A 133,203-nucleotide genomic window follows, 5' to 3' on the forward strand; every position below is an offset into this window, starting at 1 on the left:
CCCATGTGTGCCCGACATTAACGGTTTAAATTGTACTAAAGACTGCAACTCTTTCTGGGATGCAGAAATACTTGTTGCTTCTGTCTCATGCACTTATTCATGGCTCCGGATTGAGTTGGTATTCATTGACTTTAGAAAATGTCTGATTCTGTTACTTCCCCCATCGAGACGTGGCTTGGGCTTCTTTTTTTAATCTCTGGACCACTAGAAACTGATTGGAGCAGAAAAAAATACGCCCAGTCTCCCCCTTCTGCCAGACCTCACAATGGGCAGATTTTTTGGATAGGGGTCCCTCTCTGAGGGGGCCAGCTGGAATTAGAAGTGGATTAATAATTTTAAACAAGGCTAAACCGCTTGGGCTGTCTGTCTACTATCCTCCTATACTTAGCCAAAAGTCTGTCTGCAGCTGCCGCCAATTTGAGCCTTCATCAAAACAATATATAACCTGAATGTCTCGTGATTAGCAGTGTTGTATTAACTTGGAAATGTCTCCCTATCGAGATTGTTTTATCTGCTTTGTAACTTTCAAAGAAGCCAATAGAAGGCCTCTCATCGGGTTAAAGCACTCTGTGACTTTAGTTTCGGGCATAGTTTGGACACATATCGTATTTGTCTTTGTCTTGCATCATCTTTAGACCAGCAAACATTCTCTATGATTCTGGATAGTTTATGAAAACATTGGATGTGTTTCTGCACCAGAGGTTACATTCTCTCTACTCTATGACCAGGTGTTTTGGATTAATCTAGTCCATGTCACAGTTGGGCTCTTCAGCTCCACATCAAGTTATTCGTGGACGATATTCAACTCTTTCCTAAAAAGGTGACATGATTCTGATTGGGCCGTGAATCATGTCAATCAATCACGGTATGATCAACATGTTTCAAGCATCGAACAGACCCCCCCCAAAAAAACTTTCTCTGAACAATAGAAGGTGTTTGAAATGGACTACAGAGACAATAGAGTCCAATCTGTTAGGGAGTTGTGTTGGTAGGATGAGCTGGTCCAGTGACTGGGGACTCCAGACCACCAAAACAGTGACCTCAGCTCTGAGAGAGGTTACATTTTGCACCAGAGGGAATGTTATGGGGAGAGTCGGTGAGATTTGGTCGCTCTTTGGTGTGTAATGATACTAGAATGAGCTGATAGAAGTGATACCACCCAGAATGAACATGGGAACGGTCAAGGCTAACAAACCAAACGCTTCTGTTGATTTTTCTCTCAGAATAAAAACATGGTTCCTTCAACACCCGTCTGTACATGTGTGTGTGCTTGTGTGTGTGCACAAGCCACATGCATGTGTGTAGTGTGTGATTGAGTGTCTGCGTGCGTGTATGTGCAGTGTGTGATTGGGTGTGTCAGCTGGATGGGGTGAAGCGGAAACAGAGCTGCTCACTGTTATTAATTGTAATTGTTCTGTCTCTTCCTCCTGTGACATTTCAGGCTGCTGGTGGCTAATGGGGGGAAGGTTGTAAAGGGGCCCGAATGATCAACCCTGATACCCAAACACCCCCCCCCCCCCCCCCCCCCCACACTCCTTGTAGTATTTCCCCTTAACATAGAGAACAGAGTCGTCATCTCGTTAGTCGATCTTAATGAAATAACAAAATGGACATATAGAAAGCAGCATCCCTGAGAAAGACAGACTTAAAATGGGGGAAAACAATGACTAAACTGACTAGAGCATAAATCTGTAGTTTTTTTTCTCCGTCTTTTTAGCCATTAGAAAAATGTTCTGTGAATGTAGCAGGGACATTAGCCCCCTTCGGAGCTTTTATGCCGGCTGTCTGGTGTTGCAATTTCACGCTTCACTGACTCTGACAACCAGTCTACTAGTGTCTGCATGCCCCAGATTTCACCTTATTTAGGTAATACACACAAAACAGATCTCTAGACAAGGTAAATGAAACGTAGTATTCGGCAGGCACACTATCAGAAATGTGGACAGACTCACATAGACGTATTGTACTTGAGGTAATGTTTAGGGAGCTGTTTGCCATGTAGACTACAGTTGTATCACAATGCATGGTGTACAGTAGGCTCATGTTGTGTTAGCTGGTGTACATTTGGAGAAGGTCATTCGTTAAGTATTGTACAAACAAAGCATCACGTGTGTGATATACCATTTGGATGTTGTAGAGATTCGTTTTGATCTGTAACCATAACCATGGAACTATGCATGTGAAGCCACATTTCCTGGAGAGGTGTGAACATGGCCCTTACTGTTTAGTCCAGTAGAGCCACGTAAGACAAAGTAAGGTCTTACAATGTCACTTTTACACCAGCAGCAGTTTGCGTCCCCCTTCATCTCTGTCAACGTATCATTGCTAATGCATGAACGACGACATATTAGATGTAATAGGCAGACAGGAGAGGCGATACATTATTGATATCAGGCAAGAATGGATACAAACTGTGCAGATGGCACTACATTTCTCATTCTAAACTGCAGCACTGTTCTGGGTGTTATACATACTAGGGTCAATTGAATACGATACATTCTGTTCATTTTTCAGATAAATGAATTAACAGCAATCATTCATTGGATCGGGAATTGCGCAACGATGTTGTCTCATTCCGCTTCTTTGGGCCTGTTGAAACGCTGAATAGCCCACATACCCAACGTTATGACTAGTTAAACAACACGTAAGGAAGAGTTTTATGTGATATTTGTATACTTTGTAGTAACGGGTTTCTCTCATGTAAAACTAAGTGCGCAATTTCTTGAAGCTTATCAACTTGAAATGACTGGACTTTATTTAATTCGCCCACAGCTGCGCATTACCAGGCGGCACATGAATCGTTTTTAACGGGAAATTGGCAGAATTTCACCCATAGTGCACGATTGAGATTTCCTAAACATTCATTTCTCCTGAGCCTTTCAAGGACGTGCCAAGTGAATCGTTAATAACGCAAAGCACTGGCTGCACAGTTTCTTTTTGTGACTATTGTTCGGTTGCACTGGGGAGCTATCATCTGAAACATTGACACGTAGTCTATAGTTTGACATTAAACATTCCTGCGGCTTTTCTTGCACATTATTGAGAACATATACGACCAATTCGTTTTTGTAATTGTGTTTTTTTTCTACTTATTTTGTTCGGGAAGAGCAGTAAAAACCAATGTATTTGATTTATTATAGGCCTATCCAGCCTTGATTGATATAGCGCTAATTAATAAGACAATAATAATAACATAAATCATACATGCCTTCTTTTAATGAGAATATATTTCAAACTCATGGTTACTATGATACATAACACACCATATGTAAATTATAAAATCACAAAGGGAAAAACAAAAACTAATTTGAACCATTTCAGACTGTCAAATGCTCTTTAATTGTTATGAGGTACTTTCAAGGCAAGAAGTGGAACATTTGGAGAGAGAAGCTCCCAAAATAAATATGTCATAGGTAGTTTTACCTAGGTATGGATAGAATTTCTCTAAGACATATATGAAAATATTTGAAAATATTGCTTTTTAACTGAGAGAATATCATGTACATATTTCAAATGTGTCCCTTATCTCAGAATCAGTGAATAGGCCAGTGTATAATATGTAGGAAATGAGAAATGTTGCCCATCACGAAGCCATTTTTAAGTAAAAAATTGCACTTTCAGTCACACCTATTGAGTAAAGTAGTATCTGAATAAAATATGAACTTCATAATGTTGTTGTTTATTTGATCAGAATTACGTTTATGATATTTTCCAGGTTTCACACTTTTTTAGTTGCACAACAACAACAAAAACACTCTCAATGTTTGTGACCAATATTCCAAGTGAGAACCACATTCTGCACTTTCCAATAAATAAGAAATGTTAAAACATGCCATGTAATGGTTGTGCACTTTTGCAAAGCTGAAAACAAAATATGTCCTCTTTTGTCTCTCCCAGGGATTGTCCAGGGGAGAATTGAAACAGGGAAAAGTAATTACTGGAGCGGCATTGAAAGACTATCAGCATGAGGGTTCAGATTGACTCGGGGACACCTATGGCCCTTGCATTATCCTGGCATGAGGTCGCTTTAGCAATAGTCTGGCATTTGCCACCAGCACCTGGCCCCCAAACCCCCACTGCCCCCTCTCAACAGGCCCTATTACCTGCCCCCCCCCCCCCCAGGCCTAGTACTACACCTTTCTTTCTCGTTGTGCTGCTGTAGTGGCAACTAAGACCATAACATATAATAACAATAGTGTCCAGTAGACATTAACGACAATAGCACAAATGTTTTTCCATCATAGCGTGGTGAAGGTTCTCAAGTGAAAATGGATTTTGAATACTCTGTGCTCGGTTGTAGCGAGGGGACGTGAAGTCTGGAAGAATATGGGAACAGTGATAATTCACTAAGATACTAAACCGACAGACAATGAAATAATAGGTGTTATTTATTTACAGGGAAAATATAACCCTGGCCTTGTTGTTTGGGCTGAAAGGCGCAGTGGGAGAATCAAATTTGGAGATGTGGAATGCAGTGTTATATCAGCTGCAGTCCTAGGGAGCAGAATATCTCACTACCATATACATGGGTTGAATATTCGAGTGCTTTAGCCCTGACATCTGTACTGCAGGTTGGAATTTATTGTCATGAATCTTGCCCTGGAGGCAGCTCTGCAGAGTCGTCAGTAGCTGGCACAGCCACAAAATCAGATAACCTTAACCACACTGCTAATCCCAATGCTTAACCCTAACCTTAAATTAAGACTGAAAAGCACATGTATGTTTTAATACATTTTTAAGATATAGACAATTTTGACTTTGCAGCTGGTCCATCTAGTGGAAATCGCTCAGTTCTGCCTCCAGGGCAAGATTCATGACAATAAATGTCAACCTGCGTCTCTATTGCAGGCATCAACACTTGTGTAAAGGTATCCGTCCTCCTACTCCGTATATACAGGTGCTGCACCAGAGCTGTGATGATGCTCCCTGAGGCCTCCTCTCTCACCCCGTGTTCTGACTCCCTGGGATGTGTGGAGCTGTGAGGTACTGTTTGACTCATGGAGGTCTTTGCCTTCTGACGCTCTCATTTGCTGGTGATAGGGGTACGATGCCCACGGCAAGACTTTAGCCCAAACTGTGGTCATATGATGTTGCTGCTTTGTCATGATCTCTCAGGTCCACTGTCACCACCCGTCACCACCCATGGCCCTGGAAGAGAAGAGGTGACGGAGCAGTTTGTCTGTTGACCTTTCCCCTCTCAGTCAGATCGGCCCTCATCTCTGTTCCATCCCCTTTGGCAACACCTGTCTCTCCGTGGCCTTCATGTATTTGCTCATGGTCATGCCTCAGTGTATACATGGTGTGTTACCTATGTTTTCCTGGACATTTAAAGTTCAAGTGGAATCTTTGTTGGCTATCCAATAGCATTCTGTTATTTGGTCTTATGGAGTTATAAAGGTGGTGGTGGTGGGGGGGGGGGGTAATCCATGTGGATCATGGGTCATAAAAGTTCACATTATACTAATTTCCCCTGATTAGAGTCTTGGTGGTCATTCGCCACTGTTTCACCACTGTTTTCACTGTGAAATTATATGAGTTATGGACAAATGTTTTTGTATTTGATCATTTTATACATATTAACATATTACTGCCTTGCAGGGAAACTGAAAACTGCATAGGTTATCATTTTTACAAAGTCAGGCATGATTCTTATGTTTTGGATTTCTGACTCGATACATAAGCAAAGTCTGCTGAATTATTTGATTTAGGCTACAATGTGTCAGACATATTGTAGAGGTTTAAAGTTCTTAAAATGATTGTTTTCATAGAAGACGCCAGTATTGCATGTTGAAAGAACGATAAAGAATGTCTGATTCAAACCAAAATAAAAATGTTTTACAGTCTGTTGTGTTATGTGATAGGAATTGAACAGTGGGGAAAGGCTATCTAGCAGAGCAGACATATGCATCTACTGGACTAATCGGATGGAGATGCAACTGTATGGAATGTTCAAAAACTATCGGGCATATTGCACGAAACTATTATCCAACCATAGTTCTAGCTGTCTTGAAGCAGTTTTGCTCTGATTGACAGCTCCATGACAAAAATGTAAAGTGTATTAGATCGGTGGTTATTTCTCACATTCCTTGATATTCCTGTGTCATTCCTGTGTCATAGTTTGGATATTATTATTTTCGCACATTCATATGTTCATTGTTTTTTTAATTGAAATTGAGTTAACTCATTAGTCAGTTCGTGGAGTGCGAATTGTGCCGCCTCATCATGTTCATAATCTTAAAACCCCGCGGGAAATTGCGTTGAACGTGTGGCGCGCCACATTGGTAACTGGGACGGTGGTGGGCGCGCGCCAGTAGGCATGTTGACAGCTATGTCATACATTTCCATTGTCCAAATTGTTAACTGTAATCTTCCCATTCAAACATCCTCTAACTCGCGTGAAAGTTGCGTTGGGCCGTTGGCTGTATTTCCAGGTCTTAATGGAAACTTTGGAACCCCCACTTCCAATTCACGGTTTCAAATGAAAGACATTAACAAGCACTGTCCTAGATATTCATTTTTAAAAGCTGAGGTAGGCGGGAGTGCAGAGATCTGCTGTTACCCATTCCCCTAGGCGGGACACTGCCACAGTGGGGTATCCTTGCTGCCCAAAAACAAAAGACGGCTTTCAGGTGCAAACTTTGTTGAAACACAACTTTGTCCCGTGCGGGTTTAGACAACAGCTGACAACTATATATATTTTTTGCAAAGATCACACCTGCTTTACAACCTGAGCTAAACTCAATCAAAAACACGAGATTAATTTAAGACAACTTGCAAGATCCGACACATGCGTAAAAATATTGAAGAGTGATGGAGAAGCGGGTATGGCATTTTCAACAGGGCATAATGATTAGGCCTGTAGGCTATCTTTAGCTTGTTGTTAGGCTTATTGATTGTATAGGCTGATGGAGAAAAAACGTCTGGTGTGCATAACCATATTCAATAATTAAATGTAATTACCAGTCTATTCGAAATCATATGAGAGATCAGGCAGAATATTGGCCTCTCTCCCACCAGAGACGTCTTCAGATGATGAGTTACGGGGCACCGGGGTAATTCGGTTTGGAGTGGTTTTCGGCGATGGCATGGCACGTATAAAAATTGTCAATTGCTCACTTAGCACCTCTCAAAAGTGTTGAAAATATATCTGTCAAAAGACAAACGCACTTCACCATATACATAGCTGAACATCTGCTTTGCCGAGTAGAGCGCTTCAACTTCCACTCCGGGGACCTATTAGCGGTGACTCCCAGGCCTGCGCGGAAGAGGAAGTCATCAAGACTGACACCCTCCCAGATGTTCGGGAATTAAGACTGTCTACAGTTGGACAACCTAATTGATAATCATACGTTTTGCGCCTATTTTGCAATGGAAATATTATTTTGGGGCGTAATTGAAATATTGAATTAATGACAGTATGACGACACCATGAATCTTGAGAGTCTACTATGCTATTGAGTTGAAACCTTTGTGTGCCATTGCATAACGACGTGGTTTGTTAAATTAGGTTTTCCTTGATTTTGTTTATCTGTTTCATATGGACATGGTCAAGCTAAAATCTTATCTGCATAAACTTCAAGCATTGATGTAGGCCTATGGTAAATGTGGTTGTATGTGCGTGTGACAGTACAGACCTACTGTTGGTGTGCATGCTGTTCTGAATCGTTTCAAGTGACAGTTTGCTTTCAAGAATACCTGTATAGATGTAATGAATGTTCTGTAACATGCAAATAGTTTCCCATTACTAAAAGCACTGACTTAACATTGCAATTTAAATGTTTTCCGATAACTTCAATAAAATGGAAATGTAGTATTTCAAATAGTCAACGAATCATTGAAGTCAATAACAATGCCATTGTACCACCTCGTTACCATCACAATAGCCATGTAACACCTCCGATTTTTTTTTTTAACGGCATACATCCTGGATTACCTTGCTCAGTGAATACCTATGTATATTCAACAGGCTTCCATCTTCAGGGAAAATAAGCATCAGTAATTGATAAACAGGTTATAATGATGGTCGTGCATAGTTAGGTAATTCGCGGATGATTGTTAGTCTGTATGCAAATGCTAAGGATATTATTAAGTGTTACTTTGATTGTTGCAATGTGTAACATTTAAAACTAGTACTAAACCCGACTGAGGTTATAACGAGCTAATTACGCATGTGCGTAATAGTATACCAAGATATAATTAATGTTTCCACTGACTTGAGAAGTTTAAGAAACTTTATGAGAACACTTTTTGTTTTGTAAAATTAGAAACGGAAGACTTTTCAAAGTTTTAACACTACATTTTGTTGTATTGTTGTAAAGGGGACTCTCTTACTTGTTTTTATTCATGTTTAACAGCATCACTCAATAAGAGCTTAGTTAGCCTAATAAATAATTTACCATTTAGTGGCCAATTACATGATTATTTTAGTTAAATGTAATTTTGTCAGAAGAAAACAAAGGCCTATGTTGGATCTTGAGTGCCTTGCGTAATTTTAGATTTGAATTGAGTGATGAAAAATACCAGTTTAAGATTTGGCCCAACTAGCCTACATAGCAGGTCTATTGTTTTGACCACTTGAACCGTGTTATAGCATCTCTAAGAGACCCCAACACCATTATGATTTTAAAATTCCTAATTCATATTGTTAAACAGCCCTGCAAAGCCGTGCTGGGTTTCAAATATTTAGAAAGGAGAACGTGAATCTCAAGAATTTAGGGAATTGCATGCATTGCGTGCCAGACCCAATAATTCTGATACACTCTCACTTTGCAGCACGCCTTGCGCGAGATAATTTATCCAGAGACTTTATTAAGATCACAAACTCGGTTGCGTGACAAAAAGCGTTCGGAACCTGCTTGTATTGGTCAGTCCTCTTATGGACTCACGTGCCGGGAGGAGGAAGGCAAGGAAGGGGGGGGGGGGGGGGGGGGGGGGCGTTTTGTCAAACAACGGTTACATGCACACAATAATGCCATTATGGATAGTCAGATTAATATAATAGTTCAATGAAAACGTTTACATGCTTTGCAAGAAGAAGAATTTCCCTAACAATCCTGTTTACATGGACACATTTGAAATCAGGCTACCTGATGGCACTCTGATAAATGCAGAAAATCGCCAATCAAAATAAACGTTCTACCACTGCTACCATATTATTTTTGGGGAAGCGTATTTAATGCTGAGTTTGCACTTATAAAGTTTGTATGTGAAAACGACTTCTAAAACGCATGCATTCAGTTGTTTCAAACTCACTTCACTCACGCTGAAGAGGGAGGCTCGCTCCGCTGGTGCTAGCACATGCGTAGAACAGTTACACCACTGGAACGCCGATTAAGGCGTTTACATGTTCTAATAATTCGAAAGATTGCTCAGAAAACCAGGTGTTTAAATCCGCATATGCTTACTTCGATTTTGACTTCACGCCGATTAAGATAAGCAAAGTAATATGTTTACACGTCTATTGCCATACTCGGCCTTGTGCCATAATCAATGTAATATCGAATTAGTAGTGTGCATGTAAACGTACTAAACCCGTAACAATTTATGCGGACTTTGCCACTTGAAAAGAGATTTGATAATAGATGATGATATAGGTTTGAATATAGATGACTATAGGCTACTCCAGATATGATGAGAGCACATATGTGACTGTGAGCGCTAGAGTCGTGGATAGATTAATGTGTGTGGTGTCAAAGCTGTTCTATGGTTCCAAATATATCCCCGTCCATATGTCAAGATGAATGAATACTGCATGTTAATGCTATTCACATACATAGAGCCTACTACTGTATTCACAAACACCACTGTCAGACAACCGCTACCCACCTCATACCATGTGACTACCAGCGCTTTCTAATCCCATTGAGAGTCCCCAAAAAGGAGCCTTTCATGTTTTTCTTGTGGATATAGGCCTACACCCAGTTTTCTCATCATCTCAAAACACGATTATGCTAGGAGTTATCAGCTTGTATTAGGTTGTATTCGTCTGAATAAGGTATTATTTAGGCTTTTCTTCCGATATGCCATCATCAATGCGTGGCTTTGCTTTCGTGAGCGTTGTTTCACAGAGCCACTCGTAGGGAAAGCCTATCCCATTTTTTTTGACGTCATGGGGTCCGCTAGAAAGAACTTGAACTGCATGGGTAAGAAGACAAAATGTCCTGGTGAAATACAAGAGCGCGCTTGTGCAAGAGGATGGAAAACGGAATTTGAATATATTCTTAAATCTGTTTATATTTGAAGATGGGGGTAGGGCAGGGTTGGAAGTGGGGGTATAGAGTCTTTGGGGGTAGGTCTGAAGATATTGTGTAGTAAATATGAAGTCTTATAGCTATACAACATTAATTTACAATCATAGCCTACAATCATCACTGAGTAAAGTTAAATCATAATTCAAACTTGATAGGCTTCTATGTCTCCCCCATGATTTCTGAGGATTAGCCGAACAGTTGGGAAACAGATATTTTTTCAAGGGTTTTTGCTAGGCTAATACATGTCAATTGTTTAGCATTATGACTTATTTGAATTCACTTTGTGTTTGATAGTTTGATATTATTTTATATTTTTAGAGGAGCCTACATACAATTAATATTTCATGAGACTACTCGATAATAGGCTACAACAACGTTTCTCAAAACTATTTCCCGCTGTAGTGGCCCATACATTGGCAGCAGCACTCAGCACGCATGCGTAAAAAGACTGCCGTGGTGCTCAGTGGTTACTTTTGGCAGCCTGAGTAGCCTAATAGGCTGTATGACGATACTTTGCTGCTAACTCATGTCCTCATTTGCCTCACTCTCTTGGCTTACTTTTTAGTAGTTGTTAGTTTGATAGTTCTCACGTTGTGATCCCGTTTAAGTGGCACTTTCATTCACACATGGCGTATGTTTCGCCCAATCGCACCTCCTTCTAGAAAGCACCAAGTAGCTTACAGTCGATAACTTTTCCAGTCCATCTTCCCAGAAACAAGATGCTAAAATGGCGCCTTCCTCAGTGTCAAGTTCAAGTGAAGTGCCGACTCGCACAGACAAATGTATTTTCTAAATGATCTTAGCAGAGAGTATAAGCTAATACAACAATGACAAAGAATGATAAACGTCACAGTTCGTTAGTTTTAATGATTTTTTTTATTTCATTCAAAATGTATGTTCACATTTCTTCATAAATAGTTGGTAAAACAAACAAACCAACAAACGATAGCCTACTTTAAATTGTACAATGAACCTTTGTCTCTTCCCGCTAAATAAGGAATAGGCTCGCTGTTGTGTCATCGTTTGCCTCGATTGTGGCACAGTGACACAGTTCATCAGTAAAACATTTGCTTTTCAGGAATAACTTGGAGTGTGACCCATTTCTCCCAGAAAGTGTTACAACATCACATTCTAGCTGCGTTTCTAAGTCAGAAATGTGCTCCGACTTCAGGGCATGGGGCATAAGGGTTGTGGGAATAAGAAAAACGTGTTTATTTTAAATTAATGTATAGAAAATAGTATATAAAACATATATTCCTTAAATTATTTAAATAAACGTATTTTATATATCACTGTCACTTACGAGGTACTGTTTTTACATTTTGTTTTAAAAGTAGTGCTGGTGGTCTGAAATCGTTCTCATAAGCACAATATATTTTGTGGTATGCATAAGATTAAATTCTTGAAAATAGGTTACAATGCAATGCTGTAACTCTTTGTGCCACTGAACATATTTTCCCCAACCCACATATATCTATTAGTGTTCCTTAGACTTAATTCACACAAAAAGGTTTTCTCGACAGGTTATTCACACAAAACAAGCAAATGTATAATCAAACTGCTCTATATGCAACACCACAGTACTTATAACAAATAACACGCTTAGTTTCACAGAATAATTACATTTAAAACAATGCAAGCTGACGGACAAAAAAAACTTTTATTTTGAAGATACTGTGTTGTGACAGTTCCATTGTTGCCGATGCACACATTTAAACATACTTGCACAAAGACATTGTTGGAACTATAAAGGAATGCCATACTGGCTCATATGTTTGGGTATTTGACCCGAATTTGAAATACTCAAAATATTGTCACCTTGGTGTGGAATTTGTGAATGAACTAGATATAACATCTGTCAATGGCTGATGGATCTTTCGAATCAGAAATCATGCTACAAATGAACTCTACTCTCTGATTCTATAAAAGTCAACTACACAAAAAAGATAATTTGACCAAAAATATACGACAGAACCGTTTTATATAGTTTGCCAACTCAATTGATTACAATTCAGATTTACAGAATTGATGATTTACATGTCAATGGTCTCACAAGCTAAACAATAAGTGATGGAAAAATCAGCATCATATAGACAAATCCATAATATTTATATAGACGATATCTTAGATCCAAATAAGACACATGTATTGGTTAAAAAAAGATACAATCGCAATATTGGAGCTTTATAGTTGATCATAGTTGTTTAATGCTAGCTGGTTATGACCCAAAACTGTACAGTCTTGTTAGAAAACATTTTCATAAATATCATTTAAGTTTTAGAACTTATATCCATAATTAAATTACAAATTGATAAATATGGCATCATGAATATGTATTTACAACGTTATTAACAAAAGGCAACGTTATATTTAACGGTAACAATCGTAACCTAATACCACATTTCTCCACCTGAAAACAGACATTGACAACAGATTCGACCCCATCAAACAAGGAAATACATTCACGAGTATATATTTATTTATGATTTATTTTTTGTTCAAGTTCAAGACAAAGACTTTGGCACGTTTCTTAAGACTGTCTGAAGTTTTAACAATCAATTGAAAGGCGACAGTAGTGTGTCACCATTATATAAAACACCGTGAAATATTCTCCCTTCTCCATTATTTTTTAAATAAAAATTTGAGAAAATACATAAAATGAAAAATAAAATAATTATCTGAAATCTGTAAACTAAAAAAGGGGAAAAAACATGTTTTTTTTTTATTCTTAGAAAGTATTATTTCATTATTTATGATTTATTTGTTCTCTTCGAACTCGGAATAAAAGTCACATTTCGAATCCTGAGAAAGGACGAGGCCTGCTGCTGCTGGCTTGCTCTCATCTCCTCGTGTTGTTCCAATCCCATGTTGTGTACACCTTGGTCTGAGTACTTTTTAAGGTTTCCTTAAAACCTCTTTGTCCACATTGAGAGCTTGCTTCTGACTTCAAACGTACCATTCATTAAAGTTGGGTGGCAGTCCTGCATCGCTGTGCCCAGATGTGTTTTGCACGGCTGACGGTGGTGTTTTTGTTGGGTCTTCAGTGTTCGCTGACACCAGAACTGGTGGTGTGGACGACTCATATCCAGAACTTGCTGCTGGAGAGGACTCAGAACATTGAGACTCGTGTACCTGTAATAATAATAATTTAAAAAATACATGAGGAGTTGCTATTATACATTGATATATCTATATAGCTTGAAGAAGAACGTTGAATATGTTACACACTGATAAACACTCAACATAAGTCCATTTACAATTGACCCTTTGATCTATCAATTTGCTATTGCATTGAAGGCTTGCAGCGTAATTTGCTTCTCCAACTTAGCCTCCAATTAAGTAGTAATATTTGGGAAATGAACATTATCCTACACTCCAACCTAGTGAAAAAGCAGTGAAAACTTCCAGCGGAGTGTGATTCTGTTCCGGGGCTGATGCTTTGATTAGCCAGTCTGGGTCAATGGATGAATGTGTTTAAGGTGTAATTGACACGGTAATTACCTTCATGTGTTTCCTGAGAGAGCTGGGGTGCGTGTAGGACTTGTCGCACACTTTGCAGATGTATGGCTTGTCAGAAGTATGCACGTGCATGTGCTTTTTCCTGTCACTGCTGTTGGCGAAGCGTCTGTCGCAGCCGTCAAATTCGCACTTGAACGGCTTCTCACCTGCAAGATGGAATAAACACAATTCGTTAACCCCTATACAAAGCAGATTGATTAGCCTCCCACCACGACATATGCAAACTCGACATGCTCTCGAGGAGAGATGTTCTGCTGACTTGTTCACCGTTGATGACCTATGCCCTGTGAATAGCAATAGCATGTGTTCAATACAGGCCTACATTTTTAGGATACACATAAACGTGCACAAATATGGATAAGCGAATGCTATTGTAAGGGTTTGATGTAGTATGTACTTTGATATTAGGCAACGGTTGTATGCTTTGTCCTAGTGTGTTTACTTAGGCTACAATGCTAATACCCAACTGCTGCACTGATTTGTAGGATGGAGTAGTAGCCTATAGCCCAGCCTAGTAAAACAAGAGAGAGAGAGTAACCGGGCCAATTGTTCAGACTCACACATGCACCGAGGGAGTCCATCGTAATGTAGTTTAGGCCACTTCACTCACACTCGTTTTGTATGTGTCTCCCTTAATACGCACACAACTCGATCAACACCTCGAGAGCGTGCAGCTTCTCTAATCGAGAAATATGTCCACACATGCCAACGTCAAAATATGCATATTTAATATATATTGAGATAGGCTTAAATTAGACTATCCGATCCTTCAACAAATGCAATCTTCAGTGCATAAACTAATAGTATGGGTATTTTCGTTCCAACATATTTATTATCTATCCCAGTATAAACTAGAAACCAAATTGAGGCCTTCTCTCGAGCATTAAGTTATAAAATGCAACAATCTCTCCACAATATGCCTATTCTCTTTCCCATGCCTACTGCAAAAATAAAATAGCGGTCTATTGATAGGCAACGTAAACTTGTGGTTTTTGTCAGGAAACATGAGAAAATAAAATTACCTGTGTGTGTTCTTTTGTGAATTTTCAAATTTTCCGACCTGGCGAATATTTTTCCACAACCAGGGAATGGACAGGGGAAGGGTTTCTCTCCAGTGTGCACTCGAATGTGGTTCACGAGTTTGTACTTGGCCTTAAATGATTTCCCCTCTCTAGGGCAATCCTCCCAAAAGCAAATGTGGTTACTTTGCTCGGGGCCGCCAACGTGTTCCATGGAGACGTGCGTCACCATCTCGTGCATTGTGCTGAAAGTCCTTTCACAAGTCTTTTTGGGTCGGTTCATCTGGTTCTCATCTATCCATTTACACGACATTTCTTGCTTTATGGGTTGCCTCATGTATCTAAAGAAGGCCCCAGGACCGTGGTGTGTCGGCACATTCATCCCCATATTCATCCCCATTGGGTGGTTGTAGTTGTGGAGCTGAGCGCCGTAGGGGTCTGTCCGAGGGCTGGCGACCGGACGGTATGGGTCGGGTCTTCCAAAAATGTCCCCGCGTAAACCAAGATGCATTTGACTGTTGACTACATGTCCGCTTGGTGAAGTATGGCTCACGCCCTGGTCATGGAGCCCTGAAAACAACAGATGTCCTGGGTTATCGGAGATTCCAGGGGGTCCATGCAGGCTCCCCGCAGAAGCGGCAAAGATCCCATGCTGGGCACTCGATGCAGCGGACTCTCCAACGCCACGGTTTCTGAATAGAAAGTCCCGGGTTGAATTGAACGGTCCACCGCCGTACGAACCCACCTGTCCGCCATGATGGTGTCCCAGGGCAGCTGCGTATCCACTGGCTTGCGGGGTAAAAGCTGAAGTCTGGCTGGAGGCTATATCGTGAGCCACCGGGCTGAGTTTGAAAGCTGCGGAGTGGGATGAATCAGCGAAGGGATTGAGTCCCAAACCTGGATCTCTGTTCCCTATCTCATGGTGCCGCGGTGTTCCGAAACCCCCCACTCCTAGCGATGGGAACTGCGGACCGCTGTCAAGGAGCATAGTCATTGGGCTCAAGCGAACTTATAACGAAATAAAAGAAAATTCAACTGAAACTCCAGGTTGGTGGAGCTCACTCTAACCTCGAATAACGGGAACCCGATTTCAGTGCGTTGAAACGACAAATAAGAATTTAAAAGTAGAAAAGCAAAACAAGGAAAAAACAATCCTTCGCTTACACAGCAGAGAGAAACTCCCGTAACTGGGATCCGTGAGAAAGATGATCAAACTTCCCCCCCTTTCCAGACGAATGATGTCCTTGGACTGATAAAGTCAATCACTCACTCCCTGCACATAAATGAACTCGGGAGGCAGTGCTATGACGCCCAATGAGAGCTCAGCTCCCCCTTTGGCACGTGACGCCAAAGAAGGAAGTTAATTGGCTAGATGTCTGTTGATTGGCACGGTTTGGTATTGAAAATGGCAGTTCGTCTCAGTGGTTTAATTTGATTGGTTAGTGCAGGCAATATTTTGCAGGTAAGGTAACGGAGCGAGCGTTCTGTCGCTTCAATACCATGACCCTTGTTTATCTCCCGGCGCAAAAGTAGAATAATCTCTATTATAAACTGTAAATAACCAGAGGACAATAGTCATAGCAAATGTTTGTTTTAGGTTGTCCTAACAAAGTTACTGAAAATGTTTTTATCCCATAGAACTCTAGGAAAAATAATAATTAACTTCAGCCTATGGCTTACATGTCAAATAATTCAGTCATACACGAGCATGTTGTTTAAACAACAATCACAATTAATCGTCTCTGCATTGGTCAAAAAGATAACATTTTACTTGGTGCCTTTTTGATGGGGGCATACGTTTGTAACGTTTGGTTATACATAGTGTATTTCAAAATACACGTGTAATAACAGTAAATCATTCCCGTTTACAACATCTATCTATATATATATATATATCTATCTATATCTATCTAATTATCTCTATCTATCTATCTATCTATCTATCTATCTATCTATCTATCTATCTATCTACCTATCTATTTTATTTTAGCATTTTGACTCTTATTAGCTGAGAACATGAATGCAGTTGGCAGAGATCCGAAATGTGGCTTTCTTGAAGCCGCATGAGAAGGGAGGGGGCCTTTTTTTTGCAAAGCTCTATAGGGTGTAAGACGCAAGAATAAAAGACAGAAAGAAAGATGGCAGTAATTGTAATATCCTGAGATTTTTGCTTAGCCAAAAATTCGTGCCATTGAGCGAGTTTCACAGGGTAGGCGCTGACTCGCTGCAGGACACATAAAATCTGATCAAGTTCAGAGACGCGTTGAGTGCTTCAAGCGGCGCTTTATAACGCAGAGTCTTTCACATCCCTTTCCCCTCAATCTGTCCCAGGAAGGAGCTCACATTCTTTATTTTACACATCTGAAAAAAGAAAAAGAGAAAAATCTTCAAATCAGTCCTTCATTCTTCTTGCGGCCTTATCCACTCCGCAATCATTCCCACAACATATTCCTCTTCGAGAAAAAAAGTGTTTTAAATTGCAAGGTGAGTTTTCATATTTATGCAATATTTAAATTCTCAAGGTTACTTTTCTTTTGAAGGAAAGCAACCGTGGAGTAATTGTAAGTAGGGTTCTGTGGTGGTGTGTAAATCTGTGGAGGTGTGTAAATCTGTGGAGGGGTGTGTAAATCTGTGGAGGTGTGTAAATCTGTGCTTAAAGGCTTTCTTAAAAGTCAGCTCGGGACACTTGTTTATGATATTCCTAACTTTAGTTGTTTCTTGTGGTACCTTGTTTAACTCCTAGCAGTCATATTTTTCTCATAAAAATTAAACGTTTGTGCTTCTTTTAGAGCAGATAGATCTCAGCTGCGTTCCTAAACTCAACAACGTATTTTTTTTTACGGAAAACTGTTAAAAAACTGCTCCCTCATTTTTCTCCCTACCGCGCGGGCTCTCTCTCTCGCTCCCTCCCCACTCTCACTCTCTCTCTCTCTCTCTCTCTCTCTCTTACACACACTCACACAAACCCTCTTTTACTCTCTCTTCACTCATTCGTCCCCCTCCCTCTCTGTCTCCCGCTCGCTCTCTCTCTCTTTCTCTCTCTCTTTCTCTGTCCCCCCCTCTCTCTCTCACACACACACACACACACACACACACACACACACACACACACACACACACACACACACACACACACACACACACACACACACACACACACACACACACACACACACACACACACACACTGTGAGAGAGAGGGAGAACATGAGTTAACTGTGAATAGCCTTGCAGTCTTAGAGCTTGAGATTTATGGCGACCTTTGTGAACTTTCACAAGTGACAGGCAGTTAAGTTTTCTTAACTTTTCCTCTTCGATATTTTATTGGCTTGTTGAAACGAAAGGACTCGGTGAGGTTATTATATATGGTATGTTCACAGTGATGGTGTTACTATAAAATGATTAACGATGAGAAGCACGTGCACTGTTGTCTCTACAACGGAACGCTCAATTAGATTAGCCACCAAGTTATCCGCAGTATTAGGAGAGTCTTGGAGTGTCGACTATGGCGAGAGTGGTTCACCAACCTTTGGCATCAGAAAATGCCTGGTGTGTTGTTACAGGTTACTGTCTTCACCAAATAATCGAAAGCAACTGTTGCTCGCGGAGAGAAAACGACCTATAGGCCTAATATTATTGCTTTCAAACAAATACATTGATCCAGATGCGAGCATTATCTATAAGTTTGCAGAGAACCACATAAAACGTTAGTTTTTTATATTGAATTAGTCTTCTATTGGAAAATACTATAGCCTATTGAGTTTCCAACAACACATTTCACGACCCAAGGGTTGTACAATAAACAAGAATAAACTAATTTAAGTTATCCCATTTTGCCATGTTGATGTAACAAACTGAAGATCACACACATAGATAGGGATGACTGGACTTAGTACCAGGATATAAAAAATTATCATAATCTATTTCCGACACGCAAAGTGTAGGCCTCACAGATGCGTCAACAAGATTAAACACTTTTTGTTGTTGTTGCTATCTACTCAAACATTTCGAGGATTGTTGAATAAGACTGTAAACGTAGCCTAATACATTTGCCTCTCTACAAATTAAATTAGGAGGAGGATTTTTTTTAAATAACAAAACTTGTTTCTGTTGAAATTTTAACAGATTAGGTCCTGATATTGAAATGTTAGGCCTAAATCTTTTGCATTCAATATATTTTGTTTCTCAACACTGTGGTTCTGTATTTCCAGTATCTTTTTTTCTTTACCGGAGTTTGATTTGAATGAAACTTGATAGCATCTTATTATTGGGCCTTAGACACTTAAAGAGAGAGAAAAAAGAATATATATATATATATATATATATATATATATATATATATATATATATAAAGTAATAATGGATGTCACAATACACAGTATTTATTCTCATCTCCTCGTTTGCATTGGTGAAGCTAAACATTTCTATGTTAAGTGTTAAAATTGTCATGCATGGACATATTTTGCTTGCGTTTGATTGCTTGCAGACACATTGATATGCTAAGATCTCTCCATGATTGTAGCCTACATCATATTTTTTCACTAATCAACCGCCGACAGTGTTATGTCCCAATTTGAATGAGTAATTAACTTATTTATTCATTTTCTGCCTTATTTAAGAGTTATATTTATCAAGGTGATTATTTTTTTAGCTCAAGTAGCTTCAGCGAGAAAATCCTTTTCGGTAGACGGTTGCGTGCTCATAATATTTGGCCCTGAGCATGCGCATGAGCTTCATCAGAAACACTATTCTGGTAGTCTAATATCTTTGTAAGACTATTTCTTATTCAAATCGCTCTCTGAGTTGAGAAAATTGGGTAAATATACTGCACCATCATTGCCTTGATAATGTTCAATTCATAATTGTCTTGCGATGCAAAGATCCTCCAGACAATATAACACATATAATCAAATGTACCTATGCAATTTATATCAATGTTGTCTTATGGGCACAAACTGTAAGATAGCCTATTGGCCTAATGGACTTTTCTTATCGACAGTGTCAATGAAAACTATACTGGACATGGTAAACAAATTAATTGTATTTGATAGCTCACATTTGAAATATTTGAGAAATCTATTTGAATTCCAGGTTAATGTAGATGTCTTTGTGCGATGGTTGTCCATTATTAGCATGGCTGGGCCTCTCTCTGACGTAGCGGTGCCTGAGCTGAAGCCGCGCGTGCAGTAGCCCTCGACAAGTTTATTGAGTAAACTTTCCTCTTCAACAGTTAACCCAATGGTTACCAAACAAACATATTGTCTATCATATATATTCGATTATGATTCCGTTTGAATTTGTTATATACAAACATTTACATGTGTAAACTATAACGAATTGTTATTGCTGAATTGAATCGCGGGAAATATGATTTATTGCATGGTCAACAGTAATTGAGTTAGTCTGTCGTTATTTACATTAAGAAGTTCAAGTGAAATGCGTAATTGGTGTTAGAAATACACTGGTCAATTAATGGACACAGATACATGGTGTTGATGTGTTGTTTTTCTATAACGATTGCAATAATTCTAAAATGATTTTAGGTTAACTCATGTTTTGACCAATCTTGTTTTAGGCATGCATTTTGGTGTGAATCTGAAAATTGTAATATGTGGTTTTGACATAGGAAAATATTGTATAAAATACACTTTCTCAGCTTCTGGGAAAGGTCTATCTTTTCACCTCTAAATCGGCAGAGCGAAAAACCAAGAGAGAGCTTCTCTTAGAGTAGAGTGGACAACACACAATGCCGGCAGGTAGCCTAGTGGTTAGAGCGTTGGGCCAATTACCCAAAGGTAGCGGGATCGAATCCCCGAGCGGACAAGGCAGTTTAAGCCCCTGTTCCCCGGTAGGCCGTCATTGTAAATAATAATTTGTTCGTAACTGACTTGCCTAGGTAAAGGAAGGTTAAAAAATGTCCAATGGGACTGTTGTTCATGCACTCATATTTATAACAACATACATTAAGGTAAAGTCCGTTTTTGGATTCTGTCTGTAGTTTGTTATAGTTAGAGAGGCAAAGTTCTTAGAAACTTGTGGGCAAGTTCGTTATTTATCATCCCATCTGGGACAGATAATATCATTTGACCACTATTTATCCATGTTATAGACACAAGTACCCCTTCTGCTACTCAGAAGCAGCCAAGGTCATAAAGGTCATGTATGGAGGAGGAAATCCGCCAGATCTCAAATCCGCCAGATCTCAAATCTGCCAGATCTCTCCCTGTATTAGCCATCATGTGGGATGCAGTGCTTTGGCTGTTTTCTAACATTTTCTGTGACAAATTTTTCAGATCGCTGAGTTTGGAAGAAAATCTTGAACATACAGAGATACACCTTTCCCTTAAATATATACCTTTGTGTATCAATCAGTCATTGTCTTTCAGGGTTCATGACCTGTCTTTCAAGGTTCATAACCTGTCCACTGCTAATTACATGGTCTACTCAGATGTTAAAGGTCCAATCCAGCCGTTTTTATCTCAATATCAAATCATTTCTGGGTAACAATTAAGTACCTTACTGTGATTTCTTTTCAATTAAAATGATCAAAAAGAAAAAAAATAGCTTCTTAGCAAATAGTAATTACTCAAGCAAGAATTTTGCTACGACTGTCTGGGAGAGGGGAGTGGAAAACTGAAAACTAGCTGTTATTAGCAGAGAGGTTTGCAACTCTCTTTCGTATTGGTCTATTAACTAATTTACCACCTGGTGATGTCACCAGGCAGGCCAAAACTATATCCCACCAAAATAGGTAGAAATTTCAAGCAGTTATTTTTAAACAGCTCTTACACTAAAGGGGCAATTTCACAGTATTATTCCAACCTCATAGTGTGGAAAAATACATAAAACACAGAAAAATCACGCTTTTGACTGCACTGGGCCTTTAATGTAGGAAAGACACATTTCCAACATGATAGTACATGACAGTGTACACTTTGGTGTTTGTGGTCAGTTGGAACAAGTGAATCTACTACAAGTTCAAGACTTGCACCATTGACCCTTTTTAATCACATTTGAATATGGCTTATCAACATGGCTAATTAACTCCTCGCTGCGATTTATTGGAACATCTGTCTGCAAATGGCCTCACCCCAAACCTCTTAATTCATCTACATTTCATAAAGTCATGACAAGAGTGCAGCGCCAGTGAATAGTCTTAGACACACATGGACACACAAACACACGGATACACACACACACACACACACACACACACACACACACACACACACACACACACACACACACACACACACACACACACACACACACACACACACACACACAGAGAGATACTGTGCACACACAACGATACACACACACAGATACACTCACACATATAAACACACGGTTACACACACACACACACACACACACACATAAACATCCGGTGACACACACACACACACACACACACACACACACACACACACACACACACACACACACACACACACACACACACACACACACACACACACACACACAGTTACACACACACACGGTTACACACACGGATACACATCACCGGATACACTACAATTTTATACGGAGAGTCAAAATAGTCTAAATCACAAAAATTATGATCTATGAACTGATATCCCTAATTGTCTTTTCCATTTGTTTATTTTCTAAGGTTTTATGGGTGCATCTATGAAATACATGAAGCTGCCCATGACTCCTGTGCATTTTTCTCTATTACAGTGTAATAAAAGGCCTGAGCAGAGTCGTTTTTCACTTATTTGGGTATGATTCCTGCTTATCGTATAGGACTAGGTAATAACAGGTCATGAACAATGTGCACAGCCATGCAATTTGTAGAGGGCCCTTTGTAACATGGCGATGGGTGCCATTTTAAACAGCATTCGATCAACGTGGACACATTGAGAAAGCTAAATAGAGGTAAGTCTAGGTAAAATCCATGCCTGTGAATTAGGTTATTGCCCTGACATTCAATTACTGTCATAATATTGACCTCATAATATATAATTCTATGTGAAAAACATTTACAGTATTTTTGTGTTCTTTGAAGCCGAGTGTATCTTGATTCTGCTGTGGCTATAGGCTACAACTCAGGCCGCATAAGCGACTGTTGATATCTGTCTCTGCTATTCTATGGCTGTGTATTTTGAATGTGAAGTGTGAAATTTGATTGTGATCGTCTTACACGTATCATGTAATGAATGCAATCAATACTATCAGTGATAGCCCTGACCCTTGTCTAGTGTGTTGGTAGTCACAACTTAGCTGTAAACTGTAGGCCTAAGTCTTGAGTTAGCAATCAAAACTAACTTTAGTTATATCAACTTTAAATGTAGAGTTATCCTAACTAACACCAAATTGACTTTGACTAATACAATTAAGTAATGTCAACTTTACAGTTTGTCAGTATAACCTACTATTTATAGTTGAATTCATTTAGGTTTTATTAGTGATAACTAGCCTACATTCTAAAATGACTTCATATTTTCAATGAATCTAACTTGTTAAGTTAAGTAGACTATATATACATTGACTAAACAACACTAACCCTAGCAATCATATAATAGAGATTTCAGTAGGGAACATTATGCTCCCATCTGGCTCTTGCTCATGTGTGATCTTTTTCGCCAGTTTCAAAACTGGCAGTGCACTCAGTAATATCAACCAACCAATAGAACACTTTAACTACAATGACATTCTCAGTAACAGTTACAGAAACGTTGTACTTGTTAATTTTACATGTGGTAGTTAATCTACCTTCATTGAATGCACTAACTGAAGTTGCTCTGGGTTAAAGTGTCTGGTAAATGACCAAAATGTTGATGTAAAAATGTATGGTTGCAAAGCATGGTGGGTACCTTTCTAATGAGCTCTGCCCCTCCAAAATTTGTTCGAAGTCATCTTAACTTGACATTTTTTGTCAACTCAACTGTTATGTTGCTTCAGTTGTTTTGACTTTATGGTTGTGAATTTCTAAGTTGAGTAAACACATCGTTTTTTTGCGAACTTAACTTGATTTAATACGTTGTTTTTTTTATTAACAAATTTCGCTAATGTAGTTGACTTGGCTAGATAAAATGAGTCATTTTGACTGAATCTCAATAATTGTTTTTACAATGTAGGCCACCACATCAATTTCACTGAAATGTTAGAGGACACAAGCGAAGGATGTTGGGTTGTTTCTGGGTATGTCAATAAATCAATAAAAGGGGTGGCAGGTAGCCTAGGGGGTTAAGAGCTATGGGCCCGTAACCGAAAGTTCGCTGGTTCGAATTCCTGAGCCGCATCCGTGAAAAATCTGTAAATGTGCCTTTAAGCAGGGCACCTAACCATAATTGCTCCTGTAAGTCGCTTTGGATAAGAGTTTCTGATAAATGACTCAAATGTAAATGTAATAGACAACAGCTCTGAAAGATAGTGGGCCTCAATGAAAGGTGCATGCGGAGACAAATGGCAATGAGCATAATTGATCACCAAAGTGAGTTTTGACCAACTTTATTGATCTACTTTTTGTTTTACAATTTATTTCGAAAGGAGGATATCCCCTAAAATCTTGAAACCCTGTTGTAGGCTATTTTATAGGCCATACTGTGCTAGTGACTGAAACGTGATGTTTTGAGTATAGGCCAATGTATATGGCCGATGGAAATGCGCCAGGTTAATTAAAGGCCGACCAACATGAGCAACCATTATAATAATTACAAAGTTTGGCCAATGCTGTTTGTCTACATTAAGGCACTTTATGTCAAGTGGGCCTGGCTCGTTTTGTCTGGGCCTAGTGACTTGTGACATCAGAACAATAATGTTGAACCTGGACTGAAAGTTAGAGGACAAGACAGTCTTGATAGATAATAGTTGACTAATTAAATCTACATTCGATGTGCACCTCTGCATCCAAATTAGTGGCTTAAATTAAAATATAGCCCTTCTATAACCATAGTTTTTTGGGGGGGGGCTTCATCATTTACAACTAAAACCCGCTAAATACAACTCTAATAATTTGGCAGGATAAGATACGGGTTGAAATGTGTTTGCCAGACAGACGAGTTGTTGTATGGCCCGAGTTCCACTTTTCACTGCAGCCCTTGGAGATACAGTTTACTTTTCACAATAGTCATATGTTCGCTGTTCATTGTCTACAAGTGAAAGATTCTGCAGGTTGAAGACCTATATAAATAATACGTCACAGTTTCTCACCCTGATCATAGCCTACATGCATAAAACAGGACAGAGTGGATCCAATTAAAGGCGCTACGGTAGCCTATATGAATGCCTGCAGTTACAGTGTGTCAGGATATGAAGAAGGTTGACTTTGCAAAACATGCTCGTTAAATCAGGTGATGTTGCATGACGTGAGAGAAAATCCAATTGGTTTAGAGTTGTCAGCGAAATTAAAAGTAGGCTGGCAAGAATATGGAAAAAAATGAACGGTTTATGGAACACGTTCATGGAAAGCCAATGGAAAATCAACGTATAGGCCTGTTCGAATATCAATAAATAAATTATACGTTTTTTCCTTACAAATTAGTTAGTAGAAATCCCATATGCAAAGTGTCTACTTGTTTTGATTGGGTTATTGCCCTTTTGCCTTGAGGCCAGAACCTTGTACTCCACCATTCAGCAAGATCATGCAACGGAGTGCATACAGATTTATGGTTTCATATTTTACAGTCTGGCTATCCGGACATATTATGGTCCATTGACTTGCAACAAAACTTTATCTTCTGTCATATCAACTTGTTTTTTTATCAGCAATTCTGTAACTTGTTTTAAAGTTACTTACTTATTTTTGTTTAGCAAAATATAGTTGTTTTTAGTACGCCAAATGTATTGATATTGTGATTGTTTTAGGTCTTTTTAGGGTATAGGGCTACTCTCCTTTGTTTTCGTTTGCCCCCTGTCAGAAAACCCCCCGCAATCTTCACCTAGAATGTCATTTTGGAACCTATTCCTTCAAGTAAAATAAACATTGAAATTAAATTAAAAGCCCTGACGTTTGATACTTCAACATTGCATTTCAATATTTTAATTTTGTAGACTTCCACATAAAAATGTCCAGTAAATAGACATTTACGAATAGGCGCTTGTATTGTGTCGCTTACAGTCAAAGAGCCACCAATATTTGGCAGTGTATACCGCGGCACATTTCAAAGCATTTTCTCTGAGATATTTGAAAACGGAGTCGTGCAGTGAACGCCTGCGTGTCCCTTTTAAAACAAACCCAGCGCCTGTCAATCATGCCACATTCCAACCAATCCCAAAGGCCCTTTTTTAAAAGCAGGTTTTCCTGCTGTGCTTTTATATTGCACCATGGCCTGTTTCGAAGCATTTTTACTACCACTGTTATTGCCACAAATCAAGAGGGCAAAGTGAACGGCATGGGACTCACACTAACTTTAACGAACTTGAGTCTGGTTCCTACTACTGGGAAGTTCACGGCCAAACATTTCACATGCAGATGATAAACAGCAAAGAAAATGGAAACAAGATTTCTGGAAACAATATTTCTATGTAAATCTTGAGCACAGAATTGGTTGATTTTGCAAACTCACAGACAAACTCACAGCAAAACATGACAAGCCTGTCGAGGTTTAGTGGCTGTCCTCTTTCTTGCGTCAACCCCGGGGAGAGCAATACTGAACCCAGCGTGGTGCTGCCACCTTTGGCAGGGGAGCACATGGGGCACCCCACTGGCAGTTCCTTAAAACTCTGCCCCTCGCACAATTTGCGAGACTACCCTGAGACGAGGTCCAGTGCATATGTTGACCATTCGGTTCCCCATTTTGGAGACTCTGGATACTCCAGACACCGTTTAGAGCACAGCCCTAGGGGTATTATCATTGGAGCCAATCTTTCTGGAACCGGAATGCCACCCGTCACTGATCAACTGGTATCAAGAAGTAACCAACATGGCGGGATTGGAAGGTACCGTGACCTGCCTAGCTATAGAGATAGCAGAAGCCATGCTTTTTTCACCGCATATCACGATCAGGCCCATGGTTCCTCCGACGCGACCCGAGATCTCTCCGGTCAAGTGATGTTGGGTCTACCTGGGGACCTCCTCACCCGGACGCACCCTTACGGTCAGAGCATCAACGGCCCCAGGGGAAACAGCCAACAACTCGTTTCTCAGTTCCTGGGTCTCTACAAACCGCTGAACATGGCAATTCAGCGTGGAGGAGGTGACGCTTTCCTCAGGTGCTCCAGACAGAACCTGAAGCACGAACTGGTGTGCAAGTGGACTGACAGCCAAGAGGGGTCTGGGAAGCAGTACTGCGCCAGAACCTTCGGGACTATGTATGAACTTGTCACCCATGTGACAGTGGAACATGTCGGAGGACCAGAGCACTCTGAATACGTGTGTTACTGGGAGAATTGTCCGAGGGACAGAAAGCCTTTCAAAGCCAAGTACAAACTGGTGAACCACGTCAGAGTCCACACAGGGGAAAAGCCATTTCCCTGCCCTTTCCACGGTTGTGAAAAAGTTTTTGCAAGATCAGAGAACCTCAAGATTCACAAGAGGACACACACAGGTATGTAACTATTAGTGTAAATAATAGCAATGATAATAATAATAACAATAATGGAAAATATTTAGCAGAAAAGTTGGCAGAAAAAAATCTAATCAACGATCAAATTTGCCAAAATCTTGTTAATTTTTGGGGGCTAAATTTACTCTATGAGAAATGGTTGATAACCTCATTTAAACCACATTTTAAATGTTTGATGTTTATATTTTACTAAATGATATCATTATATACACAAGTTAGATTGTGTAACAAAACTCAATCTTATCTCTGTATGTATAATGACATTTATGTAACATTTTATAGCGCACAAAAATATTAGCAAAAACAATTGTTTGAACTTACTTTTGATTGTTTTGAATTATAGTCACTGTCTGCCATGCCAGATTTTTGATAATGAAAATGTGCATACTCTATTATTATTAGGATTTGTATTATATTATTATTGTTATTATTATTATTTTCAATAATCAGATTATTTGTTATTAAAATCGTCATAATGTCGTCATTATTTATGATGTTCGTGGTGCTGTTGTTGTCTGTGTAGTTTCTATAATATGGTTATGACTTTATAGCCTGTCGTTATTGTTGTGGTGGTAGTTGTACAGGAGAGAAGCATGAGCAACTGCAAATAGTAGGACAGAAGACCTGTAGTACTACTGCTACAGACAAGTAGTTTTCAGGCCCATTTGTGCTTTGCCCATTCATTCACTTAAATAAATAAATAAATAAATGCCGGGACACCGGAGAGTTGTGACGTAGCTTTTACTCTTCGCTCAGTTGCAGCCCCAGTAGGGAGGCCTCCTCTCTGCGCAGGCGCAGGAACAACGCCGGACGTGTAGTAGTAGAACACAGCAGCCAAGTAGGTTATGAGGTATAGACAACACAATGCCTTTGTAGTCTGATCTCTGCTAAATTTCACAGAGATCAACAGGATTTAAATGTTAAAGTGCAGTGGAAATTTAGCTCGTAGATAATTGAACACAGTTTATGTTGTCCTTTAAAAATATATAAATTAGTCGAATGTTTCCTTAAAGAGAAATGTAGTGTGGACAAACATTTATTAATAATTATATCGTTGGTAGCCAGAGCTATCTAAATCAACACAAAGAGAAAAGCCTTCAGTGACAAACATTTATGGTAAGAACCCTTAAATATTATACATGCCAACGCCACATTATAGCAAACTTTGCATTGATGTTCAAATGTAGGCCTACGTGGCAACATTTATATTGGATTGAGTGAATAGTATCGTTTTAATCGAATTAAACAGTAAATACAGATGCATGTACTGAAATATTAATGTTCGTCTGTAAAAAATATTATTTTAGAAATAAATGATGGTTTGTTGGGATTTATTGAGACGAGAAAACACCCTGTTTCAACAAATTTTGCGATTTAGGCCTAATCCTAATTTCAAGAGTAGGCCTACCCACACTCATTTATCTGTAGGAATATGAGTTTTGATCTTCTGCCTTGTTCGCTGGATACTGGACAAAAATTGTTCAAACATAGCAAAGCATGTTAATAACCAGGGTCGGACTTGGGGAGATCGACGGTTTGACATATCCCTTGATAGATTATGGGCCTGTTTTACTGCGGCCTTGGGGTAAATCATTAACGATATGAATGGAGTTTCATGGGTATGGTAAACTTCTATGGGAATGATCTGTTCCACTTCTTGCCATGTTCATAATGTTCATGATTATCTTCGTCATATCTTCGATACAATTTTTGACGGAAGTCTCCGTTTAGAGTAGTTTTTGGGGCATTTTCCGTGTAGGCCTATAATAAGCTACAGTATTCATGAAATGTTCATTATGCTTTGTGCAATTCTACCCTTTATTCAGGGTTTAGGCCTAGAATCGAAGTTATGGTTTAGGAGTTATGTTAACGTTAATATTAAGCCTAAGGTTAGTGTAAAGACAACACAACTGTTTTAAATTGTGATCAAGTTTAATGTAGGCATTCACATGAATTGTTATTGCACATTACACAGGAAATTAACCCAAAACTCAAATCGACATGACTATCTAATATTTTAAGAAAGTTTTGGAAATAGGCCTATAGGCCTACACACCACTTGGTCATAAACTCACAGTTATCATCATTTCGATCGTCACTTGTTTATGTGCAAATGTATAACAATAGAAATGTAAGTTTAGATGAATTCACAAGCCTAACCTAGAGGTTTAGAACAAATCAGGCATCAAATCGTAACACGCGGTCATTTCTCTCTTTGCACGTTTAGGTGAAAAACCTTTTAAATGTGAGTTCGAGGGCTGCAATCGGAGGTTTGCTAACAGCAGCGACAGAAAGAAGCATTCTCACGTGCACTCCAGTGATAAACCCTACATGTGCAAGGCCAGAGGGTGTGAGAAGTGTTACACCCACCCAAGTTCCCTCCGGAAGCACATGAAGCTCCACTGCAAGGTATACAGCGCGAAAAGCAGCGATGGGCGCGATGGGGACGGGGAACACCTTGCTGTGGCCAGGTCACCCGAAGTAACAGATCAATCGGAAACCGCCTCGTCCACCACGGTGACACAACCTCAGCCCCCCACTTCCCAAGAGTCCTTATCCCCTGAGCTTCAAAACGAGTCCACTCTGAGGTCACGTTTCCACCACACATTCGACAACAGTTTGGACTACTCCTCACATAGGTCGCAGGGCCTCTTGGATCCATTGTTGATCCAGAGGAGCAGTTACAGACCTGAGCCCACCCAATACCCATGCAGTCAGGCAGGCCACAGTTTCGCCCAGAGCTCCAGGACATTTTCCACTGCCTCACCCTTTCAGAAAAGTATTGTCAATGGGTGGTATACGTGCCACAGTGGCGTGGACGCTTTCTCACCAAAGCAGTGTAACAACGACATATCATCCATTTGACTCAGTTATGTCGCCTGAGTGACGTTGACCTACACAACTTGGGTCTATTTCTGTTATGACGTCTGTTGTTCTTGGATTATATAGGCCTATTATTGCGTGTGTTTCTTGTCGATGTTGTAAACTATACAAATGTGCCACGTCGAAGTTATTATGTGTCGTAGTTTTGAAAACTTGCTCAACTATATATACAGCGTTGCGAAATGCGTGATGGTAAGCTTTAACTGTTCTGTGACGCACAAACTATATAGGCCTATGTGTGGTGGGCCTTGAGTTATGTCAGCTGTAAGAAACGGGCCTATTGTAACACACGTGTAGGCTACAGTGAACACTCACCCCCCTTCTGCTGGAGTATTAGAATAGAACATCATGAATAGAAATGCTGTCTACAGTAGATCTGCCTATTATTTGAATGGTCACCCTCATAGATGCTTTCTATAGGACAAGGAAACGAAATGGCTTCAACGGGGATGTCTATGCGTCGATATATATATATAGGTCTATATGCATATCTGAATGTAGCAAACGTGATATAAAAGGAACTATACTTGTATTGTTGCTTGGAAGGCTATACCAGTATATATAAAGGACTGGGTCTTCGTGGAATGTAACTGTATTGTATTGTGGGAAAGCATAGAAACGTGCATTACTTATGTCGTGTTTAATGTAAGGCAGAACTTGGAAATAAAATTTGATTGAAAACCTATTATTTCTCGTCAAGTCTAATTTTGAGGCCAAATAACAAGTGAACCAATTATGACATCCTATGATTTGTATCATAATTTAATATCATATCATTATAGTCATTATAACACTAATTTGTTAAATATCATGATTAACATCAGATGAAAGGAAGGTGCATTAGGCCTATAAAGCTTTTCAGCTGCTTTGCTCTGTTCCAAGAAGAGTGGAGTGTAGAATATAGTGTATGAAGCATGATCCGCCTCTCCCGCCTACACCCTCCCTCCTCAGCATACACTAAAATTCGTTCTTTGTATATTGATATTTTATGAATTTTTGTGTATTTGTTTTTTTCCGGCATCAGTTGAGAACACAATCGAAGGTATTCTCGATAAGAATGTACATGTTTAATTACAATTCTACTGTACATACTGTAACATGAATTATGCATTCAATATTTAATTTAAGTACATTCTCTTTGATCAGGCTCTGTGATTAAGCCCAATGCATTGTCAAAGAAAATGTGCAATAGTACCACAGTGACTCCTCACAGACTCAACGCGCTTTGTTTATTTCAGTGTTACTATAACCGTGCATTGGTTCAGATTACTTGAAATGTAATTAGCATTTCATACATAGGTGTCTTGGAATTGAATGATCATTTCATGCAATACATTGAATTCTGTATTAGCCTGCACTGAATTCGGAACATCTTGGTTCACCTAAAATAGCCGACCGCGAGTTGGCCGTGTTATACATGGGCCCATATACTCTCAATTTAATTTGTAAAATGTTATTAGGAGTGCACACTTATTAAGACATGAATCAAGATTCACACCAAATCCTTGCGCTCTTGACAGTTGACGAGTTTCATTTGATATGGAGCAGCTTACCGAAATCAAGCGGAAATCGAGGTCAATAGGCTACATCATTGAATGTTTTAGCAAATTTCGGTTTCTGTGCTATTTAGGGCAAACAAACAGTGGTATTGATGACAAGTTGGGTGCTGTCTTGGCCCATGATGACGCACAGTGATGGCGCAGGGGAAAGCCATTATTGATTGCAGTGTAGGCAGTTGATATCCTAGAAATCATAGCGGCACCTGGTCTACATTAGGGCGTGCGTATTTGCCACAGTCATAGCTGTGCGACTGTCTGGCCCATTTCTCAATTCCATTTATCACAATATAGTTTTTCTCAAACGTGGGTCACACTCTCCACCTCGGTGCATGCAAGAGCACACTATCCAAAGTACCCATTTTCAAGGTTGCGGGCCTCGGTGAAGGTTGCTTTCTTGGTGATTAACTACATTTTACTAATACTTATATTTCCTAACTGACCTATCATGCTGTCAGGTTGAGTCTGGCAAATATCTTCCTTACATTTTATTATTTAATGCTATTGCCTATATGTGTCAAACTGTGAAATGTTTGATTATTTGACCAGTTCGCTGATGTTTTGAAATGTAGTGATTTGTACAGCAAAAGTAATGGCCCTGTTCGAAAGCCCTGTTATTTACAGGACCTTTGGAACTAAAGTGAAATTCAATCAAAAGTGCACTGCAGAAGAATAGCACAGGGAAAATATAGGTTTATAACATTACCTTCTACTATTTGCAATTGACTTATAAAACAACGTTTATTGTACTATATGTTTCTGCCCCATGGTTTTCATCACAGTAAGCAGTTGATATCCAATTGTAAGCGGACTGCACAGACCTAAACCGTTGTTTCATTGTGGGTGTTTGCTATGCCTTTTTGTCTGAATTCCAGTCTTTGAGAAAGCCATTCAGATGTTTGATCCGACTCATATCACAGTGTACTTGCGTCAGTGTTAAATCCGTTTGTGAACAATGATTTATTTGATATTATAGAGCGAGCTAGCCCTAGATATCCCTAATTCTAGTACAGATATTAAAGTAAAACATACAGATTATAGTACAGATATTACAGATATTACAGTAACACAGACAGATCCTAGTACAGATATTACAGTAAAACAGACAGCTCCTAGTACAGATATTACAGTAACACAGAGATATTACTGTAAAACAGACAGATCCTACTACAGGTATTACAGTAACATAAACAGATCATAGCACAGATATTACAGTAACACAGACAGAGATATTACAGTAAAACAGACAGATCCTAGTACATGTACTACAGTAAAACAGACATATCCTAGTATAGATGTGACAGTAACACAGACATAGATATTACAGTAACACATACAGATCTGAGTACAAATATTACATTAACACAGACATATTCTAGTACAGATATTACAGTAATACAGATAGATCCTATTACATATATTACAGTAACAGACAGATCCTACTGATATGACAGTAAAACAGACAGATCCTGGTACAGATATTACAGTAACATAGACATCCTAGAACAGATATGGCAGAAACAGAGACAGATACTACAGATATTACATAACACAGACAGAGATATTACAGTAACACAGACATATCCTAGGACAGATATTACAGTAACACTGACAGATGATAGTACAGATATTACTGTAACACAGAGAGATCCTAGTACAGATATTACAGTAAAACAGAGAGATCCTAGTACAGATATGACAGTGACAGATATATTACAGTAACACAGACAGATCCTAGTACAGCGGCCTACTGCCATCTATTCCATACATCATGCCTGTCTGTCTTTTTATTTAACTAGGCAAGTCAGTTAAGAACAAATTCTTATTTACAATGACGGCCTACTGGGGAACAGTGGGTTAACTGCCTCGTTCAAGAGCAGAACAACAGATTTTTAACTTGTCAGCTCGGGGATTCGATCCAGCAACCTTTTAATTACTGGCTTAATGCTCTAACCACTAGGATACCTGCCACACTCTCTGCTATGGCTGAACTCAGTGCCTCTAATGATTAATAGTCTATTACTGTTAAAACGGCCGATTTCATCCCTGGACAGTTATTACTATAATATAACTCATTCATAGTTTACACATCCAATTCCCACTGTCAAAGATGGAGCCTCAGGCACAAATCATTACAGTCTAGTTAAAAGGGAGAGGTGCTGGAAAAGCAGTGGCCACAGAATTCAGCACAGCTAACTAGGCGCATATTTGTGACAGGCTGAAAATGATGCCTGCAATAAGTGTCCATGTCCACTTGTCTGACTGGAGAAAGGGGGTCAGTGTACAGTAGCCATGCCACCCGATGAGAGTCACTCCACATTGATGACCTCATTGGTGCTTTAACATGATCATATCATACCCTGTGAAAAAAAGGTGCTGTCAAGAACCTAAAAGGGTTCTTCGGCTGTCCACATAGGATAACCCTTTGAAGATCCTTTTTTAGGTTCCATTTAGATCCTACATGGAACCCGAAAGGGTTTTACCTGGAACCAAAAAGTGTTTTCCTATGAGGACGGCCAAAGAACCCTTTGGAACCCTTTTTTCTAATAGAGTATGGATGTGTTTTACTGCAGTAAAATATACGTACTTGTGCAGACAGTTTATGGTTGAGGAGACCATTTTGGTGTACCACACTATGAGTCTGCCATTCCATACTTTTACTTCACACTGTTCAGTTTCTAGGAATCCACTCTGTGGTATTAAGGGGACAGCAGTGATTTAGTTTAGTCGGCAACATAGATATGTCGGAGTGTGGTAAGTCGGGACAGTGTCTGACAGGGCCTTATACGATTTTGGAAAAATAGAACGAGGCTAAAATAGTGTTTTTTCAAACCATTTTGTGTTTCCCGTACATGCTATACTCTACCTCTGATGTGCAAAGCTGGGCTTCAATATACTTGTGTCATTCTGAAAGTTTAATAGGTCAGAAGGGTTGTCATTAGTGTCACAACAAATATCTATACAGATTTATTCTAAAGTAATGTTCTGCTGATGAAAGATAACCAATGTCATGGAACATGTTTTTTTTCCCAAGTTAAACTGAAACAAGTTCATTGTTGATTTTCTTTCTCCCAGAATGTTTTTGTAATGATGATGTCATGGCCTACAGCGATGTCATGGTTACAGCTCAGAATGACTGACTGACTGTCTGCTTTGTGTTCTTGTTCTTAGTTATATGCAGGCTCCTGAGTGGCACAGCGGGCTAAGGCACTGCATCTCAGTACTAGAGGTGTCACTACAGACCCTGGTTTGATTCCAGGCTGTATCACAACCGGCCATGATTGGGAGTCCCATAAGGGGGCGCACATTTGGCCCAGTGTCGTCCAGGGTAGGCCGTCATTGTAAATAATACTTTTTTTCTTAACTGACTTGCCTAGTTAAATAAAGGTAACAAAAAAATTATTGAGGCCCATCACCTGTAGCCTCTTGATAACAATAGACACGGCTGCACAAGCTGTGTGTCCTATCATGTATTTGAGTTCTCCACCTCCTAAACTGTTTTTCCCTGCTTGCTTTGACTGCAGCACCCATCGCCAACAACAGCAGCTCAGCACACATAGTCAATTTCCTCACCAGGTAGCACTTTCCCGGATGCTGCAAAAGGTGATAAGCGTGTTAGGGCTTTCATGTAAACTGAAGTGTGTCGTATTAGTGTATGTCGTACACGATATTCATGAGGACGCCTCTTTAGTGAAGGCAGGATGTTTGGATGGTGTATTTTTCAAATCCCACTGAGTTAGACCACGGTTGGGTGTTTGCCCTCTATGTCGGCCCAGGGAAATAAATAACGAGCGGGTCAAAGACCCAAGCCATCTGTCTGAGAAGTCATCTAATTTGCTTTTTGAGAGAGTAGACATTTGATTACGGATCCTATAATTTGCAAGAACTTGTTGATGTTTTGTGTTGCCTTCTTTCAGAGACCTCTCATAAAAGAACTGTAATATTAAATGAGAGATGATAAAATTGTCTGAACCTCAGATTGGAGAGGAGTAGAAGGCACTCAACCAATGTGAGATGAGGTGCAATCAAAAAACAAGATGAGGATTATAAAGAAGGGAGAGACACACCTATTCCTTCCAGAACCTCATCACCTATTCCTTCCAGAACCTCATAAGATCGTTAGGTCTGGTTCTCTTAATTTAGATTCACTTTATCAACAGCTAGTGTGTGTGCTTGCTTCATGAGTCATCAGTCACCGTACAAAGACGTCAGATCGACGTCCAGTTTGATGAATGTTTGATTGAGTTGTCAATGTGAATTTAATTTGATGTCAACCAAACCTTGAAACCATATTGTTTAAAGGCCCAGTGCAGTGAAAAACGTGATTTCCTGTGTAAATAAGTAAGATGGCGCCGGAGAAGCAGGTCGACGTTTTACGTGCCCCCAGCCGATTGTGTATTTTGTGTTTGTTTATTTGTTATTTGTAACTTATTTTTTAAACTTATTTTGTACATAATGTTACCGTCTCTTATGACCGAAAATAACTTCTAGACATCAGGACTGCGATTACTCACCACGGACTACCAGAATTCTATTTTTCCTTTCACGACTCTGACGAGCCTGCCACGAAGGATACACTGCTTCCTCGAGAACAGGCCCCGATCCCCGTGATCTGCGTGAAGAGGAGGTGGAGATAGAGGGGCCGAAGGTCGGGCTGCCTTCTGAGAATTTGTAGGCGATCGAATGAACCCCCACTTCCCTCCATTCTGCTAGCAAATGTGCAATCTTTGGACAGTAAAATCGACGAGTTACGCAGGAGATTAAACTACCAACGGGACATTAAAAACTGTAGCTTCTTATGCTTCACAGAGTCGTGGCTGAACGACGACAACATCAACATACAGCTGGCTGGTTATACGATGTACCGACAGGATAGAACAGTGGCATCTGGTAAGACAAGGGGCAGCGGTCTATGTATTTTTGTAAACAACAGCTGGTGCAAGATATCCAAGGAAGTCTCGAGCTATGAGGTAGAGTATCTCATGATAAGCTGTAGACTACACTACCTACCGAGAGAGTTTTCATCTGTATTCTTTGTATCTGTTTACATACCACCACAGTCAGAGGTTGGCACTAAGACAGCATTGAATGAGCTGTATTCCGCCATAAGCAAACAAGAAAATGCTCACCCAGAGGCGGTACTCCTAGTAGCCGGGGACTTTAATGCAGGGAAACTTAAATCCGTTTTACCAAATTTCTATCAGCATGTTAAATGTGCAACCAGAGGAAAAAGAACTCTGGACCACCTTTACTCCACACACAAAGACGCTTACAATCAGAACGTCAGCATCCCGGAGTCGCCTCTTCACTATTTACGTTGAGACTGGGGTTTTGCGGGTACTATTTAATGAAGCTGCTAGTTGAGGACTTGTGAGGTGTCTGTTTCTCAAACTAGACACTGTAATGTACTTGTCCTCGTGCTCAGTTATGCACCGGGGCCTCCCACTCCTCATTATATTCTGGTTAGAGCCAGTTTGCGCTGTTCTGTGAAGGGAGTAGTACACAGCGTTGTACCAGATCTTCAGTTTCTTGGCAATTTCTCGCCTTCATTTCTCAGAACAAGAATAGACTGACGAGTTTCAGAAGAAAGTTATTTGTTTCTGGCCATTTTGAGCCTGTAATCGAACCCACAAATGCTGATGCTCCAGATACTCAACTAGTCTAAAGAAGGCCAGTTTTATTGCTTCTTTAATCAGAACAACAGTTTTCAGCTGTGCTAACATAATTGCAAAAGGGTTTTCTAATGAACAAATTAGCCTTTTACAATGATAAACTTGGATTAGCTAACACAACGTGCCATTGGAACACAGGAATGATGGTTGCTGATAATGGGCCTCTGTACGCCTATGTAGATATCACATAATAAATCTGCAGTTTCAAGCTACAATAGTCATTTACAACATTAACAATGTCTACACTGTATTTCTGATCAATTTGATGTTATTTTAATGGACAGAAAATGTGCTTTTCTTTCAAAAACAAGGACATTTCTAAGTAACCCTAAACTTTTGAACAGTAACAGTAGTGTATATTTCCACACTATGAGGTTGGCCTAATTCTGTGAAATTGTGAAAATGATGATAATGCCCTTTTAGTGTAAGAGTTGTTTGAAAATACTGCCTCAAATTTCAGCCTGTTTTGGTGGGATGGAGTTTTGATGGCATCACCAGGCAGTAAATTAGTTAATAGACCATTATACAACCGGTGGGTCTAATCCTGGATGCTGATTGTGTAAAACCACATTCCAGCTGGTGTCTATTCCACAAGTTACCACTGGTTAAATCTATGACGTTGAAATGCCTATTTACTCTGTTCCATCTCACTGCGCAATCCACTGTCTCATCAGCCCAGCTAGGCAATTTATAAACTTGATCTCCACTGTAAAAAGCATCTAGACATTATTTCCCATTTCTTTTAGACTAACATTTAGTTTTGTATAAACCTTGCAGTCTGTCTCTCCGACATTGTTTTAATATTGAAATTCAATCTCCAGCTGTCCCATAGTAATGAACGTGTCGGGAGTCGGGACGACACAGACAGGCAGCCAGTCGAAATCATGAATCAGCTGGCATCATTTTTATGGATATATATAAATAAATGTCAATAGAAAACAGGTAACATGAAATGAAATGCATCTAGTTTGCTGTCTCTCCAGCTTCCATTCGAAGTGATTGTGTTAGCTGTGTTGTTGGCAAGCTCCTCTGAACAACATTGTCCTGACGAAAGAGCACATTTTCTATGCCAGGTGAAATCGCGCATCATTAGCTCATTGTTATGGATGTATCCAAATAAATGTCACTAGAAAACAGCTTTAACAAATGTAAATTAAGCTACTTGGCCAACTAGCAAGCAAGGGATAAGAACGTTGGCAGCCAGTATGGAAATTAACATTTATAACGAACGACTGGGTTGCGTCCATAACGACTGGGTTGCGTCTCTGGATCCGATAGAACGAATGACCAGCCGGTAGTAACCTTAAATATGTGTCGGGACTATATCTCGTGGAAGGATGAAATAGTATGAATAAATTCATCAAAATAACATAAAATATGTCAATCATTATTTGAATATGTTGGTAACCCGAGCGATAATGCGCTCAAAGCTGATGTTTGGAGGATATATTGGCACGTTTTGCCACAACACTGTGCCAATATATCCTCCAAACACCGGCGTCTCGGGCATTATCACTTAAATAAGAAAGCGTTCCAAACCTCTTTGCCAATAACAGCTAGTTTTCAGTTTTCCCCTCCCCACTCAGACCACTCTTATACAGTCCTAGCAAAATCAAATCAAGTTTATTTTATATAGCCCTTAGTACATCAGCTAATATCTCGAAGTGCTGTACAGAAACCCAGCCTAAAACCCCAAACAGCAAGCAATGCAGGTGTAGAAGCGCGTTGGCTAGGAAAAACTCCCTAGAAAGGCCAAAACCTAGGAAGAAACCTAGAGAGGAACCAGGCTATGAGGGGTGGCCAGTCCTCTTCTGGCTGTGCCGGGTGGAGATTATAACAGAACATGGCCAAATGTTCAAAATGTTCATAAGTGACAAGCATGGTCAAATAATAATCAGGAATAAATGTCAGTTGGCTTTTCATAGCCGATCATTAAGAGTTGAAAACAGCAGGTCTGGGACAGGTAGGGGTTCCATAACCGCAGGCAGAACAGTTGAAACTGGAATAGCAGCAAGGCCAGGTGGACTGGGGACAGCAAGGAGTCATCATGCACGGTAGTCCTGACGTATGGTCCTAGGGCTCAGGTCCTCCGAGAGAGAGAAAGAAAGAGAGAAGGAGAGAAGTAGAGAGAGGAAAGAATTTCAAAATGTTCATAAATGACAAGCATGGTCAAATAATAATCAGGAATAAATGTCAGTTGGCTTTTCATAGCCGATCATTAAGAGTTGAAAACAGCAGGTCTGGGACAGGTAGGGGTTCCATAACCGCAGGCAGAATAGTGGAAACTGGAACAGCAGCAAGGCCAGGTGGACTGGGGACAGCAAGGAGTCATCATGCCCGGTAGTCCTGACGTATGGTCCTAGGGCTCAGGTTCTCCGAGAGAGAGAAAGAAAGAGAGAAGGAGAGAATTAGAGAGAGCATACTTAAATTCACACAGGACACTGGATAAGACAGGAGAAGTACTCCAAATATAACCAACTGACCCTAGCCCCCCGACACATAAACTACTGCAGCATAAATACTGGAGGCTGAGACAGGAGGGGTCAGGAGACACTGTGGCCCCATCCGATGATACCCCCGGACAGGGCCAAACAGGAAGGATATAACCCCACCCACTTTGCCAAAGCACAGCCCCCGCACCACTGGAGGGATATCTTCAACCACCAACTTACAATCCTGAGACAAGGCCGAGTATAGCCCACAAAGATCTCCACCACAGCACAAACCAAGGGGGGAACATTTTTGCTTGAGAAATTGCCCTTTGATGAGAAGCAATTTTTGTTCCTTTTTTTAAAACAATTTGAATTGAAACAAATCACAGTAAGGTACTTAATTGTTACCCAGAAATGATTTGATACTGAGATAAAAATGGCTGCATTGGACCTTTAAGACCTGGGTGAAATTGAACTGTGTATGTCGATGACTTTGTTCAATCAATTTAATCAAACATTGATGCAACATAATAACATTGATATAGTGAAATAACAATAAAACAATATTACTGGGATTTAGTCATGAATGAAAACACTATTTTAGTATGTATTCATGTTATTGAGATTGTCTGATCGAAGAGACATCCCGCCAGGCAATTATTTTAATAAACTCAGTATTTTTCTGCATTATTTCAACATACGTATCAACATGATGAAATCTGCAGAAAGTTATCAACATGTAATTTACAATTTATCCAAGATTTCAACAACAGAATTTTGAGTTAAATTTACTTTTGTTGTCCATGCAATCAAATATCACAAAAAATGGAATGTTTGTCTAAGGACTTTGTCTGGTTGGATACTACCAATATTAGTTCTCGGATTAGGGTCTGTCTGAGACGTGTTGCAGGTTAGTGAGGTTACTTCATATTTCCTTCCTCCATAAAAATGACCCCATCCAAACCTCAGCTATTATCCTTGTGAAGGTTATCTAACATCCATTATGCCATGACTGATTTTTTACATTTTTATCTTCCTCCCAAGTCAGTAAATATGCTCTCAGAAAACATTTTGGGGAAAACAGTCATTCCATTGTGCACATAACTGCCCTAGAAAATGTCTCTGTTTGCATGGGGAAATCTATTTCTCCATCTGATCTGTTATGCATTCGCAGTGATGATGTGTACATAGGAAGGCCAGAGCTGAACACCCTGAAATTAGATGTCTTTTCCCTAATACCAACAACTCATCTGTGCAGAAATCTCCCACAGATCCAGCTCTATATTCTTTTCCCTGACAAAGCAATGGCAATATTCCATAACCACTCAGCCCTACTACACCCCTGCCCCTGCCGCTCCCACGGGTAAATCACTGGTACTGCATGATAGGACCCTATCTTCCCAGTCTGCCGTTCAGTGTCCTCCATCTTTATTTTGCTTCTCTGCCTAGCAACAAGAATCAGCCGCCCTTTTTTCGGCTGCTAATGTAACGTTCAAATTCCTGTGAATATGTTGGTTTCACCTTGGAATCCGTTGAATCACCGTCACACTCAGCCTATCCGCTGTGCCGATCTCTGTTTTCATATACAGGGCCAGATTCCCACCAGTGTGCCAGAGGGTGGGCCGCATTGTCACACCGGATCTTTGACCGAGATGTGTCATCGCCAACCGCCATTTAAGACATTTTATGTAACCTGCATGGGACGTGTGGCCCCCACATGTGCCCACTCCCCTCCCCACTGCTATGGTATAGAAACCATGCTAGGCCGACCAGTGTGGCACTGCGTCAGCATGGCGAGGGGGTGGTGATAAGGCCGACCAAGTGTGATTTTAATTGGATCCATCTTCTCCAGGTCAAGCCGTTAGTGTTGTTGCTCCCTACCTCGGTTTCTTTTCATCCATCCATCCCTGCCCCCCCCCCTCCTTTTTCGTTGCCTCTTCTAATTTCTCTCTCATCTGTCTCTCTCCCTCTGCTCTTGGCTACCCTCCATGACTTCTTCACACTGGCCCCCTAATCTCTTCATACTCGCCAGTGTGGTCCTGTGGTAGCTATAGTGTCCTCCACCATATTCCCCCACCATATATGAAGTTTCACTTATCTATGCCCCCATTTGAGGTTCTCTCTGGTCCTTACCTCTCGCCACGGGAAACTGCAACCCTTTACATGACAAACTGGATGCAGCTGCGCCTCCGTCTTCTTTATTTCAATGTTGTGTTCATCTCTCTCCAAACGGAGCACGTGGGGCTCTGAGGAGCTTGGCACAGACGCAACTCTGATGCTGACAGTGTGTGATGAGAGTGATGGTGAAGATGAACCCAACATTGATTCTAAAGGTCAGGTGGTGCAGTAGGCAATCAGAGGGATGAAACATGGGTGTCAGAGGAAGATGTTACTCGTGTAGAGTACCATTGAGTTGTGGGACATGTTTTCAAAGAAGATTCACAAGGTAATCTGTTTCATGTCCTCTATGTTCCGTTGACAACTTGACAATTAACAGGCGTTCAAACGAACCACACCAGCAGTGGCAGGACTCTTATGTAAGACAATGCAATGATGACAACCGAGTGTGTAAAAGCGTAATATTTCTCGCAGCGAAATGCAGAATCAGAAATCAGAAATCCCCATGAGCGCTGATCTTCTGATGTGGCCAGACTGATCCCTTGGATTTCTCTCTCATCTTCATCTGCAGTGCAGTTTTCTGGTGCCAGCCCCCCTGTGTAGCTCAGCCGGTACCAGGCTTATTAAAACAGCCCTCTATTCACACTTCGCAATTGGGGCTCCACTGTCAACTAAAGCCCAAGCCCCCTAACATACAGCGCTCACAGACTTTTTTGTAGCAGACTTTTACCCAAAAAAGGCTATCGTTGGAAAAAAATGAGAGAGATGCATCTGGGAGGAGCTAAAGACCACGCCCATCTCGGTATCTGATGCGTTTTTGTCTTTTGATGCATTTCAATGAACCCCTGTGGATGGTTCTAAAAAAAGCTGTTATTTTCTTTCATTCATTATCCATGCCTTACATAAGAGATATTTCGGACAGTTTTCTGATAAGCCAGTCTCTGGGCAGCAATGAAGGCTTTAAAGGTCTCTTTTGAGCCAATCAGCTCAGGAGTTTGCCCATATGGCTGACAATGGTTATCTCATGACAGGATGCATGTGTGTTCCGAAGGGAAGCATACTGAATCCTTTGTGTTCATCTTTCAAAATCCACATCTCTAAGGTTTTCTTTAGTGCTGTTTGAAGATGGGGCAACATCTAGCAAGCCCAAGACCCACGAGGAGAAATGCCATCCTTTCAGGGGGATGACCACAGCTTTCGCCCCCTTGCCTATGATCTCTCATCCAGATCCTTGTCATCAGAGATCAACTAGGACGCTTCCCTTAATGTCCTCCACTTCTTGGCAAGGGCAACTGGCAGCTTTCATGTATGTGAAGAGGCAGATGAATATGCTTAAAACAGCACATTGGAGCAGAAATCTTTGCCTATTTCTGTGTATGTGCGCTTCATCGTAGCTGGTTATTATCTATGAGAAATTAGATGTTATTTTTTAATGTCATTGCTTAATGATTTACGTTACACTGAATGCATGTTGAGCACTTGTGAAAGAATGTTAAAGAGGCTTTGATCAAAACGCCCAAAGAGAAGAATCCCTTAGATTTGACAAACACAGCACCAAGAGACCTTAAGCGGCTGTTGTCTTTGCTGTCTCTTAACACCATCACATTTCATTAGTAACAATTTGTGGCTGCTGTGCGATATAGCGTTTGAATACTTTGTGTATGAATCCTCAAATCTCCATCTTTTGAGGATGAGCTTAAATAAGGGATGACACTGATCGTGGTCCAGGGTATTTCAAAGCCGTTTGTAATCGCGGGTGTTTAATTTTATCTGTAGCAGGATGCGTCGCGAGGGGGCTGTGTAATCAAGCCTGTGAACTCGACATCTGAAGGAAGAATGGCGTTTCTGATCACATCCCCATTGAAGTACATCCATTTGCTGAGCGCATCTCTGTAGATGCTCTCGAGCTAACACTCCTTGGCACCTGGCAGCTAAATGAATATGTACTTGACATGATGCTGTATGCCGGTTTTCTGCTGGCGTCATATGTACACATGCAAAGGAACTGAGGGGCCACTGTTCAGGAGGCAGTAAGTACGCATGTGCGCGGCGACCTCGCTGTTAACCCCTCCTCGTTACAAGAGCACCAGGGCTACAGTGATAGATGGAGGGTGGGGAATTGGGGGATAGGGCATGAAGGGGCAACCAGAACCAAGGAATTCCCATTGGGCCATTTCAATTACAGTTAGAGCAAGCTTCTGGAACTGTGATGATATGTTGGTTTAAGGCGGTTGCATTAATGGAGAGGACGAATGGGATTTGGTCTGGTGCTGACCATACAGTGTAGGCCCGAGACGGAGAGGTTCAAAGGGGAAGCCAAGGATGCACAGTTGAGACATTTTAGAACAACCTCAGAAGCCCTTTGGTTGTTTTATCTGTCCACTCCTCACCAAAAATAATATGCTAAATCATGATGTGTGCATAGAGCAAATCGCTGAGGGCCGGAACTAGCAATGTCGTCTCGTGCCACTTTGGCACTTCTGAAGTTTGGGAGATAGCCTTAGGATATCTGTAGCCACAGTGCAGGGAGTATGAGGGGGCATGGGAGAGGGTAAGCAGTCAAAGTCTCCCTTTGAGAAAGCCAGGTAGCTAGTGGATTTAGAAGGGAGAGGGAAAGGAGTGGACTGTCCCTTCATCTTTTTGGCGATCCATAAGGTAGTGTAACCTTTTATCGGACATGTGCTATGATATGGTAATGAGATCTCCAGTGTCTGCTGGTTCTCTCTAGCACATTCCAGTTCTAAAAACCGAGTAATTTTCCCATGAGGTGACACACGTGTCCTTATGGGTAACGTGTCCCTATTTCTGGATTGATCACAATTCCATGCAGTCAGGCAGTATGATACAGATCTCTCCTCCCTATTCTACTTTCCATGAACATGAACATTGACAACTTTTAAAGCTGCAAAGTTTTCCCATATCCTTCATTCCAATGACTTTGAAAAAGACCAAGGCAGATATTATGATTTTCTATCTCGACTCCTAGGGAATACTGTGTTTTAGATGATATTGATTGGGTGGAGGATCAAAAATCCATTCCCCCATGGAAGAACAGAGTGTATTTCATAGAGCTCCTCTAGGCCGTTATTAGAGGGGGATATAGTTGGGGTAATTAGCACTCATCCCCAGCTCCACACCCATATCTGTGACACTACCATCAACCTGCATTACTGACGTTGTGAATGACACATGTTATTCTCCCAGTTATGTAAGTGACAGAATAACGCAATAGATCTGCATAACTGGGAGGGGTTTCAAAATATTAATTTGTCCCCCCAAGAAAGAGAACTTATTTACGGTGACGAAGTACAAAATCCCCATTGGTTTGCCCAATACAGTCACTGCCACATCCCATTGTGGTTAGCTAACAAGTTACATGAAGGGAGGTTTAGGGGTTGGTAATCTTGACGATAACCCTGAGGTTGGGGTTGTTTGGTATAGATTGTATTTTTGTGAAAAAGATACATAACGGAAGTTGTGAGAGATCCTAATCTAATGTAAATGTAAATTGTGACGTGTTCATTAGAAATAAATCTGTGGCACAATGAATAATTCAAATGAGGAAGACAAAAATATAATTGTTTCTATAGAAACCTCTTCCCTCTTTGTTGATTAAGACAGAACAGAATCTATCCTACCATTTTCCTCCATAGCCATGGGAAGTAGGGGTGCTGAAGGTGCTGCAGCACCCCCTGAAAAATCTGAATTAAAAAAATATATAAATAATAAAACATTTAAAATCACAAAAGTAGTGCACTGGGCCTTTACCAGCCCTGTATTAGCAGACCCATATAACCTTCTGTAGCTCAGCCCCCCAAACATCAGCTTCCTATTTCGCAACAAAGCATCCTTCACTCATGCTGCCAAACATACCCTCGTAAAACTGACCATCCTACCGATCCTCAGACTTCGGCGATGTCATTTACAAAATAGCCTCCAACACTCTACTCAACAAATTGGATGCAGTCTATCACAGTGCCATCCGTTTTGTCACCAAAGCACCATATACTACCCACTACTGCGACCTGTACGCTCTCGTTGGCTGGCCCTCGCTTCATACTCGTCGCCAAATCAACTGGCTCCAGGTCATCTACAAGTCTTTGCTAGGTAAAGCCCCACCTGATCACAGCTCACTGGTCACCATAGCAGCACCCACCCGTAGCACGCGCTCCAGAAGGTATATCTCACTGGTCACCCCCAAAGCCAATTCCTCCTTTGGCCACCTTTCCTTCCAGTTCTCTGCTGCCAATGACCGGAACGGACCGCAAAAATCACTGAAGCCTCATATCTCCCTCACTAACTTTAAGCACCAGCTGTCAGAGCAGCTCACAGATCACTGCACCTGTACATAGCTGATCTGTAAATAGCCCATCCAACTACCTCATCCCCATACTGTATTTATTTATCTTGCTCCTTTGAACCCCAGTATCTCTACTTGCACATCCATCTTCTGCACATCTATCACTCCATTGTTTAATTGGTATATTGTAATTACTTCACCACCTTGGCATATTTATTGCCTTACCTCCCTTATCTTATTCATTTGCACACACTGTATATATACTTTTTCTACTGTATTATTGACTGTACGTTTGTTTATTCCATGTGTAACTCTGTGTTGTTGTATGTGTCAAACTGCTTTGCTTTATCTTGGCCAGGTCACAGTTGTAAATGAGAACTTGTTCTTAACTAGCCTACCTGGTTAAATAAAGGTGAAATAAATAAATTTAAAAAATCTTCCCACGGCCATCTCCTCTCTGTATCTTCTGTACTTATGGTTAGTTTAAAGACACATCGCAACATGATCTGCACATCTTCTCTGGAGAGAAGTTATATCAATCAGTGAATTGGCAAACACAGTAATACATATGTGTAACAGCGTGGGACATTGTTAATACACACATACGAGCATGATGCCAGAGGCAAAGTGAAGCCACTTACATCAAATCAAACTTTATTTATATAGCACATTTCAGACATGGATGCAACCCACTTCACAGGAAAAAACATAAATTAAAAAAACTATAAAAATAAAAACAGAAATATTTACTACACAACAAACATCAGAGGATAAAACACAAGAATAATAAAAACTGAAAGACTAAAAAGCACCCTGAAAAGCACAGCTAAAAAGGTATGTTTTTCAAGATCCCTGTTAAACATGCCCACAGTTTTGGCTCCCCTCAGGTTCTCTAGCAGGCTATTCTAGGGTCTGGGGGCATAGTAACTAAAGGCTGTCTCTCCATGTCTCTTGGTCCGAGGCTTAGGAATAGTTAAAAGGCCAGCGCCAGAGGACCTTGAGGGACCTACTGGGTACATAACTAAAATGTGTGTCGAACATGTATTGGGTTGCACAATTGTGGATTGATTTATAAACTGGTGTAACGTGTGCTCTCAGTTTGGTCTTGGTCAGTACCGGTGCTGCAGCATTCTTTATGGTTTGCAGTTGACTAATGGCTTTGTTGGGTAGACCAGACAGGAGAACATTACAGTAGTCAGGCCAGCTTGGAATAAAAGCATGAGTCTCTCTGTATAAACTATGTATTAAACTGTGTATTATTGAAACAGGCGGTCGTGTTTTGATTGTTTGACATTCTCCATCATGTGTCACGCATGTGTGAACACTGAAGATTTAGTACCCATTGAGTTATGAAACAGCGTTTTTTGATAATTCCACTCCCTTTTTTAGGATTTCTTTTGAACAATTCAAGTCACTGGCACTTTTGTTTACGCAGCCTATTTAGACAAGTAAGGGTTGGAAATAATTAGGCCGGCATGCTTGAGAGAGGACATACTTCCTTTCAGTCAGTTTAAAAACAAACTCAGTTAATTAATCTTCTGTGCCATTACTCTTCCCAAATAATTTCCTTAATAGCTGCTGCATTCCTTAGATCTGTAGTCAGCATATTTAGCGCTTTGTTCTACTTCTCCATACGGTTTTTGTTCTCCTTTTTTTCAACAGAGTTCCCATTGACTCATATATTTCATCTTACATTTGAAGTACATCATATGTAATTCCAAGTCAAGATGGAACAATAGATGCACTATTATAAGTTGCATTTGAGGTATACCCTCCTTCTAGAACCGGTAAAGGAATACCCTCCTTCTAGAACCGGTAAAGGAATACTCTCCTTCTAGAACCGGTAAAGGAATACTCTCCTTCTAGAACCGGTGAGGTAAACCCTTCTTATTGAACAGTTGAGTTATACCCTTCTTATAGAACAGTTGAGGTATACCCTCCTTATAAAACCGGTGAGGTATTACCTTCCTTCTAGAACCGGTGAGGTATTACCTTCCTTCTAGAACCGGCGAGGTATACCCTTCTAGAACCAGTGAGGGATACCCTCCTTCTAGAACAAATTAGGTATACCCTCCTTCTAGAACCGGTGAGGTATACCCTCCTTCTAGAACCGGTGAGGTATACCTTCCTTCTAGAAGCGGTGAATTATACCCTTCTAGAACTGGTGAGGTATACCCTTCTAGAACCGGTGAGGTATATCCTTCTAGAACCGGTGAGGTATACCCTTCTAGAACCCTTCTAGAACCCGTGAGGTATACCCTCCTTCTAGAACCAATGAGGTATACCCTCCTTCTAGAACCGGTGAGGTATATCCTCCTTCTAGAATCTGTGAGGTATACCCTTCTAGACCTTTTGAGGTATACCCTTCTAGAACCAGTGAGGGATACCCTCCTTCTAGAACCGGTGAGGTATACTCTCCTTCTAGAACCAGTGAGGTATACTCTCCTTCTAGAACCGGTGAGTTATACCCTCCTTCTAGAACCGGTGAGGTATACCCACCTTCTAGAACCGGTGAGGTATACCCTCCTTCTAGAACCGGTGATGTATACACTCCTAGAACCGGCGAGGTATACCCTTCTAGAACCGGTGAGGTATATCCTTCTTCTAGAACCGGTAAGGTATACCCTCCTTCTAGAAGCGGTGAGGTATACCCTTCTTCCAGAAGCGGTGAGGTATACCCTTCTAGAACCGGTGAGGTATAACCTTCTAGAACCGGTGAGGTATCCCCTCCTTCTAGAACCTGTGAGGTATACCTTCCTTCTAGAACTGGTGACGTATACCCTCCTTCTAGAACCGGTGAGGTATACCCCCCTTCTAGAACCGGTGAGGTATCCCCTCCTTCTAGAACTGGTGATGTATACCCTCCTTCTAGAACCGGTGAGGTATACCCTCCTTCTAGAACCAGTGAGGTATACTCTCCTTCTAGAACCGGAGAGTTATACCCTCCTTCTAGAACCGGTGAGGTATACCCACCTTCTAGAACCGGTGAGGTATACCCTCCTTCTAGAACCGGTGATGTATACACTCCTAGAACCGGCGAGGTATACCCTTTTAGAACCGGTGAGGTATATCCTTCTTCTAGAACCGGTGAGGTATACCCTTCTTCCAGAAGCGGTGAGGTATACCCTTCTAGAACCGGTGAGGTATACCCTTCTAGAAGCGGTGAGGTATACCCTCCTTCTAGAACCGGCGAGGTATACCCTTCTAGAACCGGTGAGGTATATCCTTCTTCTAGAACCGGTGAGGTATACCCTTCTTCCAGAAGCGGTGAGGTATACCCTTCTAGAACCGGTGAGGTATACCCTTCTAGAAGCGGTGAGGTATACCCTCCTTCTAGAACCGGTGAGGTATACCCTTCTTCCAGAAGCGGTGAGGTATACCCTTCTAGAAGCGGTGAGGTATACCCTTCTAGAAGCGGTGAGGTATACCCTTCTTCCAGAACCGGTGAGGTATACCCTCCTTCTAGAAGCGGTGAGGTATACCCTTCTTCCAGAAGCGGTGAGGTATACCCTTCTTCCAGAAGCGGTGAGGTATACCCTTCTAGAAGCGGTGAGGTATACCCTTCTTCCAGAAGCGGTGAGGTATACCCTTCTAGAACCGGTGAGGTATAACCTTCTAGAACCGGTGAGGTATACCCTCCTTCTATAACCTGTGAGGTATACCTTCCTTCTAGAACTGGTGACGTATACCCTTCTAGAACCGGTGAGGTATACCTTCCTTCTAGAACTGGTGAGGTATACCCTTCTATAACCTGTGAGGTATACCTTCCTTCTAGAACTGGTGAGGTATACCCTTCTATAACCTGTGAGGTATACCTTCCTTCTAGAACTGGTGAGGTATACCCTTCTAGAACCGGTGAGGTATATCCTTCTTCTAGAACCGGTGAGGTATACCCTTCTTCCAGAAGCGGTGAGGTATACCCTTCTAGAACCGGTGAGGTATACCCTTCTAGAAGCGGTGAGGTATACCCTCCTTCTAGAACCGGTGAGGTATACCCTTCTTCCAGAAGCGGTGAGGTATACCCTTCTAGAAGCGGTGAGGTATACCCTTCTAGAAGCGGTGAGGTATACCCTTCTTCCAGAACCGGTGAGGTATACCCTCCTTCTAGAAGCGGTGAGGTATACCCTTCTTCCAGAAGCGGTGAGGTATACCCTTCTTCCAGAAGCGGTGAGGTATACCCTTCTAGAAGCGGTGAGGTATACCCTTCTTCCAGAAGCGGTGAGGTATACCCTTCTAGAACCGGTGAGGTATAACCTTCTAGAACCGGTGAGGTATACCCTCCTTCTATAACCTGTGAGGTATACCGTCCCTCTAGAACCGTTGATTTCTACCCTCCTTCTATAACCGGTGAGAGCGTGGCTTGCTGTGTATCCCAGTATTCCCAGAGTTAAAACATTAGCATCTCATTTGGGCCTGGGTGAGAGCTGTGGTTACCTCATAGAACTGGGTTATTTCATCACTAGGAGACCTGGGGAATTGAGCTGAATGTGCTGGCTGACTGTATCCACACACACAGCTGCTCGAGGTAGAGCAGAGGGATTTCAGAGAGGCATTTCGCAAACATCACACATGACAATGTGCGATGGCACCTATCCTGGGGTTTTCTGGGAAAGATCCCTGCTCTAACGTCAACATCCCATTGATCCTCAACACCATTTTAACAACCTCATCACACCCACGCACATCTAAATGGAGCTAAATGGAAAGAGTTATCAGTTAGCGATTAGCTCTGTCACAATGTCCTCTGACGTCTCATATATAGCTGTTATTTAGCCCTCGGAGCAGCCCAAGAGGAATCCTACACTGTACAGTGAGAGGAAGATCTAAATCATCAGCTACATAGCATAAAGCATCCCTCAGTGAAATCATTTATATGCAATGCTCACATTTTTGTTCTGATTAAAAGGCTATGGCACTTGATGAGTTAGAAATAAACTACTAGAATTAGAATTCTGCCTTTAATTGGATAGATGAAAGAAGCAATTAGTTGCACTTGAGTCAAGAATGTGTCCTTTTTTTCAAGAAGACTCTTCCTTCTTTAGTGGGAATGGGGGAATTGTATGTTATAGCTATGCTTTGATTGCTTTGTGCATTCGGTTAAAACATGATTGTATTTATTTCTGAGTGTGTCACTGTCTTTTGATCGCGGATTTTTCTATCTGAGTCCCTGGTATCTAGATAGTATATGTCTCTCTGTCTATAGCTCCATACAGAGGGTAAGCTGGACTCGTAGAAGACTGGTGCCGAAGAGAGGATCAGCTGTGTGGCCAGACTACATCTAAATGTAAAGAATCATAATAGGTCCTCTCTCTGAAACTGAAGAGGAGTCGTATTACACTGTAATACCCATTTCAAACAGAAGATGTGGTATGTTACCTGTAAAAAATACAAGGCAATGTTTATATGACCCCCTTTAAAACAGTCCCTTATTCACCACTTACCCCTTTTATACATATCAGTGGGTAACTGGCAAATTGGGAGGGGTGGGGAGTGGGTGTTGTTGATTAACCATAGGCCTGCAAAAAGCAGAGAACCATTCACAGACCCGATACCTGTATTTATGGTACAGGTCTGTGAAAATGCAGGAATCTTGACTTTTATTTTTCCATGTTTTTTACCCCCTACCCCTTTCATATATACGTAAAAGCTGGTATAAAAATGCAGGCATGGTAAATTAGTGGGATTTTGATCTGTGTATAAAAGGGATATCATACTGCAGAAACCTATAGCCAATACGTTTTCCTACGTTCAGAACACAATAATATTTCATATTGATGTCAAAAGGAACTATTTTACCATCAGCTTTCAAAGGGAAATCAATGCATTTATCCTATGACTTAGGCCTATTCAATGCCACATCAGTTGAGTGTAAGAGGAGTCAGCCATTTTGTATTACCACCCCCATCTTATTACTGAGAGGCTGTTCATTTGCACATCAGACGTTATTTCACTTTGTCATTCCTGTGATTGTCCCACTTAAAACAAAACATACCTTTTTGCCCATTTGGCAAAGCACCTGATAAAAGGACCTTTTATCTCACCCTTTATAATGACTTTGCCTACCTGTTTGGGGCATCTAAGTAGCGCTTATGCACACTTTATGAATGCTCTATGATGCCTTTATAAGTAGTTATAAATAATGTTTGCAAAAAACAAATAATAGAAAATGGGAAAATCACATTTCCATAAGTATTCAGACCCTTTACTGAGTACTTTGTTGAAGCACCTTTGGCAGCAATTACAGCCTTGAGTATTCTTGGGTATGACCAAGCTTGGCACACCTGTATTTGGGCAGCTTCTCCCATTCTTCTCTGCAGATCCTCTCAAGTGCAGTCAGGTTGGATGGGGAGCATCACTGCACAGCTATTTTCAGGTCTCTCCAGAGATGTTCGATCGAGTTCAAGTCCGGGCTTTGGCTGGGCCACTCAAGGACATTCAGAGACTTGTCCCGAAGCCACTCCTGCGATGTCTTGGCTGTGTGCTTAGGGTCGTTGTCCTGTTGGAAGGCTGAGGTCATGAGCGCTCTGGAACAGGTTTTCATCAAGGATCTCTCTGTACTTTGCTTCGTTGATCTTTCCCTCGATCATGACTAGTCCCCCAGGCCCTGACGCTGGAAAAACATCCCCACAGGATGATGCTGCCACCACCATGCTTCACCATAGGGGCGGTGCCAGGTTTTTTCCAGACGTGACGCTTAGCATTCAGGCCAAAGAGTTCAATCTTGGTTTCATCAGACCAGAGAATCTTGTTTCTCATGGTCTGAGAGTCCTTTAGGTGCAATTTGGCAAACTCCAAGTGGGCTGTATTTAGCCTTTTACTGAGGAGTGGCTTTCGTCTGGCCACACTACCATAAAAGGCCTGATTGGTGGAGTGCTGTAGAGATGGTTGTCCTTCTGGAAGGTTCTCCCATCTCCACAGAGGAACTCTGGAACTCTGTCAGAGTGACCATTGGGTTCATGGTCACCTCCCTGACCAAGGCACTTCTCCCCCGATTGCTCAGTTTGGCCGATCGGCCAGCTCTAGGAAGAGTCTTGGTGGTTCCACACTTCTTCCATTCAAGAATGATGGAGGCCACTGTGTTCTTGGGGACTTTCAATGCCGCAGAAATGTTTTGGTACCCTTCCCCAGATCTGTACCTCGACACCATCCTGACTCTGAGCTCTACGGACAATTTCTTCAACTTCATCTCTTGGTTTTTGCTCTGACATGCACTGTCAACTGTGGAACCTTATATAGACAGATGTGTATCTTTCCAAATCATGTCCAATCAATTTCATTTACCGCAAATGGGCTCCAATCAAGTTGTAGAAACATCTCAAGGATGATCAATGGAAACAGGATGCACCTGGGCTCAATTTCGAGTCTCACAGAAAAGGGTCTGAACATTTATGTAAATAAGTATTTGAATACATTTGCTAAAATTTCTAAAAACGAGTTTTCGCTTTGTCATTATCTGGCATTGTGTGTAGACTGATGAGGAAAACAAACAATTTAATCCATTTTAGAATAAGGCTGTAATGTAACGAAATGTGGAAAAAGTCAAGGGTCTGAATACTTTCCGAATGCACTGTATAGTGTATAATGTGCTGTTTTACGCCACATACCTTTTTAAGAGAACAAGGCGTATTCTTTGAGTGTTGTTGAGGAGAGGGGAGACATAAACCGCTGTGCTCCCACATCCCCTGCTGGTGGTAACAGGCATAAACAAATCCCAATGGAAATCATTGGTGGACTCTGCCCGAAATAATAGTGGATTACAACCTATACAGTCATTGATTACAACAACAATCTCTAAGCCATGTTTTATAAGTACAATGTGATTCTTTAACCTTATGGGCAAACACAACTATAGTGTATGAAAATAAACATTCATACTTAGATAGGTTACTGTGCGTTTTCAAAACTTGTACATCACAAATTATAAAACTACAATAGTCTATGCTATCTCAATTTTAATTACATAATTAGATGGCAAGTATCATCTACAGTAGATACAAGAAACAACAAAGTAGACATAATGTTGCTTAACACTAAATGCAATTAGAAAATAATGAATCCCTATGTGTGAGATGTATATATTGTTTTTAAATATATGTAATCTAAAAAAAATAATGAAGACATCAAAAATATGAAATAACACATATGGAATCATGTAGTAACCAAAAAAGTGTTACAAATATTTCAGATTCTTCAAAGTAGCCACCCTTTGCCTTGATGACAGCTTTGCACACTCTTGGCATTCTGTCAACCAGCTTCATGAGGAAGTCACCTGGAATGCATTTCAATTAACAGGTGTGCGTTATTAAAAGTTAATTTGTGGAATGTCTTTCCTTTTTAATGCATTTGAGCCAATCAGTTGTGTTGTGACAAGGTAGGGTTGGTTTACAGAAGATAGCCCTATTTGGTAAAAGACCAAGTCCATATTATGGCAAGAACAGCTCAAATAAGCAAAGATAAATGACAGTCCATCAATACTTTAAGACATGGTCAGTCAATCTGGAAAATGTAAAGACTTTTAAAAAGTTTCTTCAAATGCAGTCGCAAAAACCATCAAGCGCTATGATGAAACTGGCTCTCATGAGGAACGCCACAGGAAAGGAAGACCCAGAGTTACCTCTGCTGCAGAGGATAAGTTCATTAGAGTTACCAGCCTCAGAAATTGCAGCCCAAATAAATGCTTCACAGAGTTCAAGTAACGGACACATCTCAACATCAACTGTTCAGAGGAGACTGCATGAATCAGGCCTTCATGGTCGAATTGCTGCAAAGAAACCACTACTAAAGGACACCAATAATAAGAAGAGACTTGCTTGGGCCATCGAAACATGAGCAATGGACATTAGACCGGTGGAAATCCTTCCTTTGGTCTGATGAGTCCAAATTTGAGATTTTTGGTTCTAGCCTCTGTATCTATGTAAAAAGCAGAGTAGGTGAACGGATGATCTATGCATTTATGGTTCCCACGTGAAGCATGGAGGAGGAGATGTGATGGTGTGGAGGTGCTTTGCTGGTGACACTGTCTTTGATTTATTTAGAACTCCAGGCACACTTAACCAGCATGGCTACCACAGCATTCTGCAGCGATATGCCATCCATCTGGTTTGCGCTTATTGGGACTATCAGTTGTTTTTCAACAGGACAATGACCCAACACACCTCCAGGCTGTGTAAGGGCTATTTAACCAAGAAGGAGAGTGATGGAGTGCTGCATCAGATGACCTGGCCTCCACAATCACCCGACCTCCACCCAATTGACATGCTTTGGGATGAGTTGGACCGCAGAGTGAAAGAAAAGCAGCCAACAAGTGCTCAGCATATGTGGCAACTCCTTCAAGACTGTTGGAAAATCATTCCCGGTGAAGCTGGTTGAGAGATTGCCAAGAGTTTGCAAAGTTGTCATTAAGGCAAAGGGTGGCTACTTTGAAGAATCTAAAATCTAAAATCTATTTTGATTAGTTTAACACTTTTTGGTTACTACATGATTCCATTTGTTATTTCATAGTTTTTATATTTTATATTTTATTCCAAAATTTAGAAAATAGTCAAAATAAAGAAAAACCCTTGAATGAGTCGGTGTGTCCAAACTTTTGACTGGTACTGTATGTCACGTTCTTTGATATATAAGGCCATATATGGCCAAATATTGCTTTTCCGTATGGGAGGACTTTCTGTGAGTGGTCTGAGTGGGGGGGGGGGGGGGGGGGGGGGGGAACTGAAAACTAGTTGTTATTGCCAGAGAGGTTTGTAAACTCTTTCTTATTGGTCTATTAACTAATTTACCTCCTGGTAAATTACCTCCTCCAGGCCAAAACTCCATCCCACCAAAACAGGCTGAAATTTCAGGCATTCTTTTCAAACAGCTCTTACAATAAAAGGGAATTATCATAATTTTCACAGTTTCACAGTATTATTCTAATCTCATAGTGTGGAAATATATATACACAACACAGATAAATCACGTTTTTGACTGCACTGGGCCTTTAACAAAGAGGGACTAACTTTTTCAGCCCATATGTTGACTGTGGTCAGTTCATATTGAATTGTTGCCCTCCACTGTTCCATGAAACTATTACATTTTTATTGAATCAATTTGTTTTTGTTTATATAGACATTTTACCATTGTATTTTACCATGTAAAACATTGAATAAGTTTGAAATTCAGATTTAAGAAATGGCATTCAGAGTGAATCTACGAGAAAATAATCCAGAATTCTGTTTTGAATTCCCCAAAATGGGGTTTATGCTCGTCATACTGACGCTTCAAGACCTCACCAGTAACTAGCGCTGTTTTTTCAACTAGCGCTTCTCTTTCCAAATATATCATCAAATCAGTGCTAAACCTACGGGATGAAAGGGGTGAAACAAACGTTCTACTATAATTTCCACTTTTCCACATTTTGTGTTTTGCATGTCGGTGGAGTTGTGGATTATAGCTTTACAACTTTTAAAATCGCCCCCAAATGGCTTTGGGTCGGGTTATACAGCCATCCTACACCTTTTGTATTATTTAGGTCATGTTTCTTTATTCTTTGGCGCAGACTATGATGACGTCTGAGCAAGCCACCTTTTAGTCGGGAGTTGGACATGTTTATAGACTCCTAGGGCATTGTGATAAGTCTTCTATTTATTTAATACAATTGTAGTGCGAACAGAGGAAAAAATAAACAGACTGACTAAACATACGATTCTTCTTTTGGCTCGTGAAAATCCTATGTAAGGACACAAAAGGGGGGCGTTTTCACTGCGGAAAGTAAATTCTTTTGAAGTGGAACTAATCATCTGAGGGATGGTACTCGTTGTCCTAACAACGCAGCTGAATTGGAATGAGCCTCCCCTTTTGTTGAATATATGTTTTCTTTCTTTCATTCAAAACTGATGATGATAGTAGTTTCACGCCCTGTCCACCCACATTGTCTGTCCAAACTTTTTGCAGATAAGTCTTCACTTGGAGACGCCGAACACACGGCGGGTGACTGTGACGTCACCCTCGCCTTTCTGTCTCCACAAGTCTTGACGCTTTATAATACCGTTTACATTTTTTTATTTTATCTTTATTTTATCATGGAGTCATACTGAGACCAAGGTCTATTTTACAGATGAGCCCTGCATTACAGAAATCACACACATCAAAAGCAAAGTCATAATGAAAAGGGAATCTCAAACCAAATTCTCCTTAATAACACTTTTTTTTTCGAAGTATGTGAAATGATCAACTCTCTCAGGTTACATTTTAAATATATAATTTCTCTCCTTGATGATTATGCACTGGTCATTTTCACAGTTTTTATATAGATTTCTAGGGCTCTGTCCCATCATTTTAGGCCTATTTTGTTTAGGCCCATCTCTGTTGATTGTAATTCAACTCTTTTTTTGTTCACCAGTTCGCCAGAACAGTTAGACTAAGCCTTCACCAATTTGACTTAGGGTCTATTCTCATTGACGAGAATTTCGAGAGATTCTCGAGATGGTATCGATTCTCGAGAGACATTACTGTAATGAAAACTTAAAGCTGCAACATGTAACTTTTTCTGTCACCCACCAAATTCACATAGAAATGTGTTATAAATCTGTAATTCTCAGTGAAAACAAGTCTAAGAAGCGGTAGATCTGTTCTATGTGCGCTATTTCTATACTTCCCGTTTTTGCATCTTTTACTTTCGGGTTTTGTACACCAGCATCAAACTGCTGAAAGTACAATATGTTTGGTTCTGGAAAATATATTTCACAGCAGTTTAGAACGTAAAATGATTATCTACACTATACTTGCTTCTTTTGTCACATAAATTTAAATTAGGGGAACTATTAGAATTTTAGCAACCAGGTTCGGCAGGTGCCTAGGCTAGGCTAACCGAACGAGTCTTCTCACATACTCCCTTAATTAAAATACCTTTGCTTTAGCCAGTATTAGCTAGCTTTCTCAAAATAGTCAGAATAAATCTAAAATAACTCAGAGGAGATCTTTGTAGTGCAATTTTACATCTAACAGATGTTTGCAGAAAAAATGGTAATCTATCGTTGAATGACAACAAACACTTCATTGAAGAATCAAGACTGTTGACCAATCACTGATGAAGGGGCGTGGACTTCGGCTACTGACTTCAGTCTTGCCTCGAGAAAAATAAAATTGTGCAGAACAGCTGAAAAAAACATTGCCCAAGACAGAACAAGAACATCACAAAATGTCATCATAATATATGCACAATCTGTTCCGAACTGTTTCGTGTGGGAAGCATGTGGATGCCTTAAGCAGGGCAGGGTAAACAGAATTGTCTGGTTGAGCTCAACATTCATACAGTAAAAATACAGGCTGCTACAATCAGAAATTGTTGCTTTGTTTGACATGTAATGTTACTAGCTAGCATAGCTAGCTAGCTGTGTTATTGTCTTGCAAGCTATATTTAAATGCCTGTAAGATCGAGAAAATAACCCCCTTAATTGTCTGCAAATGCTTGTGAATTGCTGCATTATTCAGCAGTGTAATGTGGTTTGTTTGCATTATTCAAGAGCGTAGCTAGCTAATATGTTTTAGAGGAAAAGTTTCTAGCATTGTTGAATAGTTTGCAAGCTTCTTGGCTAGTCAGTGGCTACTGTGATACTGATTTTTAATGGTACATTTGGAGCTGCAGAGAAAGAATGTCATGTTGCCAGCCACAAAAAAAAGGTAAGGCAAAGATGTAATGTAAATTGACGTTTAGTAATAAGTTAATGTAGGCCTACAGACGTGTATTATGTAAACTGAAATAAGAATGATGAAAGGATGTAGGCCTATAGGGTGTGGATAGACAAACAGCCATATATTAAACCCTGTTTGTTTAGCCTAAAGTTGGTGATCCCAATGAACTATTGTATAAAAGCAAATAATTGTCAAGTGGAATTGGTGATTGATAGGCCCATTGATTGATGACAAAGACAAATCTTTGGTATGATAATGGTATTTAGGCCTAACTGTTATAGTTCTATGTCGATGCTCTCCACATACACCCTCAGGGGCTTGTAAAAGGTTACTTTGACCCTCTGACCTCACACTAACAATTCCATTTTCTCACCGTTACTAAATCTTTTTCCTTACACAGGCTATACCTTTGCTTCACAACGCCTAACCAAGGCATTTTATTGTCACCACGGGGAACTAGGGTTCAGGCAACAGTCATCCAACAAGAGGTCAACTATTAGCCCCAAGGTCGAGAGGAAGGATAACTTTTACTGGCTTGTTGAAACTTTCAACAGTTTAGGCCTACTTCCCTGTTTAGCCTAATATTGTGACAAGCGAAAAAGACAGCCTGTTGCAGTGGGTTTTCAGAATAATTGTTGTCTCATGATCATTATTTAGTCTATTGAAAACAGTTACAGAATAATTTGTTTATCCCTTCACTTGGGATCCCAATTTGAACATTTCTAATTTACTGTCAATGTCCCCTGGTTTTTGTTGTTGATCTTTAATAATATAGACAAATAGTGCAAGTCTTCCAGAGTGTGGTATTTCATATTTACAAAGAGCCACTGATAGTCCTCCCACCTGTGTACCTTTAGGCCTTTACATTGTTGGGTTTAAATGTCTCATATATAGTCTCGCACAATTAATAAACAAACATTAATAAACAATTAATAAACAAACATGTTAAATGACCTATATTTAATCTTACTTAGCTATACCCATGTTGGATCGTCATTTTCGCATGATCATGCTATTTCTCGTTTTAGTCTGGTGCTGTGACAACAGATTATGTTCATTCATGCAGTAAACTATTATCTTATTCCCTTATTGTAGCAAGCGTGTATTTAAAACACAATATTACTCATTTTAGACTGGGACATTTTTTAGACAAACACAACAATGTTTGGTTAAATTTCATTCATATCCTGGTTTCAGACGTTATAATTTTGTACACCAAGCACACAAATATAACAACTGAAATTGTGCTGTCGTCATCAAGAAATTGAATACACTCAATTGTCTGAGAGTGCACAATCTAAATCTCTTACGCAATGTACGGTACTATTTCGATTTATCCTGCTGTTGTTCATGTATTTATGGCAGGACATTCCTAGTCCAAAGGCTAATACCTATTTTAAGGCAGGGGCTTTGCAGAAACCGTCTGTCGTGTGATTAAACTGCTGATGTACGATTTGAAAACAGCTCTGGTACAGTAGCCTACGCTCTCTGAGTGATGTCACACATGGGTGGGTCCACAGAAATAGAACGATAATTGAAATAGCATTATTTAATTTCTATGGGTGGGTCCTTCGGTGCAGCAGCTGGAGAGCCCAGTAACATCTCTCTCTCTCCATTGAGGGCTGGGACTAAAGTAAATGCTTTGAAGTTGGTAGTCGGCATGCAAAGTAAACAACGTGGGGGTAGAATCTGATTTGCTGCGCTCTGTACTGTCGTCTGGTGAAACTTTACCAGCTGCGCTATTATTGGATCACCAAATCGAGCGACAGTGTCTATAAAGCGGCCTTTAGTCATTAAGGACGCACCGGATGGGAATACACCCCCACTAAATAGACTACATTTACGTACATAGCAAATACTTGGCGAAGTGTAGCCTTCCTGGGTATAGTTACGATGCTGCAGGTGTCTTAAAATGTGAATGGACATATGGGTCAGGCATGGCCCTTCACCCTACAGAAGGTATTTTTCACGCTAATAGCTAGCCTACTTAACGACTTTCACGACTGGTCGCGTGATGTTTGTCAGGAATTTCCAGCTATCCTTTGGCGTGCAACTATTTCTGTCATCTATGCACGCCATGCGGTATCTCGTTGTCAGTCACCACCGCAGACTGGGAGCCGGGAGAGGACGCCAGTGCTGTGCCAGTTGGCTCAAGTTTGTGAAAACAACAGGCGGACGCAGCACGATTCTAATCTTAATCGTTCCAGACATAAAGGTCACTCTCGTGGCGATCGCAGTTTTACTTGTTCCATTAAGTATAATGTAGATTTCACAGGTTTGATATCAATTTAGCTCATTTCGTCTTTAACCACAACTTAATTACACACTTACCAGATCGAAAAGGTTTTGTTATTGGACCCGAGGCCACCGTAATTACATTGACCTTTTATTGTTTATTATATTGGGTGAGTAGATACGCACGGCTCCTAATAGGCCTACTAAATTAAGACCTTTGAGTAGTGTTAGAAAGCCAAGAGGGGTCAAATCAGTTTAAATGGGACATGCCACTGCAACACTAGTCTTACGTTATTTGATTGCGCATTACGCACAAGTTACCCATTAGGCACAAGGTATACCTTTCCTAATTGGAAGAATTGAAAGGAAGGAGACTGCTTGATCCTTCAGACATGGATACAAGCAAAGTAAGATCATGCATTTTGGTTAAATTGCTACAAACGATGTTATGTAATTGAAGATGAGGAGAGGATTTAAGAGGCGTGGCTTACTTGGACTATTTATTCTACATTGATCTGGTCAACATACAGACTGAACACACTGTTACTCTCTCATTAAACAAACAGGCACATTACTTACCTACCGAAACAATAAATAACCATACATGGAAAGTCAACAGGAACATAGAAAATATGAGTACTCTACTATACTTTCAAACCACTGCGAAGGCCATCACATCTATTGGTATGATTCAGGTCCCTACACTCTTAGGAAAAAGGGTTCCAAAAGTGTTCTTTGGCTGTCGCCATAGGAGAACCCTTTTTGGTTCCAGGTAGAACCCTTTTTGGTTCCAGGTAGAACCCTTTTGGGTTCCAGGTAGTTTCTATATGGAACCCAAAAGGGATCTACCTGGAACCAAAAAGGGTTCTTCAAAAATGATTATCCTATGGGGACAGCCGAATAACTCTTTTAAGGTTCTAGATAGCACCTTTTCTTCTAAGAGTGTATGACAGTATTGTAAATATCAAGGGCCCTTAATATTTCTGGCTCAGCAGGTTTGGACATTAGTTGAGTGTCGGCCTAATAATAGCTAATGAGCACCCAGTGACATGTGTATGCACCCAGACTATCATGGGGCCCATTAAACAATAACAATGTTAGAATTAGCATTGTGGCTAAGGTTAACATCAGCCCTATAAATATCAAACAGGATGTGGGCCTGATTGGTACACTGTTTGCGGGCGAGGGGATGTGTGTGTGTGTGTGTGTGTATGTGTGTGTGTGAGAGAGAGCAAGCATTGGACTAACCAAACCAATATACAAAATGGTTGTGTATTTTTTAATCCATTATGTTACTGCTCCATAACATTATCAAAATATGTAACAATGTTATCAAAAACTACCTTGCTTTGCAAACAACAAAAATCTAGCAAATCCTCAATTTAGTCCAAGACCAACACACAGACATCTTTATTTGTTGGTCTTTTTAAATTGTCCTCTGTAGGTTGCAAGCCAAGGCCTGGAATACACGGCAGTCTACAACATTTATATTGGAAATGTTTTTGATCTTGTGCCCCACTGCAAACACATTCAGCTGTCTGCAGGTCTCCTAGCAACAGCAAACAAAGGCAGGGCCCATTTCAAGTTTCCCGCGGAGAGGCCAGTCCAGCGGAGCCTTTGATTTTAACTGGGAAAATAGCTGAGTGGGCACTACTGGCATTTGTCTTTCATTTACTCCAACCCCCCACCCCCCACCCCCTCCCCGCCAAAAAAAAGCTTTCTGGAACAGCCAAATCTTCATCTGTCTGTCCCCTGCATCCAACCCCCCCCGATAATCGACCATGGCGAAGCAGCTCATTGAAACATTACAGTGTTTTGTTGAAGTTCTTTTCTTTTGGTGCATAGTTACTGTTTCAGTAGCTAGAAAAGAGCTAGAATTGAGAAGACTAGTCATTTGTGGTTTCTCTGTATTCGCTCCATTGTTTTCATCTCCTCTTTAAAGTCGACCCAATAGAGAATTTAGAGGCCGTATCTCAGGATTGTGACATCAAATTGTTTTTGAATCACATAATATGTGTGTTTTCTTCCCCTACACAAGCACGTAAAGCTTTTTGTCTTTCAATGGAGCTGTTGCTATTTTCTCTGCTATGAAATTCAGAATGCCTGCAGCTCTCCAGATGAAAAGTGGAGCTGCCGAGGGTTTTCAGGGTCGTGGGACAGCCCTCAGAAGCCGCCTATTTGGAATTCAACTACATCCATAAAGTGGGCCGGACATTGAAAAATAATTCGAAGTTGGGACGGGGGGGACGGGGGGGGTTAGATGGATGGATGGAGTAATAACGTTGGGCTATGTAATGTTATCTTACTCCAATGTTGCTTGCTTTCGTCCAAAACGGCTCAGGAGATTAAACAAATGAAAGTGTTCCTCATTGTTTTGGTGTAATTTACTGTAATTGATGTTTCCATCTAGTTGCAGAGGCCTGCTCGAGCAATTGGTTGTGTTTGTAGGAGGACACGCAGCCCAGTGGGGTGTATTGACTCAGGCTGTTGACTAATACTGCGTTATTGCCAATTTTTAGGCTAACACTGCCCCCATTGTTTGTTGGTGACCAAACAGTACCCAGGCTCTACACTGAGACTATGCGCAGCTCACCATGTACTGTATTTACATAGCATTTGGCAACTCAACAGAATATGAAATAGTGTATGTAGAGTCATTTCAGTGAGGGGGTGCGCCCATGTGGTTTATGTGTAGACTGCAGCGTTTTCATGAAGGCTGCATGTCGTAAACATTTTATAACACATACATTACTAAACATTAGCATTTAAATGGAGTGCTCTGTAGGACCATTCTAATGTGTAGTGTTCTAATGTGTAGGCGTGTAGTGCCAGACCTCCATATTCACTGTAACTCATCATATGTTTAGATGGAAGCAGAGACACACATTAGACCATCTCAATATGTGCCATTCCTCCAAGCATGGAGTGTACAGTTACAGTACACTTGAAATGAGTCCATGTATGTTTGTGCCATATAGAATATATTCTATATCACAATATATATATATCACAGTATATGACTATATGACATTTTTGGAGTGAGCAAAAACACGGTGCAGAAGGAGTGTGGGTGTGGTTCCATTTGTCACTGCTCTCTTTAGGGGTTCAGAACTAGGTTTGAAAATGTCTGTCTTGATGTCACACATTTTATTTTCGTATTGCAGAAATCTGTTCAGGGACCCCAACATTTTTCCAACCGTCAAGGGTGTCATTTTGTCTAAAAAAAACAAAGTGCAACTGAATTGCCACCCCCAGTCCTTCTGTACGTTAAATGGCTTGCTGATTCCAAGAGACAAGGTTGGAGTCTGTTGTATGTTGTGGTGCACCAGCCGCTCTGTCCCGTCTCAAAACATGACCAGTCGCCCTAAACACACTCCATGGCTGGCCCATCCCGTCACACAAACAAACAAACACACACGCACACACACACACATTTTGTTCTTCTGTCCTCATGGGGACCTACAATTGATTTCCATTCAAAATCCTATTTTCCCTAACCCTAAACTTAACCACTAACCCCTTACTCTAATTGTAACCCTAACTCTAATTGTAACCCTAACCCTAAACCTAACCTTTAAGCTAAAATAGCCTTTGTCCTCATAGGGACGTGGGAAATGTCCCCAAGAGGGAGAATTTACCTTGTTTTACTATCCTTGTGGGGACTTTTGAGGATTTTAGGTCCCCACAGGGATCGAAGAACCCCCCCCCCACACACACACACACACCACACAATCTGTCTCCTCCTCCAAAGTGTCCTTCCCTCACCACCTCTTTGACATTGCAATGTGACAGACAACCTCGTCCCACCGCCATTCGTCTTCAGGGTGACATCTGAAAAGCTAAAGCTAACAGACTCTGGCAGTATTGTCCCGAGTGATTGAGATGTTAACTTTTAGTGCCGTCTCCCTACAGTGCTGTCCCCCCCCCCTCCTGCTCCCCGGTCCCTCTGTCTCTCTTCCTCAGCAGAATTCTCTCTCTCCTCCATCTGACTGCGCCGTGAGAGAACCAAGCCATTAGACACTCCCAAAGCTGATAATGAAGGCACAGAGGTGGTCCATAGCAGCGTGATGCGTTGGAGGAGAGGAGAGCAGGAGCAGAGGAGGAAGGTAGATTAGGATAATTGCCTGGCGTCGGGGGCAAAGAGAGAGAGAGAGAAAGATGTCTTACTACCATCCGTCTTCATTTGCTAAAGGAGTATTAGTGCAATATTGGCAAATTCAGGATTCATGGTTTATGAGGCGGAAAAAGAGTAATTGTAACATCAAATGAGACAATTTTCTTTCCAGTGAATGTGCTCGGTAATCTGATAATAGGTGCAAAATGAATAAAATCTTTGCCAAATCTAGTTGTTGTTGTTTATACTGAGTATTAATCATGTGGTATGTATGTACAGTTGAAGTCAGAAGTTTACATACACCTTAGCCAAATACCTTTAAACTCAGTTTTTCACAATTCCTGACATTTAATCCTAGTAAAAATTCCCTGTTTTAGGTCAGTTAGGATCACCACTTTATTTTAAGAATGTGAAATGTCAGAATAATAGTAGAGAGAATGATTTATTTCATCTTTTATTTCTTTCATCACATTCCCAGTGGGTCAGAAGTTTACATACACTCAATTAGTATTTGGTAGCATTGCCTTTAAATTGTTTAACTTGGGTCAAATGGTTCGGGTAGACTTCCACAAGCTTCCCACAATAAGTTGGGTGAATTTTGGCCCATTCCTCCTGACAGAGCTGGTGTAACCGAGTCAGGTTTGTAGGCCTCCTTGCTCGCACATGCTTTTTCAGTTCTGCACACAAATTTTCTATAGAATTGCGGTCAGGGCTTTGTAATGGCCACACCAATACCTTGACTTTGTTGTCCTTAAGCCATTTTGCCACAACTTTGGAAGTATGCTTGGGGTCATTGTCCATTTGGAAGACCCATTTGCGACCAAGCTTTAACTTCCTGACTGATGTCTTGAGATGTTGCTTCAATATATCCACATCCTTTTCCTCCCTCATGATGCCATCTGTTTTCTGAAGTGCACCAGTCCCTCCTGCAGCAAAGCACCCCCACAACATGATTCTGCCACCCGTGCTTCACGTTTGGGAAGGTGTTCTTCGGCTTGTAAGCCTTCCCCTTTTTCCTCCAAACGTAACAATGGTCATTATGGCCAAACAGTTCTATTTTTGTTTCATCAGATCAGAGGACAATTCTCAAAAAAAGTACGATCTTTGTCCCCATGTGCAGTTGCAAACCGTGGTCTGGCTTTTTTTATGGCGGTTTTGGAGCAGTGGTTTCTTCCTTGCTGAGCGGCCTTTCAGGTTATGTCGATATAGGACTCGTTTTACTGTGGATATAGATACTTTTGTACCCGTTTCCTCCAGCATCTTCACAAGGTCCTTTGCTGTTGTTCTGGGATTGATTTGCACTTTTTGCACCAAAGTACATTCATCTCTAGGAGACAGAACGTGTCTCCTTCCTGAGCGGTATGACGGCTGCGTGGTCCCATGGTGTTTATACTTGTGTACTATTGTTTGTACAGATGAACGTGGTACCTTCAGGCATTTGGAAATTGCTCCCAAGGATGAACCAGACTTGTGGAGGTCTACAATGTTTTTCTGATGTCTTGGCTGATTTCTTTTGTTTTCCCATGATGTCAAGTAAAGAGGCACTGTGTTTGAAGGTAGGCCTTGAAATACATCCACAGGTACACCCCCAATTGACTCATGTTATGTCAATTAGCCTATCAGAAGCTTCTAAAGCCATGATATTATTTTCTGGATTTTTCCAAGCGGTTTAAAGGCACAGTCAACTTAGTGTATGTAAACTTCTGACCCACTGGAATTGTGATATTGTGAATTATAAGTGAAATAATCTGTCTGTAAACGATTGTTGGAAAAATTACTTGTGTCATGCACAAAGTAGATGTCCTAACCGACTTGCCAAAACTATAGTTTGTTAACAAGAAATGTGTGGAGTGGTTGAAAAACAAGTTTTAATGACTCCAAACTAAGCGTGTGTAAACTTCCATCTTCAACTGTAGGTCATCACCAGCTACACCAGCATATCTGTTGTTTATACAGCCTTGGCCCGGGTCTCTCCTGCACCAGTAAGCACTAAATATCTGGGTCTCTCCTGCACCAGTAAGTGCTAAATATCTGGGTCTCTTCTGCACCAGTAAGTGCTAAATATCTGGGTCTCTTCTGCACCAGTAAGTGCTAAATATCCGGGTCACTCCTACACTAGTAAACGCTAAATATCCTAGTCTCTCTTACACCAGTAAGCACTAAATGGCCATGTCTCTCCTACACCAGTAAGCTCTAAATGTCTGGGTCTTTCCTACACCAGTAAGCGCTACATGTCCTGGTCTCTCTTACACAGGCAAGTGCTAAATATCTGGGTCTCTCCTACACCAGTAAGCACTAAATATCTGGGTCTCTCCTACACCAGTAAGTGCTAAATATCCGGGTTTCTCCTGCACCAGTAAGGGCTAAATATTATGTGTCTCTCCTGCACCAGTAAGGGCTAAATATTATGTGTCTCTCCTGCACCAGTAAGTGCTAAATATTCGGGTCTCTCCTACACAAGTAGGTGCTAAATATCCGGGTCTCTCCTGCACCAGTAAGTGCTAAATATCCGGGTCTCTCCTGCACCAGTAAGTGCTAAATATCCGGGTCTCTCCTACACAAGTAGGTGCTAAATATCCGGGTCTCTCCTGCACCAGTAAGGGCTAAATATCCGGGTCTCTCCTGCACCAGTAAGTGCTAAATATCCGGGTCTCTCCTGCACCAGTAAGGGCTAAATATCCGGGTCTCTCCTGCACCAGTAAGGGCTAAATATTATGTGTCTCTCCTGCACCAGTAAGGGCTAAATATTATGTGTCTCTCCTGCACCAGTAAGGGCTAAATATTATGTGTCTCTCCTGCACCAGTAAGGGCTAAATATTATGTGTCTCTCCTGCACCAGTAAGGGCTAAATATTATGTGTCTCTCCTGCACCAGTAAGGGCTAAATATTATGTGTCTCTCCTACAGCAGTAAGTGCTAAATATCTGGGTCTCTCTTACACCAGTACACACTAAATATCCGGGTCTCTCCTACACCAGTAAGTGCTAAATATCCGGGTCTCTCCTGCACCAGTAAGGGCTAAATATTATGTGTCTCTCCTACAGCAGTAAGTGCTAAATATCTGGGTCTCTCTTACACCAGTACACACTAAATACCCTCAATCACAAAGGCTTTGAAGAGCCTATGAGGTTGGTTTTAAATGGTCTGCACCTATGCCACCCTTTCTCTCTCCACTCGCACAAATCCATTCGCCGTGCACACAATGCATTTCAAATCAAAGCAGCGTCCCCATAACATGCCTTAGGAAACATTAAGCTATAGTACGTTACTTTAATATATGATAGCATGGCCCCTGTACGCTTTGATATGCTAACTGTTTTAATACTTTATTAATAATAACACACTGGCTGCTGTTCCATTCCTCCTTCCATCCCTCCACCCCTCCCTGGGTCTTGTCTCTGGGTTGGACTGTCGGTGTGCTTGTGATTAAAGACAATGATACGGACCCGGAGATGAAGAGTGCCAGGAGAACCTATCAGAGAGCACTGGGTGTAAGGTACTACTCTTCTATTGGCTGCTGTTTGAATCAGACACATCTTCATTCTTCTTCCATCCAGCCTGCTTTCCCATCCAAGCCCCAGGGAAGTGTCAGAATTGTAGTCCATGTCTTTTGTGTGTGTGTATGTGCACGTTCATTTCCCTGTGTGAGTGTGTGCACATGTGTGTGTGTGTGTGTGAGCACTTGAGTGTGTGTGTGTGTGTGTGTGAGTGGAGTGTGCAGGTGTGTATGTGTGCGGTAAACATCTTAATGACAGTGCTTAGACACTGAGAACACTAACCCTCCTCCAAGCCTGGCCCAGACACAGTGTTGGGAATGCTGGCAGATTTCAAGGTAATGTCTTCTTCCAGCTACTTCAGCAGGACATCATCTCATTATGAATGAGAGAGACTGGCTACACCACAGTAAGCTTTATGCATGGATTTGTAATGGTGCTCACATTTGTAACAATGATTTCTCACTGGCTTGCTCTAACTCCTTTTTATTCCAGTCATGCATTTTATACAACACTCGAGTAGAATTCAGATTTAACATCACACCAAAATAATACACTCAATGATCACACTTTTAAAAACGTGTTTGTTTTTTCCTCATATTCATTTAGCGGCTGATGTTATTACACCCCTGACAATGGTGAGGAATTCTGCTCTGTCTGTGTCTCCTGTTTTAATCTGGTTGGGTACCTAACACGGCTGTCAGTCACCACCACTCAACATTCATTTTTCACAGTGTGTTACCTTGCATTGACACTAGTTAAAAATAAATATTTTAGGGCCTCCCGAGTGGCGCAGTGGTCTAAGGAACTGCATCGCAGTGCTAGCTGTGCCACTAGAGATTCTGGGTTCGAGGTCAGGCTTTGTTGCGACCGGGAGACCCATGAGAAATTGTGGAGAAAAGGGGTAAAATTAAAATAAAATATATATATTTACCCTATTGCTGCCAATGTAAGGGCTCGATTCAATCCGTTTCGCCAAAGTTCAACGTTATATCGCACTTACAATGTGACGGTAATTTCCGATTGAGCTGACATGTGCAAAGTTTATTGTGAATGCAGTCTCCACAAGCGCGGGAACATTGCATTTAAACTTAAATCGCGCTATAGCGCTGAACTTCGGCGATACGGCTTGAATCGAGCCCTTAGTCCATCACCCGGTCAACAATGTTATAGCCGGACAACAATGTTATAGCCAGTCAACAATGTTATAGCCAGTCAACACTGGGGCTCGGGCTAGTGGTGTGACTGGGACCAGTGTGGCCCAGATTCCTCTCCTCCACGCCCAGACTGTGGCAGCTCATTCCAAGCCCCACCAGGGGCACCTGGCTCCCTTCCCTCCCTTGGCTGGATCAATGACTAGGGCCATCCCAGCCCAGAGACCAGGGGTCAGCATCAAAAGCCCCCTGCCCACATCCCTGCCACCTGGTGCTCTCTTTCGGACGAGGGGGTACACTTCCACCCCTCCACCCTCTCTGAACAGGCCAGTCTGTGTGGACATGGAGCCAGAACAGGGCCGTCGTGTGATCTCCCGTGCCCCCCTCCCCAGCCACCCCCCACAGGGAGAGGGTGAGGGGTCAACCCCATCAGACCACCACACGACTCACAGAGCCATTTGATGAGGGGATCTGTTTATGATTTCATTATGCCAGTTGAATCCTGATCCTGAGCCCTCCTCAACGTGGCAGTGATTGAGTGGTTGTTTGGAATGTGTTTGTGTCATCTGTGGTCAAAACCTTTATGTTGGAAAATGTTTGTTTTCAGGGATTGGTGGATGTGAAGTGGACCTGGTCATTGAAGGTTGGTAGGTGGCTGTTTTCCTCACTTCATTACTGGTTCAAATGAACACATCATCAACATACTGTTATTTATGATACCATTTATTGGCTGGTCAATAAACGGAAGGGCAGATATGACACCATATTAACCGTTGTGATAATGAATCTGACATGTTCCTGCCATAACACAATGCATAAGTTGGAATCGCAACAGACTTTTGTTTTACTAACTCATGCGGGATAATGTACAGTGTGCCACTACCACAAAGTCCTACCCAGGTACACCACAAGAAAATATTCAGCCATTCTTGAAGGACAATGGAAGTTAAATACATATGGGTTATTGTTATTAAAATAAACACATTTTTGACATTGATGCCTTCATTACAGTGTTAGACTTTAAAGACTGACTTTACTGACTCTTGGAAGTGTTTTATGGTCATTAAACTTTGATACAACATGAAGACTCAGTTTCTCTGTCACAGATACTGTATATCGTACAGTTTGTCAGTACATCAACTCCATGAATACATATTCATTTGTTTATTGAGCTCATCTTCCATTTCTTCCCTCCATTCTTTCCTCCAGTGCGTTAGCAGATACCAGTATGTCCCCTAGTCTTGTGAACAAGGGATGAAAAGGAGAGAAAAAAAGGTCTGATGAGTTTGGCAAAGGGAGGACAGAGGGGGAGACAGATGGCATGAAGTCTGCGTGGCTCTGGCCTGGCGCTAAAATCCTCCTCTCTCACATTCCAACAAATCGTAGCAGGAGGCTGGGGAGTCTGCCACACCACTCAGTGGTTCCACGGGGTTCTCTCTGCATCTCTCTCCTCGCTCCCCAGCACCCCCCGTAAGTCCCTGACCAAGGGTGTCAGCCCCCCAATACCATATAACCACACCTATAAATATATTCAAAGGCTACTTCAGGATTTTGCGAAAGAGGCCCTTTATCTACTTGCCCAGAGTCAGAAGAACTAGTGGATACTATTTTTATGTGTCTGTGTCCAGTATGAAGGACGTTCGAGGTAGTTTCGCGAGCCAATGCTAACTAGCGTTAGCGCAATGACTGGAAGTCTATGGGTATCTGCTAGCATAAAGTATCACTTTAAGATGTGTACAGTATATAGTATGATGGGATTTGTGAGTTTATTGGCCTGCTAGATAAGAGACACAGAAGGGTGAGAGATGGAGACCGAGGCGCTGATTGTTAGTATGGAATTGGGCAGAATCGGACCAGGTGTGTGGGATAGAATTGGGAGTGGACCTACCCCCCCACTCTAGTGTCAGATCTCATTGAGTAAACATAGGACCAAAGCATGAAGGCAAAGACTGTAATCCATTTATATGCGAGGAAGAAAACTAAGGAGCTTTTCAATTAGTCTTGTCATCCCCAGCTCCCGATAAGGAGGAAACGCTAGCAAGTTGAGCCTGTCATAGGCCAGACATGCCTCGCTCAGATTGCCTCGTATCCTCCTCAGTCCGTCCGTCAGCGGGCTTAAGTGTAACTGCATAGTAATCACACACAGACAGTATGCCTTACCGCTGGCCCGCGGTGACCACATGACATCTTTATGCATTTCCATTTTTAGGAATGTGCATTGAGGAGCACCGTATAAAAGTACATCAGCAATATGATAATCATGTTTATAATGTCATTTTTGGACTGTACTCTGTGCACTCTCTCTCTCTCTCTCTCTCTCTCTCTCTCTCTCTCTCTCTGCACTTTTCCTTCTGCTTGTCCTAATGAGTGGCTCTTCTGAGAATAGAGCGAGCTTTGAAAAGGTCACAGGAGGTTTGAGTATCACATTACTGTTAATGATAATGAAAATAAAAAGAGCAATCCGTGCCAAATCTATCTCTGAGCTTTTGTCCCTCTCCATATGGAATGTGATTTATCTGCAGTTGGTCATATAAATTGCTTTGCATCATTGTAAGGAAGCGTGTATGTCATTACGATACAAAGGCTGTTGTTCATTTGTTGTTCTATGCTAATGTGGAATGTGCCTCAGAGGCTACTATGATGAAAGGTACAGTAGTGAACCATCTGGCTCGTACAGAGAACCGTAGAACCGGAAAGTGTTTTTTATTCGGCTGTACTCATAGGGGAACCCTTTCATGAACCCTTTTTGCTTCCAGATAGAACCACTTTGGTTCCAGATAGAACCACTTTGGATCCAGATAGAACCGCTTTGGTTTCAGATAGAACCCTTTGGGGTTCCATGTACAATACCAGTCAAAAGTTTGGACACACCTACTCATTCAAGGGTTTTTCTTTATTTGATGCTTTTCCAACAGTCTTGAAGGAGTTCCCACATATGCTGAGCACTTGTTGGCTGCTATTCCTTCACTCCTTCACTTCTTCACTCAACTCATCCCAAACTACAGAGGGTTCTACATGGAACCCATAAGGGTTATACCTGGAACAAAAAAGGGTTATCCTATGAGGACAACTAAAGAGAGTTTCAATGCAAAATTTCAATGCAAAGTTGTCCATAAACTTGTCATAAACACTTGGTTTTTCGTAAGATTCTTAATTGCAGTATAGCCTACTGATAAAGCTGATTCGCATTCAACCACAAAGCCATGATAGCCATTATTATAGATATATCTGACATTCACAAGTGGATCTGCACTGACTTTCCCTCCCTACAGCACAGGGACAGAGACAGAGGGGTTGGCCGTCCTTCCTCAGTGGCAGGGCAGAGTAGCATCATGACATTACCATCCCCAGGCCCGCTGGCACAGATATCACCCACAGGATGGGAGAGTGGCAGGGTCGATGGCCCCATGTTGGCTCTTGGCTCCGTCCATTTCTGTCCCCTTTGTCCCCCTTGCCCCCTCCATCCCCTCTCTCAGAAAAAAAGGCAAGATGGCTTCCGCCAGTCTCTCAGTGCATTGATCAGAGGCCAGACCTCCATTAGCTAAAGGTCAGTTAAGGCCAGCGGATGGGGTCCTGGATGGGTCCTGTGTGCGTGTCCTTTGGGGGGACCCAGACCCACTCTCAGGCCCAGCCAGGGAACATGTCCTTGTCACCGGGTTCACAGTGCTCTGTGCCATCCCCGCAGCTCCCCATGGCCAGTGGGAGGATGTCCCCCCTCCCCTCCCTGTGCTTGGTCGATGCATCCAGCAGGCTGCCCCTTTCTACATCTACCTCCATTCTGTTTGATCTCAGCCATTGTCCCTCTCCAAAAATCAAAGACTCATTCCTTCTAATTTTCTCCCTCCAATAGAATGCCACAGTAAATGAGGTGCCTAGCTCCTACTACAGATGATCACAGCGGCACAATTACATCAAATTGCCAGTCCAGACCTGTGGTTTCACATCGCTGAATGGCAGTTTACCTTATAAGCCTGTGAGTGAATGGGGGATAATTGTGGTGATAAACAGTGTGGAGGCTGAGTCTGTCGTCGGGTGGGATCCATTTCCTGTGTTGTCAGGGGCACCAGTGATGGAGAGGGCTGAGCTGCACACACAGAGAAAGGCAGATGAGATTATTTGCATACACACACACACACACACACACACACACACACACACACACACACACACACACACACACACACACACACACACACACACACACACACACACACACACACACGCATACACACACACACACACACACACGATGATTGTCTATAGCTTCTGTCAGGTTGTGTTTTTTTTCCTCCAGCCATGGAGACCTCATCCTGGGAAATCGAGCAATTTCTGATTGAAAACAGTGGCGGTAATTAGAGCATTCACTATTTGTAACCACTTGGCATTACATTAGTATGCAAAGCTGGCAGTCAGCTAATCTGGGGAAAAACGTTTGTTTCCTTAATTGCCCTCTTAGGACAAAAGGAAAAGGAGGGGGGAGAGAATATAGTAGAATGTTAACTTGCTTCTGCTAGAAGGGAGCCTGGTGTGTTCAAGGGGCGTGGCTCCCTCAACACAGGGGTCACACATGCTTATAGATTGATAACCAGTGGTTTGGAATATGAACTATTCAATGTGATAATGGGGTCATCTTCCTATCTTGCTCTTTGTATGAAGGCGTGAATCCACCTGGTCTGTGTCAGGCCAGTCGTTCCTGTCCATCCTACCTGCCTCCTCCCCTTGGCTTCACTTACATTAGGACGACACTACCTCCCACTGCCGAAAGGTTACCCCGTCTTCTCACGCTCATCATCTTCACCGGTCTTTCTCATTCTACCTATTCAGTGTTAGCTCTTTGTAACAGGCTAAGAATATTACCCCTCTCTACTCTACTAATATTACCCTTCTCTACTCTACTAATATTACCCCTCTCTACTCTACTAATATTACCCCTTTCTACTCTACTAATATTACCCCTCTCTACTCTACTAATATTACCCCTCTCTACTCTACTAATATTACCCCTCTCTACTAATATTACCCCTCTCTACTAATATTACCCCTCTCTACTCTACTAATATTACCCCTCTCTACTCTACTAATATTACCCCTCTCTACTAATATTACCCCTCTCTACTAATATTACCCCTCTCTACTAATATTACCCCTCTCTACTAATATTACCCCTCTCTACTAATATTACCCCTCTCTACTCTACTAATATTACCCCTCTCTACTCTACTAATATTACCCCTCTCTACTCTACTAATATTACCCCTCTCTACTCTACTAATATTACCCCTCTCTACTCTACTAATATTACCCCTCTCTACTCTACTAATATTACCCCTCTCTACTCTAATAATATTACCCCTCTCTACTCTACTAACATTACCCCTCTCTACTCTACTAATATTACCCCTCTCTACTCTACTAATATTACCCCTCTCTACTAATATTACCCCTCTCTACTAATATTACCCATCTCTACTCTACTAATATTACCCCTCTCTACTAATATTACCCCTCTCTACTAATATTACCCCTCGCTACTAATATTACCCCTCTCTACTCTACTAATATTACCCCTCTCTACTAATATTACCCCTCTTTACTAATATTACCCCTCTCTACTAATATTACCCCTCTCTACTAATATTACCCCTCTCTACTAATATTACCCCTCGCTACTAATATTACCCCTCTCTACTCTACTAATATTACCCCTCTCTACTAATATTACCCCTCGCTACTAATATTACCCCTCTCTACTCTACTAATATTACCCCTCTCTACTCTACTAATATTACCCCTCTCTACTCTACTAATATTACCCCTCTCTACTAATATTACCCCTCTCTACTCTACTAATATTACCCCTCTCTACTAATATTACCCCTCTCTACTAATATTACCCCTCTCTACTAATATTACCCCTCTCTACTAATATTACCCCTCTCTACTCTACTAATATTACCCCTCTCTACTAATATTACCCCCTCTACTCTACTAATATTACCCCTCTCTACTCTACTAATATTACCCCTCTCTACTCTACTAATATTACCCCTCTCTACTCTACTAATATTACCCCTCTCTACTCTACTAACATTACCCCTCTCTACTCTACTAATATTACCCCTCTCTACTCTACTAATATTACCCCTCTCTACTCTACTAATATTACCTCTCTCTACTCTACTAACATTACCCCTCTCTACTAATATTACCCCTCTCTACTCTACTAATATTACCCCTCTCTACTCTAATAATATTACCCCTCTCTACTCTACTAACATTACCCCTCTCTACTCTACTAATATTACCCCTCTCTACTCTACTTATATTACCCCTCTCTACTCTATTAATATTACCCCTCTCTACTCTACTAACATTACCCCTCTCTACTCTACTAATATTACCCCTCTCTACTCTACTAACATTACCCCTCTCTACTCTACTAATATTACCCCTCTCTACTCTACTAATATTACCCCTCTCTACTAATATTACCCCTCTCTACTAATATTACCCCTCTCTACTCTACTAATATTACCCCTCTCTACTAATATTACCCCTCTCTACTCTACTAATATTACCCCTCTCTACTCTACTAATATTACCCCTCTCTACTCTACTAATATTACCCCTCTCTACTCTACTAATATTACCCCTCTCTACTCTACTAATATTACCCCTCTCTACTCTACTAACATTACCCCTCTCTACTCTACTAATATTACCCCTCTCTACTCTACTAATATTACCCCTCTCTACTAATATTACCCCTCTCTACTAATATTACCCCTCTCTACTCTACTAATATTACCCCTCTCTACTAATATTACCCCTCTCTACTCTACTAATATTACCCCTCTCTACTCTACTAATATTACCCCTCTCTACTCTACTAATATTACCCCTCTCTACTCTACTAACATTACCCCTCTCTACTAATATTACCCCTCTCTACTCTACTAATATTACCCCTCTCTACTCTACTAATATTACCCCTCTCTACTCTACTAATATTACCCCTCTCTACTCTACTAATATTACCCCTCTCTACTCTACTAATATTACCCCTCTCTACTCTACTAACATTACCCCTCTCTACTCTACTAATATTACCCCTCTCTACTCTACTAATATTACCCCTCTCTACTCTACTAATATTACCCCTCTCTACTAATATTACCCCTCTCTACTCTACTAATATTACCCCTCTCTACTAATATTACCCCTCTCTACTAATATTACCCCTCTCTACTAATATTACCCCTCTCTACTAATATTACCCCTCTCTACTCTACTAATATTACCCCTCTCTACTAATATTACCCCCTCTACTCTACTAATATTACCCCTCTCTACTCTACTAATATTACCCCTCTCTACTCTACTAATATTACCCCTCTCTACTCTACTAATATTACCCCTCTCTACTCTACTAACATTACCCCTCTCTACTCTACTAATATTACCCCTCTCTACTCTACTAATATTACCCCTCTCTACTCTACTAATATTACCTCTCTCTACTCTACTAACATTACCCCTCTCTACTAATATTACCCCTCTCTACTCTACTAATATTACCCCTCTCTACTCTAATAATATTACCCCTCTCTACTCTACTAACATTACCCCTCTCTACTCTACTAATATTACCCCTCTCTACTCTACTTATATTACCCCTCTCTACTCTATTAATATTACCCCTCTCTACTCTACTAACATTACCCCTCTCTACTCTACTAATATTACCCCTCTCTACTCTACTAATATTACCCCTCTCTACTCTACTAATATTACCCCTCTCTACTAATATTACCCCTCTCTACTAATATTACCCCTCTCTACTCTACTAATATTACCCCTCTCTACTAATATTACCCCTCTCTACTCTACTAATATTACCCCTCTCTACTCTACTAATATTACCCCTCTCTACTCTACTAATATTACCCCTCTCTACTCTACTAACATTACCCCTCTCTACTAATATTACCCCTCTCTACTCTACTAATATTACCCCTCTCTACTCTACTAATATTACCCCTCTCTACTCTACTAATATTACCCCTCTCTACTCTACTAATATTACCCCTCTCTACTCTACTAATATTACCCCTCTCTACTCTACTAACATTACCCCTCTCTACTCTACTAATATTACCCCTCTCTACTCTACTAACATTACCCCTCTCTACTCTACCAATATTACCCCTCTCTACTCTACTAATATTACCCCTCTCTACTAATATTACCCCTCTCTACTCTACTAATATTACCCCTCTCTACTCTACTAATATTACCCCTCTCTACTCTACTAATATTTCCCCTCTCTACTCTACTAACATTACCCCTCTCTACTAATATTACCCCTCTCTACTCTACTAATATTACCCCTCTCTACTAATATTACCCCTCTCTACTCTACTAATATTACCCCTCTCTACTCTACTAATATTACCCCTCTCTACTCTACTAATATTACCCCTCTCTACTCTACTAACATTACCCCTCTCTACTCTACTAATATTTCCCCTCTCTACTCTACTAATATTACCCCTCTCTACTCTACTAATATTACCCCTCTCTACTAATATTACCCCTCTCTACTCTACTAATATTACCCCTCTCTACTCTACTAATATTACCCCTCTCTACTAATATTACCCCTCTCTACTAATATTACCCCTCTCTACTAATATTACCCCTCTCTACTAATATTACCCCTCTCTACTCTACTAATATTACCCCTCTCTACTAATATTACCCCTCTCTACTCTACTAATATTACCCCTCTCAACTCTACTAATATTACCCCTCTCTACTAATATTACCCCTCTCTACTAATATTACCCCTCTCTACTCTACTAATATTACCCCTCTACTAATATTACACATCTCTACTCTACTAATATTACCCCTCTCTACTCTACTAATATTACCCCTCTCTACTCTACTAATATTACCCCTCTTTACTCTACTAATATTACCCCTCTCTACTCTACTAATATTACCCCTCTCTACTCTACTAACATTACCCCTCTCTACTAATATTACCCCTCTCTACTCTACTAATATTACCCCTCTCTACTAATATTACCGCTCTCTACTCTACTAATATTACCCCTCTCTACTCTACTAATATTACCCCTCTCTACTCTACTAATATTACCCCTCTCTACTCTACTAATATTACCCCTCTCTACTCTACTAATATAACCCCTCTCTACTCTACTAATATTACCCCTCTCTACTCTACTAATAGTACCCCTCTCTACTTTACTAATATTACCCCTCTCTACTCTACTAATATTACCCCTCTCTACTCTACTAATATAACCCCTCTCTACTCTACTAATATAACCCCTTTCTACTCTACTAATATTACCCCTCTCTACTCTACTAATATTACCCTACTGTAATAATATTACCCCTCTCTACTCTACTAATATTACCCCTCTCTACTCTACTAATATTACCCCTCTCTACGCTACTAATATTACCCCTCTCTACTCTACTAACATTACCCCTCTCTACTCTACTAATATTACCCCTCTCTACTCTACTAATATTACCCCTCTCTACTAATATTACCCCTCTCTACTCTACTAATATTACCCCTCTCTACTAATATTACCCCTCTCTACTCTACTAATATTACCCCTCTCTACTAATATTACCCCTCTCTACTCTACTAATATTACCCCTCTCTACTCTACTAACATTACTCCTCTCTACTCTACTAATATTACCCCTCTCTACTCTACTAACATTACCCCTCTCTACTCTACTAATATTACCCCTCTCTACTCTACTAATATTACCCCTCTCTACTCTACTAATATTACCCCTCTCTACTAATATTACCCCTCTCTACTCTACTAATATTACCCCTCTCTACTCTACTAATATTACCCCTCTCTACTAATAGTACCCCTCTCTACTCTACTATTATTACCCCTCTCTACTAATATTACCCCTCTCTACTCTACTAATATTACCCCTCTCTACTAATATTACCCCTCTCTACTCTACTAATATTACCCCTCTCTACTCTACTAACATTACCCCTCTCTACTCTACTAATATTACCCCTCTCTACTCTACTAACATTACCCCTCTCTACTCTACTAATATTACCCCTCTCTACTCTACTAATATTACCCCTCTCTACTCTACTAATATTACCCCTCTCTACTAATATTACCCCTCTCTACTCTACTAATATTACCCCTCTCTACTCTACTAATATTACCCCTCTCTACTAATATTACCCCTCTCTACTCTACTAATATCACCCCTCTCTACAAATATTACCCCTCTCTACTCTACTAATATTACCCCTCTCTACTCTACTAATATTACCCCTCTCTACTAATATTACCCCTCTCTACTCTACTAATATTACCCCTCTCTACTCTACTGATATTACCCCTCTCTACTCTACTAATATTACCCCTCTCTACTCTACTAATATTACCCCTCTCTACTCTACTAATATAACCCCTCTCTACTCTACTAATATTACCCCTCTCTACTCTACTAATATTACCCCTCTCTACTCTACTAATATTACCCCTCTCTACTCTACTAATATTACCCCTCTCTACTCTACTAATATAACCCCTTTCTACTCTACTAATATTACCCCTCTCTACTCTACTAATATTACCCCTCTCTACTAATATTACCCCTCTCTACTCTACTAATATTACCCCTCTCTACTCTACTAATATTACCCCTCTCTACTCTACTAATATTACCCCTCTCTACTCTACTAATATTACCCCTCTCTACTCTACTAATATTACCCCTCTCTACTCTACTAATATTACCCCTCCCTACTAATAGTACCCCTCTCTACTCTACTAATATTACCCCTCTCTACTAATATTACCCCTCTCTACTCTACTAATATTACCCCTCTCTACTAATATTACCCCTCTCTACTCTACTAATATTACCCCTCTCTACTCTACTAATATTACCCCTCTCTACTCTACTAATATTACCCCTCTTTACTCTACTAACATTACCCCTCTCTACTCTACTAATATTACCCCTCTCTACTCTACTAATATTACCCCTCTCTACTCTACTAATATTACCCCTCTCTACTAATATTACCCCTCTCTACTCTACTAATATTACCCCTCTCTACTCTACTAATATTACCCCTCTCTACTAATATTACCCCTCTCTACTCTACTAATATCACCCCTCTCTACAAATATTACCCCTCTCTACTCTACTAATATTAACCCTCTCTACTCTACTAATATTACCCCTCTCTACTCTACTAACATTACCCCTCTCTACTCTACTAATATTACCCCTCTCTACTCTACTAATATTACCCCTCTCTACTCTACTAATATTACCCATCTCTACTAATATTACCCCTCTCTACTAATATTACCCCTCTCTACTCTACTAATATTACCCCTCTCTACTAATATTACCCCTCTCTACTCTACTAATATTACCCCTCTCTACTCTACTAATATTACCCCTCTCTACTCTACTAATATTACCCCTCTCTACTAATATTACCCCTCTCAATGTCTTTAATATGTTATTATAGTCCCACCCTAATGACTTCATCCCTGCAGGCACCTTTGACTTTAAATTGGTCTTGTGTTAATGTAACTAAATATGTATATAATTACTGTGTAAGAAGTTTGTAACTTCAAGCAGTTATGAACTACTTGACACTTTAAATATAACGTTTTTGCACGTAGTGATTTTGCAATGTTAAGTACTATGCTGAAGCCTACAATCACCTGTCTGATACAATGTCATGTTATTTCATTCCTCCCCTGTAGGATGACGCCACTGTTTCGTAAAGTGTTGCTGTCAGAGGAGTCCTGCTCTACAATCCCTATTTTATATAAGATGAGTCTCTACTCTCATCCCAATCATAATGCTATCGTCGCGGCCTCCCGGGTGGCGCAGTGGTCTAAGGCACTGCTTCGCAGACTCTGTCGCAGCCGGCCGCGACCGGGAGGCCCATGGGGCGGCGCACAATTGTCCCAGCGTCGTCCCTGTTAGGGAGGGTTTGGCCGACAGGGATGTCCTTGTCCCATCGTGCACTAGCGACTCCAGTGGTGGGCCTGGGCGCAGTGCACGCTGACCAGGTCGCTAAGTGTACAGTGTTTCCTCTGACACATTGGTGCGGCTGGCTTCCGGGTTGGATGGGTATTGTGTCAAGAAACAGTGCGGTTTGGTTGGGTTGTGTTTCAGAGGACGCATGGCTATCGACCTTTGCCTCTCCCGAGTCTGTACGGGAGTTGCAGAGACAAGACTGTAACTACTACCAATTGGGGAGAAAAAAGGGGTTACATTTTTTTTTAAATGCTATCGTCTGTTCGCTTTTCCTTCTGCTCCAACCTTTCTCTACTGCAATCAGGGTCCTCCTTCTGCCCAGATTACCTTTAGAGTCTCTCTCTCTCACCTTTATAAGGTACATGCACCTGTACGCTGCATTATTGTTACCTTCCCCAGCCTATAAAACCAAAAATGTCACTCAAACAGAAGGAGGACCTAACAAAGAGTCACTGACAACATCCAAAAGGAAACAGTTGGGGTTTTAGGAGGGGTTCTGAAAGACACTCATGGGGGTGTCCACTGAAAGTTGACTGGCAACAAGAACTGGGGCCGAAAAGACACCCACCATGAGCGGCCACTAAGAGGCAAACAAAGAGAAACCTACACCAAACTTGAAGACAGGAAGCAAAACCAAAAAGTGGAGCAAAACAGAAACAGGGGAAGATCAGATAAAGGATTGTCTTTCTAGAAATCAAACAGGGAGAGCCAACTAAAGGTGTTGACCCTCCACATCTCTTAAGACAACTGGAGGATTGGGCCAGCCGCTCTTAAATATCACCTGTGCCAGCACAGATGGAAACCCCATTCCAACTAACGAGATGGACCAACCAGCACAGGTGGAACACATACTGACTAACGAGGTGCCACCAATTGGTGAACCCTATGTTCTAAAGTACTATACGAGCTACAGTCCAACCTTAAAACATCAATGGAGGAAAAAAACTGTAACAATTATCAACAGGGAAGTACACTGTATGCTCTACCATCTCCTCTGTAACAATCTCTCTCACCCATTAGTTGACCTGACATTGGTATTGGTATTCTAAATGATATCATAGCCGCCATCGATAAAAGACAATACTGTGCAGCCGTATTCATCGACCTCACCACATTCTTATTGGCAGACTCAACAGCCTTGGTTTCTCAAATGACTGCCTCGCCTGGTTCGCCAACTAATTCTCAGTTAGTGTTCAGTGTGTCAAATCAGAGGGCCTGTTTGCAGGACCTCTGGCAGTCTCTATGGGGGGTGCCACAAGGTTCAATTCTTGGGCCGACTCTTTTCTCTGTAATCATCAATGATACATCAGTGATTCTCTGATCTACGCAGACGACACCATTCTGTATACTTCTGGCCCTTCTTTGGACACTGTTAACAAACCTCCAGACGGGATTTAATGCCATACAACAGTCCTTCCGTGGCCTCCAACTGCTCTTAAATGCAAGCAAAACTAAATGCATGCTCTTCAACCGATCACTGCCCATACCCGCCCGCCCGTCTAGCATCACTACTCTGAACGGTTCTGACTTAGAATATGTGGACCACTACAAATAGCTAGGTGTCTGGTTAGACTGTAAACTCTCCTTCCAGACTCACACTAAGCATCTCCGATCCAAAATTAAATCTAGAATCAGCTTCCTATTTCGCAAACAAGCATCCTTCACTCATGCTGCCAAACATACCCTCGTAAAACGGACTATCCTACAGATCCTTGACTTCGGCGATGTCATTTACAAAATAGCCTCCAACACTCTACTCAGCAAATTGGATGTAGTCTATCACAGTGCCATCCGTTTTGTCACCAAAGCACCATATACTACCCACCACTGTGACCTGTATGCTCTCGTTGGCTGGCCCTCGCTTCATATTCGTCGCCAAACCCACTGGCTCCAGGTCATCTACAAGTCTTTGCTAGGTAAAGCCCCGTCTTATCTCAGCTCACTGGTCACCATAGCAGCACCCACCCGTAGCACGCGTTCCAACAGGTATATCTCACTGGTCACCCCCAAAGCCAATTCCTCCTTTTGCCGACTTTCCTTCCAGGTCTCTGCTGCCAATGACCGGAACAAATTGCAAAAATCACTGAAGCTGGAGACTCATATCTCCCTCACTAACTTTAAGCATCAGCTGTCAGAGCAGTTTACCGATCATTGCACCTGCACATAGCCCATCTGTAAATAGCCCGGCCAACGCCCTCATCCCCATTATAATTTTTTTTGCTCCTTTGCACCCCGGTATCCCTATTTGCACATTCATCTTCTGCACATCTATCACTCCAGTGTTTAATTGCTAAATTGTAATTATTTCACCACAATGACCTATTTATTGCCTTATCGCCCTAATCTTACTACATTTGCACAAACTGTATATAGACTTTTCTATTGTGTTTTTGACTGTACGCTTGTTTATCCCATGTGTAACTCTGTTGTTTTTGTCGCACTGCTTTAGTTTATCTTGGCCAGGTCGCAGTTGTAAATGAGAACTTGTTCTCAACTGGTCTACCTGGTTAAATAAAGGTGAAATAATAAATAAAAAAACTAAACTGGATTGATATTCTCTTCTATTTTATTATGCACTTTTCTTTAGCCCAGTACCACCATGACATATGATGTGCATTTGACAAGAAAAATGTTGACAATCTTCATATACCTTTAATATGGATGGAGAATGATTTTATGCGATTGCAGGGCTGGAGAATCCACAGCCTGGCAAACTTCATGATCAGATGTTCCGTTGGCTCGTCCTGCACACAAAGTAAAATACAGCCCAATTAACACCGTCTGCAGCCTGGAGTAGACAAAACAATGACAGGATCATACAAGTACATCAGGTCACACTTTCAAATGGAAAAAATATTGATAGATGTGGCTCTTGGTGCATCTTTTCTGGGTTGTGTGGGCTATTTACCTTTTCTGTCAAATATGGTAATTGATCTTGGCAGTGAGTTGTATGAGGGAACCCCTAATGATGAACATGAGTCCATCCAGGATCCATTTTAGACGATTCATTACGATTCACAGAACAATACATCGCGGCAAAACATGCATCTTGTTATTCATATAGCAGCTGAAATCTACCGTTGTCCTTAATTTGAGCAGTTTTAATGGTTTTATGATTGCAGCTCATTTAAAAACTTTGTTTTCAAGTTCAAGCTATGCCTGTATGGGGCCTTCTGACTGGAAGACTAACAGGCACAGAGCTATGCCTGTATGGGGCCTTCTGACTGGAAGACTAACAGGCACAGAGCTATGCCTGTATGGGGCCTTCTGACTGGAAGACTAACAGGCACGGAGACAAAATAAATGCATTACTTATAATAGGCTACTTTGTAAAATATGACGATATGCATCAACATCATTTAATTAATTGAAAATGTTTCATGAATATCAACACTGTGTTATGTTGGTCACCATATCAATACATTCTGGTTTACAATTATACTATAGATCAATTTATAGATCAATATATCTTTACAAATTAGACTTAACAAAACACACATTCAATCATAAAGGAGGGATACCACATTATTTCAGTTCGATTGACAATTGACAGGTAAGAGACAGGTTTACAAATAAGGACTTTTTTTAGTAACAGGCCTAAATTTTAACATTATGTGGCCTTCAAATTACGACAGTCATGATCGGATTCGTTTTGAGCATTGGATTCCTGCATCGAAAAACTTGGCTGATGAGCACATATGTCCCTAGAAATTATTATTTTTGTAAAATCAATTCTAATTCGTTAAATATAAAGAACCATGGGCTGTCTTCTTTCCGCAGATCAACTTTTGCACACCTGAAGTCAAGTCCTCATACATCACAGGTGCGCAGGAGAGGAAAAACTGATTTGAAGTGTAATTCGTTCCCATAGCCCGCAAAACAAACACCACATGCAATGTTTCTGTCAACTTTCGTCAAGGCAAGACTTTCTTCTGTAAAACTATTCCACTATCTTACAGCAAATTGTTTTCTACCTTTTCTATATTTTAATTGACCTATTCACGCTTCGATAACAATTTCAACCCACTATCTAAATTCAGACGATTTCACAATGATACCTTTCGGATATTGCCTTTTGACTTTCAAATAGCCTTATTTCGATAATAGTTACATTTTTACAGGGTCGTTTGTATTTTGACTTGACAGAAGGGGTGAAACACGAGTTTGACAAAAGATTGAATGAGAGACAATCGTTTACCTTTTTACTTGTTTACTTTTTACATCAATGGAGGGGTGAACGTTGGGTGCGACAGGTGAAGAAAACGAGCTGTTGAGTTTATCCCTGTTTAAATCACTTGGTCTGCTATTTGTTTACATTTGTAATAACTATACAATGCCGAACAACCTATTTAGAATATAATATTCAAGACATTAGAATAAATATCTCATTCAAGTAAACATTCTAGCTTATTTTGCCATCATATCATCTTGCTAGCCTATCCACACAAAATCGTGTCACGGTATTCTAAGTTGGTTTCAAATCATCCACATAAAATGATAAGAAATGAAGTAATGAGTCATTTATTAGACATACTTTGACTAATTGTGATGTCCTATCACAAATTAATTTCTCAGAGCCTTGCTGCGTTTCAATCATTTTCTGCCACAATCTTATCAGACCTCTATTATAGAAGCAACTAGGCAACTGAAACACAGATGTTTCGGGAAAGTATAAAAAATTGTGATGATAAGAATGTGAAGTTAAATTAGGCTAGAGAAACATACGGATTTGAGGATAGAAAGCGGTTAATTTCCCTCCAGATTTGGTCATTTAATACAAGGCGTGTGACAACCTGTGTACATTCATAGCAAACAAAAATGATGTTTTAGGGAACGTTAGTGTCAGGCGCGAGAAAATGTACAACTAAAAAGCTAACTTTACTCTGTACAAGATCCCAATTTGAGAACACATTTCTGACACACTTACATAATTTATCCAGTCCCAAGTTCAATATTTGACTTATTTTATTTATGAGTGGTAATTTCATGGCGTCTTTTCAAAAATAATAGATATTACGCTTTAACTCAATTTAGGTGCACATATTTTAGAAATGGTCTGTAACGAAATAGAATAATCGGGACTCTGAAATTTGTATCGTTCACTTTTAGTGAGCCATCAATCAAACAAATACATGTTCGTCTTTGGGTTTAGGCTATGGCATAAACAAAATAAATACGTTATTAGGCGTTAAAATCGTTTAAAACGTTTCATATCTGACTGCAGACTATTATTCAATAAAATGTCAACTAAAATAGGAAAAATAGGAAAACCCACATTTACAGTTTAGTCATTTAGCTGAAGCTCTTATCCGGAGTGATTTACAGGAGCAATTAGGGTTAAGTGACTTGCTCAAGGGCACATAGACAGATTTTTCACCTAGTCGACACACACACACACACACACACACACACACACACACACACACACACACACACACACACACACACACACACACACACACACACACACACACACACACACACACACACACACACTTAATCAGGGCACCTGAGAAAACCTTCACACTCATAACCCTCGAACCAATTTCGGGAACCAATTTGCCATCTTATGCATTAGATCCTACTAGCCTATTTATTATTCGACCCCCCTTCTATTCAGTATTGCCATTGTTATCGCATTGAACACTAATAATAATTGTTCAACGGTTGTTTCACTACTCAATATAATTATACACACTGTTTCTATGCTGTAATAACCTAAATAATATTATTGTGAACAATTCAACTAATTGAAATTGAAATGATAGAAAATAAGGTAAAGTCCTTTCCGGGGCCAAACCAGGAAATTACCTTGGCATATGGTAATTTCAATTTCTCGGTACAAAAACAAAATGTATGCAGTGTTTCATACCGTTCTACTTTAACGAAGTTTCAAAGGTGAAATCAGAAGTCACGTTTGTATCCACATCACAATCATATTTTTCCAAACACTGAAAACAACTGATATTCAACAATGACAGGTAGGCCTACTTTCTGACGACCTATTTCCGGTTGAAATGTTAGTTATTTAAGTAGTGAATGGATGTAACACTTCCTTAACTTTGTCAGCGAGAGTTAAGGCCAAATGGCTTTGGAGGAGGCTTGAATCAGTCAGTCCCTGTGTGTACACTGAGGTCCAGTGTTCTGGCAACAAAGGGGGGGCTAATCCACGTAATTTACACAATGCATAGGGCCGTGTTTACATGGGATAGAGGAGGGCCTCATCTTTTTTTTCACCAGACATAAATATTGAAGAGTTGAAAATGGACCTTTTCTGGGCGATATGTGGAGAACATTTCAGGAGCTTTGAATCAATCCCATTGTAACTTTATTTTGGTATATTCTAAAGTGTCCTAAACATTTTCACCCCCGAGGGACAAGCCATGTCCACCAAAACACACCTGTGAATGCAGTCAGCAAGCTAGGCTAAGCTATGGCCTATTTTACGGTGTCTATTAATAATTTAAGAGAATAACACCATTTTCCAACTTCGAGATAAATAGACACAATATTTCGTAATATGCTACTATGAAAAATAGATGTTTTGCATATTTTAATTGTGAATAAAATATGCTATAAATTGTGTGCAGTGCAATCATCAAAATATCCATCTCTGTTTTCTGAAGTGCGTGACAACTGTTGGCTACTGTAAATTAGCAGCATATTCCAATTTGTCACAGAACACTTTTGTGGGATAAATTGTCGTATCTAATAAAAATCACACAAACGTAACAATCTGAAATATTTTAGGTTTCGTTTAGTCTACAAGTTGCGTTCAGCAGGGGTTTAGCCTAGGCCAAGGCCTACATTATTTCCACAGCCCTTACTGGCCTTTGTAGTGGATCAGATTTTGGTATGATAAACCATAACAGCACTGCTTTTTTTGTTTTGTTTTCATAGTTCAGCTTTTCATTTTCTTTAACTAAGAAAAGTCTGTCCGTCTTAGAAATCATTACCCTATATGAAATTAGCCATCGGACTATCGGCTATTAAACATTATGGGTCTGCAAAATTGCCAATATAGGAAATCCAATAACAAAGGAAAATAATAAATAGGAGTTAGTCCTTAAATAGCCAATTATAACAAATGTTGAATTGGATGGAAAACAATGCGTCATACGTACGAGGAACATGTGTTCATGTTCTAACAAGACAATATTTAGCTATCTCAAAATATGGCATTATTTTATTAGGCCTATAATGTCTCAACAGCTTGAAAAGGCACAGTGTCTGCTCCAATCAAATGCAGAACTTTATGACACCTGCAAGATGTGATAGCATTGATTATCTAAATGGAAACACAATTCACTCAAATGTCTTTCTTCCACTGATGGCAGACATTATAATATATACTCTTAAAAAGGTTCTGGATAGAACCAAAAAGCTTATTTTGGTTGCTTCATGTGGCACCCCTATAGGTTCTATATAGAACCGTTCTGTAGGGTTATTTCATCAGAACCCCGGGGTTTCTTCTTCAATGAACCAACAATGGCTGAGGTTCTACATGGGATCCCTTGGGGTTCTATATGGAAAAAAATGATGTTCTATTTAGAACCTTAAGGTGTGCCACAGATGACGCAAGCATAGAACCCTTTATGCTTCTATCCAGAATCTTTTTTTCTAAGAGTATATAACATGGCCAATCGAAACCGTGACCTTTAACTGAATTTGTTCCTTAAACAGTGTAAATATTGATAGTTGCATATAACCCACCATGTCAGGGTAGACCCCAATTGAAGCACTTCTGGTACATGGCTCTGTCTTTCTGTAAGTTTAGCCTATAACGTATATAGGCTACACATGTGATATCATATCTGTTTTTGTGTGACTCACAATTTGGGTTACAAAGGTAAAACGGCTTGCTGTTACATGATATTAAAGCATGTCGTTTCTACAAACGGATTAATTGCTTAATTAATTGAATTAACATATAATACCCCCCCCCCCCTCCCCCTAAAAGGCAACAACAATTTAACTGTAATTTAGCCTAAATGAAAACATGACAATGTTACATAGCCTGAACTGGCGAAGGACTGACATTGGAAGGAACGGGAAATATATTGCAAACTATTTAACCAAAGAAAAAACCGGCCCTTTCCAGTTTGAAATAATAGCACACCAAACAAATATTTCACTTTCAATCACGTATGGACGTAAACTGGCCGCAATCCTTTATTTAGCCTACAATCAATCATTCGTTTAATTATTTTTTATTAATAAGAGAAATTAGTTTGACTCACAGCCATTTTTAAATACACTTCACCCCATTTCAGATGTCTGTCTTTGGGGTTCCCTTAATTACGTATTTCACGAAGGGTGGATAATTATTTTGGCACTGTCAGGTAAATTCATACGGTACATTGGAATATTCTTCTTTAATCGCCGCTAATCCCAAGTGTCACGTGGCGCTCAGGTTGCATCTCAGGTGAGCCCCGCGTTGCAGGGCGGCGCGAGGGATGTGTTCCCGCCTTTACAGGCATAAAACACGATTACCAGATCATTATTAATCAAGCCTTTTCTTCATGAAATTGTACATTCCAGTTAAGATGCACGTTATCTAATGAGTGGAGGAGTAAATGGCAAATTGTGACGTTCGTGTACACGAAATAGTTCAACTACTAGCCCATATTTCTTCAATTTCAATGAATAAATCAACAGTATTATGGAATTTGTTTTTTTTTCTCTTCATGGATGCTTTAATTACATCCTTGTGACATGGGAACAGATGAGCTTGTATCACTAGAGTTTGGAATAGCATGACCTCTTTGTTATTTTGAGTTTGACATCTTTGTTTTTATTAAAATATGGCACTTTTGGTGCATAACAGTTAGTGATTACAACATTAACTATTCATTTATGACAGATTTGAGATTTGCTTGGAAAAAATAATGATGTTACTGTTAATGTTGCTTTCTGAGTTTGGAAGTGGTGGATGTTGCCACAGAGCATTGATTAAACATAATGTTAAGCTTAGACGGTAGCCTAATGATCAACAACCGTTTCTTCAGTAGTTGCAACAGAATATTGCAATGTGCTTGGCACCCCCTGAATTTACTTTCTAAGCATCCTTCATTTGTAGTTGGTAGGAAATGAAAGAGTCAATCTCTGCTCTGGCAGTTCCTGTGTCACTCTCTGCATGAGAGGCCGGGAGAGAACTGTTGAAGCAGATAGCATGCTCAAACCGGATCTCTGGAGACCCTGACATCAAAGAGGACTAAACCTCACATGGAGAGCACTTTAAGCCAGGCACGACTGTGACAACAGAACAACCCAATATGTGAATGTCACTTTTGTCAAAACCGAACACTGACACAAAGACTAGAACTATTTCATGGCAGAAGGTTGAGGAACAGAAACACAGAGATCTGTACTCACAGTCCTACTTCCTTGGGACCTCGGAGATTGATTAAGTTGCTAGGGGAGATGGGTAACTGACAAGTATTTGTCAAAATCATGTTGATGAGAGTGGCTAGTGTCGAGTTTGTTTCTACTCCAGAAGCATCCAAATTGACAAGGCATAGACATAGTCTGAAAGTGTAACTTCTTCTACAGACCCATCAACTGACAAGGACACAGCTTGATCTTGAAGCTGATAAATTCTCAAGCCAACGGCAAGATTTTTCTCTGATAACAACACTTTATTTTGTAAAAACTCTAAATTGTCAAGTTGTTCTTTGCATTGCAAGTCCCCTTTCCCATCTGAATCCTGATGGATTGAGTGGGGCAACTAAACCTACAATAAAACCTAGTGTTCTATCTAATCCTGGGTTTAAACTCTGAAGTTAGTCTTGACCTTTCCCAATCTTCAGTTGGGAGCAGTCAAGGAAGTGTCTCTAAACTCAATCCTGGTTTCTCTAGTCCTAATAGGCCGTTTCAACAGGTCTAATACTTGAGCTTGTATTCTGACACTATTTCCAAGATGAAATCTGATACCCAAAGCCCTTTCGTCTTCAAAGTAGTCTCCTGTTGTGCTTTGTGACCACAATAGTATCAGTCTCATATGTTCAAAGCCCCATCCCTGTGTTAGCTTTCAGTTGCTGTCTATACATCTCTCTTGAAAATACATTTCAGACTTTGAAGGCTGGCCTGAAAACACTAGTGAAAATTATAAGAAATGTAAAAACTTTCAATGAATATCACAGTTGATTAAGATTCCAGCTGTGTAGGCTACACATCAAAACCAACGTTGAGATTCAAATTTAGAGGAAAACAGTCCAAAAAAAACTCATGTCAATTGATTTGGGGGGTGATCTTTGCAAGTTTCCTCAGTATAGTAGTATTGATTAAATACTTTTGAACTATTAATAATTTAAAGCTATAATCCAAATCCTTTTAAGGCCACAGTAACCAGCATGCACTATAATCTCTGCATCAGAGGAATTATCCATTGAAATGCAGATGTTTTATTGAGCAAAGTGATGGATATACCATCAGATGTTAGGCTTTTACATTTTTTTTATTTGCATCAATATAATCACGTGATTCCTCTTGTTACATAACGACACAACGGATTAATATGAAGTATAAGGCTATTTGGTGTCTGGATAAATGAAAAGCCCACCAAATTCCTAGCAGAGAGATCTGACCTAGACAAAAGCAAGCGGAAAAGCTGCAGATCAACGAATACCAAGTGATTGGGAACGTTCGACTGACAATGATCAGATGAAAAGAGCGGCGATCTCAATAAACTTGTCATTCAGCCTTTCAAGGTTCAATCATATCTGAGGTGTTTTGCATAACTATGAGGTCCACATTTCTAATCCTCAAAGGGTCTTGGTGCTACTTGGCTTTGCACTGTAGTCATTCAAGGTCACAACCCGGCAGGAAATATGGGCTGCCATAGCAACACAAAGATGGCTTCTGAAGGCTTAGCATAATTCTTCCCTAATAGAAAAATAACAGCGCCAAATCCCGTCCTTAGTGAACTGGGTTATTTGATGGAGGCAGACTCCCACCTGTGAAGCACATAGTCACCACACTAATGTGCTAGACCACTAGGAGATGAAAAAGGTCCATCTTTGAAAAGGGGGTGGGGATGGGGGGCCTCGGACCAAGCCAAATTCTTTCTCTTCTCTTCTGCTGAAAACAACCCCCAGTATGTCTCAGACTAGCTTGAGCTCTTTGAGAGCAGAACATATGAGCTGCCAAATGAATTGTAGTCTCTAAATAATACTCATCTTTGAAGAGCTTATGCGTCTCTCTTTCTGTGAAAACCAGTGGAGAAAAAACTGCTCACATTGGCAGCAAACCTCAAGAGATGTTTTATTTTCATTTGTAGAATGATTGAACACAGCCCACATCACAAACTACATTAAAAGATGAGCAATATTTGAAAACTTTTCTCACAAATATATTTATGATATTCTGAGAGTTTTAGTTGTATTCTCTAGAAGGAGGATGTACGTGGTCATGGACTACCATGGGTCCCTATAGATTCTTCTGTCTTCACTCAGAATCCCGGCGAGCTCATTAAACACACTGAAACAAACAGAATAGACTATAACCTTAAGAAAGCAGGAGACCAACCAACCAGAGCAAGGAATGCGCCTTTGCACTCTAGTTGTGATGAAAGGGAGCTGTGGTGTGCTTAAGGGATGTTTTTGTATGCATGCTTGTGCACCTGTGTCACAGTGTGTGTGTGTGTGTGTGTGTGTGTGTGTGTGTGTGTGTGTGTGTGTGTGTGTGTGTGTGTGTGTGTGTGTGTGTGTGTGTGTGTGTGTGTGTGTGTGTGTGTGTGTGTGTGTGTGTGTGTGTGTGTGTGTGTGTGTGTGTGTGTGTGGTAGGGAGGAGAGGAAGAGTGTAGTGTGGAATAGACCGTCAGGTCATGTAGTCGTGTGATCTCTATCTGCCTTGTACCCCCCCCCCCCCCCAACACCCCTCTTTGTTGCCCAATACCCAGGAGATGGATTCTTGTCAGTGTGTGAATCACATCAAGACGATGGGAGCTTGAGAGAGGATAAATGACCGCCACACTTTAGAGTGCGAGGCTTGTATCAGCCACTACAGCAGTGCAGACTGCTTTTAGAATCACACATGAGTAACAGAGCTCCAGCAATGTTGCAGCCATGGTGATCGAGCCCAAAATCGAAAGCTTTATGAGATCATTACGGTCAAGAATGGGATATGATAATCAAATCCTAGCAGCTGAACATGATTTCCTATAAGGGTCCTATAGTATGGTGCTGTTTTCTGTCTGTGTAATACAGATGCTTACAGATAGGGGATGTAGTAGTTGGATACGTGACTCATTCTGCTAGTGCTTGGCTACCTGAGTCAGCCATTTTTAGCCTCAAAGGATTTCTGTTTGTTCACTGTAATCTCCAGTTGGAGCCCTTCTTTTCACTGTCTCTGGCGTAGTCACTCTACTATCTCACTGTCTGTCTGTCTGTGGCGTATACCTGCTGCTTGTCTTATTACGGGGTGTTTTAAGGATATTTCAGCCTGCCAGGACAAAGAAACCCACCACCTCATTCCCCGGCTATGGATAATCTTCTTTCATTGTGAGGGATGCTTTTCTATTTGACGGTGCTTAATAGTATCTCAGGTCGACATAGTGACACCACAGAATCAGAGGGAGATAATCATTATATTGTAATGTGCTTTCAGCCTCCTCGCGAGAAATAGCCGGAATGCTTCTGGGCTTGCTGTTGCCTAATGCTTCTATCAATAACAGAATCACTGAATGCTCAGGCACTTTCAAATTGTGATATCTATCAAATGTTTCTACCCTTTTCTTAATCTAACATCAGCATTTCTGGTTGCAATGAGCTTATGTGTGGCTTATTAATAGTCTTTGTTAAGCAAAGGAGCATGCAGCCTTCATTGCTTTTTATCAATACATCTTTCAGCTGTTGGGCACATATGCAAAATGTACACGTTCATAATCATTTTTTCTAAATCTGTCTTTTATCATATGTGTTATGGATTCTTTATGCATCATAGGCATACAGTGCATTACTATTAAAAACAATGTAGATGCTCTTTTCTCTGCTACCAGGGTTTCCACCATTGTTGCCCATAGATCCCTCTTTATGAACCCCTGTCTGCATTCTTGACGCTCACCCCTTATTGTGGGTTGATTTGGCTTGGCTTGGTGATTGACCAACGAGAGGCCAGACTCCTCCACTGTTCCCTGAAGGGAATCCCACCGAATCTCTCCCAAAACCTTACACCGGGCACCTTTCCACTTCAAAGCACTGCATCTCTTAAGGACTCACGTCTCCAGGAAAGAATGGCCTCGGCTGAGATACAGACACTGCTGGTCTAATTTGCCTTGACTGCACATCCCTCCCCCCTGGGACCGGGTCATATCCGAGACTGAAGCGGCTATCTGATGAGATCACACGGAGAGGGTGCAGGAACGTAAAGGCGAGGAGTTACTGCATATCCTACCAGGAGCCTCCAAAGGGTTCTATTAAAACGTGTTCAATATGCAGGTCAGGGCTTTCAAAGTACTGGGCACCCTCTAACCCCGGCAAACTCAAAGGGTATTGGTGCATGCTCAATGATGGGAATCTGGACCCCATTAATATAATGAGTCCAGGGTATTAGTATTCCAAAGCCAACTGTGAAGTCTCTCTCTCTTTTTTCATCTCTGGTAGAGTTTTTAAGGAGTGATCTGCCAACTTGGGAGTGACAAAGGAGAGCAGGGAGAGAGAGAGGTGCTTGCTTCTAATCTGAGATCAATTTCCAGCTGTCAGTCCTCAGAGGGCAATTTCCAACAGTTAGGAACTCTTTGTCAGAGCGTAAAACACAGACAAGCAACGCAGAGTGGAACATTTACTGTCATCAGAAGAAAGCTCTCCCTGCTTTTACCTTTTCCTCAGACCTGTTAATGTTTCTAAAGAGTGATAAAAAGAGCAACTAGAAGAACGTAGTGGGTGATGGGAGACATTTTTGCATAATTTTACCCTGGCTCTGGTTACTGAGCTAGACTTGTGAGCGTCCACTATTTTGTTTCTCGCTAAACAAAACAAAGCGGGACTATGTTAGGGAGAAACTCGTCTCAGCAACATCGTGTAGCTAAGCAGTCCGCCCCTTGACAGAGTAAATCTAAGTGAGAGCGGGTTAGACAGCTAAGTCCAGCATGGCTGGTAGGCTGACGTGCATCTGACAGTCACCTGTAAGACATTAGGGAGACAGTGGAGTGGTGGAGTGTGCCGGGGTCCTTCAACCAGGAAGCAGCAGCTGCTGGAGCTAATTAAAGGCAAAGTAACATAGCCCTGCTCAGACCCACTTCAAACACTCTTCTGCATGCAAGCCTGGAGTCCCATCTCTGGGGTGTCGGGGCCTGTCAGGGGCCCTCTGTGACCTGCTGCAGCCGCATGCTGGGCCCCGGTCTGACCTGAGGACCGGGGGGTGAGCCCGTGAGGGACAGGGGCACTGTGGGGTGCACCTGGGCCAGACTTACCTGTGCCTGGGTGTCTGCATGGCGGAGCGGGGCATGTGGCTGTGTGGGTGTCGGTAAGGGGACTCCAACCTGCACAACAAAGAGAGAGAGGGGGCATAGGTGAAAGGTCAGGAGGAGAGGGAAGGCTTAGGAAGAACAGACATCAGGCACATTAACTAAACATGATCAGACGGACACATGCGCTGGAACAGAGGCAGAAACAGATGCCCTTTAGATGTTCTGAAGAAACGTAAACCTAAACATGTCGTCTTTCTAAGGATTTCGCTTAATGTAAGCCTTGCCTTAATTAATAAGATGGACTTCAATCTACAATGACAACGTTCAGCCTTTATCGGATGCCGGTTGCCCAAATCAAAGATGGCAGTACAGTATTCCTATCCTACCAGTCAGAACTACTGACGAATGTTGCCTTGAAAAGTAAGTTGGGATTTAACACAGAAATATGAAGCTCTGACAGAACTCCAAACCCATTGAGGTAAAGTAACCTACAATATTTTTGGAGGCACGCGCTCAATCTGAATCTGTCTATCAGTCACTCAATACTGTAGGTTATTATCGAGGGAAACGTATGGAATCGAAGCCGTTATGCAATCATCCATCACTCACCCGTTATGTTGCAGTGAAGATACGGACCAAAGGCAGAATAATTCTGACACCTCACGCAACCTCTTGACTTTAACTCCTAGAGATGTCCAATCAAGTTGTTCTTTTAATCGCCGTTTCAGTCTTTCCTTGCAGCACATATCCTTTCTTTTTTGTTTTCTCTTGCTACGTATGTGCAAAATGAGCTTTAAGAATTATACTGTTATACCTATTACACTCCTATTACACTAGAACCATATTTTGGAATAACAGTGGCTTGATTGTGTTCGCATCAGATGTTATTTACATTTTCCAGATGAGAATCGTTATAACAAACCGATACTTTAGTCAAAACGAAATCTTTCTGAGAAGCGATAACAATGAATACACCTTCTCTGTCAATGCTTTATTATACGTGAACATTTCCATATCGCCTAAACTTTGCGGTGTAAGAAGATGTGACTGCCGGATAGAGGTGAAGGTTGACATTGGTTTGTAATAGAAAACTAGGCTAGGCGTAGCGTGGCAGAATGGCGTGGACGGCATCTCTCGGCTTTCTCTCTAGCCTCTGTGAAGTGGACGCCTCTGGGTCCTGTACAAGGCCAAGGCTTCCCCCCTGCTGCGTCCTACGGGCAGGTGTCTGCATCATGGAGACACGATGTCTCTCCCTGGGGTTTCCCACACACCACTGCACAGCCACACGTGGGCCACCGGAATCAGGCCTCCGCCTTCACCAGCCGCACGGCAACCAAATCAAACCCCCACAGGCAGAGACACGCAGGCAGGACTGTCCATCTATCCACATGTCATTCAGATGCAAGACTGACATTCACCAAGATACCTCCATCTTGGGAGGGGATCACACAACATGGTTCCTACTGTAGGTACACACACAAACCGTTCCTTTTCACCAGAGTAGAAAAGAAAATGACAACGAGGATAATTCAATCCAACCTATGTGGTGTGGTGGATGTTCTTGTGTGCCTGCCGCGTGCTAGAAGACCTAAACCAAAATGGTAGAAAACACTTGAATGGGTTTCAGGCCCTAATAGTATTCTGCCACCCTGGGCAGCCAGTTTCTCTTGAGTAAAATAGAGTGAAGGAAACTTTCCTCTTCACGTCTTTATGGCTTCATGCTCCGAGCGCCTGGCTGTGTGGGATCGTGTGCTGTACTCTTTCAGCTGGCTGTCGTGTGGTCTCAATCTCTTTACACGATTCACTGCCAGCCTCCTCTCCTTTCTACCAGGCCTCCCCACACCGTGTAATCAGCAGATGTCTTTATAGAGGAGCCCACTGCCTTGTGCTGCACACCTGCTTTGCCAATTTCATTTAGGTGATCCCTCCCTTTCTCACACATTTCAGGCCCAGCAGCCATGTTGATTTGGTTCTTAATGTGCCCTGAAGTCACAAAATACTTCTTCGCTCAGCACCGCCGAGCCACAGTGCCAAAGGATATAGCTAGTCCTGAGTGAGCCTCGGTGACCACGATGCTATCATCCACTACTGCTTCAATGAACAAGTAATACCTCATTCAAGAGTGTCCTTTGACCTTGAAAAGACAAACCAATAAGAATGGAGTTATTTTTTTCATTACTCATGCTTGTGGTGCTGTGATCTATCTCAGTTCATAATCAATGCCGTAACACAGCTAAATGAAAAGAGAGGTTAACTGATGTTAACATGACAACACAGATCATTTCTGCTTCGGTAATTGAGACACTTTTACCAAAACAAGGACACTGGGTTATATAAAACACATCAAACGCACTTCTGATATTTTAAGGTAAAAAAATCTACCCCGGTATTTTTCGAATTGGTAAATTAATAAACACAGACCAATTAAAAAATATATAATTATGTCCGATGGGTCTTCATTATCCTCTGCCAAAATAATTTGATGACACCAATTTCAAATGAACTAAATGAGTTGCCTCGTCAAACAAGGCGAAGTTACAACCGGAGACTGCGGAAACACGTACATTGACAGTTTATTACACAGTAACTCACGTTGTTATTTTCCTTTTAAATTATACGTACACACTATGCAAATCATATACTCTGCTCATGTAATGAAGGATGGTTCTGAAGGATGGTTCTGCTCTTGTTTTGCTTGTCTCTGTGAGGTCTGGCTTTGACCACCTGGGCACCACCTGGGCACCATCGGGGCACCACCTGGGCACCATCGGGGCACCACCTGGGCACCACCTGGGCACCACCTGGGCACCATCGGGGCACCACCTGGGCACCATCGGGGCATCACCTGGGCACCACCTGGGCACCACCTGGGCACCACCTGGGCACCACCTGGGCACCATCGGGGCATCACCTGGGCACCACCTGGGCACCACCTGGGCACCATCGGGGCATCACCTGGGCACCACCTGGGCACCACCTGGGCACCATCGGGGCATCACCTGGGCACCATCGGGGCATCAACATGGCATGTGTTCTGTCTGCCACCGTCATCTGTATAACTGGGTGAAAGTGGGAAAGTGACAAGCCTGCTGGTGTTGGGTAGTATGAAATGAGCTGTCAAATGATCAATATTCCCAGTCTGTTTGGTAAACTGAGCCATACAATTTAAGGAAAAGGGATGCCTCGAAGGATACAGTAATCGGGAAAATATTGTAAGTAAAGTTATCATTATGAATTGGAATACTGTTATTCACATGGTTATTCAGTGTCTAATTATACTGAACAAAAATAAAAACACAACATGTAAAGTGTTGGCCTCATGTTTCATGAGCTGAAATAAAAGATTTCTCAAAATGTTCCATACGCACGCACACAAGCTTATGCCTCTCAAATTTTGTGCACAAATGTATTTACATCCCTGTTAGTGAGTATTTCTCCTTTGCAAAGATAATCCTTCCACCTGACTGGTGTGGCATATCGAGAAGCTGATTAAACAGCATGATCATTACACAGGTGCACCTTGTGCTGGGGACAATAAAAGGCCACTCTAAAATGTGCAGTTTTGTCACACAAAACAATGCCACAGATGTCTCAAGTTTGGAGGCATTGTGCAATTGGCATGCTGACTGCAGGAATGTCCACCATAGCTGTTGCCAGAGAATTTCATTTTTATTTCTCTATCATAAGCCGCCTCCAACGCTGTTTTAGAGAATTTGGCAGTATGTCCAACCGGCCTCACAACTGCAGACCACGTGTAACCATGCCAGCCCAGGATCTCCACACCTGGCTTCTTCATCTGCGGGATCGTCTGAGACCAGCCACTCGGACAGCTGACAAAACTGAGGAGTGTTTCTGTCTGTAATAAAACCTTTTTGTCAGGAAAAACTCATTCTGATTGGCTGGGCCTGGATGTGATTATTTTACAATTACGTAGACAGTCTTATCCAGAGTGCATACATTTTTATATTAGTTTGTACTGGTCCCCTGTGGGAATCTAACCCACAACCCTGGCGTTGCAAGTGCCATGCTCTACCAACTGAACCACATGGGACCTGTAACTCAGTAAAATCCTTGAAATGTATATTTTTTGTTAGTATAATTATGTTTGACACCAATTATAATATTTCTGCAGCACCTAACCTTTTTGACAATCTTGTTAACTTGAAAATATATATATTTTAAATTCATTTTGTGATTTGAAGTAATGATCAAAAGCGAGGTGAGTGTGTCTGTGGGTGTGTGAACATGTTCAGGAAGTAAACGTCTCTGGCCCTGTCGACAGATTGAGTTTTAATAACGTTATGTGTGTTCACAGTTGTGACTCACGCTCTCGCTCCACATGCGGATTAAGGTAAAATCGGTCACTCCACTTTGCCTCAAGTTATTATATCCCCCTAAGCCTGACCTCGGCTTCACTTTAACCAAACAAGCTTCAAAACCTCGTGTGTTTCTACCGTCAAACCCTCGGGCGCTGAATACCCAGAGTTCTTAGTACAAATATAGAGGGAAAAAAACCCGTTAGAATTGAAATGACCTGAAACAGCATACCAGATTCTGCTCAGGAGACTCTCTGCACAGATAGTTCCTCGTGGAAATATCAAAACAAACATAAAATACATAAACGCAATCCAAGGATTACAATGACGTTAGGGAAGCAGCCTCAACATTTGCATTGCAAACTGGATGTGTGGTTGGTTGCAGCATTCTGAATGAATTCTACTGAAAAGAGATGTAACTAGTCATGCCTGGTGTGTTTTAACTAGCATAACAACACCTTGGTTATCACATGTTGCTTCGTCTTGTGTTGCACAACCTGAATAGCAGAGTGCTTCCTGTCTGAGCTACGTAGCTTCCAAACACACGCCCAGACTTTCGTACAGCATTCTGGCTATGACTTTGGGATGGTGGGTGAAGGTGAAAGCGGTTGTTGCGCCTGCCTGTGGGTAAGATGGAGTATCTCTTTCATATAGATGCTACAGGCTTCCAAAAGCTCATCCAATAGTAATGCTGCATTAACTTGCACAACCATATCTAACCATCCCCCTCACACCCCCCACACTCCCACACCCATCAGCCATGTTTGTTTTTGCTCGTGTTGCGTTATGAAAAGGCTAACTGCTTTACAGCGCCTCCTGCTGCTCCTCGGGAGGAGACTTTCCCGCCTGGAAATAGGAATCCAGCCATCAGATTAAAAGGTAATCACAATAGTCTGTCTTCATGTTTCAGATTTGAAATATTTGGGGTTTTCTTACTTAGCGAAATAGGCTGTGCTATGGTCTTCCCATAGCACAGTCTTCTCAAGGCCGTCTTTTGAAAGTACAGTTGAGATGGTTGGTCAGTGTCAGCCAAAATAGCTTTAAAAAAAAAATGTCCTACCCCTTTTCAAGACTCAGCAGTAAAATGAGTGCAAGGTACGAGTTAGAATGCACACACTTCCATTATCCAAGACTGATCAAGGCTGACATTTTAGTAAGTGAGCATGATTTTACATGATTTCAGGGCAGAATAGAGCACTCTGCAATCATGAATTAGTTATGAGAGGAGTATAGTTGTGATAGTGGGCCGACTGAATGCCTGACCAGAATAGGGTCCTTCAGAGCGCTGAGTTTGTGTTCCTCGTTCTCCGGGTCAGGCTGTGTCTGCCCCGAGCTGTCTGTCAACGTGAACCCCAGAGCTGGGTCTGAGAAGGGGCACAGGAGAGTGGGTAGGGAGACTACTGGGGCAACCGCTGCCGGGCGGTGCCCATGCCAGCCGTGCGTAAAGACTAATAAAGACGGCACACTGGCAGGACCCCGTCACCCCGGCAACGAGATGTCACCATAAACAAGCTGCAGGCCGTTGGCAGGCCACTTCCTGGTTATATAATGGCAACCTGTTTTTTTTTTTGAAAGGAAGATTACAGGCCCCTGCTCGGGGACATGGGCAAATTAAAATGGCAGTCGAAAATCGTGACGTTATGTAACCCTTCTTTTGTCATCCTATAACGAAGATTGGCAATACCACGCACTCCCTGTGTCTTCCCTCTATACTCGGTCTGACGTCACCTGCCGTCATCGCTACTCCCCGCTTCACACAATCGATGGCGCTATTAACCCTGTAGCACAGGTGTTAAGACGGTTTATATTGATCCAAACAGTTCCGTGTTCGTTGAAACATAGCCCTTACAGTACTTCAAGGTTATTGAATAGCCTGTCTTTGTCAGCTGTACCTGCCCCTTCCCATTCTCTGCTGAGGTGTGGAAGTGGAACCATGTAATCAGGTCACCAGTCACGTGTGGCCCTGACAAATATACAGAATGACTTGAAACAGATACTAAAACAAATCCTGAAGTATAGTGACGGCTACTGTCGGGCCATATGCTAATGGGGTTAAAATGGCTGAACAGGGAACACACAGGCGCCGTTTTCAACTATACGTTTACTGTGGTAGAAAAACACACAAACAACAGAATGGGAAGACGCCAGTGCGTGCCGTGCGTTATCAAAATTATAACTACCAATACGTCATGCCCCTCCCACAACGCCTATGCTCAGTTAATTAGAGGAACGTAAAATATTTGAGTTTGAATCAGGCCATATTAACTGTATTGTACAGGACAGTCCGACAGAGGTGTCCTTCTGTTCCCGCCACCATTTTAGCTCCATGTTTCTCCTTCTGTGTTACATTGAGGCGTACTATGACACAGAGAAAATGACCTCAGTAAGTATACACTTAATACAGTTATTAATATGTCGATTGGCTTAAACAGGCAAATAGCTGTCGATCATCTTTTCGCTGGGTATATCAAATGTTAAACCCATTGTGCACTGGTGCACATTTAAAACCAAATTGAATACGTAGTAACTGCAAAATACCTTATTGAAACATTTTTTTATTTCATTTTATTGCCGCTCCTGCTAATTCATCAGAGATGTTGGGTTTTGAAGCATACCTTGAATTATTTTTACTGGAAATTACATTGTATAGCATAAGAAACATTCTGAAAATGGTTGCTTTAAGTTTGATTTGTGAAACATACCATATTTGATTACTTCCTGCGACCACATTGTTGCCTTTTATGTTTATACATGACTTGGATTTTACAGAGCAACAAAAATAAATATTTGTAAATATGTTGTTTTTGGTGTGTATCACATGACATATGATTTCCATTGATTGTTGTATTGATGTTTTATCATTGATATACTAATTGTCTAAACAGGTATATTTTATTTTTGATGATTAAATGCATTTAGTCTCTATTTGATTCACCTCATTGTGGAATGTTATCAGATCACAAATCAAGAGGTACTATTTTCACAAATTGAATCCCACACAAATAACAAACAATCTCACACAAATAATTACCAAGGAGCTTTAAATATATATGCACTGAACTTATTTTATCTTACTAAGAAAAATCTGGCTAAGAAAAATAATTTCCTTGTCTCAACTCAAATGATTATAAAATAAAAAAGCATATCGTCTTCAAGTGGGTCGAAGTCTCTGCTGAGAATGTTGAACTGTATACAGAGTACATACATATGATACGACCTCTTCACAGTTAGTACAGTAAGAATACACTCAGGAAAATGCATAACTAATTGAGATCATTAGTCTATAATTATCAAATTCACCAAAACGCATTAAAGTAATATTGAAGCCGCATAACAAAATTAAACGCATCACTGCGTCCCCCACAAATATTTCTTACATTCATTTATACTTCATTGTACTTTATACTTTTTTTCTATCAAGATTAATTGAATGACTTACATGAATACTAATACAATGGGTATGTATGATACACATGCATATGATAGCATGCATACACCAGTTTGGAGTAAATGTATATATATATTTATTTATCTGAAATCAATTTGATAATACTATCCTTGAAATTAACAATGTTACGTATGTTTAGATAACTTCTGAAGAATGTATAAACATGTTGTACACCTGGACACTTCCCCAGCAGACACAATAGCGTCAATGGTCACTATCGTGGCTGCTGCTCAGGGTTGAAAAGAGAAAAACACACAGCCGTTGCTCGCCACTCTAACAATCTGTAAAAGGTCCCCAGTATGAATTGAATTAGTGCGCGCAATGAGCCTGCGTTTAAACTAATTATTGCACAAAATGCTAGAAGCTGAAGAAACAGAACAGAAAGATCCCTAACCGGCACACAGATAAACTCCTGTGACCTTGCTGTCAAAGAGAGCCCGAATGAGTTTTCAGGAGACAACCAACACACAGATAAACTCCTGTGACCTTGCTGTCAAAGAGAGCCCGAATGAGTTTTCAGGAGACAACCAGCACACAGATAAACTCCTGTGACCTTGCTGTCAAAGAGAGCCCTAATGAGTTTTCAGGAGACAACCAACACACAGACAGACACACTTTGCAACTTCTTTGCTTCTAGGCAACTCATTAGCCTTCGGTTAAGGTACACGCAAATATGTTTTTTAAAGGATTGAATGAAACAAAATGGCCCCTAATGAACATGTTTTGTGATAGTAAAGCTGGTTCCACTGTAGAAGAGCATCTGTAATACCTATGTATTTACATGGCAGTTAGGCAGGTGCAGTGAAACACTTGCCTATTGTACATTGTCGAAAAGTAAGCCTACAGTAAAGACATCCTATGAAATAGGCCTATTACTGTGAGCATTGGTCACTATTAGAAAACGTTTGTTATTCTTAACGTGCATAGATTCTGGTTGCTGAGAGCTTTCTCCACGTAGCACAATACATGCAGATGCAAAGACCAACGCCACCTGGCATTGTTTGAAAGTTTTATAGCCCATGTCAGACAATTTGTTTCTGAAAGACTGAAACTACAATATAAGCAATTATTACAGAAATTGCGTTTGTTTGTCAGCGTTTTATATTGGCATCTGTGAGTTTTCTTTGAATTGTTTCCATTGTTTTCAGTTTGTAAATGTTTAAGCGTGGTATCAAAAGATTGAGAAATTCATTAGCTGTTTCAAGTTGGGATCTAATTGGGAGAAGTTTCTTTTATTTCCAGTGAGGCGCGTTATTTCTTCAAGGGAACGGTTATGAATGGATGACTCTTGAGTCATCATCTAATAATATTTAATGATATGTGAGAATCAACTAAGACAGAGACTTGATCAAAACTGTCAGCCAAGTCAGATGTTTCTCTCTGTGAGATTTGAAATGTGAAGCATCCCAGAGTTTTGTGAAATGAAAGCATACCATCTGTCTTTCATGTGTTCATCTGTAGAGCGACATAAAACTCTGTCATCAGGCCCCCCCATCACAACGCCTCCAAATAACAATGACACATCTTCATTTCTTTTTCAATCTTTTGTCATTCTCTGTTTCAATTTTTAATAGTGCTCACCCTTAAGTTCAACCAGACACTTAACGTACTAAACAGTACAAAGGGATTTATATAGGCCTGTGCTATTCCAATGATACCGGAACAATATTGTATATTGGAATATAATATTGTCAGGAAAAGGAGGTGTTGTTTGTGTTTAGTTTTATACTCGAACATGGCGATACACACAACATTAATATCCTATAAAACCTAGCACTTAGCATCCAGTTTTTGGCGGCTAGGATGATGAATGTTGCCTTCTCTTTCAGTATTATATTTTATGCCATTCACATGTTTTCTTAATACTCTTCATAGCCTACTGTACCGGGTGCACACCATAGAGGAAACCACAAATCCTCACTATTGTGAGTTTCCCTCTCCTTAGTAGCTATAGCCTCTCTGAATCTAAAAGGAGTTGGTTTGAAGCTGGTGGGAGAGAAAGTTTGCTAACTTATTCTTTTCATTCTCAATTGCAAAGAAAAACGTCTCTCACATGATTTCCCAAAGTTAACCCATCTCGTGGGGAGAAAAAAGGGTAAAGCATTTGGAAAGCTTTTCTTGTTTCATACTATGAAAGCTTTCAAGTGCAAAGGCTCAAATAGACTTTCATATGAAGCTGTCATATTTTACAAATAAATAGGATTTAATAAAAGGAGAGACTTTTTGGCAGAGTGGTATAGAACCTCCATATTCCTGTTGCCCAAGTAAAGATGCTATGCTACATATTCTTGCTAGCATACATTGGCAACTGACTTAGAGATATCAGTATTCATATTAGCATTTGCTGAAGATGTATTCCAGTCAACCTCTCGCAGGCTTTTACACCTTCCACATTTATCATGAAATGTTGAAATTATGATTCATTTTAAGACGTAAGTGTGAATATAAAAATATTGTTTGATATCGCAATCAACTGAAATGGGATGCCGGAAATGTTCAGTCTGCCCTTAACAACAGAAGTATCACTGTCGCAAAGAGATACCCTCATGGAGATTGTTGCTTGTGAAGAAGGTTGGTACGTCAGCAAATGGTTTTAGTGAGGACTAACTGAGCAAGTTACCTAAACTGTGGGTGGGGAATATGGGAAAAAACAAACATACTTTACGGGCTCAGCTTTTGGTAAAACAATTGTGGAAAACATAGGATCCAAGTATCTACAATTGAATGCCTTCTCAGACTTGGAATCCCTAACAGTCTACTATTCCACAGAGAATGGGAAAACAACATTCAGCATATTTCCGCTCCATCTTCTTCGTGCTCTTTTAGCTGCTTACCACCATGGCAGCCATTTTGTAAAAAATTCAACTGTATACGTTCGGCTGTATATGGTCCTCCCTCTCTCACTTTAAATAATGATCATGTATGTATTTGCTGTAAATACAGATGAAGTATTTCTAGTATAGCATGTTTTTTAGGCTTTCCCCCCAATGTACGGTATGAGGAGTGGGTAGCGTATGTAAAGTAATGTGCACAATGGCGTACGTGCCTCCCTGCAACGTTTCCATTTCCTGCTTAGAATGTTCCAGACGGTATTGAGTAATAGTCTGCCACATGTCACACACACACACACACACACACACACACACGGGATGATCTCGTCCGGAGTCTGACTCTACCACCCACTGCCCCCACCTCCCCACCCCGACAACATACACACCAAACCACGGGATGTATAGACCAAGCTGTCCAGAGGTGACCTTGGGTTTGTTTACTTCAATGGAGATCAACTGAGCTGTGAAAGACTGGACCGAAGCCCTTCCCTAGCAGCTCATTTTCCAGAAGTGACTACGGTAGTTCCTCTGTCAGGTTTTCTAGGTAAGTAGGACAGTTGGTGGTGAAGTACCCAAATAGTTTTTCCTCAGTCAGCTACTCCAAACAGAGATACTGTAGCTATGGACAGATGTGTTTGAATTAACATAATTTTTTGGTAAATTAAAGGCTCCCAGCCCTTTGAAAATGCATGATTTACATATACATTATCAATTAGTTATAGGTCTTCCAATTAGCTCCTCTTTTTCAACATCCCCAGAATATTTAGTTGGAAATCAATACATTTTTAATACACTTTTTTTCCATGGTAACAGTTGGACCGAGGTATCATAAGATCATATCTGTTATCTATTTCGTGTCTATTTTGTAAAGTCAACTCTGAAGTAGAATTCTGCCTCTTGATAAAGTAGGTAAATATACAGAACACATTCATGATTAAATATGTCTGCCTTGATAATGAACATGCTAGCTGTCAATGTATTGTGCAATCAGGACAGTGCAAGCAGGACAGCCAACCGGCAGCTGACATCTTCACACCCATTTAGCCATCTGAACCATTCAATGAAGCTAGGTTGTCATTAAGTAATATGGATGTTGCGGCCCTACCTCTGTCCATAGCAGCCTAGCCCAGTCCAGTCCTATGGCCCTAGTCAGAATACAACAAGTCCTCATAGGGACACTGTCCACCTGCATAAACACACACCCAGAAATAGTCCCTCACCTTGGTGCTGCTGCCATCCACACTGCGACTGTCGGCGCCAGACCGGGCCGTTGTCGGTAATGTCCAGAGTGTCCGAGGTGTATGAGACCAGGATAAGGTGGGTGTGCCAGACTAGAGGCCCAGTACTGGGTACTAGGTGCTTAGAGAGAATCCACCATTGCTCCCCTGACCACCTCCCTAACCACTAAGAAAGCCCAAATCCCTTTCAGGTCGAGAGTCTGACACCGGACTGCCCCATAAATCTGAGCAGGCACCGGCAGAGAACGCCATGGGAGTGACGGCCGGGGCGGCTCTCTGGTGAGGTTTTTGGGGAAGGATTATGAATTGAGACGTACAGCTGGGAGGCTGAGGTTACACTTTTCATTCCCACTTCGAGGGGGTCTCGGCTGCCTGGAATCCAGTCAGATTTGTGGAGACCTCTTTTTTCTCTCCGAAAAATGCTCTAAATTCCACATTGGACAAGTCTAAGTTTATCTGATGATAATTGTTTTTGATATAGAACATTTTGGAATATAATTTGGCCAAATGTGATTGGAAATACCAGCAACTTTTTCCCCCCGTTTTTTTTTTTTACTGAAGTATGAGAAGAAAGAAGGGGTACTGTGAAAGTCCTTATTCACCAAAAGACCAGAGTCAAGAGAGAGCAGTATGCCCCCTTCTGGCTCTTTTCTTCTCTCTTTTCTTCTCTCTTTTCTTCTCTTTTCCCCGGCGTCTGGAGATGTGAGGAAATGTCTTTTGATCTGCTCTGACAGAGCCTGGGCCGCGTGAAGAGAGGCTAGCAGGACTATGCCAACCCATGCAAGGGAAAATGTCCCTAATATGAGAGTAATAAGCTAACGAGTGCTGGGTATCCGTCTGATAAACACTCTGGGCTACTGTTTGTGCCAGCACACTTTGTGAACTTTGACATGTTTCCCCACTCTGACAGACTTTGGATTCTCTGCCAGGACAGTGGGTTTCACCTGGCCCCGTCCAATATGCTCTGCTGCTCACCGTAATGCTGCAATAGGACATAAACCAAGGACTTCAGTGACGCTGCGCAAATCCTCACTTGATAGAGGACGAGTTAGACGTGCTTTTTGTCCTACTTTTCTCATACTACACATGGATGAGCAGAGGAAGTGGAGTTTCTTTTTGTACGTTGTGATTGTGTCCCACCTAGAGCCCACACGGACTGACCATTCCCACCACGACTGACTGGTCCCATTGTGAGAGTAGTCTTTAGGCTGGTCAGATATTTCAAAGGACTCCACATGGTGGCTTTAACTGCAGCTCTATAGGTACATGGATGTACCTCTGAGAGCTCCTCAGTGTTGAATCCCAATTCACCCCAAATATACACATCAGTCCAGGATGGGGGGCGGGAGGACAGCAGCAGAGCAGCAGCAACGTTTTGGCTGGCTGGTGTCACCCTCTCTCTTACTCCATGGCTTTCCCCAGGAGCTATCCCCAAACTCAGCCAAGCCCACAGGCCTGAACAGGTGCTCTCCTGGAGGAAGGCGGCTGGGGCTCGGGCCAGGGCTAGGGCCACGGGGCCTAGGCTGGGGGTGGCAGTGCTGGTGAGGCCTGGGCTACCGGGAAAGGCAGGCTTGGGCTATGATGCGGTGCGATGATGAGTCCCAGGCTCATGATTGTAATTACGGTGGGTAGAAGCCGATTAGGTAGCGCTGAGCGGCCCAGCAAGGGGGATGGGCCCACGCCCAGCAGGGAGGGGAGTCCTGCCACGGGAGGGACCAATCAAGTGTGAAGCAGAGTGCAGACCCTGGGCCCCGATTCAGTGGGAAAAGGCTTGGCCACTGGTTCAGAGCGCCGCAACTTTCACGGATTAGTAGAGACACTATTCTGGAGTCTGAAAGGGGAACACAGCACGAAGTAGGCATCAATGCACACACACGCACATGCACACGCACATACGGCTGGGAGGAGGGCTGCAGCCGTCGCCATTTCACTATGGCAACGGCATATCTCACATTCGGGTCCAAATGAAGATACTTTGGGCTGGAATTGGGATATTTATGCCTCCAGTTTAATAGAACTGTTTTAGTAGCTCCTGTCCCTCTCTGGGAGGAAGTGTTTCCCCTTCATTGAGTAAATTAGTTCCATTTGGAGACGTGGGGAGGATCCGACAAGCATCATTGGTGAATTATTGGATACCTACGCTCTGAATTACTAATTTGATTGCGCAGTGCTCTTTATTTCATCAGAATTTAACATTTTGGAAAAGCTTCAGTACTTCCTTCGGGTGTGTTGTAATGTTCAATTGAGCTGAATGACTCACATAATTTTCATGGGGAAAAATGTTAGGTAGGAAAATAATTTTAGGTGTAGTTTACTAAATTAGGCACTGTTCCTAACTGTTCAATGATGCCGACTGTCTCATTGCGTCATAATGAGCCAGATACTCTGTTCCTTATTGTTAAATAATTCTATTTAGGAGGGTATTTTCCTTTCTCTGTGTGTAACAATGTAGCCAATTGATGATGGTGAGAGGGAGCGTTCAGACAAATAGCTTTTCACCGAAATACTATAATCATGGACCCGAATCTATCGTTCTAAATCTGAATCGTTTTTATCTCTTTTTGTTTGACAGAAATGGATATTGGTTTGAAATAGTCCACTTTTAGGGCCTGACATTTTTGTGCTCCATGAAATAGACAAAAATAATATGAAACTACACAAATCATGGGTTACCAAGTAAACTGTAAATACTGCTTCAGAGAGCATGCTACCATGCTCTAAATGCTCGTTCATGCTAACCTAGTTTCTCGTAGCGTGTTACTGCAAACGTATTTAAATACGATATCATTATGATCAGGTGCAGATACTTCATAACCAGACTGTTTTTGTTGCTGCTTTTCTTTGTTCAGAGACGCCATCCTCGAAGCCCCATATGTTTTGTTTTGTATGAATGTTTAACACTGAGTACAACTCATTTTGGAAAGAAAATAAAGAAGTAAACGATGATGTTAGTGTCTTTTCAGGGGGGTGGGGCTTGGAGGCTCAGGTTCTATTCACTTTAATGGCGTCTCCTCCCTTGACAGCCTGGGTGTGTGATTTAGCGTTCTTTGAGATGAGGAGAGTATGCCTGCATCCAGGGGCCTCTCTCTCTCTCTCTCTCTCTCTCTCTCTCTCTCTCTCTCTCTCTCTCTCTCTCTCTCTCTCTCTCTCTCTCTCTCTCTCTCTCTCTCTCTCTCCTCTCTCTCTCTCCTCTCTCTCTCTCTCTCTCCTCTCTCTCTCTCTCTCTCTCTCTCTCTCTCTCTCTCTCTCTCTCTCTCTCTCTCTCTCTCTCTCTCTCTCTCTCTCTCTCTCTCTCTCTCTCTCTCCTCTCTCTCTCCTCTCTCTCCTCTCTCTCTCTCTCCCTCTCTCTCTCTCCCTCCTTCCCTGTGTGCATCACTCATCACGTTTGGATTTTGAAGTCACAGTTTTCTCTTTACTTGTCTCTGTGGTTCTTTGATGCACTTACGTACTGTGAATAGTTCCTTTAATGCCGGGATCCTGCCTCACTCTCCCCTCTCTGGCAGCGTAGGAACAGTGTCTCTCTTGCCTTTGAAACGACGTCCATAAATTACAAGTTGTCTAGTGTCATTTCCCTTGTTTATTGCCATTTTGGGCTCCTTCTCCCCCATGTTCCTCTCTTGTGTTTCACGTTTAATTGCACCAATAATGTTGGCGGGCCTCGCCAGCACGGCACATGCAGTTGCTGGTAAGGGGGTACGGAAACTATTAACATATTTTCCAGGCTTTGCGAGTTTTATGTGTGTAATTTGTGTGGATATATCCCACTGTGTTACCACCACCAACCAGAAGAACAGAATGAGATTGTGCTGTGGCCTGTGACACAGTAGTGTGAGAGAGAGAGAGAGAGAGAGAGAGAGAGAGAGAGAGAGAGAGAGAGAGAGAGAGAGAGCGTGAGGGAGAGAGAGAGAGCGTGAGGGAGAGTGAAGTCTGTACAGGAGATCAGCCCTAAGTGTTCCTAAAGAGCCTGTGTTTTCCCCCTCCTACACAAACAGCTTCATTTATTGCATGTCTGCTGAAGTCAACAGCCTTTTATAAACCCACAATCATTTCCTACATGCATCATATATGACCACAGAGGGAGAGAGGGGGGGAGAGACGGGAAAACGGATCTTCTAGGCTGGTAAAGGGAATGTCCACTAGACCCTTAACACATAAGCATACTAAGTGAGCACATTTTAATACTATCTTTATATCGAACTGCCTCTTTTTCCACTTGAATAGATGTATGCATGGGTACAGATGTAGGATCTTCATTTGAACCAGTTTGCTACCGCAGGGAAATAATACTGCAGCAACAGGATGTGTGAATTATTATGTGGGTTATAATTAATGGACATATTTTGTAGGGGAAAATCAAGTCTGACATTTTTAAATGGAAATTACAAACTTCAGAAGCCTTTTTAAACATCAAATGCATTACAAGTTTTACATTTCCTACATTGCACGAATGTTCTCCTGCAACAGGGTGATCCAATTTAGATCCTGCATCTGTAAGAAAACTAGGTAAGCAAATTGTAATATCTTTATTTCCAAGTACACCCCCTGGACAGGACACTAGTCTATCGCAGGGCCTTATCCCCAATCTCCTTAATGCTGAGTGCCAAGCAGAGATGCACCAAGTCCCATTTTCAAAGTCTCAACCTTCCAATCGTAGGGCGGACACCCTAACCACAAGGCTGAGTCTTTTATGTTTTTACTCTCATCAGGATCGGCTCTGTTAGAAGTCCTTGATAGTACATAGACAACTTCTCTCACCCTGCGCTCCCTGTAAAGGCTTGGCACGATCTCCAACTCCCTCCACCTCTCCTGCAGGACCGGTTTGTTCTCATCAGAAGCAATGTGCTGTGATGAGCCCGGCCGTGCGCGCTGAGGAGAGTCGTGGGAGGTAAGAAATGAGAGGGATTTGAGTCTGAGACTGTCCTCTGCTGAGTCTACTCCCTCTGGGCCACAGAGGTCCAGCTAGAGGGGGAACAGAGAGGGTGTTGACCTCTACCTGTGACCTCATAGCTACCTATTAGAGGTTGTGGGTGTGCATGTATGCCCACCTGTGTTAATGTGTGACATCTTCGGTGGGTCTGATTCGTCGGGCCTTGAGCTTCAGTAGCACCAGGAGGATGTAAAATAGGGAGCCCCCTCGCGGCATTGATTCTGATGTGGGGGTGGGGCCAGGAGGGGCGCATGGGAAGTGAGGGTCCTAGAGAGCCGATCGATCCCACAGCTGCAGGTGGCCAGGCTGGAGAACAGCCTCTCGGCACTTCTGAACCTGGCCTGACTACCAAACACACAGTAGCATCCACACAGAGAAGCACATAAATAAGCAAACACACACACACACACACGCACACACACACACACACACACACACACACACACACACACACACACACACACACACACACACACACACACACACACACACACACACACACACACACACACACACACACACACACACACACACACACACACACACACACACACACACACGGCTCATCACACTGCACACACCACACCACATAGGGAGGGACAACACAGTCCAGCAGTCATCAGATGAGACAGATCTAGTGTGTTGAGCAAATAGTTTGGGATAAGAGGAGCTATTTGACTCAATAGTTCCTCATATTTACTACATTTGATTCCAATCGATGGATCTGTCACACACAGTCTATTGAAAATTTCCATTCACAAGACAATGATGGTCTTCATTCCCAGGGCCCCATATGAATCGACTTTATTCTGTCACCAGTTAGGAGCCCATCCCGATTATCTTTCAAATGAATGTTATCTGTGGTATACCATGACCATACGAAGATGAGGGATTTTGTTGAGAACCGCCTATCATGTCATTGAGTTGCATCAGGAAACCGAGTTCCTGCAACTCTTTATTACCTCTCTGGAGATGTTTCCTCGCAGATCATCTAGTCAGTCCTGGCAACATACAGTACAGCACAGAACATGGCAAACGGCAGTTTGATCAGATGTGTCACATAAATAATACACGGAACGACATCATACCACAGCTTCCACCCGCCCCCACGTATTTATCACGGATAAGCAGATAACTTAAATGGGTCATCAAGTGGTGCACAGAGAGAGCCACTCAGTCCCTGAAACTCCTTATTCGTAAAGAAATAGGTTAAGCCTTGATGTTTAAAATCAGAGTCAATCTCCTGAAATCCTTTCATGCTTGTTAGACAAAAGGATCTTTCTCCAGAACACGTTTTTTTGTTTGTTGTGGCAGAAACTACATTTCTATGTCCTGGGGTACAATTGTTTTTTTTCTCGTTTTCCAAATGTTTGATTTCTGCTGTGCCAGCCGAGGTTTGGCAGGTGCACAGACCTATCAGGTTACCGGAAAATGATAGAATGATTGTTTAGAAGGTCTCGTGGGATTAGAACTGTCTGGACACGCTGCTGTTCAGTCAATAGTAGATCAATACTACTTCCATATCAACTACACCCAGCCTAGCTCCCCCCACTACCTCGAGCACCAAGCAACAGGACAGTTTTAGGACAAATGATTGAAGTGTGCCTCGGGCTTAGAAGAGTATCTGGTGCTGGTAGCATGGGGGAAATGAAATAGGTCACCAGTTGCTTAACGACTTATGATCATGTACTGTACATGCGGTATAATATAATTCAAAAAATGTGTTGCTGGAACTGTGGGGAAAGAAGTGTTTATGGCTGGTGATACTGGTCTTAATTCGGACGTATTGCCATACGGTGTCTTTGCTATATACAGTATTACTGACTTATTTCAGGGGCTCTATTTCTGGGCCTATGGACTTAAGACCAGGAGTGGAGCCGAGGTCTGGACAGCAGCAGGGGGACATTTTACTGCTGCTCCAAAATGAAACAAGCAGGCTTTATTTGCCCTTTCCTACTGAGACGCTGGGAAATTATTATCCACAAAGTGCAGAAATAAAGAATTGATTTTCCAGCCGTGATGAATCCAGCATGTTACAGCTGAGGCCACCACTCTGACTAGGGACCTGAGCTGGGAGAGGAGAGGAAGGGGAAATTGGATTCTGCCAGAAACCCTGACCACTCACTAGATACTTGATGAAAGCCATATCTTCCAAAATTGATATTAAGGGCTCCCGAAGTGGGTAGGAAGATTGCGGAGCGATATGATAAACTAGCTTGAAATGACTTGCTGCTGCGACTGCATCTGGTCCGATAAGCAGCTTCATGCTACCTTTCCTTTGCTTTAGATGCATTTAAAGCAGCAAACCGAGGAACAACCCAGAGAGTGGGATATCAGGATGTTGATAACGGAGACTCTGTTAAATCTCAAAGACTTGCTGTGTCTTCCACGCTCTGTAAACACGGCCGCTCCGCAAAGCTTTGTCTCCATGAGCTCATGTCAAGAGGCTGTCGCGCTTACCCCACTGCCACGCGATCCAAACAAGTTTGTGTCTGATTACCACATTGTTTCAAAAGGATCTCAGTCAGGACACAACTAGAAAAAGTAGGAGGCAGTGTCTTGGACACACATGCCCCCTTAGACCAAGTTCTTTCACTCTCAAGCTAAACGTTTAGCCACCCCGGCTAATTAACAGCAGTTAAAGAGGGCACATCAAAGGGAGGCTGAGTTTGGACACTCTCTCTCCGCCCCTTCAGGTCCTAGAGGTCACCCCTCTCGCAGAGAGAAGTTAGGAGGTCCCGGCCCCAGACCTCTGGGCCCTAACCTCTACCAGAGCAGTTCAAAGCCCACCAGCAGAGGGATGCGCTGCCGTCCCCCCCAAAAAACAGGAAGACATCAAAGAGACAGTTGGAAAAAGACAGAAGGAGAAGTAAAAAATAAAGGCCTCTCAATTAAAAAGCAATGCACATTCTAGAAGACAAATAAAATGAATCTGTGTGAGTTGTCATGTGTCTAAAGGGCCTTTGATGTGCCGTAGTCTCCTCCGGGCACTTGAGGAGAATTATGTGATTAAATAGACCTGAGCATTCTAGACACAAGCAGGCAAGCGGAGTGGGGAGAAGAAAGCCCCTAATGAAGTGGCTGGTGGGTCCTTCAGCCCTGGCTGGGGCCGCCACGCAGCCTGTTCACAATCTGTCTAATGACCAAGCCCTAGGAGCGGGGGCTGGGTCTTCCGGGGTCTGCTATGGGCTGCCGAGCTCAGCGCACCAGCGCTTCCCAATGAAACCACAAAGGGAGATCACAGGAGCTTAGCACTCATCAAGCCCAATAAACCTGTCTGGAGTCAGGATGGGACACTCCGCCAAGGAGCCCCCGCACACTCCCTCACTATGGCATCAGGCTGACATGCCCTTATCACCCACTTCTCCTCACCTCTTTCTGTGGTTCTAGCAACATTGTAGGCTAATATCAGAGGCTTTTTTCCTCTCTCGGTGGCTGGTGTTGTGTATTGTGTAGTACAGACAGTATATGTGTTGTGTATTGTGTAGTACGGACAGTATATGTGTTGTGTATTGTGTAGTACAGACAGTATATGTGTTGTGTATTGTGTAGTACAGACAGTATATGTGTTGTGTATTGTGTAGTACAGACAGTATATGTGTTAATGTGCATACACTGGGTTGTTTACATGCCTCCATTTTAAACGGGGGCTACACCCCCTGTCCTGTGCCGCCGCCCGGAGTCCTCTGCCAAACTTATGCAAATTAGGCCGGCCACAATTGTGCCCACAGCTGCACACAGCCGGCCAAAGACGGAGGGGCGCGGCGACCGCCCCTTTTATCTGTAACCCCTGATCCCCTCTCAGCGACACGTCATGTTCGCCCCCCAACACTGGCCCTGAAAGAGAAATACCCCCCCCCCCACCCCCCGTCACCCCCCCCAACTGCTCTGCTTTATACACACACAGACAGATGAGACTGTGGCCTTGGCTGTAGCTTTGGACAGAAGGGGCATAATCTGCTGCTGCTCTTCTTTCTCCAAACAGACTCCCTCACGTACCTCCACCCACTCCACGGCCCTCCTGTAGAGGCAAAGAGGAAGAGGAAAGGTGCAGAAAGTAAACCATTTCTTCACCCTCTTCACCACTTTTTCCTCCCTTGTGATTCTTTAGGGTAATATGAGGGAGAGAGAGAGAGACAGAGACAGACAGAGAGAGAGAGAGAGAGAGAGACAGACAGAGAGAGAGAGAGAGAGAGTGAGACAGAGAGAGAGAGAGACAGAGAGAGAGAGACAGAGAGACAGAGAGAGAGAGACAGAGAGAGAGAGAGAGAGACAGAGAGAGACAGAGAGAGTGAGACAGACAGAGAGAGAGAGACAGAGAGAGAGAGAGAGAGAGAGCTGAAGAACCTGATTGCTTTAATCTCAGCTCTGGCGGTGGCGCGCCCTCTTTCATAAAGCGACTCTCCAGCCGTGTGATTCAGACTCGCGACCCGGCTCTCCTCGCCCTCCGCATTGTTCTCACATGAAAATCAATTCCCTTGAAGACCCTCCTTAATCCCGTCTTTCGCGTCAACAATGGCCACTTGTGCACGGCCCTGATGCACTAAGAGCCGGGATGATGCGGCTGTCTGCTCTCATTCCAGCCCCATTCAGGTAATGGCGGCCCAGATCACTTTGTAGTGCCAAGTGCAGGAGTCGACAGGAAGACATTTGTGATCATAATTTCCTGTGCAGCATTGGCCGGGCCAGTCACCCCACCCAGAATTAGGCCCGACAACCACAGAGGTTACAGATCAACCTGTAACAATACACTGTCCCTTTGAATGGGTCTCAGCCTCTGTCCCCATTGAGCCCAGATAGACCGAATATACAGGACCATGATCACACTAATAACTATCACCTCACCAACCAACAAGTCTCATGGACCCCTGGACCAGGGCTTTCTCTACTGTTATGTCTCATACGTCCCTGCAGGGACACAGGGCTTTCTCTACTGTTATGTCTCATACGTGCCTGCAGGGACACAGGGCTTTCTCTACTGTTATGTCTCATACGTCCCTGCAGGGACACAGGGCTTTCTCTACTGTTATGTCTCATACGTGCCTGCAGGGACACAGGGCTTTCTCTACTGTTATGTCTCATACGTGCCTGCAGGGACACAGGGCTTTCTCTACTGTTATGTCTCATACGTCCCTGCAGGGACACAGGGCTTTCTCTACTGTTATGTCTCATACGTGCCTGCAGGGACACAGGGCTTTCTCTACTGTTATGTCTCATACGTCCCTGCAGGGACACAGGGCTTTCTCTACTGTTATGTCTCATACGTGCCTGCAGGGACACAGGGCTTTCTCTACTGTATGTCTCATACGTGCCTGCAGGGACACAGGGCTTTCTCTACTGTTATGTCTCATACGTCCCTGCAGGGACACAGGGCTTTCTCTACTGTTATGTCTCATACGTCCCTGCAGGGACACAGGGCTTTCTCTACTGTTATGTCTCATAGTGCCTGCAGGGACACAGGGCTTTCTCTACTGTTATGTCTCATACGTGCCTGCAGGGACACAGGGCTTTGTCAACAGGTGGTGGACCACTCGTTTTCTGTACATTGTTTCTGCACAAAACAAATGCAATGTTTTGTAGATTGCCCAAAGTGTCAAGAGCATGTTGATCATGTTTGTCAGCGAGATCACCAACGACAATGTCAAGCGATCAAAGCCAAAATTTTGTGTGGTGTTTAAAAAAAGAGCCCAAATCTCCCTACAGTCGTCTTTTCATAATCCTGTTTGTGTTTCAGGTAGCGGTTTTGATGTACAGCTTCCTGCCATGCCTTCAGTGGGCTGCGGACTGTGGGGTATTGGTTTCAACAGGGCACGGATGTCTAGTCTGCTGGTCTTTATAATGGATTCATACTTCAAACCATGGTTCAGGTTGGTTCTGCGACCTCTGGACACCAGAAAAGATGCTTTGATGCCAGCGTTCACCCCCCTCTAACTCTCAAAAGCCCAACAGGGGAAGGCAACAGAGAGCAACATCACCTCAACAATCCCCCTTAATTACAGTCACTATATAAAAAAAAGAAGCTGATCAGGAATACAAAGGCTTGAGTCTACAGAGGAGTTTTCATTACCCGTCCCTCTCTCCTTACCTTTTCTGTGTTTGTCAAAGAAAAGGAACAAAGGCAGAACCCTACTGATTGAAAACGAGCAGAACAGTGAAACAACAGGACACAACTGATCGCTCGTGCATGGCTGGGATTAGGGAGAGCACGGAGAAGAAAGAGCACAACAAAAGAAACAGGGGACTGACAAACTTTTTTTTATTTTCCCTTTGAGGTGAACGGGACAGAGAAAGAAGAGAAGCTCTGGTCATATGAAAATATCTAGAAAGATCCACACAGAGACGGCCGTCGCTTTTAGCCACTCCCCTTTCCTTTTAACCAACAACATGAAAGATGAAAACCAAGGTCTCTTGAGCAACATGAGACGAACACCCCGGATAAATATGAATAGTTTATTACCGTATTACTATTCATTTATTAATTATTTGCTTTAAGGGGAAAGCGTTGCCATGTGAACCATCTTCTATGTGCATTTTGTATGGCACAAGAATGGAACACTGCGATTCCAGTTGACCAACTGGCTTGTGAAGGTCTTCAATGCCACACCAGCTAACAAGACAGCGGCCCTTTCCTTTCACAGCTCTAAGTGGAAATCATACAACAATACTTTGCACGTCTCGCCTGGCTTTGGCCTTGGTCCAAATTGCACTCTATTATTTTTAATCTCCCTTAGAAGAAAAGAAAGGGGAACAGAGGGATTAGAATCTGCATGGCTTTTCCTCATTGGAGTGTGTGGATGGGAATGGGAGGGGATGGGACCTCTACTGGTCCAGGCTCACTGAAGTGGTAACCCACTCTGCCCTTTTGGTTTGGGATAGGCTTGAATACTGCTAGATAATGCTGAGAGAGGAGATGGTGGCAGAAATAGAGCACTGGGCTAATCGGTGGGGTTCGTTTGTTTTCAGGAAGTGAGGGATAATACAGACAATGCAGACTAAAACATGTGGGGAATTGTGTGAGTGTTGCACAGTCTGGGTCAGCACTGTTTTACTAGGCTCTGTGTTGAACGCAGAGAAGGATGTGGAGCTGGCTTCTTCACAACACCTGGAGCTACTGAGTCATTACAATTACACCACATGTAATAGTGGTACCAAAGAGACTTTACAGTACAACCCATTACACAGAGGAATAGGGTAATTCATCGCCGTACTTTAGAAACAGCAGCCACAATGGATGAAAAACACACACATTAGAGACTACAGTTGACTTTCCATTAGAAACACTAGAGCCCACCAACTGTTCTCAAACTCCGGCTCACTGCTCTCTTGTTTGATTATGCACTCATTTGAGTTTACAACAAATTTACAAAGTGCTTTTTCTTAAGAGGAAAGACCTTTCAGTGATTTTCCCCAAAAATGGCCCAGATTTTGAGGGTCTGTTGCTGTGGTGTGCCACCCCCGACTTTCTCATGTTGCGTTGCCCAGCCCTCCTAATCGCCATGACTGGCTGACCTTTGGATCGGCCCCCTCTGTGATTTACAGCCTTTCACTGGCTTGACCTCTGCCTCCTCTGTCTCCCTACAGACACCCTGTTCACGTGAGTACTGTTGAAGTGCTGATGAGTCGGACAAGCACGGTTTCCCTGACGTATTGCCCTGGCTCGCCTTGTCAAGCTCTCTCTAGGTGGCACGATGCAGCCAGTGGTTCATTAACCCTCTACCCCCACCACCTCCACTAAGCCAGCTTCCCCTCCGACCTGGAGCTATAGGTAGGCCAGGTTAAAGGCCAGGCCCTAATGAAGTGTGCCATGGTGGTGGAGTGTGAATGCCACCACATGTGGGGATGATTGCAGTGCAGGACTGGCAGGGGACCCGGGAAGGTTTTGGGGAACACAGTTGGGGACACCGGCAGTAGCATTCCCAGAGGCCTTTGTGTGGATTCACTCAGTGGGGCCCGGGGCCCGGCTCAGCAAAGCCCCCAGCGACCAGGACGCAGATTTTTGGGGCCCAATGAAACATAAGCAGCTGGGGGTTAACCTCTCTTAATCTTTAATTAAAGAGCCCCCCGTTCATCACCTCAGCTCCACACTGACAATAAGACAGATCAGAGAGACGGTGTCGGACTGACTTCGAGATTGGTCTTGAAATGTTGCTGTTCAAGGACCACAAATCTCTTTCTGAACTTGGGGTGTCCATATTGGTAAGTGGATAAGAAGGACAATGTTGTTTTGGTTCTGGGGATTCTTCAAAACTCCCTCAGCTCACTCCCAAGGCCGAACGACTTACCCTACAACCCCCCCCCCCCCCTCCTTTCAGAAAAACCCAGTAGCCAGAGTATTACAGCGCTTCCTCTTTGGGGGGCAGTTAATCACCTCTGAGCAAACATGTGTGTGCTGGACCGTGAAGGCACCATCTCTCTCACACTTCATAATGAACCTTGTTTTACACCGGCTCTACCGCCTGACCGACACGTCCTCCGACCCAGCCCACACAGGCCACTGAAGCGATTGCTTTTCTGTGATTGCCTGCAATTGGGAGACGAAAGCAGAGTTTCTAGAAGGAAGAACAAATGATACGACGATAGGAATAACAGGTTTGGATGCCTCATTCAGCTGGAAAAGCCCTTTCTCCTCGCAGCTAGAGCGAGGCCCACCTCTCTTCTCTTTCCAAAGTTCTGACTCCTGGACTACAAAGGTCCAAACATATTTGTTGACTTGTTTGACTATGGATAATGAAATCCCCAGTACCATCATAATAAATCTGTAACCTCCTAACCAATGAAGTGAGCTTTACTCTATTTTCTCACAGACAAACAAAAACAAGTCAACAAAGAGCGAGGGCTCATCAAGGAGTTTTTGGCCAGATGGGTCACATGCTGTCCATTGAGAGTCCACCCCATCAAGCCCATTCACTGGCCTCTATAACATAGACAGGCTGCTTAAATACCTGACATCAGAAAGGAAGCAACAACAGAGAAAGGAAGAGCGGGAACAACAGATTAAATAAATAAAGCAGCCTCTGTGACTGATGTGTGTGCACGGTGTCGGAGAGTCACTGACAATTAAAGAAATGTGTCTCTGCTCACAAAAGGGGTCTGGAAAATACTGAATGTTGCCTCGAGCCCCAAATTCCCGAGCCTTTCTCTCAGGGTTGAAGGAGGTTTGCTGGGCACATTTAGTTTTTATGCCGTTCCCACTTGGACCCCCTTTAGAGTCTTTGTCTGTGCTCTGAGTCCACGAGAAAAGTCAATCACAGACACCTGGCTGTGCACGGCTCCTCATGCGTCAGCTAGTGCTTTTGGATTCCTCCCAGCTTCTCCTGTTGACATTACTACTCATAATTACACAAGGGGATCACCATTTAAATAAAAAAAATGGAAGGATGTGCTTTTCCTATTGCAGACACTGAGTAAGATGTTGCTCACACGTGGGCCAGCAAATATGGTGACATCAAAAGAAGAGAAGAAAGCTAAATACTGTCTGGCGATTAAAATCCACATTTATGCAGCCCAATTTTCCTTGCGAGAGAAAATTCAGCGGCATTGGTTAGCTGGCTCCATTTGATCTGTCCTGAGAGAACTAAGAGATGCCTGAACCTTGGGGGCCAGTGATCCAAGCCTAATGCTTTGGTAAAAACAGTCAATTATATTGTAAATTGCAGGGAGAGGAGCATTGAAATGTTTGAACAGCGAAGGATTTTTACAAATGAAAATAGTCAGTCCAACACAAAATTGTGCAAATAAACCAGGTTGCAAATAAACCAGGTTGCAAATAAACCAAGTTGCGAATAAACCAGGTTGCAAATAAACCAGGTTGCGAGCGGCGATGGAAAAAGTCAGGGTCTATCAACTAAACCAATTACAACAAGCTAATCATACTGGCTGTGCTATAATGACATGGCTTCAAACTACAGCTCACATACACAACAATACTGGCATAGGCACTCTCTAGGAGAACCCAAATTTGTATTTATTTTGTATTTTATTTCACCTTTATTTGACTAGGCAAGTCAGTTAAGAACAAATTGCTATTTTACAATGACGGCCTAATCAAGTGTACACCAATGCCTCCCTACTTTCTCCATGTCCATCTCTCTCTCTCTTCCCCACAGAAAGGCAGAACCAGAACAGTGGAGAGACTGTTTTCTTTATTTCCCTGTTCCACTACAATAACCCCCACAGCGGCCATTTCCCCCCCTATCGCCCCAGAGAACCTCCCAGTTGCAGAATCTCTGAGGAAGAATTTCACAGCCTTTACACATGAACAGTAGCAGCAAAGTTTGCCTATATTTCAATGGAACGCGTCTTTAAGTTGAAGCAGAAAAATAAATGAATCATTTCCCCAAAGTCCCCTTTTATTTAAGTGTGTTATAAATCAATGTTAAGCAGTGTTATAGCTCTGTGGATGGTGCTTACACAGGGTGTCAGTTCCAGTGCTGTTCAATTCATGTGTGTAATCTCATTTTTACTCTGCCCCTGCAGATATCAACCCTGTAAATCACACACAGGTAGTCCAACTTTGTTTCCACATTGGCTGTAAACTAGACTGCAGGGCCTCAACATGTGCTGCTGTTTGATGTCATAGCCTGGACTCCCAATCGGCTAGGAGCCATTCCTACACTGATATCATCCCTGTAGAATCACAGAAAACACACAAGAAGGGACGATCAGCCAATGAGTATACAGCATAGCTGTTTGAGGTTTATTGATGTGTGGAGATGCTGTATGTGACTGGCCTACTGTTGCTCAGACGAAGACGGTACCTTTATCAGTCCGCTATAGAAATAGATACATAGTGAGATTTGCTCCAGTTTTACACCATGCAGCAAGCCTATGGTCATGTGTACATGTTTACCTGATACCACCTTGAAGGCACTGTTTTTCTTGTTGCTTGGCTCAGTTTCTTGGTTGTATTTCTAAATGCATGAGATTGTTTTCCTCGAGTTAAACATGTGTGTGTGTGTGCGTGTGTGTGGGAGGGGGGGGGGGGGGGGGGGGGGGGGGAGTTAATCATAGTTAATTCTCCGCTTGACATACCAGAAAGACAAGTATTCATGTCTTAATCGGAGAAATGTTTGCTTGTACTGGAATCCATTTCATGTTACTTTGCGTGAGAAGAGATGACCGGCTCTGCCTTTGATCTGGTGCGCTCTCCAGGAAGAACTAGATTAAAAGGTTCACGAAATCTAAATAAATCTCAAATTGGTTTTTAGTGGGAATGCTTAAATCGAAAATAAACTTTATGCAAAGTGTGCAGGATAGGATGCCGCGTGGATGCATACACACACACACGTACACACACACACGTACACACACACACGTACACACACACACGTACACACACACATACACACACGTACACACACACACGTACACACACACACGTACACACACACACGTACACACACACACGTACACACACACGTACACACACACACGTACACACACACACGTACACACACACACGTACACACACACACGTACACACACGCTTCACTCTATGAAATAATAAGCATGTCTTTGGTCACGTCCCATGGAGGTCAAAGGAAGGCTGAGAGACCCTTTTAATGCAGTCACAAGTCCGAGGGCTCACCATTTGAAGTAGGCAGAGAGAGTGGAATTTGATTGGATTAGACTAGGTTCAGATTGTTGTGAGAAGAGCTAGCTGGCTAGCTGGTTGCAGGGGCTGAGATAGCTTTTTCTTCTGTGGCATTTCCCCCCAAATGAGAATAATTTAAAAAAGGATTGGCACAGAAGATAGGCTGGAACGTGATCTTAGCCCAGCACCAGATCAGAGACTCCCATTAAGGTTTGGGGTGATAAACCACATCTGTTTCAAATGGGGGTAAGACCAGAGGAGGACTCTCTCTCTCTTCTCTCTTCTCTCCTCTCTCTCTCTTCTCTCTCACTCTCGTTGTATACCCCCCCTCTCAATTAAATTAAATTCAAAGGGCTTTATTGGCATATGAAACATATGTTCACATTGCCAATGCAAGTGAAATAGATAATAAACAAAAGTAAAATAAACAGAAAATGAACAGTAAACATTACACACATAAAAGTTCCAAAGGAATAGAGGCATTTCAAATGTCCTATTATGTCTCTATACAGAGTTGTATCGATGTACAAATAGTTGAAGTACAAAAGGGAAAATAAATAAACATAAATACGGGTTGTATTTACAATGGTGTTTGTTCTTCACTGGTTGCCCTTTTCTTGTGGCAACAGGTCACAAATATTGTTGCTGTAATGGTACAGCGTGGTATTTCAGCCAATAGATTTGGGAGTTTCTCAAAATTGGATTTGTTTTCTGATTCTCTGTGGGTCTGTGTAATCTGAGGGAAATATGTATCTCTAATATGGTCATTCATTTGGCAGGAGGTTAGGAAGTGCAGTTCAGTTTCCACCTAATGTTGTGGGCAGCGTGCACATAGCCTGTCTTCTTTTGAGAGCCAGGTCTGCCTACGGCGGCCTCTCTCAATAGCAAGGCTATGCTCACTGAGTCTGTACATAGTCAAAGCTTTCCTTAATTTTGGGTCAGTCATAGTGGTCAGGTATTCGGCCACGGTTTACTCTATGATTAGGGCCAAGTAGCATTCTAGTTTGAACAGTTTCTTTCTTAATTCTTTCCAATGTGTTAAGTAATTATATTTTAGTATTCTCATGATTTGGTTGGGTCTAATTGTGTTGCTGTCCTGGGGCTCTGTGGGGTCTGTTTGTGTTTGTGAACAGAGCCCCAGGACCAGCTTGCTTAGGGGGTTCTTCTCCAGGTTCATCTCTCTGTAGGTGGCTTTGTTATTTATTATTATTTAACTTTATTTAACTAGGCAAGTCAGTTAAGAACAAATTCTTATTTACAATGACGGCCTACCAAAAGGCAAAAGTCCTCCTGCGAGGTTGGGGCTGGGATTAAAATTACAAATAAGTAAAATAAAAATATAGGACAGAAAACACATCATGACAAGAAAGACAACACAACACTACATAAACAGAGACCTAAGACGACAATATAGCATGGCAAACAAAACATGACAACACAGCATGGTAGCAACACAACATGGTAGCAACACAACATGACAGCAGCACAACATGGTAGCAGCACAAAACAGGGTACAAACGTTGTTGGGCACAGACAACAGCACAAAGGGCAAGAAGGTGGAGACAACAATACATCACACAAAGCAGTCACAACTGTCAGGAGGAAGGTTACGGAAGGTTTGGGAATCGCTTCCTATTAGTTGGTTACGAATTTAACCTCTCTTTTCTAGATTTGGATAATTAATGAGTGTCGGCCTAATTATGCTCTGCATGCATTATTTGGTGTTTTACGTGCTACACTGAGGATAATTTTGCAGAATTCTGCATGCAGAGTCTCCATTTGGTGTTTGTCCCATTTTGTGAATTTTTGGTTGGTGAGTGGACCACAGACCATACAACCATAAAGGGCAATGAGTTCTATAACCGATTCAAGTATTTTTTGCCAGATCCTAATTGGTATGTCGAATTTTATGTTCCTTTTGATGGCGTAGGAGGCCCTTCTTGCCTCTCAGATCGTTCATAGCTTTGTGGAAGTTACCTGTGGCTCTGATCTTTAGAACGAGGTATATATTGTTTTTTGTGTGCTCTAGGGCAACGGTGTCTAGATAGAATTTGTATTTGTGGTCCTGGCAACTGGACCTTTTTTGGAAAACCATTAATTTTGTCTTACTGAGATTTAATGTCAGGGCCCAGGTTTGACAGAATCTGTGCAGAAGATCTAGATGCTGCTGTAGGCCCTCCTTGGTTGGGGACAGAAGCACCAGATCATCAGCAAACAGTAGACATTTGACTTCAGATTCTAGTAGGGTGCTGCAGAACGTTCTAGTGCCCTCGCCAATTCATTGATATATATGTTGAAGAAGGTGGGGCTCAAGCTGCATCTCTGTCTTATCCCACGGCCCTGTGGAATGATTTTTTGCCAATTTTAACCGCACACTTGTTGTTTGTGCACATGGATTATATAATGTTGTATGTTTTTCCCCCAACACCACTTTCCATCAATTTGTATAGCAGACCCTCATGCCAAATGAAGTCTAAAGCTTTTTGAAACCAACACAGCATGAGAAGGCTGCCTTTTTTTCCGGTTTGTTTGTCAATTAGGGTGTGCAGGGTGAATACGTGGTCGGTCGTACGGTAATTTGGTAAAAAGCCAATTTCACATTTGTTCAATACATTGTTATCACTGAGGAAATGTACGAGTCTTTAATAGTTGATAATAATATTTGTATTTGATTATGTATATGTTTTTGCTGTTTGTTCTAATTTATAGAGCCAAAAAGATTAGAGAAGTGGTTTATCCATACATCTCTGTTTTGGATACAACAACTCTCCGTGTTGTTGTTTGTTTCGTGTGTTCCAATTTTCCCAGAAGTGGTTAGATTCTATGGATTCTTCAATTATATTCAGAGGATTTATGATGTGCTGTTCCTTCTTTTTCCATAGTATATTTTAGAATTTTTTTAGTGATTCTCTCTCTGATTTTTATATAATTTCCTCTCTCTCTCTCTCTCTCTCTCTCTCTCTCTCTCTCTCTCTCTCTCTCTCTCTCTCTCTCTCTCTCTCTCTCTCTCTCTCTCTCTCTCTCTCTCTCTCTCTCTCTCTCTCTCTCTCTCTCTCTCTCTCTCTCTCAAATTCAAATTCAAGCTGCTTTATTGGCATGAAAAACATTGTGTCAATATTGCCAAAGCAACAATGTATACAATATACATTGTAATAAATTTTTTAACTATAACTAACTTATAACTAAATAACGGTCATCTTCACCATTACATCGGTACTACAACTACTGTCATCATTACCACCACTACCACCACCACCATCATTAAACTGCTATCATTACCGTTACCACCCATACCACTACTATTTGGAATGATAAACAACAATAATGGTAGTAATAACAATAACAGTAATAACAATAACAGTCATAATAAGTAAGTTACTGCTTACTATACAGATGTTATTATTCAGTGTCCCTCAGGCTATGGCAGGTAAAGACATATTTGGCTGCAAGAGGAGCCATTGCTCCTTCGCCCATGAGTATTTTTAGTTTTTCCTCTGCGTTTAATAAGTTAAAATTTGGAATGAATGTAGTCATTTCTGTGAATAATGAATCTCTTGGTGAGGAATATTTATCACAGTAAAGGAGAAAGTGCATCTCTGTTTCTACCTCCCCTGTCGTGCAGTGACCACATACACGCTCCTCTTTGGGTAGCCATGTCTTTTTATGTCTGCCGGTTTCTATTGCCAATCGGTGGTCACTCAGCCTGTACTTGGTAAGGATCTGTCTCTGCTTCGTATCTCTGACAGAGTAGAGATATTCAGCCAATTCATATTCTCTGTTTAGGGTCAGATAGCAATTTAGTCGGCTTTGGGATTTTGTTTCGTTTTTCCAATGTTGTATATATATGAGTCCTTTGATTGGTTCATGATTTTATTTATTGGAATTCTTTCTTTTGAAGCAGTGCTGGTGTCAGCTTGGTTGGTTAGGTCCAACACCAGCTGACTGAGAGGGCTCGTTTCTGGGCTCAGCTCTTGGGTTTGAAGTGCTTTAAATTGCCGACTCGAATTTGGACTTGAATTTAGATGTAGCCAAAATTTTTATGATCTTTTCTGTATTTTCATTATTACTGGAAAGCGGACCAATTCTGCCCTACATGCATTAGTTGATGTATTTCTCTGGACTTGTAGGATTTTCCGACAGAATTCTGCATGTAGGGCTTCAATTGGATGTTTGTCCCACATTTTAAAGTCCAGTTTATTGAGTGGCCCCCAAACCTCACTTCCATAAAGAGCTATTGGTAGGATTACGCTGTCAAATATTTTGGTACAAATTCTAATTGGGATGTTGATTTTGAATAATTTCATTTTTATTGCATACAATGCTCTGCGGGCTTGTTCTTTGAGTGCATTCACTGCCCTATTAAAGTTTCCCGATGCAGATATGGTCAGACCAAGGTAGGTTTAATTTTTTGTGTGTCAATGATGGTGTTGTTCAGGATGAATTTATATTTGTGTTTCTGACATCTGTTTTGTTTTTGGAAAATCATGATATTAGTTATTGGGAAATTTACTGCCAGGGCCCAATTATGGCAATATTGCTCTAGAATATTAATGTTCTGTTGAAGACCTTCTTTGGTTGGTGATAGAAGTACCAAGTCATCAGCATATAGCAGGTATTTCACCTCTGTGTCAAATAGTGTGAGTCCTGGGGCTGGAGAATGGTCCAACATGTCTGCTAATTCATTGATATAAATGTTGAAAAGATTTGGACTCAAACTACAGCCTTGTCTCACACCTCGACATTGTGAAAAGAATTCTGTTCTTTGGTTTTGATTTTTATTGCACACTTGTTTTCTGTGTACATATATTTTATTAAGTCATACACCTTACCACCAAGCCCACTTTGGAGAATTTTGTAGAATAGCCCTTCGTGCCAAATAGAATCAAATGCTTTTTTAAAGTCAATAAAGCAAGCAAAGATTTTGCCCTCTTTTTTTTGGTGGACGTGTTTAGTAATTAGTGTGTGTAAGGTGTATATATCGTCAGTAGTGCGATGGTTAGGGAGAAAGCCAATTTGACATTTAGTTATTACATTTTTTCTTGAAGAAAGGTTTGAATTCTTGAATTCAAAATGCTACAGAAAACCTTTCCCAAGTTACTGTTTACACAAATTCCCCTGTAATTATTGGGGTCTGATTTGTCTCCACTTTTGTGGATAGGGGAGATGAGCCCCTGGTTCCAGACATCAGGGAAGCAGCCAGAAGTTAAAACCATGTTGAACAATTTAAGCACAGCATTTTGCAACTCAGGTGTGCTGTTTTTCAGCATTTAATTTCTGATGTTGTCTAGACCACAAGCCTTCTTTGATTTAATAGATTTGAGCTTTTCATTTAGTTCTTGTTGGGTTATTGGGTAATCTAATGGATTTTGGTTGTTTTTAATGACTGATTCAAGGATGTTCCATTTTTTTAAAATTTCTAATTGGTTCTGTTTTAAGTCTTTTTGTGGGATGTTTTTGTATAGATTCTCAAAATAAGTTTTCCAAATTCCTACATCTTGTATGGCTAAATCTTGTGGCTTTGTTGTGCTTAAATTGTTCCACATGTCCCAGAACTGATTTTGGTCAATTGCGTTTTCAATTTCATCAAGTGTCTTGTTGGTATAATTCAGTTTCTTGCGTTTCTGTCACGTTCCTGACCTATTTATGTTAGTTTTTGTGTGTTAGTTGGTCAGGACGTGAGGTTGGGTGGGCATTCTATGTTATCTGTTTCTATGTTGGTTTCGGTTTGCCTGGTATGGCTCTTGATTAGAGGCAGGTGGTTTGCGTTTGCCTCTAATTAAGAGTCATATTTAGGTAGGGCATTCTCACTGTTTGTTTGTGGGTGATTGTCTCCTGTGTCCGTATGTTATGTTCGTACCACATAGGACTGTAGCGTTTGTTTGTTTTGTTTTCGTTTCGATGTCGTCTGTTACCTGTACGTAAGTTTATGTTTAGTTATGTAAGTTTATGTTCAGGTCTCGTCAACGTCGTTTTGTTATTTTGTAGTTTGGAAAGTGTTTTGTTTCGTTTCGTGTGCCATCGTAATTTATAATAAAGATGGCTTATTTCCCTGAGCCTGCGTTTTGGTCTGAAGATCCTTCTCTCCTCACCTCTTCCGAGGATGAGGAGAGCGTCACCCGTTACAGAATCACCCACCAAGCTAAGACCAAGCGGCAAAGGGAAACTAAAGGGAGTAAAGGACAGGAGAGAAACAAGGATTTCTGGACTTGGGAGGAAATATTGGACGGGAGAGGTCCATGGGCACAGCAGGGAGAATATCGCCGTCCCAAAGCTGAGCTGGAGGCACGGAGGAGAGCAGAGGCTACCTGGGAGAGGAACCGGAGCTATGAGGGAACGCGTCTGGCACGGAAGCCGAAAAAGCCCGTAAGTAATTCCCAAAAATTTCTTGGGGGGGGGCTAGGAGATAGTGGGCCAAGGGCAGGTAGGAGACCTGCGCCCACTTCCCAGGCTTACCGTGGAGAGCGGGAGTACGGGCAGGCGCCGTGTTACGCAGTAGAGCGCACGGTGTCTCCTGTACGAGTGCATAGCCCAGTGCGGGTTATTCCACCTCCCCGCACTGGGAGGGCTAGATTGGGTATTGAGCCAGGTGTCATGAGGCCGGCTCAACGCGTCTGGTCTCCAGTGCGTCTCCTCGGGCCGGCATACATGGCACCGGCCTTACGCATGGTTTCTCCGGTTCGCCTACATAGGCCGGTGCGGGTTATTCCACCTCCCCGCACTGGTCGGGCAACCGGGAGCATTCAACCAGGTAAGGTCGGGCAGGCTCAATGCTCAAGAGAGCCAGTACGCCTCCACGGTCCGGTATTTCCGGCACCACCTCCCCGCCCCAGCCTAGTACCTACAGTGTCTACACTACGCACTAGGCTACCAGTGCGTATCCTGAGCCCTGTTCCTCCTCCACGCACTCTCCCTGTAGTGCGTGTATCTAGCCCGGTGCCTCCAGTTCCGGCCCCACGCACTAAGCTACCAGTGCGTCTCCAGAGCCCTGTACACACTGTATATTCTCCCCCTACTAATCCTGATGTGCTTGTCCTCAGCCCGGCGTCACCAGTGCCGGTACCACGCATCAGGGGTAGAGTAGGCTTTGAGAATACAGTGTGCCCTGTCCCTGCTCCCCGCACTAGTAGGAAGGTGCTTGTCATTAGCACGGTGCCTCCAGTTCCGGCACCACGCACCAGGTCTACAGTGCGCCATATCCGGCCAGAGCCATCCGTCTCCCCAGCGTCATCTGAGCCATCCGTCTCCCCAGCGTCATCTGAGCCATCCGTCTCCCCAGCGCCATCTGAGCCATCCGTCTCCCCAGCGCCGTCTGAGCCATCCGTCTGCCAGGAGCCTGCAAAGCCGCCCGTCTGCCATGAGCCTGCAAAGCCGCCCGTCTGCCATGAGCCTACAGAGCCGTCAGCCAGACAGGAGCCGCTAGAGCCGTCAGCCAGACAGGAGCCGCTAGAGCCGTCAGCCAGACAGGATCCGCCAGAGCCGCCAACCAGACAGGATCTGCCAGAGCCGCCAACCAGACAGGATCTGCCAGAGCCGCCAACCAGACAGGATCTGCCAGAGCCGCCAACCAGACATGAGCAGCCAGAGCCGTCAGAGCGCCATGAGCAGCCAGAGCCGTCAGAGCGCCATGAGCAGCCAGAGCCGTCAGAGCGCCATGAGCAGCCAGAGCCGTCAGTGCGCCATGAGCAGCCAGAGCCGTCAGAGCGCCATGAGCGTCGAGAGCCGTCAGCCTGCCATGAGCGTCGAGAGCCGTCAGCCTGCCATGAGCGTCGAGAGCCGTCAGCCTGCCATGAGCGTCGAGAGCCGTCAGCCTGCCATGAGCGTCGAGAGCCGTCAGCCAGCCATGAGCGTCGAGAGCCGTCAGCCAGCCATGAGCATCGAGAGTCGTCAGTCAGCCATGAGCTGCCCTTCAGCCTGAAAAGGCTAGATACCCAGAACTGCCCATCAGTCCAGAGCTGTCTCTCTGTCCGGAGCTGCCTTTCAGTCCGGAGTTGCCCCTCTATCCTGATCTCCCTCTCTATCTTTATCTACCTCTATAGTCTTATCTATCCCTCTGTCTTGGTTTATCTCTCTGTCCCGGTATTGTCATTATTAGATATGTTATTAGGAGGATTTTGTGGGGGAAGTAAGAGGGTGGACATTCTTGAAGGGAGGGGGCTAGGATGGATTATGGTGGGGTGGGAACCGCGCCCGGAGCCTGAGCCACCACCGTGGTTAGATGCCCACCCAGACCCTCCCCTAGACTTTGTGCTGGTGCGTCCGGAGTTCGCACCTTGTGGGGGGGGTACTGTCACGTTCCTGACCTATTTATGTTAGTTTTTGTGTGTTAGTTGGTCAGGACGTGAGGTTGGGTGGGCATTCTATGTTATCTGTTTCTATGTTGGTTTCGGTTTGCCT

The 133,203-nt window shown here is 42.0% G+C and overlaps 2 protein-coding genes and 2 long non-coding RNA genes across 5 annotated transcripts; 1 reads left to right on the forward strand and 3 right to left on the reverse strand.

Annotated features, from left to right (window-relative positions):
* Window positions 1-11,107: 11,107 nt before the first annotated feature.
* On the reverse strand, window positions 11,108-16,081 carry LOC129827685 (zinc finger protein ZIC 3-like). Its single transcript, XM_055888745.1, has 3 exons — window positions 14,792-16,081; window positions 13,752-13,915; window positions 11,108-13,382 (listed from the first exon to the last, which is right to left on the reverse strand). The coding sequence occupies exons 1-3, from the start codon at window positions 15,780-15,782 to the stop codon at window positions 13,197-13,199; spliced, it is 1,341 nt and encodes a 446-aa protein (XP_055744720.1). The 5' UTR covers window positions 15,783-16,081; the 3' UTR covers window positions 11,108-13,196.
* Window positions 16,082-26,089: 10,008 nt separating this feature from the next.
* Window positions 26,090-30,889, forward strand: LOC129827683 (zinc finger protein ZIC 4-like). The gene is made up of 2 exons (XM_055888744.1): window positions 26,090-27,303; window positions 29,549-30,889. Exons 1-2 carry the CDS (start codon window positions 26,343-26,345, stop codon window positions 30,184-30,186), a joined length of 1,599 nt encoding a protein of 532 aa, XP_055744719.1. The 5' UTR covers window positions 26,090-26,342; the 3' UTR covers window positions 30,187-30,889.
* An 8,147-nt stretch (window positions 30,890-39,036) lies between these two features.
* On the reverse strand, window positions 39,037-44,932 carry LOC129827687 (uncharacterized). The gene is made up of 2 exons (XR_008755203.1): window positions 41,998-44,932; window positions 39,037-39,805 (listed from the first exon to the last, which is right to left on the reverse strand). It is a non-coding gene; the product is annotated as an uncharacterized LOC129827687 (long non-coding RNA).
* A 25,725-nt stretch (window positions 44,933-70,657) lies between these two features.
* Window positions 70,658-108,599, reverse strand: LOC129827686 (uncharacterized). 2 transcript variants are annotated; one of them, XR_008755202.1, is made up of 5 exons: window positions 108,272-108,599; window positions 96,460-96,528; window positions 84,700-84,793; window positions 73,913-74,034; window positions 70,658-72,987 (listed from the first exon to the last, which is right to left on the reverse strand). It is a non-coding gene; the product is annotated as an uncharacterized LOC129827686 (long non-coding RNA). The 2 variants fall into 2 exon arrangements; XR_008755201.1 differs by having other exon boundaries at window positions 70,658-74,034; window positions 108,272-108,596.
* Between the last annotated feature and the right edge of the window lie 24,604 nt (window positions 108,600-133,203).

The sequence above is a fragment of the Salvelinus fontinalis genome, chromosome 29 (assembly GCF_029448725.1).
Source record: "Salvelinus fontinalis isolate EN_2023a chromosome 29, ASM2944872v1, whole genome shotgun sequence".
NCBI classification, from domain to species: domain Eukaryota; kingdom Metazoa; phylum Chordata; class Actinopteri; order Salmoniformes; family Salmonidae; genus Salvelinus; species Salvelinus fontinalis.

Excerpts from the sequence above, each read along its gene's own strand:
- LOC129827685 (XM_055888745.1), bottom strand. The coding sequence starts at position 15,782 with ATGACTATGCTCCTTGACAGCGGTCCGCAGTTCCCATCGCTAGGAGTG. Across the intron at positions 13,916-14,791 it reads TCACAAAAGAACACACACAG|GTGAGAAGCCGTTCAAGTGC; the intron begins GTAATTTTATTT and ends TCCATCTTGCAG. Across the intron at positions 13,383-13,751 it reads CTCTCAGGAAACACATGAAG|GTACACGAGTCTCAATGTTC; the intron begins GTAATTACCGTG and ends TTATTATTACAG.
- LOC129827683 (XM_055888744.1), top strand. The coding sequence starts at position 26,343 with ATGACAAGCCTGTCGAGGTTTAGTGGCTGTCCTCTTTCTTGCGTCAAC. Across the intron at positions 27,304-29,548 it reads TCACAAGAGGACACACACAG|GTGAAAAACCTTTTAAATGT; the intron begins GTATGTAACTAT and ends TTGCACGTTTAG.